Here is a 144,179-nt window from a genome sequence, read left to right as displayed (position 1 = left end):
GCAAGCCAGAGGCAATAAATTAAAAGCAGGAAATGGGAGTAGAAGAGAAATACAGTAAAGTTATAGCAAATGCCATAAAACACCTTACAGTGTGAAATAATGGCCTACACTCCGCGGTACTGTTGAAATACTTAGTCACCCTTAGTGCTAAGACTATTGTGAACCCCAACGGTATTCCGTAAATATTCCGCAGAATGGAAGCTTGACGTCTCCCATGCCTTCTACCAAACGAACAACCACGAGTTTGACGAAAATGACATTACGTTACTTCCCTGCTGGCAAGCGGCCAAAGATGTTGCCATGGTAACCGGCAGGTTACTTGTCGGTCTGCGAGGGTGTTCGTCACTCGAAGCAGAGGATGAGACCCATATAACATTGTAATTTCTCAGTCAACTGAAGAGTAAACGAAATTAAGTAGATAACAAAAATTAATTAAAACGAAGGGACGTCTCAGATACAGTCTACAGATTTTACAGAAAATCAAAAATGTATGAGAAAATATGAAATAACTCGTTCGATCTCCGTATAAAACGATAATCGACATTACAGACAGCGGACCCCCTACAACTTTCTTTATGTAGATTAACTTCAATCTAAAATGCTTTAAGACAAACATTCATAATTCAAAATAATGTTGATATAACAGATGTGTAAATACAGATACAGATAAGAGTGAGGCTTTTTGATTGATAACATTCGAAATCACTGAGAGGAGCACTAATAAACAGTATCATGACAATACGTTGGTGAGGGTTTTACAGGGAACTTAATTCCCTGCACAGTGGTCCGTCAAGTGATATTTTTCAATTGATTGTACTGTAGTCAGTTGATACAGGACGCAAGTTGACATCAAAGGCATAGTTATTTAGTCTTTGCTCTTCTGTTCCCAATATAGTGAGTTCAAACCCGTATGAAATTGGAGACATTATTTGAGAAAGTGTTTAAATGCTGCTACTCCTTGTAGTTGCTTTCCACTACGATGCAGAACAACTGCGGGACAAAATTCTTACAACCTGGCTAGTCTGAAAATATATAGTATTTTAAATTGATGCTTTCACGGCCTAGATCAATAGGTGTGGTATCTTTTGGGCTTGTGCCGTGTTAAATAATGTCTACAGCCATTGTTTGTCCCAAAAACATGTCCAGCTTTTATGAAAGTGACGAGAAAATGTAATCAAATTCTAGGAAAAGTGATAATAGAGCAGCATAAATAAGTGTTGAACTATTGAAATAGATACGGTGTCTCAAAGTAATTTTTGACCTTTGAAATGAATCATTATATTTCCATATCCTATAAAATGTGGGGCCAACATACAGTATTTGGATTACGAGAACAGTATTGCTCCAAACAAGCTCAAAACATAGCATTTTATATCAGAAAACTTTGTATAATAATAAACTAGGAAACAATTAAAAACAGAGGAAAATAAATTGATATTCAAGGAATTCAAGGAATCTATAATCGATAATCGATAATCACAATTTTTAAGTATTCTAGATTTTCGTAAGGGGATCAATGTGAAAAAGAAAACACAAAACATTAAGTTTAATAGAATTAGGTTACATCCGGGAGATAGTGGGTTCGTGCCCCCCCCCCTGTCGGCAGCCCTGATGATGGTTTTCCGCGGTTTCCCATTTTCACACCAGGCAAATTCTGGGGCTGTACCTTAATTAAGTGCACGGCCGCTTCCTTCCTACTCGTAGGTCATTCCTATCCTATCAACGCCATAAGGCCTGTGTCCGTGAGACGTAAAGCAAGTTGTGAAAGAAAAATGAGTTAGGTTAATGTTATGATATCCATTCTTTACCTTCTGCCGTCCGGCTCCATGGCTAAATGGTTAGCGTGCTGACCTTTGGTACCAGGGGTCCCGGGTTCGATTCCCGGCGGGGTCGGGAATTTTAACTATCATTGGTTAATTTCGCTGGCACGGGGGCTGGCTGTATGTGTTGTCTTCATCATCATTTCATCCTCATCACGATGCGCAGGTCGCCTACGGGAGTCAAATCGGAAGATCTGCACCTGGCAAGCCGAACACGTGCTCGGACACTCCCGGCACTAAAAGCCATACGCCATTTATTTTTACCTTCTGCAGATAATGTGTTCTTTGACGTCCAGCTGCGGACACATTCATTAAAATATATAGATAGTCTAATCTCGGTTCATTGGCTCAAAGGTACCACCGTATATCCTCCCCTGTACCTGAAACTGTTCCCCGACCGCTTTGTGTTGAAGCTTTCCGAAATGTCGTCAGGAACAGTTGTGTCGCCCTGAGTTACGAGACTCCTTCATTTGAATCGATACTTCATGTGCATGATTGTTGTAGTTCTGTTTCCGACACTGGTTTGCTGAACATCTGCCGGCACTCCTCGTTGTATCTGCCTGGCGTGTCACTTGATTTGTGGAATGGGAATTATATGTTAATAATAACTGATTTAGAAAATCCCATATGGTTATTTTTGATGAAGGCCCATTGCAAACTTAAAATGTGAGCATAATTTACCTAAATTGAAATTTAATTAAGAACTATCCGGCTCTCTGGCTGAATGGTTAGCGTACTGGCTTTTGGTCACAGGGGTCCTGGGTTCGATTCCCGGCAGGGTCATGAATTTTAACCATCATCGGTTAATTTCGCTGGAACGGGGCCTGGGTGTATATGTTGTCTTCATCATTTTATCCTCATCACGACGCGCAGGTCGCCTACGGGTGTCAACCTCAAAAGACCTGTACCAGGCGAGCCGAACATGTCCTCGGACACTCCCCGCACTAAAAGCCATAAGCCATGCCATTGTAATTCAGAACTTCAATCAAATCAATCATCAGTCACTAATGATCTGCACTTCGTGCTGTCGTGCAGGTGACAGGTTCCCTATCAGTTGTTTACCTAAATTTTTCTTAAATTATTTCAAAGAAGCTGGAAATTTATCGAGCATCTCCCTTGGTAAATTGTTCCAATCCTAATTCCTCTCCAGAAAAGCGAATATTTGCGCCGTTTGTCCTGTTGAATTCCAACTTTATCTTCATATTACGCTCTTTCCTAATTTTAAAAGCTCCATTCAAGTTCATTCTTATGCTAATGTCATTACACGCCATCTCTTCGCTGACAGCTCGGAACATACCGCTTAGTTGAGGTGTTCATTTCCTTAGATACTACAAACTTTTGCAAAAAAAAAAGAAAAGAAAAAAATGTAACTACTGTCTTGTCGAAAATTACACAGAAAAATGGTGGTGCATTCATTTACTGTAGATCTTTTCCATTTCTCACATCAACTAATCCTGGACTGTGGTTTGGATCTACGTAAACCTGGAGGTGCCTTGGCTATGATCACGAACTCAACAGTCGGCTAAAACTACAAAGTTACTTGCTTGTTTTCCTAATCATTTTGGTGTTATCGTCACGTATAATGAAATTTCAGGAAATATAATTTTGTTGATGTCCTTATAAGTGACCTAGATGTAAGAGATGTAGAACTAGATAAGGCTATATTGCTACTTCAAAATATAGAATTGTGGAGGTGCTTAATTCATTTGCAAAGAATGGCGAGAGGCATAACGTTCAGTACCACAGTTCTATGAATACCTTTATAATTATAATTCTACGAATAATTAAAGTGACCTTATAGTTTTAGCGTAATTAAAATTCATGTGTTGACTGTTATTACTTGTTGGCATTCATAGCCTCCGGAGGTGGCCTTCCATAATTATTATGAATGCGACCTTTTCTTGAATTCTTTACTCTGGTTAATCCTCTAAGAGTATGTTCTTTGAAACGTACGGTAAATTGTCGTCAAAATCCTGTTACAAAGGAATCAAAATAAGTAAATATTCTTCTACTTATTCCTATACTTTTCATAATGTAGAGGCCGGCATACTTTGTGTGAATTTAGTCCAGGTTTGGTCGGATGCCCTTCCTGACGCCAGGCTTATGTGGAGGGATGTATTAACTATTACGTGTTTTTTGAGTTACTTGATTATGTGGTGTGATGTGTGTAGATGAAGACGAATCACATTAAGAAAATCTATTCCCTAAACGCATTGCTTAGTTTTTCGTATATGTATATACCATACTGTTAATATTGTAAAAATAATGAAAAGTTTACAGATAGTTTTATTATTTACTTCGATTTTTACATCGTCAACTAACCGTGAAACTTTTTCGGAGCATCAGTGCTCTCACTTATTGGAAGGGAAGGGATCAAATCAGATAGAAATACAGGTGAAATTGATGATTTTGTCCCTGTCCAAACTCACGTCGTTTGCAATGGTGAGAAAACTCGACTGCGACATTTGATTTGTCACCGAGGGCCACACGTCAGCTATTATTGATATATACCTTTTTATTTACTTATTTCCGTTTTAAGGGTGTAACATCTAGGTTGTCGGCCATAGCATTACAGCGTTTTAATTTTTTTTAAACTTACATTTAAGTCACACCGACGGGAAACGACCGTGGCCTTTATTAAGGTACAGTGGGTTTGGACGCATTAATTCCCGAATTCAGGCTGGAAAATACATGGCGGAAACCGCGTAGCTACTCGCTCGGTCACATTATTATTATTATTATTATTATTATTATTATTATTATTATTATTATTATTATTATTATTATTATTATTGTCCGACTCGTTGGCTGAATGGTCAGCGAACTGACCTTCGGTTCAGAGGGTCCCGGGTTCGATTCCCGGCCGGGTCGGGGATTTTAATCGCTTCTGATTAATTCTTCTGGCTTGGGGACTGGGTGTTTGTGTCCGTCCCAACACTCTCCTCCTCATATTCACACAACACATTACACTACCAACCACCACAGAAACACGCAATAGTGATTACATCCCTCCATATAGGGTTGGCGTCAGGAAGGGCATCCGGCCGTAAAACAGGGCCAAATCCACATGTGCGACACAGATCGCACCCGCGACCCCACAGGTGTGGGAAAAGCGGTAGGAAAAGAAAAAAAAAGAAAGAAGATTATTATTATTATTATTATTATTATTATTATTATTATTATTATTATTATTATCAAGCGAGGTAGCTGTGTGGTATGGGCGGTGTAGTAGAAATCTTGCATTGGGGATATGATGGTTTCGATCCCCATCGTCGATATCCCTGAAAATGGTTTTGCGTGGTTTTCTATTTTCATACCTAGCAAATGTTCAGACTGTATTTTATTCAAGCCCACGACCAATTTCTTCAATAATAATAATAATAATAATAATAATAATAATAATAATAATAATAATAATAATAATAATAATAATAATAATAATGGTTTTGTAATGACCACAACACAACCTGCCTATTGCTGTTATTCGAGTCATCAGTCCACAGACTGGTTTGATGAACCCTATTCTGTGCTAATATTTTCACTTCTACGTAACTAATACATCCTTTAATCTGCTTGTCATATTCATACCTTGGTCCACCCGTACCGTTCATACCTCCTAAATTACCCTCAAAAACCAACTGAACAAGTCCTGTCTGTCTTAAGATGTGTCCTATAATTCTATCTCTTCTTCTCGTCAAATTTAGCCAAATCGATCTCTTCTCACCAATTGGATACAGTATTTCGTGATTCGATGTACCCTCTCTCCTTCAGCTTTCTTCTGTAAGACCACGTTTCAAAAGCTTCTTTCTGGGCTAGTTGTCCATGTTTCAGTTCCATACAATGTCACGCTTCAGACGACAGCCTCCTTTCTAGTTCCTGTATCGAAGTTCAAAGTGAGCAAATTTCTTTTCTTAAGAAAGGTCTTCCTTGCTTATGCTGGTCTGCATTTCATGTCCTCCTTACATGTGCCATCGGTAGTTATGTTACTACCGAAGTAACAATATTAAGCCGGGCTGAGAAGCTCAGACGGTTGAAGCGCTGGCCTTCTGACTGCAAATTGGCAGGTTCGATCCTGGTTCAATCCGGTGGTATTTGAAGGTGTTGAAATACGTCAGTCTCGTGTCGGTAGATTTACTTGCACGTAAAAGAACTCCTGCGGGACTAAATCTAGGCACCTCGGCGTTTGGTAGTAAAAATAGTTAGTGGGACGTAAATCAAATACCGTTATTATTATTTAACAATATTAATCTACTTCCTTTAAGACTTCATTTCCAAATCTAATATTTCCTGCATCACCTGACTTCGTTCGACTGCACTCCATTATTTTAGTTTTAACCTACCCATACAGTGCCTAATACGCCAGTATTGTTTTCTTTTTATGTATACATATACCTCTTAAATTAAATATTTATGAACATTGGCGTGATTATGAAAGAAAAGTGGTCATAATTAGTTGCCTGTTCTGGGGGTTAACTCCTCATATCCTAACAAATTAAAAAGAAGTTGTACTCACGCTTACTCTTGTATTGGTAACTTTGGAAGGAGTCTGATATCTCAAGAATTTTGCACACTCCTTGTGGCTGGAACTTGAAGAAGGGGAAGGATAAAGTAATGGTTTCGCCGATAGTCTTCTCATCTTGTTCACTCGTTAACGATTCATTAAGTAACAAATCAATAGCTGCGCGACCACGTTCCGTATTGTGGAAGAGGCTTGGATGACCCGCCGTTCCGTAGAGTACCTTCGGGCTGGATTAAGCTTTAATTTAAAGTGGATCATGAAAATGATCTGTTTTAATAAAATTGTTTTCATGCAACCACAAGCCGCAAATACATCACATACAAAAGTGACTGGTGTGTACGGTTCGAGTCCTGGGCGGGGGTCTTCGAGAGTTTTTGAACGAACTCTGTGGTTTAGACTACATGCAGAGATCAAATTATCAGGCTGGTTTGCTTCTCTGAATAGTAGATATGTTCGTAATCTTGTTTGTTGACATGTTTATTTACATTTATTTACGAGGGATGCTAAGAAGATGTAGCTACTTATACATACTTACTAAAGAATGTATAATAGATCCACCATACCTCTACAGACCTTCAATCTGATCGCCTGCAACATGTTCCACCCGTTACTAGATGTGTAGAAGGCGCAGGATACAAACTACCGTGCTCAGAAAAAAATGCACCAACTACGGTAATAAAAGAAATATGGAGCTTTTTGTATCATCGGAATTGCCTCGATGTTTTGGATCATAATACAACCTTAAAGAAGCAGTAACATAATTTTTTATTCAAAATGTAAGGAAAATCAGTTACAAAAATACGAAGAGATCAAATGGAGAATGAAGATCAGAAGTATCAGATAATAATGTTCATCAAAATCCTCGAATTCCTAGTTCTAAAAACAGGAATGAAAACAAAAGTAGATATAAAGAAACGAGCAGATACCTACCTGAAATGATGAAAGATTCTCAAATCCTTGTTTCATCTTTAGTAATTAAATCATAAAATTGGGATGAATCATCATCTAGACTGGTTTTCTCTCTATCATGGTCTGTTGGCTCATGTTATCAGTTTTTATGCTTCTAAAGAAATAATGAGAAGTAGGGTCAATCACTGGGAACAGGGCTATGAAGTGCCTTATTTTTAGTCTCTATGATGGCTCCTAGACTATTCCTTACCAACGGTAATATCATCGTTTTAGAGTATTTTCAGCAGGGTAGAAAATAAATAGCATAGAAATATTTTCCTCGTTTTTTAGAAGAAGCTTGAATATACCTTTTCCGTCCAAACGCCTATACTACAACCACTGGGCTGGGTGCCATAGAAATGATTTTCCAGTTTCGGCGATTGTTTAAAAAATAAATGGTCTATGACTTTTACTAAGTGAACTAAGATCATAGTGCGGTAGTGCTCAAGTTTCGATTTAATGACAATGGACGAGTCCTTTCTAACTCTAACAAGCTGAATTCAGTCACCATCGTGGCTGATTTTCATGCGTCATATTTCTTCTTCCTATTACAGCATTGTAAATGTAACACTCCATATGGATATGAACATTGAATAAAAATCTGTGATTTGTAGTTGCATTGCCGACTTACTTGCATGTATATAACACTCGGAAGCAATGACAGATAGGCTTAGTTGAATTCCTTAAAACAGAACTCGACTTTCGGAGATATCTAAACACGCTCGCATTTCTTTTGTCCGTTCGGCGGAGGCCAGAGTTACCCATTTCTTCTCACGTTGGACGATGGCTGCCTGAACCTTCCTCACCATATATGTAATTTTGCTCGAAAATCGAATTACTTACTACTTGACAGTGACCATCGAACTATATTCAGCACGGTCACTTGTCATTTTCTGAGCGTGCAAGCAAGATGAAGTATGACTTCCTATTCAGTAGCTCTTCTTCTAACATGAAGTATCTATGACAAAGACCATGAATTGCTCATTTATATTTTCGCAGAGTTGCTATTCTTGAAATAAACGCACGTTAGAAGAGTTCTAGAATTCAAGTGCAAAGGGTTAATATTTGAATAATTGAAGGGACTAGTTCCATAACGGCGTAAGACACAAATTTGTTTTTATATTTCATCATGTTCGTGATGTGTAGTATAATCAGAGGATATCGAAATGTTATAAAGAAAAGCTGATTGAAAATCTATCGGAGAGTGAGGATGTAAAGTTAATAAATAAAATAAAGTTACAAAAATTCTTCTGTGGTGAAAATTTTAATTATTTTAATAATTTATTACCTCTGATTTAAAAAAATACACTGAAAATTTGCAATAAGTTTCCTTCAAACATATATGTCAATAAATTAAATATGCCTTTATGGTACAAATTTTATCGAATGAAGCAATAAACATTGTTATTCAGTGGTTTTATGCAAAAGATTTTCAACCAGATTTTAATAGAACTCAGAAAATTATAGTTCATTTAAACCTATCCTTCCAAAACAACGAACCGGTAAAAATGTTCGAAATGTATTGATATACAAAACTCAACACGGAATCACACATTGATTTTATTACTAGCCGGCTATCCAGAGTAATATATATGCTCAGATATATCAGCGACAAAGTTCGAAGAAGTAACTCATGACTGCTTACTATGCATTTTTTTCATAGTATTCTATAATATTGTCTTCTCCTCTGTGCAACTACAACAGAATATCGAAAGTTCTAAGTTTACAAATAAAAAACACTGCATATTATCATTAAGTCGTCAATGACTAGTCGTTCAAGTCTCCCTTTGTTCAGCTATCTGAAATGACTATAATCAATATGTATATTTACAGATCATTCTTTTAAAAATTCTACCACGTTTATTTAGGTTTCCAATCATGATCCACATAGCCTTCATTCCATTAATGTGAGCGTTTCTTCTGCCCTCTGATCAGGATTCGTTCCACTGGTTTAACCTCATATTTAGGTACTCTCCAGTCCTGATTTATTACTTAAAGATGTATCTATCAAGGACATCTTGTTCTTTTTCCCACTCAGCCTCATATCATCAGTGCATTACTTAGTCTTTGTGAAGAAAAGTCATACTCAGAGGTGACATTCAGAACTATAATACAAGATCTGATAATCGAGCAGATTTACCTTGATTCAGATTAAAAAGAACAGCATCTATCCATCATATTAATTGAAATTTGTCGTACGGTAAGTTTGAAGGTGTTATACTGTGTTGTGTGAAGAGAGAATAAGATGTGATGACACAATTACTTGAGCATATTTTAGCCTATACGAGATGCAACATATAATATTATTGACATTTGTTTCCAATTAAAGAAATGTGTTGATCAAATTAAAGCTGCTAACTTTTTATTTTAATGGTTTATTTCCCTGTAAATAATGGATATCATTGAATGAATCCAGCTATAATTGCAGGGTTGTTTAATGTATATAGAATTTATGGTAATTTGGATTTAAGATTGTTGTTGTTTGTCCAACCCTTGTCCCGTTTCCCTACGGGGTCGGGTATGAGGTGAGATGAATTTGTCGTGGCGGTTTTTTATGACCGGATGCCCTTCCTGACGTCAACCTCATCAGAGGAGTTAATGGGAGATGAAATGAATGACGTGATATATGATAGTAGGGAGAGGGTGAAACCCGGTGCCGGCACATAGCCTACTCCTGTCGAATAGCACCAAGGGGTCTGCTCAAGGCTTAACGTCCCCATCCGACGGACGAATCACCATCAACAGCGTCATATGCCCTCACTCCATATGAGCACTGCGGAGAGGTTTGGAATTTAATCCAGGCTTTTGGCACGCAATCTAGTGATTAGAAATTGTTTACCACCACCTCCCCTACCCTGCCGGCCAACATTCAGATGGTGAAAATTTTTTATAACTCGAACCGGCTAACCTCGGTGTTAAACCGTTTTAGACTTCAGCACCTTAACGATCATGGCCACCAGGCGGGCTAGGATTTAAGATTGTTAAGAAATGTAATTTTGTTTAACAAATCTGCTTTGTGTATTTTGTACATGAATGTACTGTTTTCATAATAAAAGTTAAATTAGTAGATATATTTATTTCAAGCTCTGACTTGAACAATTGTATATATTCTGCTTAATGGTCAATAACTCGTATTGCTGCTATTATTATTAATTTTATTATTATTATTATTATTATTATTATTATTATTATTATTATTATTTAAACCTTCTCCCTCTCCTGCGTTAGCGTTGAAATTAAACAAATATACCAAAGTCTATGACGATGTAGGCGTATGAAAGGATCCCGTCTTATACCGTATTTGCTTTCAGAGCGACCTGTGGATTGCCATGTTGCTTATATACGCCCGCTTCTCCTAAATCACTGTGGGAAATTACTCTACACTTCTGTCCTCTACATTATAACAGTTGACATTATTTACGCCTCTGTCCAGTTATATGTTGACCATGTGCTGTATAAAGCCCTAGAGGAGTAACAGCTTGCCCAAACAATGTACTTAACGCTTGTATATTGCGAGCACCCGGACGAATAATTTGGCCACTTATGACTACCGCATACTGACAACTTTGTCTCTTCCACGCTTCCTGCTGAGCCACATGACGGTACAAAGGTTCTTGCTTCGTAAGTATGAATTTAATGAATACTTATCTACAGCTATTCAATTCAATACCCAATATGGATTATTTATTAGAACCTTAGAGTGAATTATGCCGGAAATAACAGGAAGGCAACTGCATAAAATCGACTGAAGTTAAGGGGATTCCTTACTGCCACGTTTGTGTTTTCATTACTTTCATGATAACTAATTCAAAAAAAAAAAAATCAAGTAAGTGAGTGGAAGTTCCTTAAACCTTTTCTGTCAAATGTGTATTCCGGTTCCATTGTGGACCATGTAACCCCTGTTAATTGGGAGCCGTATAATGACATCTACGGTATCCCATGTCTGTCGTAAGAGGTGACTAAAAGTGTGACCAGGGACTGTCAAACTAGGGGCGTGGTTTGGCAATCACGGCTCCACTAGGTGAGCCCGGCATTGCATCCACTTACTTGTGACAGGCTCCTCGGATTAATCTTTACTATCCGACCTCCCTTGGTCAAATATTATTCTTTCCCGACTAGCCTAGAAATACTTTTATTTTCATGCCCTTCGTGGCCTTTCAGTTTCTTTTGCCGACACCTTCATTTTTTGAAATGTCGGACCTCTTCAATTTTCCTTCTGATTAGTGTTAATAGTGAATGTTTACCCAGCTGTACTTCTTCTTTAAATAACCACCACCACCACCAAGTAGTAAACACTTATCTAAATCTCAACCAATTACTACTACAACGTGGGAGTAAACGAACGAGTATGCATTGTATCCTGGAATTATATACTTACGAATGGTGGCGCTCAAAAGTTGCCAAACTCTCGATGCGATGTAGGACTATATCGATTACTAAAATGTAACCATTACAATTTTACTTTCAGAATAAGTCACGAAAAAAATTAAGTTTTGTAAAATGTAATGATTACGTGCAAAAATTAGTAACGAAATAATCGTTACCAGTAATTCAATTACTTTTAATCAGTTACTTTCCAACTCTGGAAATAACACACAGAAGCACTATTTGCCATGCCGTGCTGAATATGCAGAATTAAAAGGTATTATTATCATTATCGGCTAATAAGTAATAATTTCGTATGGCTATTTCTAGCCGAGTGCAGCCCTTCTAAGGCAGACCCTCCGATGAGAGTGGACTGCATCTGCCATGTGTAGGTAACTGTGTGTTATTGTGGAGGAGGATAGTATTATGTGTGGTGTGTGAGTTGCAGGGATGCTTGGGACAGCACTAACACCCAGCTCCCGAGCCAGTGGAATTAACCAATGAAGGTTAAAATTCCCGACCCGGCCAGGAATCGAACCCGGGACCCTCTGAAGCGAAGGCCAGTACGCTGACCATTCAGCCAACAAGTCGGACATTGTACGTATTACGTATTGATTTGTAGAATATATTCATGGCGTTTAACGATGCGTTATTTTATTATTGAACGGGTCAACAACCATACGGAGTTGAAGGAAAATCACGCTCTTCCTGCTACTGGCATGTTGCAGACAAAATCTATGGCAGAAAAACCACTTGCTTTTTATGTTACGGCGTGGCAAGAGGCAAATCCCTTCGATTTTTGGAAAACGGGTACAGAAGTAGCATAAATGGAAGTGGTCCTTAAAAGTTATAAAAGGTTTTTTATTTGTTTTACGTCGCACCGACACCGTTAGGTTTTATGGCGACAATGAGATAGGAAAGGCCTAGGAGTAGGAAGAGTGGCCTTGGCGTTAATTAAGGTACAACCCCCAGCATTTGACTGGTGTGAACATGGGAAACGACGGAAAACCCTCTTCAGGGCTGCCGACAGTCGGGTTCGAACCGACTATCTCCCGGCCAACTTGCCCGGTGTAAGGTATTGTTGTACTTATAGGTTAATTCAGGCATAATTTACATAATATTATTCATTTATTATTCACAAGGGTTTCTTTTGAATTACGTTTTAGTCAGTACTGAGCACTGGGCGCTGAATGTTGTTTAAAAAATCTACCCACAGAAATTTTTTTTTTTTTTTGCTAGTTGCTTTACGTCGCACCGACACAGATAGGTATTGTGGCGACGATGGGATGGGAAAGGCCTAGGAGTTGGAAGGAAGCGGCCGTGGCCTTAATTAAGGTACAGCCCCAGCATTTGCCTGGTGTGAAAATGGGAAACCACGGAAAACCATCTTCAGGGCTGCCGACAGTGGGGCTCGAACCCACGGTCTCCCGGATGCAAGCTCACAGCCGCGCGCCTCTACGCGCACGGCCAACTCGCCCGGTCACAGAGCTTTTGTAGAGTGTACAAACGACTATCGCTTAACTCATTTCCAGAACTGATTTTTTTAGGAATATCGATTATTTTGGAAAAAATGCCCATGATGTTGTTCTTGACATTTCCAGGTTTACAAAATTAGGCCACTTCAGCTTCTGCGCAATCTTCTCGATCACCCGGCGTAAGGTTAAATTTAAATCATCCTCACCTCAAAGTATAAGGTTGAATGGGTTACACTTTTTCGTCCTCACAGAAGTTGTAAAGAAATGGTTAACTTGGATATTGGAGATATGTTTGAGGAAATCATTACGGTCATGTTAGTTTTATAGATCATTAATTATTTCTAAATGTGTTTTGTGACTACAAACTGAAGGTATCGTTTCAGTATCCGCAATCTAAGCTATTACTCAATTAAACCAATAAGTTTATTCCTTCTGTATTAATTAATTAATGTTATTTGCTTTACGTCCCACTAACTACTTTTTAAGGTCTTCGGAGACGCCGAGGTGCCGGAATTTAGTCCCGCAGGAGTTCTTTTACGTGCCAGTAAATCTACCGACACGGGGCTGTCGTAATTGAGCACCTTCAAATACCACCGGACTGAGCCAGGATCGAACCTGCCAAGTTGGGGTTAGAAGGCCAGCGCCTTAACCGTCTGAGCCACTCAGCCCGGCCCTTCTGTATTAAGGATAGCTCTCATATTACCTCATATTCATCTAATTACCACAGACAGAAGTCATCCTGCTGTGCTTAACACAGATACTCCTGTATAAGGAACGGCACGTGATGGCAAACTGAAACTAGCCTGTATCAATTCGTACGGAAATTCAATCTATGCACCTCAAAGGGATCAAAGTCGAAATACTCATCGAAGTACTGCCATACACAATTGATAGCTGTGTAGGTATTGGAGATTTGATCCGTTGCTTGCATTGCAAACACCTAGAACTCTAGCATTACGTCAGAATATAATACTACCTGTCTAACCCATAACACTCCAAGATATTTCTCGCTTATTATTTGCGCAACGTCTTAATAGGAATATTATTAATATTTGAAACATAAGTATTTGGAAAAGAGGTATATTAATTTGTATAACATCCTAGTCAGACCGAGGTTGAAGTACGCAACTATGGCGTAGAACCATTGGTGCACTTTACATGTCATCGCTGCGGCGTCAAAACAGCGAATGCGGCAATGCTCTTCCTATCCGTTATGTCCCTCAAGACTGGTTTCGCCTCCCAGTCACATATAAATAAAGAGCAGTTTTCGTTGTGTTCATTTTCCTATGCTAATGTGTAAAGGAAAATGAACCTTATCGTACTGTAGGAATGAATGTTTCCATGATATATTTACGCCCTCCAAGAGTATGATGCAATCTTATTTTACATTTTAACATAGGAAAACAGACACAACAAAAATTGTTCTGATGGACTAACTGCATGTCAATACATGGCTGGGAAGCCTAACCAGTCTTAAGGAAAATAATGGTTAGAAAGAACGCTGTCATATTCGCGGTTTTCGCTCCGCAGCGATGATGTGTATCAGCTTGAAAAGGTGACAAAGAAATTAGTTAGTGAATATTTATGCTTCAAATGAAAAACTCAATATCCATAAATTATTTCGTACATGTCGTAAATTTAGAAACGGAGAGGTTAGAGGACCAAAGACAGATAGATGCGGTTAAGTAAATTTACAAAATACAATAATATATTCACAGCTGGATAATCCTGAGTTCCTTTCCCTCCTGAAATTCTATGTTCCGCGGATTTAAGATTTAATTTAACATTTTTAAACGAGAAGAATAGAACGCATCCTCCATTAAAATTCACCACTTTTCTCAGAATTTCGAGACCGTGTGCCGAAATTTCTGGAAGAGTAAGCCACATATTGGCCACCTGTACTTACTTTACAAATAAATTCACTAATACGAGCGCAATATACACTAAAGCCACGTAGTAATCTAACTAGGTCTGCCCGGTCCTCGTTAGGAATTGATACGCCACGCCACGACGCCACTGCCGCAACCACCACCGCCGCAACAACCACCACCACCATCTGTTCATGGTAGTCATACTCTTTTATACTGTCTTGTGAGAATTACTGGTATTCATGGACTCTGAACATTGCCAATTGCATTCATCGTCTCACATTTGTTCACATTTCGGAATACGAATTTGCTGACGTGAGTGAGCACGAATTACTCTAATACACTCCATTGAGCATTCTGATATAAAAAGAGAAGAATAAATCTGTGTTCGACAATTTTTCTGCCGCTTCACTAATGCGGTAATCGATTTCCACCTTCATCGAGGGCGCAATTCTGAAACATTCATGATGCTCTACTGAAGAAACAGTATGCACTTTCCTCGTGTTCGGAGAAGAACTTTGTCTTTGTGCCACTAAAAGATCTTATTACTGCTTCATCTAACAGACTTCACGATCAAAAACCCTGTGAGAGTTTTGAAAAGTAATAATGTATATGTAGTTCGGCACCTACGAAATACTGGAAGGCTTTCAACTGTGATTACGGTGTCAACAATTACGTAAATTACAAGTTTGCTTGCGTTACCTTAGTATCAAAGCTTACAGACGTCAATGTCAAATCTGCTCTCTTATATGCTTGCGAAACTTGATCGGTGACCAACCATCAGAAACGAAAGATTCAGATATTAAATCGATAATAACTTTGGAGTATATATATTTGTTAGTGTCGACAGAGAAATTCTGAGAAAGAGCACACCAGATACCAACCAACCAGAACATGAAGAAAAAAATTATAGCTGTGTGCTTATCATACACTGTGCAGATATCATGACGACAACAACATAGCCAAGATGACAGACTGAGGTTACAGTTATGATCTACGAGCCAGTTAGGTGGGAAAAGTGGCATAGCTATCATTGAAGTCATATTACTGCAAACACGCATGGGCAAAATGGCGACCAGTGTAGTAATGTAGCATGACTTGAAAAATTATAACATTAGGCTAATGGGGGAGAAAAGAAAAATGTTGACAAAGTGTTTAGCTTGTACAGGGCAGTAAATGAAATGGCGTATGGCTTTTAGTGCCGGGAGTGTCCGAGGACATGCTCGGCTCGCCAGGTGCAGATCTTTTGATTTGACTCCCGTAGGCGACCTGCGCGTCGTGATGAGGATGAAATGATGATGAAGACGACACATTAACCAATGATGGTTAAAATTCTCGACCCTGCCGGGAATCGAACCCGGGACCTCTGTGACCAAAGGCCAGCACGCTAACCATTTAGCCATGAAGCCGGACTACAGGGCAGTGATACAGTATGACGAAGTATTTCATGTTTGAATGATCAGCATCGAAGTCTATGGTTTAGAGGATCCCAAGTTCAGTACATTGCTGGGTCGGTTATTTTACCACGTCTTGTTTATTCTTCTAACTCGGCCTTGTGGTGCCTGCCTCTTACCTGGAGGCCCCGAGTTCGATTCCCGGCCACGTCGGATTTGGATCTGAAGGCTGGTTCGAGATGATCCACTCAGCCTACCTGATTAGAATTGAGGAGCTATCTGACAGTGAGATGGCGGCCCCGGTCTAGAAAGCCAAGAATAACGGCCGAGAGAATTCTTCGTGCTGACCACATGACAACTCATAATCTGCAGGCCTTCGCGCTGAGGAGCGGTTGCTTGGTAGACCAAGGCCCTTCGTTGCTGTTGTGCCATGCGGTTTGGTGTTAGCCGCTGTCAAGTTTCCAGTTAGAATAACATGTGACAGTATTTCTTAGAGTATGCTCGTACCAGGTTTCTGTCTCACGAGTATGCGAGAACGTTTTTACAGTCAGTTTTATTGCAAATTTCGTACCGCTCTAAGTGCAGTGAATATGTTTACAAAGCAAAACATTTTGCTGCATTGATTTACTAAGGTTACACAGTTTTATTTTCATGCCAATGTTTAGGTTTTAGGTTAAAATTTCTAGTCAACTCAGAATAATTTATAGTGCATTTATAACTGACTATTTCAAAAGAATCGAGTCCACCCTGTAACTGCATCGGCGCCTTATCATCCCTGTTCAGTCCAAGAATATCAGACCTTAATCTCCGCACCGCGCTCTGACAAGGAGACCTTGCCAACTTGTTCCTCCAATTTCATCCATTTAAATAAAAGTACAGGCCATAGCAGAATTGCAAGGTTCAACCCTCGTCCAATTCTCAGAAACTGAAACTTGAATAATTCGAAAGTTCTTCACAAGACGAGCACGCGATACAGTCCCACAACGAACGTCCAGTACAATGAGCAAGTCATGCGTTCCACGGATCGAATCCACCCCCCTCCCCCGCTGTGTTCTGTTTATTGTTTTTCACTTGCCCGCAGTATTCCCTACATACATATGACAGCCAGAAGTATAAGTGCCTTCAGCTATTCACTCCGTAGAGCAATGCGTACTAGTAAGATCTCTGCCGCCCATTTGTCAACTCTCTCCGTCTTCCTTCTGCGCACTTGTCCTTTGTCCGTTGCCTGCTTGACAACTTGCTCTGTTCCGCTGTCCGGCTCCATGGCTAAATGATTAGCGTGCTGGTCTTTCGTCACAGGGGTCCCGGGTTCGATCATTTCACTGAACGATAGTATTTTTCACTGAACAATTCAATTATGATGATCATCATTGCATCGTTCTTTTTTCCCATAACTGGTACCGGTTTACGTCTCTAAGGTATAGTATATCATACTGTGGAAGGCAACAGAAATCAGGATGTACGCAATTCGACATCATGCCGATAGATTTAGCAGTGTACCTAAGTCATCATGGCGAATATGCATCAACGACGTATTTATTTATTTATTTATTTATTTATTTATTTATTTATTTATTTATTTATTTATTTATTTATTTATTTATTTATTGCACCCTACAGGACTTATTGTCCCAATTACAGTGACAACCACGTCATAAAAACTACAATTAACATGGCGGTATTTACATTTAAACTATATTCTACAATTTTTATCTAATCTAATCGCCTATAATATTAATATAAAATAGCAAAGTATTTCTCTAAAAACTAAAGACCCTTATATTCATATGCTTAAAAACACACAACAAAATAAAGTGACAAAGGAAATGAAGCAACGCTAATAGAAACGTAGTTTTCTTCAAAAACTTGTATTTATTTATTTATTTATTTATTTATTTATTTATTTATTTATTTATTTATTTATTTATTTATTTATTTATTTATTTATTTATTGCACCCTACAGGATTTATTGTCCCAATTACAGTGGCAACCACGTCATAAAAACTACAATTAACATGGCGGTATTTACATTTAAACTGTATTCTACAATTTTATCTAATCTAATCGCCTATAATATTAATATAAAATAGCAAAGTATTTCTCTAAAAAGTAAAGACCCTTATATTCATATGCTTAAAACACACAACAAAATAAAGTGACAAAGGAAATGAAGCAACGCTAATAGAAACGTAGTTTTCTTCAGAATCTACAAAAGTCGTGGTTGTGATTGATTTTTTCTTGTAAAGAAGACAGAGAAATGTATGACTGGTACCAATTTCAGTTGTTGAAACCTTCCCGTTTTCTAAATATCGCTGTTAATGATAGACAGAATTAAGGATTTTTATAGAAATGTCAGTTTTTGGTTATATATCTAAGATTAATTCCGTGAAAAGTAAGTGTATAAGACTAAATGTATGTTGTCTGTGAGTGCGTAAAACCTTTGATGTTGATGTGACAAAAGTCTGAAAATGACAGTGATGTAGAAAGGATATGAAATCACGTACGGCTTACTTCACACAATTATTGAGCACGTCATTTGCAATGGGAGCGGAAGGGGGATTTAATTAGAGATTCCCTTCGTCTACGTTCCATAGCAGGGCCTTCGGCGACTAGTCAGCAGCGCAATTTACTCTTGATCCTCTTCAATTTCAGCATTTCAAACTGTGTTTTCTTTCATAGCACACATCATCCGTATATGTCAAATATTGCACACATCTTAATCGTTCTAAAATTAAAATCATTTCCCAAACGTCCCTCTTTACATAAAAAGCGTGAGGAATACAGCTAATTAACCGTGTATGCAATTTTTTCTCTCTGAATAGAAGTCACTGCTAGAACGTTTTTTCATAAAATAACATTTTATTCAATATTTAAACGGAATATATTTACAATGCCCGTAGCGAAGCTATTTACTAAAAGCAATTTATAATTTCAGGATTAAATTGCAAAATAAACTCTCTAAAGAACCACTTTTCATACTTGTTACATTGTGTTTAATTCACACATTTCTATCAAATTCACAAGGTAGAAAATCTAAAATAAAAATTAAACATGTCCGCCTCCGTGGTGTTGTCGGGCTGCGGTAACGGTGAATTATTTCGTGTAGATTGCCGTTCTGTATACAGGAAGGGATAAATACATGGTGGTGCATGATGGGTATTTTTGTTACGGTCAATGGAGAGGAGCTTGATGCGATCACGGAGATAGGCTGGTTGAGAAGTTTTAAGGATATTATGCAAAAAGCAAAGAGTATGAAGTGTGTGACGTTCTTGCAGGCGAGGCCACCCGAGCCATGTGCAAGATGGTGTGACATGGTCAGCGTAGGAATTCCACAGATAAATCTTACATAAGCTTTCTGAGCACAGTGTAATTTCCTTCCCCAGTCTATTCCTAGGTTCTTGTAAACTATATCGCAATATTGAAAATGAGGTAATGCGAGTGATGATTCTACTAGAATTTTCTTTAGTTTAAAAGGAAAAGTGAATTTGAATTTACTGAGACAGTGTAGCGTTCCGTATATTTGTCTACACACAGATATAGTTTGGGAAGACCAGGACAGATGCTCGTCAAATATTATACCATGATTTCTCACATTTTGGCTATACTGTATGGGAGTACCACTTATGGACAACTGTGGTAACGCTGTTCGATTGAGTTTGCAAAGTAATTTAGGGTAACCAATAATTATTTCCTGGGATTTTGATGGGTTTAATTTTAATTCGTGATTTTTGGTCCATATATCTATGGTCATCAACTCTTTCAGGTGAAGTATTTCTGAGTATAGATTTCGGGTTTGCTGTATATATATATCTGTAAGTTATCAGCATATAAGTGGTATTTACAGTATTTTAATCCGGAAGCTATGCCATTTATATACAAAGAGAAAAATAGGTTGCCAAGTACAGATCCTTGTTGTATTATTACGTCAACCGTATGCCAATTTGAATATTCATTGTTGTTATTAAGTACACACTGCCGGCGACCGGTGAGATAGGAACTTATCCACTGGAGTGCACTCGTAGAGAAATTTAAACTATTTAATTTAGAAATAAGTCTCTGTCGTATGTTTATGTCAACAAAACATAAATGAAAATTATATTTATACCATTTAATTATTTGACTTTACTTACCCTTTTTTGAAGAACTTTCATTCATCCCAAATCCTAACTACAGAGATGTTAAGATTCGGATGTTGTTGTTTAATTCATATTTTATATCACTTTACGGTGTGTTTATAATTATTAGTATTATTTTACTATAATAGACGTTATCCACGTGGTGGCTATTGATAAGTTTTTGTGGTCTGGCACTGTGGCTAGCCGGTTTGAGCTCCGATATAGGAAGAAAACTTTACCAGCACAATGCTGGCCGGCAAGGTACGAAAGGCGGTGATATTCAATTTCTAATCCCTAGTTTGTCTGTCATAATCTTGGATTCAGTCCCAAACCTCTCCACAGTGTTCACATGCAATGAGTGCATATGACGCTGTTGATGATTATTTGTCTGTCAGATGAACACTTTAAGCCTTGAGCACACCCCATGGCGCTCTTCGACAGGAGTGGACCTCACAAAGTGCTACGTGGCAATTTAATAATAACATTATTTGTTTTTCTACGTCTCACTAACTACTTTTACAATTTTCGAAGCCGGAATTTGGTCCCGCAGGAGTTCTTTTATGTGCCAGTAAATCTACCGACACGAGGCCGACATATTTTTGCACCTTTACATACCACCAGACTGAATCAGGATCGAACCTGCTAAGTTGGAGTCAGAAGGCCAGTGCTCTCATCCGTCTAAGCCACTCAGCCCGGCACGTGGCAATTTAGGCTAAATAAATTGTCTAACAGACACACTCTCCAACCGGGTGAGTTGGCCGTGCCGTTAGGGGTGCGCAGCTGTTAACTTGCATCCGGGAGATACTGGGTTCAAACCCCGCTCTCAGCAGCCCTGAAGATGATTTGCCGTAATTTCCCATTTTCACACCAGGCAAATGCCGGACTGTACATTAATTAAAGCCACGGCCGCTTCCTCCCTACTCCTAGGCCTTTCCTATCCCATCGTCACCATAAAATCTATCTGTGTCGGTGCAACATAAAACAAATTGTAAAAAACACTCTCTCCAGCGTCATCCTTCATCTCCCTCTAGTATACATCTAGAATAGCAACATGTTTCTCAAGTTCTAATAATAATAGTTGTATTGGTTTTACGTCTCACTAACTTCTTTTACGGTTTTCGGAGACGCCGAGGTGCCGGTTCTTTAACGTGGCAGTAAATCTACTGACACGGGGCTCACGTATTTGAGCAACTTCAATTATAACCGGTCTGAGCAGGTATCGAACCCACCGACATGAGCTCAGAAGGCCAGCGCTCTACCGCCTGATCTACCAAGCCCGGCGACAATTTCTTACCTCCCCCAGTGGATAAGCACTTCACATCCGGCCTCTAAAAGGTCATGTCTCTAATAATATTACATTCGTCTAGCCCAGGGTTTTCCAATTGTAAGAGCTCGAGAGCCAAATTGAAAACATTCACAATCGCGGGCTGCACTTTAATAATAGGCCAATTTCTGCAAAATTCTACAAATAGCACAGAGGTACCTGTATGAAATAATATGCTTAGCTCAACTGAAATGAAGGTTTGATCATTTTAATTAATTAAACACTATTTTAACACTGCATAAAAGAGTGAAATTTGTATTTTATATTTAAAAAATATATATTCAGATCAAGTGAATACTTAAAAAGGGGAAAAATATTACATAATGAATTAATTCAGACTAGGGTCTATAAGGGGTATAAAAGTTAAATACATTTTTGAACGAGCTATGAAATATATTTTGTAAATTTTCGTCACACGTCTTAAAATTTCCATTTGTAAACCCCTGGTCTAACCCATCTCTCCTACACTGTCACATTTCTATGTCACAAAAGTTTGATGAAGTATTTTGCAGTGTAATATAGCATCTTTCATGACGTCTATCTCTGACGTAATTTTGTGATAAAAGTTATGGTCATCATCATATCTTTGATTAAATCTGTGACATGTAAGAAAATAACGTGGTGAAAAGTACAATATTATGTCTGTGGTAACGACAAAACTTCGGATTTCGCATTATGAGTCACATGAAATGTTATACAATTCACAGCACAAAGATAACTAAAAGAGCAACAAAAGACTGGAAATAGATAAAGACATTGATGACGTGATAAATGTGATAGAAGAATATAAAATAAACATGCTTCTCATTGTTCCGAATTGAACAACAACAATAACTGTAATAAATTATTATAATATAAAATGAACGTGGTAAATTAGTGTCAATTATTCATCTTTAATTGATTTGCAGATAGCTTCATAAGCGCCTGGAACTATTTTTGAAATAGTGCATTCTGGTACTCTGGTACTAAGCAGCAAACTTGTAAAACGTTAAATAGTATTACCATAACTTACGGACTTCCTCAAGTGAGTACTTTGTTTTGCAATACTGGGCGACGCTTTTGAAACAACAAACTGAAATGTTTCATCACCCTTCCTGTAACTCTAATACGTTCTTGTTTGTTTATTTCTTCTTTAGTATTATGCAATAACTACACTAATACTGCTGTACCACATGCATAGAACTGCTTTGGATCTATATTTTAGAACTGTAACATAATATATGATAACATCATCGACATAGCATAATTAGAATCATGTATTTGATGATATAAATTTGATCAACGTTTTTATCACATTCTGTGACATGCAAATGTGATATTGTAACAGGGACCTTACTCCGATCAAAACAACTTTTGTTAAAGGAGGGAATTCGTGACACCCTCTTCATTTGACAGTAGGGGCATAACATCGTTCATTAGTACGAATATATCATTGGTGAAGAAACCAAACCTCGTATGTCAGAATGCTCTTCCTGTCCATTGTGTTCCTTGAGACTGATCACGCCTCTCAGCCACATATGGATAATATTCAGTCCATCAAAACAATGTTCGTTGTGTTCATTTTCCTAAGCGAAAGTGTAAGGAAAAATGAACCTTAAACACAGTACACTGTATGATTGAGTAAATTCGTCGCGCTAACACACATTCCTACAGTACGCTACGGTAAGGTTCATATTAAGACCTAAGCATAGGAAAATGAACACAGCGAACATTGTTTTGATGGACTGCATAATCCATATGCGGCTGGGATGCAGTGACATTTCTTAAGACAAATGAAATGAAATGAAATGAAATGGCGTATGGCTTTTAGTGTCGGGAGTGTCCGAGGACAAGTTCGGCTCGCTAGATGCAGGTATTCTGATTTGACTCCCGTAGGCGACCTGCGCGTCGTGATGAGGATGAAATGATGATGAAGACGACACATACACCCAGCCCCCGTGCCAGCGAAATTAACCAATGATGTTTAAAATTCCCGACCCTGCCGGGAATCGAACCCGGGACCCCTGTGACCAAAGGCCAGCACGCTAACTATTGAGCCATGGAGCCGGAGCTTAAGGCAAATAATGGATAGGAAGAACATTGTGATATACGAGGTTTGGTTTCTTCAACGACGATATGTTTGTTTCTCGGGATTTTCTTCAAACCAGTCACACTGGGAAGCTGTAAGGGCCGATCCTGTGCAATACGTTTTGTGTCTGCATAGCTCTTGCATCCTGAGTTCACAAGAAATGCTATAATGAATGTCTTTCTTGGTCTTTCACGAGGGTGTTTCCCTTGTATTTTACCTTCCAAAATTTCAATCTCACCGAGCTCGATAGCTGCAGTCGCTTAAGTGCGGCCAGTATCCAGTAATCGGGAGATAGTGGGTTCGAACCCCACTGTCGGCAGCCCTGAAGATGGTTTTCCGTGGTTTCCATTTTCACACCAGGCAAATGCTGTGGTTGTACCTTAATTAAGGCCACGGTCGATTCCCTCCCATTCCTAGGCCTTTCCTATCCCATCGTCGACATATGACATATCTGGGTCGGTGCGACGTAAAGAAAATAGCAAATAGCAAAACAAAAAAATAAATAAATGCAATCAACACATTCCTCTGTCGGAGCCTATGTCCCATCCAAGAAAGTTGTCTCTTCCTAATTTCACGCAACAGCTGTATCTTTTCTTGAACAATGTTCAATATCTCAGTGATGGTCTTCTTCTCCACCCAACTAATCCGTTGCAACCTACGCCAACACCACATCTCAAAGGCTTCTAGCCTCTTAATATCAGTCTTGCTTAACGTCCAGGTCTCAGCAAAATACAGTGCAACAGACCAAACATAAGATTTCATTATTCTTTTACGTAATGTGAGGGACATTGTTTTCTGACATAGAAGAGACTGCTTATCTCTAAAGGCTTGCTTTGCTATTGCTATTGCTATTCGTGTTTATATTTGTGACACTGAAGATTTTCTGTTATTATCCTGCCAACTGTGCTACTTGTTGTACAGGCTTACCACTGATCATCACGTACAATGGACGTGGGTTCCTACTAAAAATCTAGACTTAAACAATATTTATTTTCATACCAAATTCCTCAGCTTTTCATTCAGCTTTAGAAACATTTTGGATGACGTATTAATGAAAGATATATTTGTTAGCATGAAATCTGTATACACGGCTAAGGTTTCATTAAATATTTCATTGTGAGATTGACTTCTCTGAGTATTTTTGGGATATTACCTTAACATTGCCAACCTCCCTCTGGAACTTACAAAGAGCGCTGGATTTCCCTCACCCGCAGTGCGTTCAGTTCTCTGAACGTATTCTTTTAAATTAAATTACACATTGTGTGTTTTCTTGTCTGTTCGCTAAGTAAAAGAATGTGCATCGCTACCTATATCACAGCATGACACATGCACTCGTATTACACCAAAGAGAATGCACAGCACAATCTTGACTGGCACATCCATATATCAACGTTCGCACGAATAATATTCCAAGTCACCGGCCAGGAACGTAAATCCTGGTGCAGAATTTAAATTATGTTGAGAAGACGTAGACGAACGGAATCACATTAGGTACAGTATTTTTGCGACGATCTATAGTGGAGTTTGATATCACAGATCACGTCTTCAGAATACGATTTTTTTTCTGTGTTAGCTATATATCAGATGTGTTAGCGATGTTCTCATCTAAGAGACATATGCTTTTAATTCAATCGAAATGTGTTATCTGATTAACATCTCACAAAATATAGCCGTAGTTGAGGTAACAAAACAAGCAAACCTCTGCGTACCAAACAACTGCTTCTCAGCCCCAAGGCTTGTGGATTACGAGTTAACCCGTGGTCAGCGTAACGATTCCTCTCGGCTGTCATTCTTGGCTTCCTAGACCGGGGACACTATCTTACCGTCAGATAGCTCCTCAAATACTCACATTTAGTCTGTATAGACTTCGAACCATTTCTCAGACTCATATACCCCTCAAACGTGGGGCCGGCGGTTCTAATTATAGCCAATGTGAAATAATATTAATAATAATAATTGTACCGGGCGGTACACCTCCACTCCGCTAATTTAAAATGTGCGCCTGTTGAAACTCCTCTGCTGGAGGAAGTCTGAACTTTATCTACGCTGTTACTTCTTTACCTTCTCAGAAGATGTCACCACGTGGAAAATTTTGAGTTTTTGAACTGTGTCATTTTTGATGTGTTTTTGTTTCGCTTGAAGTAAGAAGTGTGAACTTTCTCTTCTAGAGGACACTACTGAAGATCTACAATAGTGCAACCTAGTGCGGAGTCAAAGAACTATTTTTTGGAGAAAATTTAATTTCAAGAGTTTGTTCTTTGTTAAATTTCTTTCTATCATTGTTTAAGTTGGCAATATTTACCCCTTTCTTCCCCTTGTTATGAATGTATCCAATCCCGAATTTCTTCAATTAATTTCTATCCAATCAGATGTATCTTCCCCCAACTTGAATCTGTTGCGGGGTCCTATCCAATAAAGAGTTTGTGGGAGGGTGTTTTCTTTCCCCTAACGCCTAGAAACTTCCGCGAGAGTATTTAAACTGCTGATTTTTGGGTCTCTCGGCCACTTCTGTTCCATCTTTGAGTGTGTTAAGTACATAGCAGGGGGCGGGAAGCGCCTCTTTCTTCTCCAGCCGTTCAACACAAGGTAATGGCCGATTAATAACTTCTTTCTTTGCTAGCTCAGCAGTTTAACTTTCGGGGTGGGTTCTAAGCGTTCAACCATGTAACCTTTTCCTAAAATGTAACTTCCCTTTTCATCTATTCTCTTGTAAAACGACATATTGGGATAGAGAGTGCTAACCCTCTCGAGCTCCCACTCACATTGTCTTGAGGTGAACTTATTTTCTCGACCTATTTTTCGTTAATGTAAAACAAATTGTTCTTTTCTTAAGTCACCTCTTTAGCATGGGATTAGCCCTTGTATTAACGGCCTAGTGCCAAGTAGGTCTTAATCAAAGTGTATTAGGAGTGCAAGTTCGCCTCCTCTCAAATTGTTATTTTAGAGGTCATTTAATTAATCTGCTTTTCTTTTAATAGACCTCAGTAGATTGGGTATTTTACCCCTGTGTTTATGTCCGTTGAGGACAACTTGAAGGTGGAGTTTGGTGTGGCCTGGGAGAGGCTTAAATTTTGAGAGCGAGTGGCTCTTTTGAAAATTCTGGGTTGTATGCCTCATGGAGGTTTTTCAGTGTAATTTGGAGCAAGGGCTCCTAGGTATGAATGTGGTTTTCTCCCCCTCTGTTAAAACTTGTGTTTGAGGTAAAACTGAGCTGATTGCCCAAGCATTGTGAAGTCAGGGCGCGAAGCCCAAATTCTGTAAATATTGTAACTAACCCCTTTTGAATTGCTACTTTGTACCTGCCCTGCTTGTTATTTCTTTGTTTTCGAAAAGAAAATATAACCTTGTTAACTTTTAAATTAATTTTACATTGCACTATAATTTCGTAGCTTGAAACCCATTCACACCCGCACCTTCTTTCACCTCTACCTACCACGGAAAAGTCCGTAACAAGTGGTAGCAGAGCGTGGTTGAATGGGTCTCAATTTAGCCCCTTTTGACGGCTAAATATTGTTTGTTCCGAACTCTAACTATTTTCCCAGTTGCTGGAATTTTTTGAGTTTTTCAAAATTGGTCTGTCATCATGCCCGGCCCTCGCGATGTTCTCCTTCTTAACTATTTGCGTAAGGAGGAGTTGATCTATGAATTAACTATCAGAAATGTGCAATCTGGAGACACGGTTGCAATAGACACTAACAAGCTTAGAGAGTCCCTTGATTTGCCCATTTCCATCCCCAATTTGGGAGAGAAAGAAATTGACGACTCTCTTTCCACGATCACGGAGAATATTACTGGGCTAGCTTCTGTAGTTAGTTTTTTTGATGAACATGATCCGTCTCCTAATCAAATTAAGCGTGTGCAAGGCAGGCTATATCATTTTTCGAATAGGGTTAACGATCTGTTGTCTCTAAAACTGAATGATGTTCAGAGGAAGGAAGCTAGTACGCTCCTGGAAAATATTTCCGAATTATCTAGTAAGGTCACTCAATTGTTAACTGGGGAAGTTCCTCCCAAATCTGATCAACCCACCATAGTAAATGCAGGTAGTGAGGAAGCGCCTCCCAAGGGAGAAGTTAATAGAATAACCGTTGCTGCTCAAACTATCCCTGCCCCATTGGACAACGAGTCTGAACGCCGTGCATCGCTGAGTAACATCCGTTCTGAATTAACTTTACCTACTATGTCACCCGGGTTTAGTAGCTTGCCTCATCCATTGGCAATGTTGCTCAGAGGTATATCTAAGTTTTCCGTTAATACCACCAGTGACGTAATTTCATTTTTAAGATTTCTAGTGGAATTCCAGGATCATGCCCTTGTTTTTTCTCTTTCTCCATGTCAAATCTTGCAAATTATCTATCCGTATGCTATTGGTATTCTCTCTGATAAAATCGTAAGAGCCATTGCCGAGCAATCATCTATTGAGGATTTCCATGCCCATTTGCTAGCTAACTTCATCCCTGCTAGGGCCAGGTCCTCCCTTATTCAGAAGTACTATTATCGTGTACAGCGCTTGGATGAAAACTTGGCTGATTTCATACAGGACATTAAGTTTTATACTAGGGTGTTTGCCCTTCATTTTCCTGAAGATCAGATTGTACAGGCTATTGTAGAGGGAATTTCACCTCCCTATAGGTCATATTTGTGTTTCGCGGCGTGCCCGCAAACTTTCTCGGAACTTGAAGCATTGGCCGTCTCAGCGGAAGGAGTTAGATACGCCGATTCTTTGCGTGTCGCGAAAGAACCCCCGCCTTCCATTAGTAATACTCGGCCTCCACCTCGCCGATCAGTCACCCCCCGTAAATGTTATGCTTGCGGGTCGCCTGACCATCTGCGCAATAAGTGTCCTCTGATCAAAACTAGTAGGGCAAATAATGGAGCTGGTTCATCACAAGGCTGTTTTAAATGTGGGGCTTTCTCACATATCGCAAAGAATTGTACCAATTCAAATAGCACCCCCTCCTGCTCAACTTCTGGTGTAACTTCCAACAACAATCAAAAGTGACTAGTGGCTGCGGCTGAGTCAACTAATTCTGCTTCCCAAGGCTCAGCCCCTGGCAAAAAGGTCGAGAATTCAGGGAACGATAAGTCTTCGAATACATCTTCTGAATGCCCCAAAGAGTGTCTTAGGATTGCGGCGGATACCCCCGCACCTGTTCCTTTTCTTAAGATTGAGTTAAATAACGAGCCTATAACAGCTCTCTTAGATTCAGGCAGTGTTTGTTCGATTATTTCGGCTGAATGGTATTCTAAATTGAAATCGGTTTGTAAACTTCCTGACTATGTCTCATCTTCTATTCAATATGTTTCGGCTAATTCATCTCCATTAGAAATTCTAGGTTCCGTACTGGTCAAAATTCGTATTTTTAAGTTTACTTGGAAAATTAAATTGTTTGTGGCTAAGCACCTGTCTTGCCCCATTATATTGGGAGCTGACTTTATTTCTCACACTGGTCTTGTGCTCGATCTCCAGTCTAGGTCGTGCACATTCAAATTTGCTTCTAGTTGTAAAATACCACTATTAAAGTGTAATTCTGTGTCATGTTCTTCTATTTCGCCTACCCAGGATGAGATGTTGTTAGACCTTAGACATCTACCTGAGGAGCAGGCTGATAGTATTCGCAAACTGTGTCAGTCGTTTCCCGAGGTGTTCTCTGATACTCTTGGTGTTACTGACCTTATTGAATACAAAATTGAGGTCACGGATTCGATTCCTGTCCGTTTTCCACCTTATAGGCTATCTCCACCTAAAATGAAGGCTCTGAAAGAAATTATCGATCAGATGTTGAAGGATGGTATTATTAGGCCCTCTAAGTCGGCGTATTCATCGCCTATTTTTCTAGTCCCGAAACCCCAAGGAGGCTTCAGGCCTGTCATTGATTACAGGGCTCTCAATCGGAAGGTGGTGTTGCAATCTGTGCCCCTTCCTGACCTTCATTCTTGTTTTTCATGGTTTCGTAAGGCCAAGTTCTTCACTATCTTGGACTTGAATCAGGCCTATAATCAAATTCCCCTTGCCGAAGAGTCTAAACACCTTACAGCGTTTGCCACGGACTGGAATTTATATGAATACAACCGCGTGCCTTTCGGGCTCCCTACGGGAGCAGCTGTGCTCACTAGGCTACTAGATAGGGTCTTCTCCGACATCATATTCGAGTACTTATATCACTATTTAGATGATGTCGTCGTATTTTCAGAGACTTTTGAAGAACATCTAGATCATTTGCGAGAAGTTCTCGATCGCCTTCGTAAGGCTGGGTTAACTGTTAAGTTGTCCAAGGTTGCCTTTGCTAAGCCCTCTATGTCATTCCTAGGGCATATTGTGTCACCCGATGGTGTAGCAGTCGATCATTCTAGAACACAGGCCATCCGTGATTTTAAACCTCCCAAGGACATTAAAGGTATCGCCAGGTTCATTGGTATGGTGAATTTCTTCAGGAAGTTCATTCCTAACTTTGCTAATAGAGCGGCGCCCTTAAACCTTCTTCGTAGGAAAGGCATCAAATTCGAGTGGGGACCTTCTCAACAAGCCGCTTTTGAAGACCTTAAATTAGCACTTTGTAATGCCCCTGTACTTGCTATGCCTGATTTCTCGAAGAAATTCATCGTCCAAACCGACGCGTCGTCGTCAGCAGTAGCTGCAGTCCTTCTTCAAGAGACTGAACTAGGGAGGCGACCTATCGCCTATGCCTCTAGGACCTTGTCGGCTCAAGAAGCCAAGTATTCCATCTATGAGTTCGAAGGTTTGGCAGTCTTATTCGCCTTAGAAAAGTTCCGTCTCTATCTGGAACACGTCAAATTCGACCTGGAGACAGATAATCAAGCATTAAGCTGGGTCTTAGGTAGGCCGCGTCGTACTGGTCGTATAGCCCGCTGGGCTATTCGTATTTCCGCCTTCCAGTTTGATGTTAGACATATCAGAGGTACCGAAAATGTTGTTGCTGATGGACTCAGCCGTATGTTTCATAACGACGTCGAGACCCACGAACCGGTCGACAGTTCATCACCTCCCGAGTCCATACTATCTGGTGTTAATGCCATCTTAACAGATGCTCCCATGCTTTTTAGGGATATTGATAAATATCAACGTGAAGATCCGACGCTGGCTCCGATAATGGAAACCCGTTCTTCTGGGGAACATGTTGTCCCTTATGTTCTGAGGAATGGTGTTCTATGTTGCCCATCGAGGCATGATAGGAGGATGAAAGTTGTCGTTCCAGCTGTTCTTGTACCTATGATCTTCAAGTATTATCATGAGACCCCATTAGGAGGGCATCTTGGAATCTTTAAAACTCGTGAGAAGATTCGTGAAATGTTCATCTGGAAAGGTATGGACGGTGAAATCCGGGAACTTGTAAAAGCTTGTAAATCTTGTTTGCTCAGTAAACCCACCATGTCCACCAAGGTAGGCCTTTTGTCTTCGCATCAAGCGTCGCGCCCCATGGAACGTCTGTATATCGATTATGTAGGACCCTTCCCCCAGTCAAAGGGTAATGCTAACAAGTTCATCTTTGTGTGCGTAGATGGTTTTACCAGATTTTCTTGGTTATTTCCGACTAAGCTGGCTACCGCTCAGTCTACCATTACCTGCTTAAATTCTATTTTTGCTTCTTTTGGTCCGTGTCAATATATTGTATCTGATAATGCTAAGGCTTTTACATCTAATTTATTTCGTAAATTCTGTTTTGACTTATCAATCTCTCATGTAACTACTTCTGCTTATTACCCTCAACCATCTCTGGCTGAACGGGTTAACCGTAATCTCAGGTCCGCACTTATTGCCTATCATCATGAAGATCATTCCAGGTGGGACACGTCCCTGCATTGGATAGCTTTTGCTTTGAATTCGGCGGTTCATGAATCTCACAAGTTTACTCCAGCTTCTTTGATGTTCAAGTTTGTTCCCAACTCGCCGCTCTCTAACCTCTGGTCTCTGAATGACATTCTACCCGAGACAATAGATCCGGATAACATTAAAGATCTTTGGAAGAAGGCTAAAGCTAATCTTAAAGTGTCTCATGAAAAGGTTATGGAAAGGTATGATCGTGGACGGAGACCCACCACTTTGAAGGTAGGTGACCAGGTGATGGTCAAGAATTTTGTTCCCGCGGGCAAGCTTGCCCCCAGATTTCATGGGCCATGCATCATTCTCGATTTTCTTACGCCGGTTACCTTGTTAGTAAGCAATCCAGCCACCGAGAGGATATTTAGGGTTCACCTGTCACAGGTGAAACCGGTGTAAATTTGGTGTCAACTTGCTTCATATAATTTGATAGGAATATGAAGGTTATATTTTTTTTTTTTTGAGTTCCACTCTTAAGGCATTCTGCTCCTTCTATTTTATTTTATATGTAAGCATTTCTTGTAAACCTCCCCGATTGTTAAACTGCCATCCTGTCCTTACCTCGGCCATTACCACGCTCCCGTCTCCTGCTTCAATACACACAGTGGCATAACTTATGCCATGGATATTTGCACGCCGCTGGCCCCTCAACCTCTCCACAAGCCTGTACCCTCAAAAAAGATGATGGTCCAACACAATTCTGCCGCCAAGCTTTAATGTTTCAGTGCCCCCGCAGCCGCGCGGCGCCGTGCAGCAACTGGAGCAGAGGACGGGCCCCCTCGGCCCCAGCGAGGACGACGTGTGCACGGCGAGCCGGAGCTCTCCTCCCGGCCAAGGCTGATGTGCGGCGCACGACCTGCTATTTGCCCGCAGCCTGTATATGTTCACCGCGGGCGCGGCGTGCTTCAACACCTCTGCTCCCCTCATAGTGCGGGCGAGCGGTATCTCAGGGTACTTGAGGGGTCCGAGCGGCCTCCTTTGGACGCAAGCCGCAACGGCCGGTCTGGCAATCCCACTTCATCACCATCTACTACATGAACAGATACCATAAGTAATGACTACACTTGGGAATTCAACTGCAATATTTGGTGGACTTTGAAATTTTTTTTTCTTCACTTTCAAGTATAAAAAGTTATCTTCAGAAATTCAACTTCTACAAATATAAAGACCTTACTTCATCTGCAACAACAAATTTTGAAACCCATTCACACCCGCACCTTCTTTCACCTCTACCTACCACGGAAAAGTCCGTAACAATAATAATAATAATAATAATAATAATAATAATAATAATAATAATAAAGAGAAGAAGAAGGAGAGGTGACTGTTAACATTGATTTTGAATGGGAAGGCAGACATCGAGTATATTTTTAAAAGAACACAAGATGATAAGGAAAATTCTAGGCCCAAATTTCACAGGTTAACAATACAAAACCAGTAATCAAACGATCAAATAATTTACACACGTTCAGAGTGATATTTTCAAACGCTGAATAAAAAATTGAGGTAGGCCGCGTGGTAAGGATCGCGTAACTGTGAGCTTGACAGCTTGAGTTGAATTCTATGAAGCAAGAACGGACGCTACAAAATCGATCTCATAAAAGGCCTTAAGTAGACAGGAATCCCAGAAAATTCCAAAACAGGGAGATTTTTTAATTCAAAATTCACAAATTATAAGTTAACCAAAAAAAACCCTAATAAAATGACCGGAACAAATTGGACCAAAGAGAGAAAGAAAATTCTACAAGAGAATGAAAAATATGGCCAAAATAAAGGAAATAGGTAGTTTTCATATTCCTAAACGGACTGAATAACAATAATTATTAATAGTAAAAACAAAAATAGTAACAATAAGGTTATTGGTATTACGTCCAACTAACGCCGTTTACGGGTTTTGAAGATGACATGTTGGATTTTCAAATATCAGAATATTTGCTTAGTATCATTCAGAATTTTTGAGCTTTCTTCTATTTGACTCTAGGTTAGCCATTACGTGTCTATCGAAGGCTGGCTCCACTGTGTAGTGTAGGAGGTAGGTGGATAACCTTGCAGTAAATGTATTGGTATTTCTTCATCAGGAATCCCGGAGGGAATCGTATTTCTTTCGTATTTTGAATGGAGCATAGTGCACTTTTGAAAGCCATTTTGGAAGCGTTCACATTACTGTCACAATGATGACTAAGAAGGTTCCTCCCAAGCAGTGTGTCGTATTGTAAGTAAGAGACCTCTCATAAATACTAGTACCAGTCCTGCCTGCACATAAGTAGCCAACGACCATATTGAAACACTTGCCAGGTGACATATAGTGGGGCGGGCGTACTATTGTCATAAACGTTGCCAATAAAATATATTTAAACAATAAATCTTTAATTGCTCACGGGAAAGGCTGCTCCGACATTTAATTTCCAACTCGTCTGCCTACTCATGTGGTGCAGGTGGAATAAATCATTCTATTATAGCCCTACCTACCACGACTGGTCTCTCTTGAGAAACTTGAGTAAATTTTCGATCATCTTCATAATAATATGTCCATGTAATGGTAGGCGTTTTCATATGAAACAAATAGTAAGCAATAGAGTTCAAGGATGGTTTCTTCAGGAGGGATTACCGTGGTAGGCTCGAATGTCAGGGCTACCATAAGTCCTCGTTTATCCTGGATTCTTACGTATTTTTACACCGTACCTGGGAATTAGGGAAAAGATGGAAATATTGTCATATACCCTCCATTTTCTGTGAGAAACCGAACTTAAAGTAATATACTGGTATATTTTGTAGCTATTTATAAATTTACGATCGAACCTCTGTGGCTCAGATGGCAGTCGAATGCCTCTCACTGCTGGGTTCCGCGCTTCAAATCCCGATTAATCCATATGAGATTTGTGCTGGACACAGCAGAGGTGGGACAGGTTGACAGGTTTCTCTCCGGCTACTCCGGTTTTACTTGTCATATTTCATTCCAGCATCATTCTCCAGTCATTAATCACTGCCCCAGAGGAGTGCAACAGGCTTCGGCAGCCGGCACAATTCCTATCCTCGCCGCCTGATGAGGGCTTCATTCATTCCATTCCTGACCCGTTCGAATGACTAAAAAATGACCGCGTAAATTTAGGGTTTTTCTAAGATAAATGTTTGAACTTTGTTCTACAGTAATAGTATTTCATGTATGGAACATTGGCTTGGTTGGAAAACTAGTTTTTTTACTCTACCCAATTCAGCAATACGAAACAACGTTTTATTATGGTCAGACGTTAAAAATTCCGCCAACAACATCCATTCAAAAGTTCATTATAATTTAAATACCGATATAGACTTGTTATTCGAGAAAATATCGCCAGTAAAAAAGATTTTTAATTTAAAACCTGACAAATTAGATGAATTGAAGATATTGGAATTGTCACTGAACTGGGTCAGAATATTCAATTTCCTGAAAGACTGTGATATTAATATTCCAAATCTCCTTACCATTGTGGAATATGTATTGTGTTTGCCTGGAACATCAACATTTATAGAAAGAGTCTTCGAACTTATGAAGAACGTTTAGAGAACATAAAGAGGCTAAAAATTAAATGTAGGCCTTACTGTGACTACTGCTGCAGTGACTGTTAGGAACTGATAAAAGTGATGCAGATATATTTGAAACTGCATCCTCATAAATATACACCGAACTAGTTGTCTACGCGGTTTGTGACACGCGGCTGTGAACTTGCATTTGGGAGATAGTGGGTTCGAACTCCACTGTCTGTGAACATGAGGATGGATATCCGTGGTTTCCTATTTTCAAACCTTCCCATTCCTAGCCATATCTTATCCATAAACGTGTATGTGTGGGTGCGACTTAAAAGAAATTGCAAAAAACGAAATACTCGTGGTAAATGAAGCAGCCAAATTCTGTGCCATCTTCATCTAACACCCAGTGAGTCACATTCCTAAGGTAAGGTAATGTTTTTCTAAAATATCATAATTGTCCTTGTCTTTTATTTATGGAATATAGTGGCCCTATCCAATGCCATTTCAGCCCTAAATATGTTCAAAATGTTACAGGCAACAGCTATTGGATTTGCACATATTTTGTGGCAGAAACACTACACCCTCAGAAGCATGGACCTCATACATATAAAGAGCAGTTATTTTGAATTATCCTTCCTTAAATCACAGCTACGTGAAAGCTAGCCAGGTCAGAGCGGGAGGAGGGGGGTGATGCAGACTAGGGTTAAATTTATAATGTGTAATGAATAGACGTACAAATAAATATATAGATTAATTTAATGGATTTATTATCGACAATATTTTGTCCGGTACTTTACATGCATTTAATTTAATGTTTTGTCTTTTATAGTACTTACGAGCACTATAAATTATCAAAGTGCTTTCAAAATATATTTTAGTAATGTTGGGACGTGTTGACCTCCGTTGATTTCATGACAATAAATACCTTCAGAAGAAAGATTATAAGAGTGTAGAAAATAAATCAACCCATAGAAAATCTCTTGAGGTGGGTATACAACACCACATCCGGGAACAAACTCTAGAACTGGTGCCTCCCAAGTAGTAAACCGCAAAAGTGAGGCGTCAAAACAACATTTACGGTGCAAGAATAAGGAAATTAGGATGGCTTTGGATTCTACGCGGTGAGCAGAAGGCAGGACATTACCAAACAGAACAGGCATTGTTAGCAAGAAACTTTCAGATGATGGAATATTTACCCAGCCTATACATGCAGAGCATCCTATTATTTCGGGGCCGGTGTCCAGACGAATGCAGAAAAAAATTCCGGCCTTGTAGGGTGTGGTCTAATTATGGGTCCCAAGGTTTCACTGCGAACTGCAACCGATAATTTCAAGGGTCAGTAGTCGACTGACCTTGGGAGAGAGTGGACCTTGGAAAATGTTCGTAAATATTGGAAGCTTGAAACCCAATTCCATCATGGCCTACAAGCCCGGAAAATTTCTTTGTTATTTACTGCTGTATTAGTCTATACTTGACTTATTCTTCTCGAGGAATTAACAAAAACCTTAATAAATTTCTATGAAAATGGTGACCGACCATGCAAGATTATGACAACATCAGAGGCCTGCTAAAGAGCTGGAACAGTGAAGGATTTGAAAAATGGTCACCTATTCTAACCTGACAAGTTTTAATTATGCCTCCCACTTACCTGTATTCACAGCACGCTCCACCTACAGAAAACAGAATGATTTATTACTAGATAATTTTATTGATTTCACTCTTCCTCCATTGGATAGAATGTATACAGCATTTATATTCCAAGTGCATATGATATAATTAATAATTTCAGATTGTCATAGGGCTGTGATAATTATCTCAAAGACATAGTTGTGTAAATATGTAGTACGGATGATGTTTCAAATCACACCCTGGAAGTCACGGCTTTCTCCGTGGAGAATGCGGTATTTTATGATCTGTTCAAATAGTTTAGCACCAATTGTTTTAAGGTTAAAGACAATACTCGAAGGTCAGCCTAGTTGACAACAGATCACATAAAGTCAACAAAGGTCAATATTTTATTTGGTATATCAACTACGCCCTACAGATGCTTGGCTCATCGCGTGTCTACAAAACAATAATAGCCTGATAAGCATAATTCCAGCGACCACCTTGAGGATGAAACATTTCTTTTATTTCCAGACTACTTCCTCAGGGAACCAAGCTCAAAGCCATTGACGTTGATGGGTATATCCTTTACCTAGAAGACGTGTCCTTTATCAATGGACTTTGGTGGAAGCTGTGGTAGGTACATATCAACGCATCCACGTGCTAGCAGTTGAGTTCTTGTTCAGAATATGAGTAAATGGGACTAGTTTCAATAGTTTTCTATGGTTTCCTATTTCAAATATAGAACAAACGTTGAGATTCTACCTTCCTCATAATTTGATATGGTATATTTTAGCATTATAAGACTAAGAATTTAGCATCTAATAAATAAAGGTTGGTTTCTCTAGCATTGATTGATTGACTGTAGCATCCAAAAGGCCTGGTGCCTTTCTAGTTAACGCTCTTGGGCGACCTGTGCGTCTGGGTATATGGTGGTGATGAAAATGAGGTAGGGAGAGGGTGAAACCGGATGTCGGCTTATAACCTACTTAATAATACGAAGAGGTCTGATCAAGGCTTAACGTCTCCATCCGACCGACGAATCATTATTAACAGTGCCACATGTCCTCGCTCGATATGAACATTACGGAGAAGTTTGGTATTGAACCCAGGCATTTACCACGCAATCTAGTTATTATGAATATTGTATACCTCCACCTCTCCTTTCTCGCCGACCACCATATTGATGGTGAAATTATTTTACATCATCGGGACACGAACCCGATAACCATGGCATCGGACCTTAAAGACTTGAAACATTGTCAGTAATGGCCACCAGGTGGGTAGTTGGGAAATATCCTGGTGGCATTGCTTAGTTACAATAGTTATAATAACGAAATTAAGACGTGAATTACATAACAATACTAATAATAATAATAATAATAATAATAATAATAATAATAATAATAATAATAATAATAAATACATTAAAACATAAAACAAGAAATTATATCGAAACAAGAAATTCCATTAAACAGGAAATTTAGTCTTGAAATAGACTTTCAACGTATTAGGTCTGTTCAGTACATAATTATAGTACACACCGACGTAAAACAAATTGTAAAAAAGTGTATATATGAATATAACATAAGTGCATTAAAACAAGAAAAAAACCAGAGGATCAAAAAGGTGAAAATGAAGAGCCTGGCACAAGAAATTGGAAGCAATGCCAGTTTCACTCACACTTACAAGTCCCGTGGTCACTAAGCCATACACTTAAGTTGAGAGCCCATCTGGCTCGCCTTTTAGTCGCATCTTACGATAGGCGGGGGACACCGTGGATAGGTGGGGGACACCGTGGATGTATTCTACACACAGCGGGCTTTTTATGATACAATACTCATTATGAACTGGATAGTTATTATGTGCACAAATAAATAAGCTGTAATTGTACATTAATAGAAAGGAACCAGCTCAAGTATTCAGTTCACTAAGTGAACAGGTATGACGATTAAGATGTTCATTTTTACAATAAGAAATCGAGCAAGTATGCCGTGCGGTTATGGGCGCGCAGCTGTGAGCTTGCAGTCGGATGATAGTAGGTTCGAACCCCACTGTCTGCAGCCCTGAAAATGGTTTTCAGTGGTTTCCTATTTTCACTTCAGACATATTGTTGGACTGAACCTTGATTAAGGCACGACCGCTCCCCACTGCTAGCCCTTTTCTTTTCCAGCGTCGCAATAACACCGATCTGTGCCGGTACGACGTAAAGCAACTTGTAAAAAAAAAACAAAAAAAAACAATAACAAACGTAACAAATTATTAGTCTTGCCTTGCCTTTTCCCAATATCCTTGGGGTCAGCAAGTGTGTGGATTTAACCCAGTTTTACGGGCGGATGCTCTATCTGACGCCAACCCTACGTGGAAGGATGTTATCACTGTTGCGTGTTGTGGTTGTAGTGTGGCGTGTAATATGTAGATGAAGAGAAGTTTGTTGAGACGAAAACAACCAAACAGTTCCCAAGCCAGAGGAATAAATAGTTAAAATCCACTTCCTGGTCGGGAATTGAACCCTGGGTCCTCTGAAGAAGACTAGTAGCGTGACCAAGCAGCCGGACGGAGAAATATGACATATGGCATATTATTACAACCAACATAGATGCTGAACTGCAGGGATATTTATTTATTTTGTAAATAACTGAATAATGCCATAGTTTGACGTATATTACTGATCCAGAAATATGTTTTATTTCGCTCTATTATTTTCTTCAAGTGTTGAAAAGATGAAAATACATTCAAACAAAACCATATCAAAACTCATGGCGCAACAACCTCGAAGGACCATTGCCTACCAAGCGACCGCTGTTCAGCCCGAAGGCTTCCAGATTTGTGGTTAGCACGACGAATCATCTCGGCCGTTATTATTGGCATTGCAGACCGGGGCCGCTATTTCACCGTCAGGTAGCTCCTCAACTGTAATCGCGTAGGCTTAGTAAACCTCAAACTGTCCCTCAAATCCAGATAAAAATCCTTGACTTGGCCGGGAATCGAACTTGGAGCCTGCGGGTAATAGGCAGGCACGCTACCCGTGTACCGTGGGGCCGGAAAAAATATTTTCTACATAATAATAATAATACATAAAGGAACGTAAGGCATTTCAAGTGATATTTTGTGCGAAGAGAACTTCTTGGAAGGTCTGACACAAGAACTTGAGCTGTTTTGCAAGAGCAAGCAAAACATAGGTAAACGGCAAGGATGAAGGTGAATGCCCTAGTCTTTATTCATGGTGGGATCTGCAAATGCTCCGAGTCCATGAAATTCATGTAGATTAGTATTAACCGTGACTGATATATTTGCATGTGAAACATTTCTGCTTGAAGCTTGTATTTTATAATGTCATGTTAATAGCACTTTGTGTGTCGTGGTCCAGAGATCCTTGAGGATACATATCCGTACAGGCCCGTGACTCCTCGACACTAAGTTCAATAGAGTAATTAGCTATATTAACAGCCATTTTGTCCACACATTTTAACCCATTGCTCATTTATGATATAGTATGTAGGCTATGTGCCCGTCTAGAAAGAGAAGATTCTTAAATTGTTCGAATTTCTTATCAGGTTACATACGAATTCATATCTTTGGGAAGAAGTCCATCGTTTTCCTTTACTACCTAAGTAATACACTCTGAAATGTATAGAATTCTTATTCTTGTATTAGGAGACTACTTAAACACAGGTTTATACTACAGGAAATAGTTTTACGTGTAAATAAGATAACTTCAAGCTGTAGAAAATACTAACAACATAACTTTCCGCGGGGAAACAAAAATTCCTTCGAGATCTCGAAAATTAGAGTTATAGACGTTCGATTTCTAAAAGTTTGACTATACCCCCAGGTGTTTCTCTTTTTAACTATACATTTCAGATCCTTCAGAGATCCTCGTCTTCGTTTTTCCTCCATATCCTTCGAATACTTTGTATTATTAGAACAAACATTTACTGGAGTTCCACATAACATAAGTATGCTTCACCGAATGTCCTCTCCATACAGGCCAGTTGACGGTGCCATATCGCTAATAATTCTATATTTTAGACATTTGTTTATAAAAACATGTATTTAGTCATCTCACCCTGAGCATCGGGGTAAGATGGCAATTATATCGAGATGAGATTTGAGTAGATTACTAGTTTTATGTCATTCAGGGTACACATCGCCTAAATATAATTCTCAATGCATTTTTATCATGATTATAAAAATAAACATATTAAGAAATATTGTAATCACACGAAACTAGCTGTTCGTCAGAGTTCTCCAGTACAGTTTCTGCACATGTTTTCTTAATTTGTACAGGTTTAATGGAAATATTTATCGCAAGAGATTTACCGAATTCAGTCCACCAGATGTCCATTTCTATCATACTAATTGAGGGTGCATTCAACACAATAGTCATTTGTCATTCTCTGACCTGATTTGTCTTAAGAGACCGATTCATAGTGGATTTCTTGCTCTTTTATTTTTTATCTCGTCGAGATCTTGCATATTCTATTTTGCCATTAAAACCAGCCTCATTTTGCTTTAGAACGAGAGGTAACATTGAAATTAATCCGATACTACCCACTTTGTGGACTCATGGCTTGCTTAATATCATCGATCTTTTCTAGACGTTGTTGCAGAGTTCCGCATGGGATGCCATAATCTTGGATAGATCTAAAACTAATCATACCACCGGTCTTTATGTACTTCTGTCTTCGGACCATTGATCCCAGCTTGATGTTATAATGTAAATTCTTGGCATTTTGTACGAGAGAATTGTGTATTTGAATAGTCAAAGTTGGCATCTTACCCACAAAAAGAGTGGCATCTCTATCGCGGGTTGGAAAGGGGTGCCAGTTTCCGCCCCGTGACAGAATCACCGTTTCGGACCAAGTGAAGTCAGCACCCTACACTGCGAAGTACCTAGCATGCACAACAAGTAATAATATTTGCTTCCTGCATTTCGTTGATAGTCTAATAGCCACTTTCAGACAAGTGTGTGTTATTAGCATTTCGTCAGTTATAGTTCTTAAATTGAATTTCTTGATTTCAAAGCGGGAAAACAGTTCACACAACGTCATAAGCATTGAGCTTCCCGATCGCCTAAAGCGAGCAAGCGTAAGACAAGTTGGTGTCGCGATTTCTTCATTCCCAGCAAAACTACAAACCTCTAAGTATCTTACCCCAATAGATATTCCCCCCCCCCCCCTCCACCCATACAACTCTAATCGCTTTCTCGGTAGAATCAGATTTTCTCGTGTGCTCAAACTAACTCAGATTCAGCTTCGCAATAAAGGCCTCAAGGGATAGATTGGGCTGATAATTTGAATATCTACTTATTTATTTTCTTGGCAGTCCGATGTATAAGGAAATTTATCCTCCAGCACCTTTCTATCCCTCCTATTTATGGTCTAACTTTCACAATCATTTTTAGCTGTGGAAAGACTAGTGCTTTAACCATTTTGATCCTAAGTGCACACACACATCAGAGCATCTGACGATCTTATCGAGACTTTTGAATGCTCGCTTATCAAGAGTTAGTCTGCGACGATTTTGTGGGCTGTCAGAAGCACTGATATTCATGACTGATCCCAAAAGAAAAAAAACCACTTCGATTGTAGCATCATTGATTTTCATGTTTGATGATAATACTGTTGTTAGTTTCTTCCGTTTACTAATGTTAAGATACAGACCCATTATCTTTCTCTCTACTCCTTAACTTTGTATAGGCGTATATGTTAATCTCCAAGTCATCGTCACTTTCAGCTATCAAAGTGGTAACGTGTGCATACCTAATTTTTATTCAGACCAAGAAAACCGAACCCCACGGCACTTAACGCCCTTGAAGGGGCCTTGGCCTGCCCAGCGACCGCTGCTCACCCCGAAGGCCAGAAGGTTACCAGGGGTCGTGTGGTCAGCACGACGCATCCTCTCGGCCGTTATTCTGGGTTTTCGAGACCGGGGCCGCCATCTCACCGTCAGATAGCTCCTCAATTCTAATCAGGTAGGCTGAGTGGACCTCGAACCAGTCCTCAGGTCGAGGGAAAAATCCCTGACCTGGCCGGGAATCGAACCCGGGTCCTTCGGGCGAGAGGCAGGCACGTTACACGTACACCACGGAGCCGGCTTTATATTCAGACCACCGACCTTAAATCCATAGGCGCACTCGTCCAATCCAGCTTCTCTAATGATGCAAGTTGAACAAATAAGGGGAGAGAGTATGCAGCCTCGTCTTACACCTTTGCGGACTGGAAAGCACTTAGTAGGCCTATCACCCTGCTTAGTTCTAACTGTGGCTTTTTGTCCCAGCTAAATATTATGCGTTAGAATATGTTAGTGTGCACATTTCCGTGGACTTGGTAGACTGATGTAGCATATTGTTGTGCAGTGATGAAAACAACGGTGACCTACCTCACTTCCCTTTTCTCTCGTACACCTGCATAGTCTGTCAGTGATATCTGACGGCGAAGCCGTTGAGAACTCAACCAGTCTTCGGGCTGAGGACTCAATATGCATCCATAATATACTCTATGAGTGACAAAATAAAACTATGAATATAGAAATTATTTTCCGATGGAGAGAGCGGACCCCTTGAGAATACCGTGCGCAGTTCCACTAATCCAATTCGATCACTACCTACAAGCCTTGAAAAAAGATTTTATTCTATACTGATCGAGACGACGACCGTGTTTGCTTTTTTTGCTAGGGGCTTTACGTCGCACCGACACAGATAGGTCTTATGGCGACGATGGGATAGGAAAGGCCTAGGAGTTGGAAGGAAGCGGCCGTGGCCGTAATTAAGGTACAGCCCCAGCATTTGCCTGGTGTGAAAATGGGAAACCACGGAAAACCATTTTCAGGGCTGCCGATAGTGGGAGTCGAACCTACTATCTCCCGGATGCAAGCTCACAGCCGCGCGCCTCTACACGCACGGCCAACACGCCCGGTCCGTGTTTGCTTAAGCTGTTATCTACCTCCTTACATAATACATTTTTGTTTCTAAATTATAAACAGTTCTTAGCGGACAAGCTAGGTGTCCCCTTACTGTGAAAACTGTAAAATTAAGCAATTTCCTCAATGATGCCGAAAGTTGAAGGGCTAAAGGACCCGGAAAGATTTCAAACTATGAGTCTTGGAGAGCTCTACTAAACTAGAAAAAAAACATTTCGAAAATCACTTTCGGCCTAAATGCAGTTCCGGAAAAACAGCCTAATATCGCTTGTTTCTATTCTTTTTTTTTTTTTTTTTTTTTTTGCTTTACGTCGCACCGACACAGATAGGTTTTTTGGCGACGACGGGAGAGGAAAGTCCTAGGAATTGGAAGGAAGCGGCAGTGGCCTTAATTAAGTTACAACTCCGGCATTTGCTTGGTGTGAAAATGGGAAACCACGGAAAACCATCTTCAGGGCTGCCGACAGTGGGGTTCGAACCCACTATCTCCCGCACTTAAGCGACTGCAGATATCGAGCTCGGTACCGCTTGTTTCTTTACTCGTTTTCTTTTTGATTCAAATCCGAGGTATTTTCACTTATTTGCATAATCCTTTCTGCAGTGTGTTCCTTGGTTCAATACCCCTAGGCATTTTTGATTTTTGGAAAATGTCCACACCGAATGTAGCTATACGGGCTTAAGCGAAACTCTGGATTGACTCGCACTAGCGCTCTTAGTGCTGCTTAAGTGAAACAATGCCTTTACTCACATTAACGCTCTTAGTGGTAGAAAAAGGCTAACTGCTAATATAATTCATCGGATAACGATGATTAAGGAAAGGATTGTAATTTTTAAAAGTAAATAATATAGGCTATCATACGTTATAATATATTTTTCTAAAATTCTTAGCTCATCTCCCTAGGATGTTGTCAACATTGAGTTGCTAGCCTGAAGGACCAGAATTGTGGACTTTTTAAATATTAGTCTGATACTTGGTTTTTATACCGAGTAGGACAGGTCAAGTAATAGCCTATGTCTGGTTCAGTTTAATTTCATTTTGGACTGTTTGTATGCATGTCTATCTCTCTGTTCATTTGTCTGGTATATCAAGTAAAACAGACAGATGGATATATTCACCAAACTTAGTATTTAAGTTAGAATAAATGCGCGTGGAATCTAACCTGTAATTTGTTCAAAAAGTTCGGCAAAATAGGGAATTCGGAGGGAGACTAAATCAAATTCAATGTATCAATGTTTTACAGAAAAATTGTTTATGATCAGATTTATATAAAATATAATTTACAAACTTTCTGTCCTAATATACTTTCCCTATACAGTGAAAAATGAAGGAAGTATCGGTGGGTCCAAAAGCTGATAACTAACTCTATGGAGAGTTGCTATGGAAATCATCATCGCAACGTTGTAAATCTCTTTTAAATCTCTCTGTACTTCTTGAATATTAATCCGATAATTGTCTTTTATTCAACTGGAAGGAAGAGATAGTCCTAAAACGTAAAAAATACTCGTAGATGAATCTGCACAGGACCAGAGAGAGCCAGGATACTAGTACGTCACCACAAGCTGCAGACATGCAGAGGCTGTTAATCTACGTGCTTTAGAATGTCAACAAAAACATGAGGAGTCAACAGATATGTAATCATGCCCATGCAAAGTGACAGTTCCGTCATCGACGGGTACAACAACTGGTGTCAATATGAGGAACTTGTCACATATATACAGTACAGTACTACATAGACCTTGTGGCTCTTGAACTGTTCTGCGATCTAAGAACACATAGTGGAAAACACTGATGCACTTAAAAGGCGATCATTATACTTGCCTAAGATGATGATGATGATGATGATGATGATGATGATGATGATGATGATGACAGCGGTATCCACAGGAAAACTCGAATTTTCTTGTTAACCCTTGAGTGCATAAGTCGTATTTTGTACAGATTTACAAAAGCCGGTCTGTGAGGCCCGCACTGGGATTATAGAGAAAATAGTGGTTTGAGACCAATAATAAAAACATTAAGAATGAAATATGAATATTTTACTACATTTGTTGAAGTTTATAAATGGAAATTTAACATACACCTCAGGAAATAAACTAACTATATCCAACATGATAATAAATAATACTGATGGTTAACTTCTACAGAAACAGTAATTATCCTTCTGGCAGGTCCGCCAGTAAATTGTATGACATTTCATGCGGGAGTCCTTGGTGACACTGAAGGCTCAGCTTTCCATTCTCTTCCTGATTTACAGAGCCTATGATTCAGGTAAAGAACCATTGTCCGTACCGAAAGTTGGCCTCCTCCTCTTCTAACAGCTTTTATTGGATTTTAGGCTCCTCGTCAGATAATTTACTAGAACCATTCGATCCACTGGTGTCTGGATGATAATCTTGATCATTAGTAGAATCATCTTTGCCTTCTACTCTGGGCAAGATATCATAATTTAGCAATTAGTATAGCCTACTTCCTCTTCATATAGTCTCTTGGCCATAGTACCATAAATAATAATAATAATAATAATAATAATAATAATAATAATAATAATAATAATAATGTTATTTGCTTTACGTCCCACTAACCACTTTTTCGGTTCCCGGAGACGCCGAGGTGCCGGAATTTAGTAGCGCGGGAGTTCTTTTTCGTGCCAGTAAATCTACCGACACGAGGCTGACGTATTTGAGCACCTTTAAATACCACCGGACTGAGCCAGGATCAAACCTGCCACGTTGGGGTCAGAAGACCAGCGCCTCAACCATCTGAGCCACTCAGCCCGGCGGCCATAGTACCATAGCGATATAAAAAAAATAAAGCGTAATGTAGAAGATATCACATAATTTGCAGTAACACAAGTAGTGGCCATGAAAGAAAGCTATTGAGATCAATACTGGTCCGTAACATACAGTAGATAGAAATTTGTGACCGAGATCGTAAAGGACAGAAATATTACTGTTTTTTTTTTTTTTTTTTTTTTTTTTGAGTGCCGCAGGCGAAGTGAAAAATTACCAAAATATTACAGTATTTAGAACAGTGCTAAGTAGTATATACACCTTTACAGTGAATTAGCTCTTATTCACTATCGCAACACTTCCAGGACTGTTCTCAAGCTGCAGCAGATTGTCACTGAAATCCCAAGTGATGCTTGTCATTGTTGACGTTTGAACCGGGTATTCAAAGGCCAGGCTCCTGTAAATGTGTGGTAATTTACAATAATTTAAAATAAAACAGTATTGTTATTCAACAGCCAACAATAAAAGTTTAGTGGTGCCATTATTGTTTTCTTCATTAACCATGTGAGGAATATTGGGAATTTCACTTCTAACACAAATGATTAATAAATCCCCCGCTGGGCCTACCAGGCTTATACGCTCAAGGGTTTTAAATCACAATCGTTTCCTTGATATTCCTTATTATCACTGCAAGGACCACCTGAGCTGCACAGCTGATTACAAGGCGCCGTACCGAGCTCGATAGCTGCAGTCGCTTAAGTGCGGCCAGTATCCAGTATTCGGGAGAAGTGAGTTCGAACCCCACTGTCGGCAGCCCTGAAAATGGTTTTCCGTGGTTTCCCATTTTCACACCAGGCTGCTGGGGCTGTACCTTAATTAAGGCCACGGCCGCTTCCTTTCCACTCCTGGCCCTTCCCTGCCCTATCGTCGCCATAAGACCTATCTGTGTCGGTGCGACGTAAAGCAACTAGAAAAAAAAAATATACAAGGCGCCGTTTCGTATTCAAAGTTCTGGGAATATACGTCGACGCTGTTGTTCGGTAATTAAGAGTCCATAATCTCGACCGCATTTGAGGCGTCGTTAAACATTTATATTCTGTATACGGAGGATCTATTTTTCACGTTCATGAATTATGGAATATTTCTGTTCATATTAACAGGAACCGTTTCTCAGATGCCAGTCGTGCAGTCTAGGAATAGGGTGCCTTCCTCCACTCGAAGGCTCTGAGTTCAATTCCCAGCCAGGTTCGGGATTTTTATCTGGACCTAAGGGTTGATTCGAGATCTGTTCAGCCTACGTGATTATAATTGAGGTGCTATCATACGGTGAGATGGCGACCCCATTCAATGAAACCAAAAGCTAAAAGGATTTGTCGCACTACCATGCGTCACCCCGTAATATTCAGGCCTTTGGGATGAATAGCAGTTGGTAAGCCAAGGTCCATCAGCACTGTAGTGCCATGGGATTTGGTTTCGTTTCGTTTCATTTCTTAGATGCTGCTCTGATATTTTTATTATTAATGTTATTTGCTAACTACTTTTTACGTTTTTCGGAGACGCCGACGTGCCGGAATTTTGTCCCGCAGGAGTTATTTTACGTTCCAGTAAATCTACCGACACGAGGCTGACGTACTTGAGCATCTTCAAATACCACTGGACTGAGCCAGGAACGAACCTGCCAAATTGGGGTCGGAAAGCCAGCGCTCTAGCATCCGAGCAAGTCAGCGCGGCTCTGATATTTTAAAAACTCCCAACTAGATCAACAAAAAATTTCAAATTTATATCTAAAGTAACATTAATAGATTAAAAATGATTGTCATATATATCGTAATTGCGAAAAAGTAATTTCCATACGTTCGCCGAAGTTCAGTTAAATAAGTATTACACTTTAATATGTAATATAATAAAAACCATTAATTTGAAATGATTTCCTGTTTTGTTTTAGAACTGATCAGTTCGCCGAATATAATGAAATGTTCTGAACGAAACGGCATGATATTCATTTAAATAAAATTGTTTTTCGTTGTAATTATTATTACTATTATTTATTTACTTCCATACATCTCGCTATGCACCTATTCGTTGTTCCATCTAGGATGAAAGGTAGGTAGGTATAGTACTTCATGATCTGTTTGTTATCCTCTAGTTTAATGAACTAGATGGAACGTCACACTGTTGGATTGCTGTGAGCAATGTCAGTATAACATGATGTGTGATAGACGTAAGGTGTAATCTCGAGTTCAGATTATTTCCTTCCTTACTATTTGTCTTTCAACGTGGCTTTGCTTGACTGTGAGTTATGCAGAACTGCTCAAGTGGTACGGCAAGTTCTAAACTTTGAGTGATTTAATTTAAAAAAATAAAACATGGCAATTGTGCTGCAGACCGAGAATTTAATCTGATGGAGTTACTAGCGAAAACAGGAAGTTGTCTTAAACATATCTGTAAATGGAGAAAACTATTCCGGTGGTCAAAATACAAATTCGACTTTCCATTTGTATACAAATCTCGCATCCCTACATTTAAGCTCGATTTGTTTGAAATAAGTGCAAGGTACACGCGAGTAAATTTATTATTATTATTATTATTATTATTATTATTATTATTAACAATAATATTATTATCTGTGCAATGCCTCACTAATATACGTAGATAGGGTTATAGCGACCCTCTTACAGGAAACACTGGACTGGGAATGTTCCAAGATACAGCTTCGGTACTTGCCTGATGTTTAATTTAATTTCGTGTGGCTATTTCTAGCCGAGTGCAGCCCTTGTAAGGCAGACCCTCCGATGAGGGTGGGCGGCACCTGCCATTTGTAGGTAACTGCGTGTTATTGTGGTGGAGGATAGTGTTATGTGTGGTGTGTGAGTTGCAGGGATGTTGAGGTCAGCACAAACACCCAGCCCCCGGGCCATTGGAATTAACCAATGGAGGTTAAAATCCCCTACCCGGCCGGGAATCGAACCCGGGACCCTCTGAACCGAAGGCCAGTAGGCTGACTATTCAGCTAACGAGTCGGACATCTGCCTGGTGTGAAAATGGGAATCACAGAAATTCATCTTCAGAGCTACCGCCAGTGAGGCTCGAATCCACTATCTGCACAACACAAGATTATAAACTACAGTATATCACGTGTACAACGCAGTCACTCGATCATCTGTTACCGCATAGTGAGATCCTCCATTCTCGAAGTCCATCGATGTTTCCGGAGCTTCTCGACGCAAGAGTGTTCCATCCTACAGTTCCCAACACCGTCACATAGTGGTTGTTAGAACGGTCCAAGTGGCGATCGGTTCCCGGAATGACCAAACTACCTTCCACAGTCCGCCGACGTGACGAGACTCAAATTCTTCGAACTGCTTTAAATATCGAATACACCTTTGAGGCAGATTCCGTGTTTTCTCACTTTCACTCTGTACGATCACTCTGATATGAGTGCTTTCACTTCTGTCTTATGGTGGATTATGTGACTCATACCGGAGGATCACTAATACTGTTATGAGTGCGTATGCGTATGTGATATTCCATGTGAAATCCGACAGATAAACAGAGTTTTTAAGCCATACGGTTGCGGCGCTGGCCTTCTAACCCCAACTTGGTAGGTTCGATCCTGGCTCAGTTCGGTGGTATTTGAAGGTGCTCAAATATGTCAGACTTGTGTCGGTAAATTTACTAGCACGTTAAAGAACTCCTGCAGGACTACATTCCAGCAGCTCCGGAGTCTCCGAGTAGTTAGTTAGTGCAACGTAAAACTATTATTATTATTATTATTATTATTATTATTATTATTATTATTATTATTATTATTATTATTATTATTATTATTATTATTATTATTACTTCAAGAGAGTTATGCCTTTGCTGGCAGGACGTAGTGTTTACAGTGCACTATTTCTTCTGGTATGGGCTAGAATAAACTTGTTACTTTGATTGACCTGTCTCAGTCTCTTCCTTGGCTTTGATAATATGAAAATGGCCAAGGTATGAGCGATGCTAGTAATGCATTCCTTATGCAGCCGGACCCTGTTATGCGTGGTTGAAGATATCGCTCATAGGGTCGGTTGGTGCATGCTTTTCAGTGGGCTTGGCAGACTGGTACTTAATAGCAACTTCTGGCTCCGTGAGGAAAGCAACAGGGAACTACCTCACTCCTCATGTCCCTAGTATGCCTCTTCAGTGACGCCTAAGCTATCTATGACAGCTGTTAGTGGAGCTGTAGAGGAACAAACCAGCTTTCGGGCTGAATACCCAACATACATACAGGATAATTCAGACCTTTAGAAATGAGCGAATACATAGCTAGTTCAATTTCTCTAAATCGCAATGATTTATCAATTTTTATTCGTATTCATTCAAGGCCCCATGACAACACAGATTTGTTAAAATGCTGGAATCAAAATTGTTGATGCAATTCAATATACTTCTATTTTGAAAAAAATTAATTTTACTGATATCATGAACAACCAGAATAATACACATGTCATTAAACATCATATATGTGTGAAAATAAAGCGTGAATTAATTTTCAATTTCTCAACAATAACTCGAGTATGATCGCCGGAAGTTGCAAGAAAGTCATACTCATGATCATTTTAAATAATTTTCTGTGAGTGTTATCAAGAATAGGAAAATATATTTATATAATCTTGATTTTTGAGCTGTTTTTTACAATTTTGATTTACGTCGCACCGATACATACAGGTCTTACGACGACATTGAAATAGAAAATACCTAGGAGTGGGAATGAATCGGCCGTGTCCTTAATTACGGTACAGCCACAGCATTTGACAGGTGTGAAAATGGGAAACTACGGAAAACCATCTTCAGGGCTGCCGACAGTGGGGTTCGAACCCACTATCTCCCGGATGCAAGCTCACAGCTGCGCAGCTCTAACCGCACGGCCAACTCGTCCGGTGAGCTGTTTTACTTCTCGAAATATTGAATCGAAAATAAAGTTCATTGTTTTACTAGATGTGGAATGTCCCGTAAAGAACAAAATCGTCGCCAAAAAGGAATCAACGAACCAACTATCTATGAAGTTCTTAAGCGTCATTTGCTCTGGGTCCTAATGACAAGATGCTCCTCGTAATGCCATTATTTATATAATTAACACTTTCTGTAATTCAGTCTATGTATATATATTATATATAAGTTTTGTCCCTACATTTTCATATTGTCAAAGCCAAGGATGAGACAGACAGGTTAATGAAAGTAACAATTTTGATATAGCCCATACCAGAAGACATAGTGCACTGTAAACACTACATCTCGCCAGCAAAGGCATATAATTTTAGTTACGTAGTATTTATCGATAGGATAAAAAATGGTATTTCTATATCGGTCGTGTCCACAGTAACAAGGAAATGTACTTTTTCATTTTCCGTTACTTATGTCCATCTGTATGTATGTACGGGCATCACGAAAAAATGGCTGAAGAGAATTCAATGAAAATCGGTGTGTAAAATCAGGGAATAATGTACTGCAATCTAGGCTATAAACAATTTTATTCACGGTGATTGAAATGGTAGTTTAGGGGAAGGCCTTAAATCTAATTCTCAAATATTTTATTAATGGCCCTATCGATAAATACTACGTAACTAAAATTATATGCCTTTGCTGGCGAGATGTAGTGTTTGCAGTGCACTATGTCTTCTGGTATGGGCTGTATCAAATTTGTTACTTTCATTGACCTGTCTCAGTCTCATCCTTGGCTTTGACAATATGAAAGTGACTGAGGTATGAGTGATGCTAGTAATACCATTGCTTATGCAGCCAGTCCCTGTTATGAATGGTGAAAATATCGTTCATAGGGTCGGTTGGTGCATGCATTTCAGTGGGCTTGGCAGACTGATGTGTAATAGCAACGGCTGGCTAGGTGAGGAAAGCAACGGGAAACTACCTCATTCCTCATTTCCCTAGTACGCCTCTTTAGTGACGCCTAGGTTATTTATGACAGCTGTTGGCGGAGCTGCAGAGGATCAAACCAGCATTCGGGCTGAATACCCAACATACAACATACAACTAAAATTATATAAAACTAAATTTGAAATCATTTATGTCTTATTCATTTGACCATACCGGCTATGATAACAGATATTCATGATTTTCGATTTTTGTCACTAAATCCATATCAACGCCGAACCATGAGAAAATGGGTGAACAGAGTTTAATGCAAATCCGTATGTAAAATCTGGGAATAAGGTGCTACATCTAGGTCAGGGATGGCGAACCTATGCCACGCGTGTCACTAGGTGACACGCGAACAGGATTTCGGTGGCACGCCACATGAACATACTAAAGATTTTATATAGGCCTACGTCTTGTGCTACAGACTATACAATATCACATGGTTCGTATAGTCATAGAGTTTCACGTGTAAGAAATAAATACCGAAAACCTGGCCGTCAGTTAGTCGGTGAGTGAAGTTAGACGTGTGTTTGGTAGCCAGTAGCGCGTAATTAATCGTTGTGTGTTACTGTTCATTGAATGTCTTTTGTATACGAACCTCACAAACATGTTTCGGTGCCGAAGAAAACAGAAAATTAACAAAAGTAGTAACCGGATTCTTCAAGAACAGTGGACAAAGGAATTCAGAGTGATAGAAATAAGCAATAACGCTTTGTGTTGCCTGTGACTGAAAACCGTCGTGTCCCGCACATTTAATGTAGGCCAAAAGCACCATTTCCGGACGAATCATTTAAATGTTCGTTCCATGTCAAATGAAGAAAGAAGAGAGTTCGTTTCACAGAAAATCGAAGAATACACAAAGCAAACTATTTGTTTTATATCATCTTTCAGGCCAAGGAATAATATCAGTGCGGATGTTTCCATATGTCTCACTGCATATTAGAGCATAGGAAGCCGATTTTTGACGGTGAGTTCTTGAAAGAGACTTTCTTATCGACGTCCTATACATTAATTGAAGACTTTCCTAACAAACAGCAAATAATTAACAGAATTAAAGAAATGCCAGCCAGCCGAAATACTGTCAAGGGTAGAATAATAAGAATGAGTGAAGATGTTTCCGAACATTTGAAAGCTGATTCGGATAACTCCCAGATGTATTCAGTATGTCTTGATGAAAACACGTATGTGAACTTACAAGAAAGGATTGCTGTTTTGTCTGATTTCCTTGTGAAAATATGATGAGGGGAGGGAGGAGTTGGTAAAATTGTTAAGTTTACGAAATGTGACAATAGGTAAGGATATAATGAAGGATGTGAAGCAAGAACTTGTATTAAAAATGGGCTTTGACTTACAGAATAGCCTCAAGTATGGTGGGTATTCGTAATGGGTTTGTGCAATTTCTTAAAGGAAACCTTAAACACCCTACAATGAACGTTGTGAACAGTTAGAATCCGTCTTGGTTCAGACCTATGTGCTTCTTGTGTGTTACTGAAGACAAGAAGTTATGAACCTAATATAAATGACATGGGTACTAAATGTGAGAACGATATTTTACTCGAAGTTCATTAGCAATATTAGTATTTTAATTGTTATATCTAATAATATTTAATGACGAGGTGTGTTACAATGGGAGCTTATTATATATGTTTACAAGTAATGTTAGGTATTCTCGAAATACTTAAAAATGTATTTTTGATGTTTTTGCAAAATACAACCACGAAACGTGAAGTCAAATGTATTTACAAGATATATATTAAATTAAATAAGTAAATAAATCACTAAAAGAATAACTAACATATTATGAAACATAATTGGGAATTAAGAAAGGAAGTCGTACGGGGGGGGGGGGCAGCCGTTCCTTAAAACAAAATAACAAGTGGCACAGTAAACAGTTGAGAATAATAAAACAACAGACTTAAAATGGCACACTAGCTGGAAAAGGTTCGCCATCCCTGATCTAGGTTATAAATAACTTTTATTCACGCTAGATGAAATGGTAGTTTAGGGGAATGTGCCTAAATTTTTTTTAAATACCTATATTATTGATCCTATCGAAAATTATTACATACCGTAACACACGTTATAAAGAATACAAATTCAAATAACACTACCCAGCATGATTTTTGCGGCAAAGCATCTGATACGTGATTTTAACTAAATAAGGTCTCCTGATTTCAGAAATGTCATTGGTTCTATTGTATCACATCTAGTTTTTGTGTTATTTGCCATTTACTGTCTGAAAATTTGTCATTGCGGCACAGTGCTGCTTTGTGGTAACAGCAAATCTGCTGTTTATGGATTCCTGCAAGAGGAGCTTAAAGGCTGTACTACTTCATAACCGTAACATTCTAGCTTCGATTCCTGTGGCACATTCGGTTTCACAAAAAGAAAATTACAATATGTCACATTGCAAACTCTTTTAGATAAAATCAAGTATCATGAGCACCGGTGGGATGTGTTTAGTGACTTGAAGGTGTGTGGTATTGTATCAGGACAACAAGCAGGCTACACTAAATTGCCTTGTTATTTATGTGAATGGGACAGCAGAGCTAGATGTCTACACCTTCCTGGACCAAGAGACAAGTTTTGACACTTGGTATGAAAAATGTTACAAATGTTACAAATGCTTCATTAGTTGACCCACAACAAATTATTTTGCTACCGCTACACATCAAACTGGGGAATCATGAAGCAGTTCGTTAAGGCCTTGGACAAAATTAGCCCCTGTTTCAAGTACAATGCAAGCAAATTTCCACATTTTTCTGATGCAAAAGTCAAGGAAGGCATTTTTAATGGACCACAAATTAGAAAGCTTCTGAAAGACAGAAACTTTGAACAGACGATGAATGTCGTGGAACTTGATGCATTGAATTCAATAACAGACGTCATAATGAAGTTCCTAGGAAATGTAAAAGATGAACAATACTAAACAACATTGAAAACGATGTTGGGTGATATGAAAGAGTTGCGTAGAATGAATCTGAAACTGCACTTCCTTCATTCTCATCTCGACCAATTTCTGGAAAATCTTGGGGCTGTTAATCAAGAGATGGGAGAGAGGTTCCATCAGGACATCAAGGAGGCAGAAAGAAGATACCAGGGGAGGTGGGATGAACCAATGATGGCCGACCACTGTTGGTGTTTGAAAAGAGAAGACAAACTTGATGCAGTCAGATGCTGGGGAGCCAAGCGTTCATTCCAAGCGGACATCTAGGACCGTTAATTTTGTTCACATTTATGAATTCATAAAGATACTGAATAAAAAATACATTGTTTGCTTGTAAATCACGTTTAAGTTTCAAAATAAAATGCTTTCATTGCCTCAGTGTTGTTTGTTTACGTCTTTTAGTGTAAATCAGTATTATATTACAATAAATGCTAAATATGTCATTGTAATTTTATAATTCATTGTATATAATAATTCAAGACAATATTCAACTATTTCATACAAATAAATATAAATATTTCCAAAATTATCAACATTTTTCAGTACTTTTTAAATGCAATATGCAGGTCTATCTCTTGATTTGATATACCTATTGCGAGAAAACGTGACGTGATACGTAGAAACGGACAACGGATTCGTGTTCAGCGACCCAAAATTAGTTAAGATCACCTATCACACCTCTTCCCGCAAGAAAAATGTTTGAAAATGCTGGGTTGTGTAATTTTTGTTGTATACAGGTACCAACTATGATAACAGAATAATGAATTTAGACTTTTGTTACTTAGTCCGTATCAACACCAAGCACTGTTAATACGGGAATATTGTTTAAGCTTGTTAATTGGCGATGGTTTTTGACATGATTGTCTTAATGTGTGAAACCGCGTGGTCATTGGTCTGTATCGACAAGGAAAGATCTGAAGATTATTATAAAAATTGAGAAAAATTCACAAAGGAACGGTCGCTTAAAGAATAAGAGGGAATGATGAAAGGAAGGAAAGACTGCCTTTACATTAGGTACACAAATACCCCAGAGTCGGAAGGAAAGTAAATGTGAAGGCCTACAATATTGAAAGTTCATAAAACTGATCAACAATAACATTATATTGACCATTGTTTTGATGTGATTTGTCTCTTCTGTTGCCACTTATCTCTGATAGATGGGATTACCGCTGCGTCCCGAGGAAAATTGCATCCCTGAATATTGGTGGAATGTAGCTGGGCACATTTCATGTAACTGTCTTTCCAACGACGGGTACTGCAGCTAGTACAAGATATATTAATCAAGTTTGATTTATTGAACTGTGAATCGTAAAAAACGATGCATCCACTCCAGCCACTTACAGCTGCAATACATGCTTTAAGAAAGGGAAGACGGTTTCTGAAGACTAATGAATGAATCGCTTAAATAATAAACAGCTTTCGACGACGTAAAATGCTAAAGTAAGACATAAAACAGAAGATTTCATTTATGACTTTCTCTCAGCACTTTCTCACTAGAGTACTACATCAAACTTGTTGAAATTGCTTACCAGTGTACTTAATAAGAAAAATGAGAAGTTCCCATAAAAGGAGACAGGTCTGTTTAACTCGTACAACATATCATTTGGTCCTCTCTTGGAAATATTATTTCAACGTAGAGATTTTTCCTCTTCTGATGTTGTGAGTTTTACTTGTTCCGTTTTATGAAAGGGTCTTAAAATTCTCTGTTCGTTATATTTTTCTCGTGACAATGGCCACCAGTAGTCTACTCGTGAAATCAGCGACAAGGCTATAAAATTTCTTTCCATCTCTCTCTCTCTCTGTCATGTCTTCAAATAATAATTTAAGGCAGAGCTGGAGATATAATCAAAGAAGAACCTGCTGAGTGCTCGCTGCCTGTACTGGTTCTTCTCTATTAGTGAAGTAAACTAGACAAGGGTCCTTTTATGTGTTCTATTTCATTTTCCTGTTTTGTTAATCGTTACTAGAATGAAACTTTCGGTGGGATGTAATTTAGGAAAAATGTCTTCATCCCTTTCTTTTTATCCGACTTCTTGGCTGAACTTCAGCAATAGATGCTGCTTCGGGCTTCGGTTCAGATATATTATCAACGTCTGGGTGATTCCTCTGGACCGGGCGCTGGGCATTTATGTACGTATTAACATTTTTGTTTACGTCGCACCAGCACATATAGGTCTTAGGCGACGATGGGATAGGAAAGGTCTAGGAGTGGGAAGGAGGCGGCCGTGGCCTTAATTAAGGTACAGCACAAGCATTTACCTGCGGTGAAATGGGAAACCACGGGAAACTATCTTCAGGACTGCCGACAGTGGGGTTTAACAGCACGGCCAACTCTTTCGGTGTTGGTCTTAATATAGGATATTTCTCATAAGCCCAGAGCGAACGCACGCTATTTGTACTCTGGGCTACGGTAGCTGAGGTATGGAAGGCGCACGCGTAGTTCTTAACCTTGCAAACAGCCTGCACATATTCGACCTGGCAAGCATGAGTCGCCAGTCTGAATCTAGGCTGTTAACATGGTGAGACTATCATTGCAACACTGTATTTTCTTATGTAAAAGTTCTGGTTTCATCTTAATGGTCGTGGAAATGTCATAACCCTCGTTATTGGTGTTCAGAAACTCCTAATGGTGTTTACGAAGTCCATCATTATGATAGGAAGATTGGTGTTTGGTGTGCTGTTAGTGCAAGACGAATAACTGGACCTATCTTTTTACGAGATGACAGTAATTGCAGAGAGGTACCAGGATGACATTTTGACGCCGTTCTTCTTTCAGTTAACGGAAGAAGAAAAATCGCGTGGTTGGTTGCAAGATTCAGCCCCTGCTCATACAGCAGAAGATTCCCTTCTTACAATCTCGGAAGTGTTTGCAGACAGTTGATCAGTGCTGGTCTATTTCTCCCTCGTTCTCCGGATCTAAAGGTGTTTCATTTTTACATGTGGGGTAAACTGTAAGAAAAAGTGTATCCAATAAATCCTCTCACTCTGTAGGAGCTAAAAGTAAACATCAAAAACATTACAGTGGCAGAACTCACTCGCGTCAGACAGAATATGGTTACCAGATACAATGTATGTATTAACCACAATGGACGACACTTCCAGCATCTTTTATAAGGAAAGGTTTCATATAAGATTGTATACACGGTTAAAGCAGGGCGGCTGCGCGCGACGTAAGTTCGCCTGAGGCAGCTGCCGTAGTGCAGGGTACAAACACCGTGCGTACGGTCTGGGTTTATAAGAAAGATCCTGTACATACATCTACATCTCTATAATTATAAAAGGAAGTGTTTGTCTGTCTGTGTGTGTGCCTGTGCGCGATGCCCAGCAAAATCTATAGCACGCAGAGATCTGAAATTTTGAACAGAGGTAGATGGAAGGGGGTCCGAATGCACCTCGAAGCCGGAATTTCATTTTCGCTTTCGTTGGTGAGTTATGAACGAAAAACCATCGGAAAACGTGCATTAGGATATGACAATCCAACGTGCTGTCACCAAGATTAAATGCATACAGTCGCTGTCGCTAGGCAACGTACATAAGATAGGTAGAGAACACAATATTCAAGGAGCCATTTTACGTCCAGGACGTAGGAAGCTGTTTTTGGTCTTATATAGTGTGAGGGCATATGACGGTGTTGATGATGATTCGTTTGTCGGTTCGGGACATTAAGTCTTGAGCTATTCGAGAGCAGTGGGCTATGTGCCGGCGGCGGGTTTCATCCTCTTCATTCTTGCTATCATATATCATGTCATTCATTTCTTTCAACAAGCAACTTTTACAAGAATTGCCCGATGTTCTACACAGTTACAAGTCTATCGACTACACGGCAGAGCTTCGAAAGACTTGGAGTCACCTGGAGTACCCTCAAACATCTTAGAGCGGAAATTGTGGCACCAATTATCCTTCTTAAGAATAAGAATCCTGCCCTCTGCAATGAACACGACTCTGAAACTGATGACTAATATTATTGAAGCCATTCTCATGATTGGGCATGTCGCGAGCAAAGTAATATTCATTCTTCGGATATACAGTTTAAGTTAAGATGTCTGCAGAGTTCAAAATAAAATTTCTCCATGCAATAATAAAGCAAGCATAATCTTCTTCTTCTTCTTCTTCTTCTTCTTCTTCTTCTTCTTCTTCTTCTTCTTACTGTATATAAAAATGGATGTTGTATGCATGTATGTGTGTAAACCACTGGAGCAATTTCATCCAAACTTGGTACACTTATAGTATGACTTACTATCTGCAGACGAGCACTGTGGGGGTAAGCCATCCGTAGCTCCCTTAGGGGTGGGGAGCCAGGGAGGGGGGCAAGGTATAAAAATAATCGAAAAAAGTGCCGAATCCACAGTTTTCGGGGTCGCTGAGATGAACAGTGACACTCCTGATTTTTCAAAAGTCAAAGTTCAGCTCCCCTTTTCATGGGGGGCGAGGGGGGAGTGATATATAAAATTAAACGAAAATAATGTCGAATACATAGTTTTCGGGGGTCGCCGAGGTGAATTGTATACTCTGGATTTTTAGTATCCGGAGACAAACCACGTAGGAGTAAGACAGCCCAGGAACCCTTAGGGGTGAGGGGGGCGGCGAGGGGGGCGGCGAGGGGGGTCAGATAAACAAATTAACGAAAATAGTGTCGAATCCATACTTTTTGGGATCGCTGAGATGAATAGTGACACTCCGGATTTTTTTAGAAGTTCAAATGCAGCCCCCTTTGGAGTGTGGGCGAGGGGAGTGATATATAAAATTAAACGAAAATAGTGTCGAATACATAGTTTTCGGGGTCGCCGAGGTGAATTGTACACTTCGGATTTTTAGTATCAGGAGACAAACTACGTGGGGGTAAGACAGCCCAGGAACCCTTACGGGCAGGGGGGCGAGGGGGCTGAGATATAAAAATCATCGAAAATAGCGTCGAATCCATACTTTTCGGGGTCGCTGAGATGAACAGTGACACTCCGGAATTTTTTAAAGTCTAAGTTCAGCCCCCTTCGTGGTGGGGGGCGATGGGAGAGTGATATATAGAAATAATATAAAATAGTGTCGAATACATAGTTTTCGGGGTCGCTGAGATGAATAGTGACACTCTGAATTTTTTGTAACAGGAGACAAACCACAAACACCCCAGGACCCCTTAGGGGCGGGGGGGGGGCAAGGGGACTGAGATATACAAATCATCGAAAGTAGTGTCTAATCTATAATGTTCGTGGTCGCTGAGATGAATAGTAACATTACGATTTTTTAAAACTCAAATTTTAGCCCCCTTTAGTGGGGGGACGGGGAGTGAGATATCATAATAATTATCGAATATACTGCCGATTCCATAGTTTTCCGGGTCGCTGAGATGAATAGTAACATTCCAGATATTTAAAGTCTAACTTCAGCCCCCTTTGGCATAGGGGATGAGAAAGGGTGAAAAAATAAATTGTCAGAAATGACCAAGATAATGGACGTGTGTATGTTCCAGTATGGCCTTCAAGTATAACTTACTACCTGGAAAACGTACTGTGGGAGTAAGACGCCCCTACAACCACTAGGGAAGCGGGTGAAATATAATCCACACTAATAAATGGAAGACTGTTTGGCGCGATCTATATATCTATATATACTGTACTATATATATATATATATATATATTAAGGCATAAAAATGAAAACATACGTGAATTAGTGAGACCATTCTAGGCATCTTAGAAATTTGAAACTTGGTACCAGACAAGCTGATGACTTCAGGATCCCTAGAAAAGTCTCAAATTCTCATAATTGTCTGAGGGGTACATGCTGGGAGTTTCAAACCTGCATAAGAACACAGTCGGTGATATTTATCCAGAACCTACAGGTTTTATGGGCTTAAAAGTTTCCTGAAAGTCCTGATTTTTAACCAACTCTCCCATATCAAGATCGCAGCACAATCTCCCAGACGAGTTAGAAAATTGAAATTTTGCAAAATTATAGCTTTTAGCATGCAACCGACGGAAAATTTACGGGATGTTTAAAATTTTTATTTTTTACCCCCGAAAAATATCGACATATGGAGGCAATTTTAATGACGGCGCAGTCCTTCCTTTCGATGTCATTATTTATTTATTTATCGTATGGCATATATACATACATACAGAAACAAGAAAGCAAGTACATTATATTTTAATGTCTAAAGATGTTATCCATTCTAGAGCCTCTGTATTGGCCTCTATAAAATCAAACCAATCTCCAGGGTAGGCTCTTCTGCTACACTCCTTTACAATGTGTTCGATAGTTTGAAAAGGAGCACCACAGTCACACTCGGGGGATTGTATCTTTCCCCATTTATACAGGGACGCAGCACAGACACCATGACCACATCGAATCCTATTAAGGATGGTCCAAGTTCTTCTTGGGAGACCAGACCTCGAATTAGGTGGGAAGAAAGGCCAGAGATGTTCACCTGTTTCTGAGATCCAATCTTCCTTCCATTGGGCATAGGGGTTGAAATTGTCTTCTGTGAGCTTCTGAGCGAACTTAACTGGCGGATGTCTAGATTTCAACCGGTTCCTCTGAAGGTCAGGAATATTGGAGTGGATAGGCAAGTCAGGGTTCCCATTTATCTTGGAGTATTCTCTCAACAGTGCTTGTGCTCTACGGAATGAAGGAGGCATGATGTTGCTCAAGACAGGAAGCCAATGGGTTGATCTTATTACACCTGAAATAATCCTCATTGTGTTGTTGAGTTGAGTGTCCAAAAGTTTCACATGGCAGCTGTTGATCCACACAGGAGCACAATATTCTGCCGCAGACAAAACCAAGCCAAGGGCAGAACATCTCAAGGTAGTTACAGAAGCACCCCAGGTTGTACCACACAACTTCTGCAGAATGTTGTTACGACTCCTAATCTTTGCTGCTGTATTTACTAGATGTTGCCTGCCTGAAGGAGAGCGTCCGATCTAATGTTATACCTAAGTACTTTGGGTAATTATTGTGTCTGAGGACCTTACCGTTCAAAGACACTTGGAGAGTAAAGTTTGCCATTTTGTTATTTAGATGAAAGCAGGACACCTCAGTTCTGCTGGTGTTTGGTTGGAGTCTCCATTTCCGAAAGTAGTCACTAAGAATGGAAAGGTCATCAGTTAAAATGTTCTCCATTTCTTTCAGGTTACTATGACTTGTAGCTAAAGCTATATCATCAGCATAGCAAAATTTTCTAGATTTCGTTGGTGGTAAATCTGATATATACAGACTGAACAGGAGAGGAGCCAAGACTGATCCTTGAGGGAGACCATTGTTCAATCTTCTCAGCTTGCTAGTCCTATTCCCTAGAACAACCTGAAAGAGTCTATTATTCAGCATGTTTCCAATTAATTGTACCGTGGTTTTGCATGGTAATACCTGAAGAAGTTTATACAGCAGCCCTTCTCTCCAAACCGTGTCATAAGCAGCAGAAAGATCCCGAAAAACAGCAGATGTATTTCGTGGCTAAACGGTAAGTCGTATCACAAAACGGATGGCACAATCTCCGTTCAATTTGGAGTGATCTACAACTTCGGTCCTATGAACTTTTGTCGTATCTCTATCCCTTATACATTAAATTTTTCTCTTTCTGGATTTACCTAAACTTTGCACTTTGTACACATATAATTGATGGTTTGATTCGCTTATACGAAAGATGGGATCATCAAATTCTACACGAATATTGGCCCACCCAGTAGCCATATGTGAGCCAAATTCTATGTTTGAAGCTGTCGCATAAGTGTCTGAAAAGTAATTCACTGTGTGAAAATCTTACACAAATTTCACCCTATTCAACGTTTCTAAAACATAATGAATTGTGGTAGACAAGTGCACCTGTCGTTATCATCACAACTCCACAACTCGCACTTTACATTGGAAACATCATCTGCGGACCTCCCTATGCTTTTTCTCGGATAATGCCAATTTACATGCAATTTAAAAATTATTATTCACTTCATGTACAGTAATTTACTTCGATATCCGTATACAATCTGGAATACCGTAGCGAAGCACGGGTACAATTGCTAGTATATATACAAAACATTACACTGGCAACCACAGAAACACGCAATAGTGAATACTTCCCTTCACGTAAGTTTGGCGTCAGGAAAGGGAATCTGGGCGTAAAACTGGACTCAATCTACATGAAGTGCCGACACCAAGTAATTAGTGAAATGTCTGAGAATAATAATAGGAAGTATGTTTATTTAATTGCTAGCAGATTGTACCCGTTGAATCTGACAGTAGCTGATAATGTCACTGACTTCTGTTTGTACCCTTCGTTAACGTAAACTTCGCACACACTGGTGTCCATTCTGAATTATAAGGACCCATCAAAAACCCGGCCAAATACCCAGCCAAACAGCGCTCGGCCGGCGAATGCTCTGGACCGTATGTTTCAACCGAGGCCGACGAGAAAGACAGGCCTTGGCGCTCACGTCGGACATTGAACGTCACGTGACTGTGCCAGTCTGCTTAGAGAATACTTCCCGGGCTGACATGAGAGACTATAGTAGCGTGGCGCTGGGAAAGTATTCTCTAAACAGACTGGCACAGTCACGTGACGTTCGTTTTCAGAACATAATATCGAACATATCTTGGCAGAATGTATCTGTCGTTTAGTTCCACATCTCTTACAAGAAACCATTAAAATCATATCCTGACCATCGTCACATTCACCTCCCTCCATTTTCTTACCCTCCAAGGCTCAGTCTGTTATTATCCTAGGTAATCTATCCTCCTCCAATCGTCTCACATGACCCCGCTGCCGAAGCCAGTTCATACGTAAAATTTCAGTTATCGAGATTATTCTTAACTGGCAAATGCACCGTGCTTCGCTACGGTATTATACCTTGTATACGGAGTTATACGTAAGTTACTGTACACGCAGTGAGTAAGATTATATTAAATTGCATGTATCTTAGCACTATCCGAGAAACAAAACTCGAAGAACCCTATACATTGTTTCGATGTACGTTGGGGAAATTTTGATGATAATGGCAGGCCACATTTCCTACTGTGATTCACAATTGAGTTCGGGAGTTTCTACAATAACGGCAAGCTCACTTGATAACCGCCATTAACAATAGAGATGAATATTTTTCCTTATATTGGCAAGCACCCTTTCCCAATGCCGGTCAGAATCCAGTTGGAGAGATTTGATTATAATCGAGAAATGCAGTGCTATCTAAAGTATCAAATCGGGATATATCAATAAGGCATAGGACCGAAGTTGAAGATCTCTCCAAATTGAGCATCGATTGAGTAATCAGCTTTGCAAAATGACTTACCGTTTAGAAAGCAGTTATCACGAAACGAAGGTCTGCACCGTCATTGAAACTGCTTCCATATTTCGATATTTTCTGGGGCGAAAAAGTTATACATTTGAACAGCTTGGAATTTTTCTTCAAAGGAAAGAGTGTCCAGGTTTCGGGATTAGCACTCGCATGCATACAGAGTAACTAAAGAATAAAGTATTTCAGTTACGAAATTTGAAATTAATGGATAATAAATAGGTTTAAAACTGAGGACAGCCGGGTAGGACAAATATGTAAATACCAAGGGGATGTATTGTAAAATGAAATGTCTCTCACTAAATTGTGATATTGTGAATTACGGATATAAGAAGGAAATAACAGAGGAGAAATCTGTGCGTAGGGATTCTTAGGTAAAGAGATAAGATGACTTATGCTGTTATTACTTACGCCTCAAGAGGCAAGATAGAGACAAGAAATGAAAGCGGAAAACAGAAGTAGAAGAGAAATAAGTAAAAATTATAGCAAATGCCAGAAAACACCTGACTGTGTGAAATCATGGGCTACACTCCGCGTTGTTCTTCAAATATTAACAGCCCCTTTAGTGCTATTCGAAAACGATTGTAACCTCCAACGGTATTCGCCAATATCCCGCAGAATGGCAACATGACGTCTCTCTCGCCTTCTACACAAGGAACAAACACGAGTTTACAGGAATGTTGACGAAAATTACATTAAGCTGTTCCCCTGTTGGCAAGCAGCCATAGATGTTGCCATGGTAACCTGTAGGTTCATTGTCGGTCTGGTGGTGGTGGTGATTGTTGTTTTAAGAGGAAATACAACTAGGCAACCATCCTCTATATAACACTAATCAGAGAGAAAAATAGAAGGGATGCGACACTTCGAAAAATGATGTTATCGGCCAAAGAAAGACAAGGGCCACGAAGGGCGTGAAAATGAAAGACACCCTAGCCCTCGGAAACCTAATAGCGTCGGGGTTGGGAAAGAACAAGAGTAGACCAGTGGAGGTCCAATAGGATAGATGAAGGTGAGGAGCCTGGCACAAGTAAGTGGAAGCAATGCCAGGACTCAGGTAAGGGCCCCGTGGTTGCCAACCCACGCTCCATAGTTCAGAGCCCCTGGGGCGCCTTTTAGTCGCCTCTTACGACAGGCAGGGATACCCACAGGTTCATTGTCGGTCTTTCAGCCACTCCATGCAGAGCATGAAACCCTCAGAAAGTAGTAATTTTCTCCATCATTTGAAGAGTAAACAAAATTATGCTCATAACAAAAGTTGTTTCAAATGAAGGTGCGCTTCACACATAGTCCACGGATTTTACAGGAAATCAATTGTATAAGAGAAAATGGAAGAAAACTGTTGTGGTTTCCGTATTAACCCACAGTCTATCCAGTGATTTTTAAATTGTATGCATATTTAAACTTTTCCCTGGATGAGTATACTCTATATATGAAGTTTGGTCGAGATCCGTGCAGCCGTTTCGCAGATAGACGGACAGACACGAAAGCTAAAAACCACTGATACGTTCTTGAGTTGACCTAAATCGGATAAACATCTGAAGAATTGGTATAACAAACGAAATCTAAATTTATATAGATTTATTTGTTCATTTCGAGTACTCTCCTCCCATTCTTTCCACCTTATTGTTTCAGCAATCACTTTCGCTATTTTCATGCCAGTTACGAATAAGATGCCCTGATTTTACCGAGCGTTCACTGCCGAATTTCAAAATCAGTCTGAAAAAAATTCAACTATGTAAAGATAGTTTCGTCCAATATTCAGTCAGCTAAAATGTGTACGGTGACGTTTTTGTGTAATGTTCTTTTTAACGCTATAAATCGAGGGTATTTTAAATCCTACCGGCATGTACTTGGTATTATCATGTTCCATATTTTCGCTAGTTAATTGTTGTTACGGTTCGAATGTCAAATTTCTCTTGCATATTTAAGTCATAAACTAATACCTAATCTAAAGGAGTCATACATTTTAATTTAATTTCTCACAGACTTTTGAGCTTTTTAACAACCTTCATGTTGCCCTTTTGAAAATCGGAGGTAAATTAGGAAAAATAATATACCATGGATTATTTATCTAACAGTTCCAGTGACCAGTTCGGTATAAGAATGCCAGGAACTGCAACCAATCAACGGCTATCACTACAGGCTGGCGTAATCTGAAATGAGCGATAAAAAATGTGTGACGCGATGCTGCCTAGCAACCGTGCAGGCTGTGATGTGAAGTGTTGATGGATGGCCGAGACTTAGACACATATAGAAAGCAATTATTTTAAAAGAAGCCTCATCTTAGCTGTTGTGTGTGTCCTCCGCGACTACAAGCTCCGCAGCCCGCCGAATATGGATGTTTCCAGAGACCACGAGGCAGACTGCAGTGCGCTGACATGATCGTCGGTGACGTCAGCCAGCGCTATAAAAGGAGCAACGTTTCTCGCCTCTCCAGGACTCCCACAGTGTCCAACGACCAGACTACACAGCAAGTCTGACACGGAGGCACCCTCTTAAAAATGTGTTCTGAATAGGTGGACTGATTCCTGGCAGTGAGGTTTCACCTCTGGACATTGCCTAATTCATCCTGCATCCCGTAGCCACGTCGAGCACCAATCCAAGCATTCTGCTACTCACTCAAGTCCCCTACAGTGCTCCGACTCCAATCATAGCATTCTGCTATATATGAACATAAACGCAAGTTCCTTGCAAGTTATACGCCTCCTGTTAGCATTCTGCTAATACGAACTCTCTCTACAAGTTCCACTTGTTATTATACATGACCGGTAGTTTTCGACTATCAAGAACATTCTCTCGATTTGAACAGACTGTCTCATCAAGATAAGATTGAATGTATATAGAACTCTCAATTTGTAAAAATGTAAATATTCTACAGTCCCTTAGCCTACTATCTTATATTAACAGTAAACGTGTGCAACTCAACAAGCTTCAAGAAAAGTCTCGTTCTATTTCATGTACATATTGTATAAAAATGTTGAAGCAATAAACTTTGATGTTGTGCCTTGTACATAAAGTTCCTTGTATACAACATTAGCATACTCTAGAGTACTGATTTCTTTATTCGTGGTAGTTTCATAGGCCCTAAATGATTTCCCCCATTTTTTTTTTTTTTGCTATTTGCTTTACGTCGCACCGACGCAAATATGTCTTACGGCGACGATGGGACAGGAAAGGCCTAGGAATTGGAAGGAAGCGGCCGTGGCCTTAATTAAGGTACAGCTCCGGCATTTGCCTGGTGTGAAAATGGGAAACCACGGAAAACCATCTTCAGGGCTGCCGACACTGGGGTTCGAACCCACTATCTCCCGATTACTGGATAGTAGCCGCACTTAAACGACTGCAGCTATCGAGCTCGGTAGTTCCCTCATTTATGATCCACTGAATTCTATACTTGTCGACTGCAAATTCCATACAAAAGTCTCTAGAAAACGATTCTTTAGATGCAAATAAATAAATCGTTATCAATTTGAGTTCCACTATTGAAAGATATTTTCATGATAATTTGATTCTCCCAAAGGGAAATTTGACACCATAAAATTAAAGTACTGATGGCTTCCCCCTGCGTAAAACGTTCCGGATGTTAAGTAGTCCCCGATTTGGATTTCTGGGTGGGGCTACACAGGATGGGTAATAATCGGGATGATGAATAGTGACCTCCTGCGAGTCGGAGCGTGGAATGTTAGAAGTGTAGAATCGTTGCGGTAGGTTAAAGAAGATGAATAGGGAAATTAGTTGTAGTTGGTAGAAGTGTAGTATGTTGGCAAGAAGAGCAGGGTTTTTTGGTCAGGCAGCTACAGAATTATCAACACAAAATCAAACACGGCAAATGCAGGAGTTCTGTTAATAATGAATAATGAAATAGGGCATCGGGTAAGCTAGTAAGACCAGCATAGTGAACGAATTACTGCTGTCAGAATAGACAGCAAGCCAATATCCACCACAATAGTGCAGGTCTATATGCCTACTAGTTCAGCAGATGATGACCACGGGTCTGGGCGTTGCCTGTTACTACTACCACTATATGAGCGACATTGTGGCTCTGCGTTGCCTCTGATTAGTACCGACTACAAGAGGAATACTACGGGAATACCGGCGCCCGTGATTAGTACACCTAGGTGAGGAACACCATGGGTTGGCGTTGCCTATGAGTGGCGCCATTATGTGAGGAACACAATAGGTCTGCGTTTCTTGTGCGACGTACAATACTTGTGAGTGGAATGTGTGGAACACCGTAAGTCTACGCTATTTTTGATTAGTACCTCAACATGACAAATATCATGGTTCTACTTTACTACCGATAAGTACCAATATGAGGGGGCTTTGGCCTGGATTTTGAACTCCTTTAGAGAACAAGCATCCTCGATTCAGGGTTGTGCTTTAGAAGCAGTCCCTTGGTCAGTAATACTATTGTTTATGATACCTTCTGGGTCGAATCCACTGATTCTTTTAAATTCATATCCATCCATTTTTCATCACGTTTTTTTTTATTCTGGTCAGTGTATGATTTCAAACTTTTAAACTGCCATTCAATTTCGTTTCATTTCGTTCCATTAGGAGCCGATGACCTACTTGTTAGGCCCATTTAAGCAACAAGAACAAGCATCTACATGGGAGTCTGGAATGCAGTGGTACGCCAAGGAAGAGAAGGAAATGCCGTAAGAGAATTCGGACTGGGACGAAGGAATGAAAGAGATAATCGGGTGGTTGAGTTCTGCAAGATCATAATTTAGTTCTGGCTAATACTAGATTCAAACACCACAAACGACTGCTGTACGCGTGGACAAGATCTGGAAACACAGGAAGGTATCAAATAGACTTCCTTAGGATTAGGCAGAGATTCAGAAACAAGGTGTTGGATTGCAAAACGTTCTCAGGAGCAGACGTGGACTTCGATCACAACATGGTTGTCATGAAATATCATCTGAAGTCGAGAGAATTGAAGAAAGGGAGGAATTCAAGAAGATGGGGTCTAGATAAGTTGAAATGCAATGTGAGGGATTGTTTCAAGGAACATGTTGCACAAGGAATAAATGAATAAGCTGAATGAAGGAAACACAATAGATGAAGAGTGAACAGTGATAAAGAATGAGATAATTATAGCTACTGAATGAAAATTAGGAAGGTACGATCAAGTAAGAATCAGTGGATAACTCTAGAGATACTAGACCTGATTGATGAACGGTGAAAACACAAGAATGCAAAAGATGAGGAGGCCAGAAAAGAATACAGACAATTAAAAGAATGAAGAAGATAGAACGTGCAGGTTTGATAAGTAAGAATGGCTGAAAGAGAAGTGCAAGGATGTTGAAGGTTCTATGATTGTAGGAAAAGTAGATGTTGCATACAGGAAAATCAAGAAACCCTTGGATAAAGGAGAACTAGGTGTATATTAAGAGCTCAGATGGAAAACCACTTCTGGGGAAAGAAGACAAGGCAGAAAGTTGGCAGGAGCATATTAAAAAATTGTATCAAAAGAAATAAATAGATGGTAAGTCTCTGGAACAAGAAGCTGTTGATGCTGATGAAATGAGAGGCCCAATTTTGAGATCAGAAATCGACAGAACTTGGAGAGCTAAATAGGAAATAAGGCACCTGGAATTGATGACATACAATCAGAATTACTGTCCGTCTTAGGAGAAACCAGCATGGGGAGGTTATTCCATTTAGTAAGATGTATAATACAGGAGAGGTGCCATTCGATTTTAGACAGAATATTGCTATACCTATTCCAAAAAAATCAGGTGCTGACAAGTGTGAATATTACCGCACCATTAGTTTAGTATCTCACGCATGCAAAATTTTAACACGTATTATTTACAAACGAATGGAAAAACGAGACGAGATTGAGTTGGGAGAAGATCAGTGCAACATACCATGCGCAAATCTAGAAAAGGCCTTCTATAATGTTGATTGGACCAAACTATTTGAGATTCTGAAGGGGTGCATGCCTGACCTAAGGTATCTGTCGAAGACAACCTCGTTTTTGGTGACTCAACTTTTCAATCTGCCTCGTTGATACACGTCGTTTGAAATAAAGTATTTCACCTAATCAATTAGGACAAACTAACGGACAAAATCAAACACATGTTGCCTGGTAATAAAGTCAAATTTTGCAACCTCAAATCAGCTTTGCAGTCCAGAACCACCATTGATTCGACCAGCTGTGACATTTGGAATAGTATCATGGATCATGTCGGCTGCTGATAAGAATGTCCTTCGTGTGTTTGAGTTTAAATCTTGAGAAGGATCAACCCCCATGAGAGAAGAAGATAGCTGGAGAGTAAGATTTAACTGAGAATCATAACAGAAGAACGAAAGATTTGCGAAATCTCTCAGACTGACTTGGTTGGGGTTTCTGGAGCGTATGGAGGAAGGTAGAATACCGAAGTGAATTGCTGCATGAAAGGATTATTGCAGTAAGAGGGTGAGTGAGATACAGAGAGAGAGAGAGACCAAGGAATCTGTGGAAAAATACCTTAAGAGGATGAAGATACAATATGATGGGGAGAACGTTACGAAGAGAGAGGTGTGAGATACTATTGTGAGGGAGGCCAAAACCGCTCAGTACTGTAGCGCCGAGGAGGATTTCCTTTAAGATCGTGGTTAGACGTCACACTAACAAAGTCTTTAAGTGAAGGCGCATGGGATTAGAATGGAAGAAAGCGGTCGTAGCCTTAGTTAAGGCAGAGCCCTCAACATTTCAGCATTTGCCTGGTATAAAACCGGAAAACCATGGAAAACCATCTCCAGAGCTGGCGACATAGGCTTCCGAATATTCCATCTACCGAATGCTGCTCATTGCTGTACCACACAGTTGCCAATCCTGAATTAGAGGAATTAACCAGGCATTATTAAAGTTCTCAAACTGGCTGGGAATCGAACTCAGAATCATCCAAACGGAAGGTCTGACGCAAACGATTCTGCCAAGGAGCCGGGCATTATTATTATTATTATTATTATTATTATTATTATTATTATTATTATTATTATTATTATTATTTGCTAATAATCCCATTTCGGACTACGCGTTTATTTGCCTTCCTTTAGTCCCCATAATTGTTTCGTTATTTTTGCTGTGGGCCTTCTTTCTCTTCTTGGTCCAAGTTTTTCTGCTCATTTCATTCGGTTTGTCAGCTTATTCAACTTGCCATTTTTGAACTTCGGATCTAAAGATTCTCCTGATTTGTGTGGTTCTTGCCCATTTAAGATATATTTTGATTTCACCAATCCATTTCGTTGTGGCTACTTTAATAATAATAATAATAATAATAATAATAATAATAATAATAATAATAATAATAATAATAATAATAATATTGAAAACCTACAACCTGTTTACCAGTCAGTGACCGGGTCAGGGATGGAATCATTGAAGCCCCATCTTGCGGCGAGGTTAGGAATTGTACCTGCTGCCGAAGCCTGTCGCACTCCTCTGGGACAATGATTAATGACTGACTGATGAAATGATAGTGGAGAGTGTTCCTGGAATGAAAGATGACAGGGAAAACCGTAGTACCCGGAGAAGAGCCTGTCCTGCCTCCACTTTGTCCAGCACATATCTCAGATGGAGTGACCGGTATTTGAACCACGGAACCCAGCGGTGAGAGGCCGACGTGCTGCCGCCTGAGCCACGGAGGCTCAATAATAATAATATTAATAATAATAATAATAATAATAATAATAATAATAATGGTTTAAAGTACCACTAACTACTTTTACGGTTTTCGCAGGAGCCAACGTGCTGGAATTTTGTCCCGCAGGTAAATCTACCGACACGAGGCTGGTGAATTCAAGCGCTTTCATATTCCACCGGTCTAAGCCCGGAACGAACTCGCAAACTGAGATCAGTAGGCCAGCGATCTACAACCTGAACTACTGAGCCTGGCAGTGTTTGTTTGGGATTTACGCCTGTTTTCATAGAATTCAGTTATTTATTATATGAGTGTGTTGGGGTACATTCCTTTGAAATGTCGATAAAATTTTAATGTGTACTCGTTTCGATATGGTATTCTATCTATTGTATTACATACGGACTTCTACGTAAATTACTGTACACGCAGTTAAGATTTTATTAATTTGCATGTCTCTTAGCGTTGTGCGAGAAACACCACGGGAAGGTTCCCAGTGTTGTTTCCTATGTAAGGTGCACGTTGGGGAGTTTTCATGATAATGGCAGGCCACGTTCCCTACTGCCATTCACAAATAAGTTTGGGAGTTTCTACTATAACGGCAGGCTCACTTGCCTAATGCCATTCACAATCGAGTATACGGATTTATTCTATGAGTTTCTACGTAAATTGCTTTACACGCAGTGAAGATGATTTTATTAAATTGCATATATCTTAGCAATATGCGAGAAATACTAAGGAAAGGTCCGCAGCGTTGTTTTCTATGTAAGGTGTGCGTTGCGGTGTTTTGATGATAATGGTAGGCCACGTTTCCTACTGCCATTCACAGTCAAATTTGGGAGATTCTACTACAACGGCAGGCTCACTTGCCTACTGTCGTTCTCAATCGAGTTGGGAAGTTTTCATTATAATAACAGGCCCATTTTCCTAATGCCAGTCACAATCCAGTTGGGAAGCTTAATTGTAATGACAGCCACACTTGCCTACCGCCAGTCACAATCAAAATTGGGAGTTTTGATTACAATGGCATATTCTCCAAATTGAGGAGCGATTGTGCTATCTGTTTTGTGACGCGGCCTACCGTTTAGCCACCAATTAATCCGAAACGAACGTCTGCACCGTCATTAAAATTGCTTCCATATTTTGATTTTTTCGGGGCCAAAGTGTTGCACATTTGAACATCTTGGAATTTTTTCGTCGATTACAGGCTAAATGTAATAATTTTACAAATTTCAATTTTCTATCTCGTCTGGCAAATTGTGTCCATCTTGCTTTCTTGGTGGGGTGGGGCTAAAATTAGGACTTTCAGGATACTGTCAAGCCCATGAAAACTATAGGTCATTGCTTTGAATTTGAATTTATTGATAATGATGATTTACATGCCACTGAAGCTGAAAAGCCCCTTTATGTAGCGTCTCCTTATAACACAATACAGGTTTAAGAATATACTAACTACATTTTATAATATTAAAATAATAAATTAAACATTATACTTAAAATTAAAATACAGGTACCAATTACAATAAAATTAAAACATAAATTATATAAGAAGTAATAAATTATATCATTAAAATTTAATATTTTAGACTACAAGAATCTAAAGAATATAAAAAGTAAAAACAATTTTCTTAGAAATATACATATTTCTGATTGTTAGACACAAGAATGCCTGATCTCAGCCCCTTGCATACTCCTCCAGGAAGACAGATGTTAAGGACTGCTTTAGTTGGGTACAGTTCCTGTCATTTGCAAAACGGTGAAGATTAAAGACATTGAGGATACGGGATGCAGTGCAAACAAAAGATTTGTTAAATTTAGTGGTACGATGAAGGGGAATTTGAAGGGTAGTTTTTGTAAACGTATTGTCTCTGTTATGTACTGACTCCATAGATTAAATGCATTGGAAAAATATACCCCACTGGGTGAAATAAATGCTTACACTTGCGTTCTTATCCTGAGTCCCAAATTTCAAAACCGGAAGTGGATTTGATCCTGCCTCAGTTCCATGTTATGCGAAGCATCGCTCCTGGGAAGCTGGAAATCTGTGAATCTCATGTCGGTAGATCTACCTGTACAAAAATGAACTCTTGCGGCACAAGATGTCCGGCTTCTCGGTGTCCTCGGAAACCTTGGGACATAAAGCTACATGATCAAACTCAGCCTCAGACGCCCTAGATTTTCAATGACGTTCTCTCTGCGAGCTGGACCTGGCCTGCTATCAACATCGTTCCTGTAATGACTTCCTAAATCTGAGCAAATTCAAATCGACCTCGTATTCAGAAGCATTTTCAGACGCCCTAGACGTGGACTGGTGCTTTTAGGCTTAAACGAAGATTTTCTACTGGCAGCTCGGTTTATAGTTGCCATAGAAAGAGGCACCAACTCTCAAAGGTGTCACATCCTACCCAGTGACTCTAAATAAGTCCCAGTTAATGGTTGGTTCGTTATGCCACTTAATCGGCGAGATCATAGATTGCGAACGAAAAATGGACGAAAGGAATAATGCCTAGTATCACTCATACGAAATAGTGTCCAGATTTCGGGAGTGGCACCCGCATTCATACAGAAAAATTAAGGAAGAAAGTAACACAGTTAAGAAAGTGGACAGTAATTGAACAAAGGATAATAACTGAGGACAGCCGGATTGGACAACTATGTAAATATCATGTGGATGTATTTGGAAAATGAAATGTCCCACACTAAATTGTGATGATTTGAGTTACGAAAGCGGTAAAAAAAGGAGAAATTTTGACAATATTGTTTTTACGTCCCACTAACTACTTTGACGGTTTTCGGACACGCCGAGATGACGGCCAGGTCGGGGATTTTATACTTGGTTATTTCCACTGGGTGTGTCTGTTGTCCTTAAAACAGGAAATACAAGGAAAACAAAGAAAGAATTAGAAAAATAAGCAAAGGTAGTAAAAGAAAAGAAAGAAGAAATGATGCCGGAATTTTGTCCACACTCCACGATCGCGCAGAATTGCAGCTTGATGTCCCTCTCGCGGTTTGGGGCACGCGGCAGTGAGCTTGCATCCAGGAGAGAGTGGGTTCGAATCCCACTGTCGGCAGCACTGGTTTCCCATTTTCACACCAAGCAAATGCTGGGGCTGTACCTTAATTAAGGCCACGGCGCTTCCTTCCAACTCCTAGGTCTTTCCTATCCCATCGTCGCCATAAAACCTATCTGTGTCGGTGCGACGTAAAGCCACTAGCAAAAAAAAGAGAACACCATGACTTCACAGGAATGATGACGAAAATGGCATTACGTTACTTTTCTGCTTGCAAGCGGCCAGAGACGTTGCCATGGTAAACGGTAAGTTCGTTGTCGGTCTGCGAGGAGTCCGTGACTACGTAGAGCTTGAAAACCGCGGAAAACAGTAACTTTCCCCGTGAATTGAAGATTACCGTAAGGGAAATTATGTACTGTACATAACAAGAAATATTTAAAATGAAGGGATTTTTCACATATAGTCTACAGATTTTACAGAAAATCAATAGTGTATGAGAAAATATCAAATAACTCGTTTCATTTCCATATAAACCTCACTCTGTTCCGTGATTTTCAAACTATGTGCATATCAAAATCTGCTCCTGGATGAATATACTCGAAATATGAAGTTTGGTCGAAATATATTCAGCCTCTTCGCCGTGATGGTAGAATAGACAGACAGATAGACAGGCAGACAAGCAGACGTGAAATCTAAACACCACTGATACATTCTTGAGTTGACCTAAAATGGATAAATATCTGGAAAATTGGCAGAAAACTAAATTGCAGGCAGCGGGCCCCCAACATTTTTTTAAATATAGGTTTCCTTTTATTTTTGCTAGTGGTTTTACGTCGCACCGACTCAGATAAGTTTTATGGCGACGATGGGATAGGAAAGGCCTAGGAGTTGGAAGGAAGCGGCCGTGGCCTTAATTAAGGTACAGCCCCAGCATTTGCCTGGTGTGAAAATGGGAAACCACGGAAAACCATCTTCAGGGCTACTGACAGTGGGATTCGAACCCACTATCTCCCGGATACAAGCTCACAGCCGCGCGCCTCTAACTGCACGGACAACTCGCCTGGTATATATAGATTTAATATCGTTCTGAATTCCTGTATGTTGTTTGATTTCTTGTTTATTTGTGAGTCTGAATTGTGCGTTCTCCTTCTCCTTCTTGATTTGTCCCACTTTGGACCGCGAGAACCAGCTGGTTTGCTGGTTATTCTTTCCATCTCCTCCCAGAATTTCTTCAATTTTTCGCCAGAATTTCCCCTCGTTTCCTCCGACCAGAAGATCTGGGCATTTTGGCTTTGTTCTTCCAGAAACCCCTTGAAATTGTCAATTTTAATTCGAACACATTTTGATTCCAGACTCTTTGGGATGGATGCCAACTTCCTCTCTGTCCTTTCTTGTTTTCTTAACACATCTTGTGGTCATTTTTATCTTCGTGATGTAGTTAAGATTTCCCTTTTTCAGCCTGTTCTCACTCAACGATGTGCCCATAAAAGTTCATTCTTCTATTGCGCGTTGTGTGTGTAATCTTGTTAACTTCTCTTTTTGTCTGTATAGCTCTTCATTCTTTCTCTTCCTCTATGTGTCATCATTTCCTTTTTCTTGTCTGACGATATTCGTTAACATTTTTCTTTCTTTGCTAGTGGTTTAACTTCTCATTAACACATCGAATAATTTCGGCGATGCAAGGATGGGAAAGAGCTGGGATCATAATAATAATAATGTTTTTGGCTTGATACGTCCCACTAACTATTTTTTATGGTGGTGGGATTTAGTCCCGCAGGAGTTCTTTTACGTGCCAGCAAATTTGCCGACACGAGGTTGGCGTATTTGAGCAACTTGAACTACCACCGGACTGAGCCAGGATCGAACCTGTCAAGTTGGGATCAGAAGGCCAGCGCCTCTGAGCCACTCAGCCCGTCTGAGGGGTCGAGGGGGGGGGCTGGGATCGAGAAGATGGCGGCTGTGGCGTTAATTAGGGTACATCCCCATCATTTGTGAAAACGGGCTGCCGAAAGTGGGACGCGAAAATTTCTTTGTTTACAGTCTGCTTTATGTCGCACCGAAACAGATAGGTCTTATGGCGACGATGGGATAGGAAAGGGATAGTAATGGGAAGGAAGCGACCATGGCTTTAATTAAGCTACAACCACAGCATTTTCCTGGTGTGGAAATGGGAAACCATGGATAAACTTCTTCAGGGCTGCCGACAGTGGGGATCGAACCCACCGTATTCCGAATTCAAGGTCACAGCTACGCAACCTAACCACACGGCCAACTCCCTTGGTTTAAGATTTAATATTAGACTAATATTATTATTATTATTATTATTATTATTATTATTATTATTATTATTATTATTATTATTATTATTATTTGTAGTTGAAGAGCCTCAAGGTTTGTAGGGTTTTTCTTTAAATTGTCTGCCTCTGTATGTAAATAACAGTTTGCTTTATTGAATATTTAAAATTTTTAATAACTCACACTTACTCGAATCATATCCGATGTTATCTTACTGAGGGATAGGCAGCCGACCCTCTGGCTGGATTCGAACTGACAGTTAAACGGACAGGCGCTTGCTTGTTTATGCTGATGTTTGATAAGCTGTGCCGTGCAATAACCTGGAGCCGCTATAATTGTTATCTTAATAACACCGTGTGTGTAAGCGTTATTTTTATAAACTAAACTCGGCATAATGGTTACGTGTGGCAGTGTGAAGCATCATCACTGATAACCTCCATTCAGCGCTGACTTTAATGAGCAACCTTTATTTATGGTACGAACGAGTTCCTTGTTAGGAATGCAGCACTGAGCTCGAAACGATGCTCCGTCAAGTTCAACTGCTCAGTGGAAACTCCTACGTGATCTGTAAGAAGAGAGCGCCAGAAATTATTTGTACGGCACTACATGTATCTTTTTTTTAAATTTCTTTCAGCAGAAACGATGGGTGGTGAGTTGCTTATGCTGAAGCACTGAAGAAATATAATAGACTATGCACGGAAATTTCTTCGTCCTACCCAGCAACTGCCGGCCCCGTGGTGTAGGGGTAGCGTGTCTGCATCCTACCCGGAGGCCCATAGTTCGATTCCCGGCCAGATCAGGGATTTTTACCTAAACCTGAGGGCTGGTTCGAGGTCCACTCAGCCTACGTGATTAGAACTGAGGAGCTATCTGACGGTGAGGTGGCGACCCCGGTCTAGAAAGCCAAGAATAATCGCCGAGAGGATTCGTCTTGCTGACCACACGACACCTCGTAATCTTCAGGCCTTCGGGCTGAGCAGTGGTCGCTTGGTAGGCCAAGGCCCTTCAAGGGCTGTAGTGCCATGGGGTTTTGTTATAAAAAACACTGCTTGTATATCTTGGATGTAATAGAGTCTATCTTCCGGAAATCATCTGACATACAGAATATGCTTATAAATTGAAGTAATGGTACTGAAGTAAACAGAACCTACCGGTACCGCATTTGTTATTCGCGGCCATGGAATCCTTAATCAGAGAGAGATAATACTCTTTTTTGAATATAGGTAACATGGTTCAGTTTAACAGCACACCCGGAATAATTAATATCAACACTTTACCCGTCAGATAAAGTGACTCTGAGTTCAGGTTGACGGGTTCGATTCCAGCTCAGTCCGATTGTAAGGCGCTTAAATAATCTAGCCTCATCTCGGTAGATAAATTTTTATGCCTCGAGGAGTGAGTGATGAATTTAATTGCATTTAATGCATTTCTCGAGGCAATATAGGCTATAAAACAGACGCAACGTATGCATACTGTAGATGATTCTACAAAAGATCACAGTATTAATGTTAAAGTAATCACACACGTAGGCTTATCGCATAAATCTCACTCAATACAAGAACTACGCACTGATTTAAAGCCTAAAAACACCCACGCAACCAACAAATACTGCAGATGACTTCTCTACAGAAGTGAGCTGCCAGTGGTTCACAGAGTGAGGGACTACACGAGGCATACACCAGGAAAACACAAAAGAAGGAAAATGAAGAAAGACAACGAAGCGATGGCTGTTCTCGCCATTGTGCTTCCTCCCTACAAATGTACACTGACTGACAGTGACAATGCAACACCAAGGAGGAGTGGTTCGAAAGGGATGAAAGTTGGGGAAAAAACAGAGACGGCACGGACGAATAATTGATGTTTATTTCAAACCGATATGCAGGTTACACAATGCGCACGGCATCGACTCAGTAGGATGTAGGACCACCGCGAGCGGCGATGCACGCAGAAACACGTCGAGGTACAGAGTCAATAAGAGTGCGGATGGTGTCCTGAGGGATGGTTCTCCATTTTCTGTCAACCATTTGCCACAGTTGGTCGTCCGTACGAGGCTGGGGCAGAGTTTGCAAACGGCGTCCAATGAGATCCCACACGTGTTCGATTGGTGAGAGATTCCGAGAGTACGCTGGCCACGGAAGCATCTGTACACCTCGTAGAGCCTGTTGGGAGATGCGAGCAGTGTGTGGGCGGGCATTATCCTGCTGAAACAGAGCATTGGGCAGCCCCTGAAGGTACGGGAGTGCCACCGGCCGCAGCACATGCTGCACGTAGCGGTGGGCATTTAACGTGCCTTGAATACTCACTAGAGGTGACGTGGAATCATACGCAATAGCGCCCCAAACCATGATGCCGCGTTGTCTAGCGGTAGGGCGCTCCACAGTTACTGCCGTATTTGACCTTTCTCCACGCCGCCGCCACACTCGTCTGCGGTGACTATCACTGACAGAACAGAAACGTGACTCATCGGAGAACACGACGTTCCGCCATTCCCTCATCCAAGTCGCTCTAGCCCGGCACCATGCCAGGCGTGCACGTCTATGCTGTGGAGTCAATGGTAGTCTTCTGAGCGGACGCCGGGAGTGCAGGCCTCCTTCAACCAATCGACGGGAAATTGTTCTGGTCGATATTGGAACAGCCAGGGTGTCTTGCACATGCTGAAGAATGGCGGTTGACGTGGCGTGCGGGGCTGCCACCGCTTGGCGGCGGATGCGCCGATCCTCGCGTGCTGACGTCACTCGGGCTGCGCCTGGACCCCTCGCACGTGCCACATGTCCCTGCGCCAACCATCTTCGCCACAGGCGCTGCACCGTGGACACATCCCTATGGGTATCGGCTGCGATTTGACGAAGCGACCAACCTGCCCTTCTCAGCCCGATCACCATACCCCTCGTAAAGTCGTCTGTCTGCTGGAAATGCCTCCGTTGACGGCGGCCTGGCATTCTTAGCTATACACGTGTCCTGTGGCACACGACAACACGTTCTACAATGACTGTCGGCTGAGAAATCACGGTACGAAGTGGGCCATTCGCCAACGCCGTGTCCCATTTATCGTTCGCTACGTGCGCAGCAGAGCGGCGCATTTCACATCATGAGCATACCTCAGTGACGTCAGTCTACCCTGCAATTGGCATAAAGTTCTGACCACTCCTTCTTGGTGTTGCATTTGCTCTGTCAGTCAGTCAGTGTATTTATGAAAAATAGGGCAAAAATGCCTCATCCGTTTTATCCATCTTTCATAATACCTTACAAAGCACAGCATAATATCCCTTAATGACGAGGAATTATGGGTGTCTCAGAGGGGGGTATGTTCACTCCTTGCAGGTCCATATGAGCCGTACTGTTTTCTTAACGTGGAATGAGCTATAGTTTATCAATTCTCAGTTGTGCTTGTATTGTAGTTTATGAAGGGACTTGACACCGTCACCGAGATCATCTCAAACAACTTTGAGGAAGTGTAATAAGTGGAACTGACTGGCCAAACCAAACAAGTGATTTAACCTTTTAACTCGATATGGAGTAACATGGCATTAATAAAGAGAAGCTCCAAACCCAATGGAAACTCTGAAACATAGACGTAGGGTAACGTTACAAAATTATGAGTCAGCGTATGTAGCATGTTATGGAGCCAGAGAAGGGTGTATGTAAGCGAGCCAAACTTCATATTTTTTTTTCAGACTAAAATTCCACCATATTCATAATGACTCCTTCAATAGGGGCACTGAACTGTGCACGCATTCACAGAAATGGCGTCCCGACATAAACAATCAACACTGTCCCACTCTAGTACTGAGAAGAGGGCAAGGAAGTGAACGGGCATAACAGTACTCAAGGCACAGTGTATGTATTGATATACAGAGTGTATCCGTGATAATGTTACAAATTTTCAGGGATGATGGAGGACAGCAAATGGATCAATTTGAGATAAGGAACTGTAGTCCGGAAACGATCGAGTCAAAAATTATCAATAATCCAAGTTGTTTAACGTCTACCCGTTAACGGACGCCAGGTGTCGGAATTTCTTCGCGCAGTAGTTCTTTAACGTGCCGAAAGCCAACGACATGGGGTTGTCACCTTTAAACACCCTTAACAGCCATTGATCTCAGTCGGACCGATCTCGATAGCTGCAGTCGCTTAAGTGCGGCCAGTATCCAGTATTCGGGGGATAGTAGGTTCGAACCCCGCTGTCGGCAGCCCTGAAAATGGTTTTCCGTGGTTTCCCATTTTCACACCAGGCAAATGCTAGGGCTGTACCTTAATTAAGGCCACGGCCGCTTCCTTCCCTTTCCTAGCCCTTTCCCGTCCCATCGTCGCCATAAGACCTATCTGTGTCGATGCGACGTAAAGCAACTAGCAAAAAAAAAGTCTCAGTCGGGTTTGAACCCGTTAACTTGGGATCAGTAGACTAAAGCCGTACTCACTACACCACTGCGGCCGGCAGACAAAAGTGAAGTTGTTTTCTTCCTGTGGGGCCATGTGAAAGCCTTGTGTATGAGACAACGTCTCGAGATTGATCAGGATCTCTTGGCAAGAATTCTCGCTGCCTGTGACCTGTTCAAACGACACCCGAGATATTCGGAGGGGTACGACAGAACTTTGTGCGACGATGAGTTTTCAAACATTTGTTGTAAATAGAGCATCTTGTGAAACTTGTGCAGGTAACTTTTGACTCGATCGTTTCCGGAATTTGGTACCTTATCTGAAATTGATCCATTTTCCACCCTCTGCCAAGCCTGAAAGTTTGTGACATCATCACAGATACACCCTGTATATACGCCACTGTACCCGTTTCAATCACAGCAAAGTCTTATAGCGGGCGGTCTACCTGCAGCAATGCGTAAAGCAAGGAGGTTGGGGTGATACCATGCTTTGTTTATATCGGGACACTATTTCTGTGCGCGCGTGTACCAATTTTCCCATTACCACGGTTTGTAACCACGCTAGAAAAAACCGAGAAGGTCTAAACTGAACTCGACAATGAACAATACACAGCCCCGATGCTCTGTACTTGATGCTTATTGGGCATTTAAATGGGTATGGTGCATCGATCTTAAACCATGGTCAAGTTTCATACTGAACATAGGTGCTCCACGAACCATTTTCTCACTAGTTCTGATGATCCCCACTCATATAACGTTCCAGTGGCTTCCAGAACATGTGTTATCTTTTTCACAATTGTTCAGATTTTACTCCCGTGTAACACGTCAGACAAAATAAGGGATTCATTACAAATTCTTTGATTAGAGATTAATGCTTTCTTGCTTATTAACGAGAAATTACTGCTGTAAATTACATTTAAGTTTAAGTCATTTAAATCAAGTGGGCTATTTTTCACTTCATAATAACTTTATTTTATCAGGTAGATCTATTGATTTTTTAATTGATTACAGGGGATCATTTAGTCGCTTAAGTGCGGCCAGTATCCAGTATTCGGGAGATAGTAGGTTCGAACCCCACTATTGGCAGCTCTGAAAATGGTTTTCCGTGGTTTCCCATTTTCACACCAGGCAAATGCTGGGGCTGTACCTTAATTAAGGCCACGGCCGCTTCCTCCCCACTCCTAGCCCTTTCCTGTCCCATCGTCGCCATAAGACCTATCTATGTCGGTGCGACGTAAAGCAAGTAGCAAAAAAAAAAAAAAAAAAAAAAACCCAACAACGGATCATTTAAGAATATTCGAAATTTTACCATAGTGGTATTAAATTCTTAACTCATTACTGCCTAGTATATACATTTGCATGCATGAAAAATGTTTATTTTAAACTATTGATCATTTCAGTTTTGAATCGGTTAAAATGTTTTATATAAATACTAGGGACCCGCGCTGCTCCGCAACACTCCTTATAAATAGGTTAGATAACTCGTCTTGATATGCCTGTCGTAATCATATTGTTTTGACTGCCATTTTAATAGTTATATTAATATTTAATACGGGTACATAATAACTGATTCTTTCGGAATGTAGTTTATAACACTTATTTCCATACAATATTCATTGTGCTTCGACCATTCGGGCGTATCTGGATCTTAACATTTTCAAACGATCTTGCCCGAGGTTGAATACTGGTTCCTAAAGCCGGTTTTCCATCGTTTCCCACTTTCACACCAGGTAAATGCCGGAGCTGTACCATAATTAAGGCCACAGCCACTTCCTTCCTCTCCCATCGTCGCCATAAGACCTATCTGTGTCGGTGTGACGTAAATCAATTTGTAAGAAAAAAGTATTTAAATAATACAGACAGACAATTTTATGAGAGAGAGAGAGAGAGAGAGAGAGAGAGAGCGGTAGGTAATGTTTTATACTACATTTGTTAAAAAGTAACGGGTGTAGCAACGGTATGTGTAAACTGCGTGTCATGGCTTGATAGCTTGATAGTTTATTCCTATTATAGACCTGAGGTACTTGTGTTCACTTCTTAGTTCTTTTGAAGTCCAACTCGTTGGCTGAATGGTCAGCGTACTGGACTTCGGTTCAGAGGGTCCCGGGTTCGATTCCCGGCCGGGTCGGGGATTTTAACCTTCATTGGTTAATTCCAATGGCCTTGGGCTGGTGGTTTGTGCTGTCCCCAACATCCCTGCAGCTCACACACCACTCATAACACTATCCTCCACCACAATAACACGCAGTTACCTACACATGGCAGATGCTGCCCACCCTCATCAGAGGGTCTGCCTTACAAGGGCTGCACTCGGCTAGAAATAGCTACACGAAATTAAAAAAAAAAACTTTTGAATCCTATCCCATAACTACGATAAGCACGTGCTGCAAATACAGGCTGGTAGTCAGGCGATGCAAATCGTGAAATCCAACTAACATGTAGACATACGGGTGGGTAAACAGAGTAGGTGTAAAGTAAAGTACTACAACGTTACTTGCAACATAATTAATAAAACTAAGTAAATTGTATATTTTTCTTCTCTATGACCTTAATCCATCAACATCGAAGACATTTTAAAATGTACTATTGTTATTAGATTATTCCGATTCCTTTCCATAATTTGTAGTTCTTCTGGACACCCCGGCCATATTGCATTTACATAGGCTTCTGATTTAGATATAGATGTAGTTAGATTTCACTTCACCGGCCGTGCGGTTAGGATCGCGTAGTTGTGAGCTTTCATTCGGAGATTGTAGGTTCGAATACCACCGTCGGCAGTCCTGAATATCGTTTTCCATGGCTTTCCATTTTCACACCAGGCAAATGATGGGACTGAATCTTACCGTATCGTATTGCAGGAATGCATATTTGGGTGACATATTTACCCACTCCTAGAGTATCATGTCCCGGTCTAGAAAGCCAAGAATAACGATAGAGAGGATTCGTCGTGGTGACCACACGACACCTCGTAATCTGCAGGCCTTCGGTCTGAGCAGCGGTGGCTTGGTAGTCCAAGGCCCGTAATTAATTCACAGCCGAGAACCAGCGAGGCTTCGCCGATTTTCCGATCATTAGAAGTTTTAGTTTTTTGGTTCCCGTCATATTAGCTCCCAGTATCACCGTAAGCCTTTCTATACTTGTTAACTGTTCCTCACAAACCACAAATGCCGTATTGCACAGTTAATGTTTCACAAAATTCGACTTACAGAGTATTTTTTTGCTTCAAGGGATAAAATGTTTCCTTTGAGATATCGAGAAATTCGTGTAACCGAATTTCGAGTAATAGCGAAATAAATACACGTGAAGAATAGGACGAACGGCCTGGAAATTTAAGTTACTTCGAGATACTGAAAATTCGAGTAATGGAGGTTCGATATATCGAGGTTCGGCTGTACATCCGTGGTATCTGCTCTCTGTCCTAAGAGGGGTCTGAATGTGTGACCCTAGAACTTCTAAAGAGTGAATCATCTGTTAGTGACCACGGATCCCTTACTTAAATCTGGCATTGCTTCTGTTCTCTGTGCCAGTCTTCTAGCTTTCACCTTCCCTCCTGGGCCTCCCTTGGTCAACTCTTTTCCACTTCCGACCGCGAGCGGATTAGATTTGAGATGTCTAGGGAGTCTTCCGTGGTCCTTCCCTTTTCTCTGTTGATATTTTATTTCTTCGAGGGTTGAGACTTTTTCCCTTCAGTTTGGAGTTATGAGGCGATGATTGCTTAGTTATACAACACTACTTATTCTTCATCTACTTCTACTACCGCTTTTCCGAAACCTGTGGGGTCGCGAGTGCAAATTGTGTCGCAAATGTGGGTTTGCGTGTTTTTGTGGTAGTGTAGTATGTAGTCTGAATATGTAGAGGAAAGTGTTGGAACAAACACAAACATCCAGTTCCCGAGCCAAAATAATTAATCAAACGCGATTAAAATGTCCGATCCTGCCGGAAATTGAACCCGGGACCCTATGAAGCGAAAGCCTCAACGCTGGCCATTCAGCCAATAAATCGGACAGTTTTACAGTAATAATTACTTCCACTACCAACTGAGCATAATTTTATATTTTAAAAAAATAGACTACAAACTGTGCGGTCAGGCCATTTCATTGCATTGCATTATTTTATTCTATTTATTGCACATGAACATAGTTCAGTGAACTTATTAGTGTTATTGGCTTTACTCCCAAGAACTACATTTTTACCGTTCTCCAGATACGCCGAAGCGCCCGAATTAACTGTAGGAATTTTTTTACGTCCAGATAAATTTACCGATAGGAACTGGGTGTATTTAGGCATTATCAAACATCAGACGCTGAGACGGATCGAACACACTAACTTGAACTACTAAGAGTCAGTGTCCACTGAACTCCACCGCAGTGAGCTACTGTTAAGTTGAGAGGCTTTTAAAAGAAACGTGGAAGTAAAATACATATTTTGGTCCGAGATAATGTATCTTGACATTACTCAAATGTGCATCAATTCAAGATGAATTATGGCAAATATATTTATATATTCCGATAGTGTATAACTCTTTCTAAATGTTTACTTTCCTCTCGGAGGACCCTCCTTTTAAGGTACAATTTCAGATGAGTGAAAGGTAGATATATGGTTATATTTTTGGTGCGCTATAAATCTTGGTGAGTTATGTGATAACGCAGCCACGTGTCAAGCTTGATCACGCCTCCTTGTCACCGGAGTGGCTCTGCGTTTGAACGCGTCTCGTGGCAGCCTGCGGGCAACAATGACACACGTCTCCCTGGTATTGAAATTACTGTATAGGACGTTGAGGAAAACTTTCTTCACCGCATTTTGATTTTAGCCGGAAGTTGAGGGCAGGACGCCCTTCTTAAAACCACGTAAACTTTATGATGACCGGGATTCGAACCTCAGCCTTCCAGGTGGGATGCCAGAAGCTAAGCCAATGAGCTAATCACGCTCCCAGCCCAGGACGTTGAATGTATATAGAATGAAAAAAGCAATGAGGTAGACCAAACTTTCAGAACATATTCCCCACACGAGGAATATTGACATAGGGCCGAAAATGCTTTATTCCCATGTTAGAATTTAATCAAACATTGAGAAAATGGAACGCAAAATCACAAGAGAAATTCTAGGCCCAAGACTCGCAGAGAAACAATACCGACTTAGATACAAATAGGAAATCAATCAATACGCAAATATTCTCAGTAAAAATGAAATTAAATGGCGTATGGCTTTTAGTGACGGGAGTGTCCCAGGTCAAGCTCGGTTCGCCAGAAGCAGGTATTTTGATTTAACGCCCGCCCTGCGTGTCGTGATGAGGATGAAATGATGCTGAAGACGATACTCACACTCAGCCCTCGTGTCAGCGGAATTAACCAATTATGGTTAAAATTCCCGATCCCCCTGGAATCGAACCCGGGAACCTTGTGACTAAAGACCAGCACGCTAACCATTTAGCCATGAAGACGGACAATATTCACAGTGACATTATAAAACGCAAGTTAAAATTCTATGGTCATTGATTGATTGATTTATTGATTTATTGATTTATTGATTTATTTAATCCAGCAAGGTCATGACTTTCTCGTGTAATTTGTCCTGAACTCCACGAGTCATTTGCTAAGTACAACTAAACTGTTGACATGCCACAACATTCTGTACCTAACAAGCTGGAGTGTTAAAGAATTACGTTTGTAGCAGGTCCATGTACAGCCACCCTACCACTTCTCATCTCACGACTTCCTCACCACTCTAGCCTTGTTAGTCGTGTCTTGTAAGTCATGTTTCCCTGGTCTTTAAATTTATTCAGTGAACTGGAAAGCAGGATCTCAAGACGCTAAACGTTTCTGTTAGAAGTGGATTATCTACATGTAGCGGTCAACAACTGCAGTGGCTTTGACTTTTGTTAACTTTGAACGACGTTATCTGATGAACATTGTCATATAAACGTCATGATCGTGCCATCAATTTCCGTTCATTGTCTACGTTTCTTTCTTTCATTAATTGGCTCTAATTACACGACTGTTGGTCTAATGGTCAGGGATGGACAAATTTGCCCATTGTATCATTCAAAATAGCAAGCGTAGCGTTATTGGATAGGGCCCTCATTCCTGTATCATAGGTAATAATAGATTTACTAATACGTGGCCGATTTCCAGCCCATACGTGGTCTTTAAAATGCGAATGTCACTTCTTAATAGATTTATTAATACTTTAAATAATCGCTATTCAGAACTGAATTTCGGCTGTCCGATATTTCTTGAACGCATTCTGCTATGCTTGTGGGCACTTAATATTATGAAAGAAAATCCATCTCTGTACAGCCCTTGAAGACCCTTGGGAGAGTGGAAAGTGGAGTCTTCAACAATCCGTAACCTCGGCTCTAAGTGCGATAGAATGGTTGAATATTTGCCCAGCCACCTATGTCTCCTTATCTTCGTACTCATTTCTCGTGTAAAGCAAACCAAACCTTATGATGCAACAGTCTTGAAGGGCAGTGACCTACCAAGAGGTCGCTGATCAGCCCGAAGATATGCAGATTACGAGATGACGTGTGGTCAGAGTAACTAATCCTCTCGGCTGTTATTTTTTTGTTTCGTAGACCGGGGCCACCATCTCACCGTCAGATAGCTCCTCAGTTGTGATCGCGTGGTCTGGATGGACTTCACACCAGCCCTCAAATTAGAGGAAATTCCTGACCTAGTCAAGAAATGAACGTGGGGGCTCTGGGTGTGACACAGGATCGCTACCTGTAGAACTAAGGCGTCGTTTCTGGTGTAGGCTGAGTGGACCTTTGGGACATGTGTCTGCCTGGAATTGGAAGTCTCGTTTCTAAATTTTTGCACTTCCTGACGGAGTTTGGAAGCCATGTTCTTCCGAGTGAATGGAGAACGCCTTTACCCCCTCGGTTAAGTAGTACCCTTGTTAACAATTTTACGACCATTAGAGACCACAATAAGCAACATTTACACACTTCAAAAGCCTTCTTTGCAGCCCAGTATCGTTTTTCTCTCTCTCTCAGGCAGCCTGTCACCTTTCCGCTGTTCACCTGCTTTCTTCTTCATGACAGCCCTTGAAGTTATTGATCTGGTGTTGGTACTTGGTTCCGTTAATAATGCCTTCACGATTTAAGTCCATTTTTTTTTCAATGGCCTCGATGGCGGAAGAGGAAAGCTCCTAATAGCAGCGGGGGTAGAAGAACCATGTCTGCGGCTTGCAGTCGTAGTTCTGACGACGGACAGAGCAATCTGTCCTACCAAATGAATATGAAGTAACAGTATGTATGATCGAAACGCCTTTGGAAAGAACTACCCCAGGTGGTAGCCGGTAACGGAAATCGACCCTCGCTGTAGGCAGGATGTGCTCGGAGATATCCACATGCTTCGCACACAATGAGATTCAGACCCACAAAGCAGACACTTGTTTAATATATTGGCATTCTTATTGAAAATGAAAATCCGCAGCCCGTTTTCAGTCATTCGACCGGGTCACGAATGGAATGAAAACCGGAGTACCCGAAGAAAAACCTGCTTTGCCTCCGCTTCGTCCAGCACAAATCTCAGATGGTGTGACCGGGATTTGAACCGCGGTATCAAGCGGTGAGAGGCCGGCGCACTGCCGCCTGAGCCACGCAGGCTAGCATTATTATTATTATTATTATTATTATTATTATTATTATTATTATTATGTGCGCTATTGCTAGCCCGGTGCAACCCTTGTAACGTGGACCCTCCGACAACGATGTATGGTAAACTGCGTGTTATTGTACTGGAGGATAGTGTTATGTGTGGTGTATGAGTTGTAAGGACAGTACAAACACCCAGTCCCCGAGCCACGGGAATGGAGAATCTTAAGGTTAAAATCTCCGACCAGGCTGCCAATGGAAGCCGGGGTGCTATGAACCGTTCTCGCCATTCAGCCAAGGAACCAGATACAATCAAGTTAAAGGGTATAATTTTATGCCGAATGAACATTCTGGACAATATTATAAAGTATTTCATTATTTATACCAAAGAACGCTATTAACAGTGATAAAAATTAGATCAGAAACAGTATGAAAATCTGTCATATGGTACATTTTTGATCTTGCAAATTCTGTCGTTTTGTCCCTATGTAACATTACCCTCTACATATCCAAGGCATCGCTATAAAAGGATAGAATTTCCTCCAGTTCCATATCACCGTTATTGAAACCAATTTTACAAGGAAATATATAGTGTCGGAGTGATCATCCAAACAGCTCACAACATTGTCGACAATTTCATAAAAATCTTACCGGTAAACATCTTCCAAACGTCGAGGTAGGTACCGGTTACCTGACTTACGGCTTAGGCGTTGTCACTATTGATTTCGTGGTTATTTCAGTCCAGAACTGGAGAAATTCACGTAAAGAAGCTGTAGGGTGGAACGCAGACACTGAAGAATACATATTGCTCCCTTAAAAGATATTGTTCAATTCTGCAATGTAGAACTGGCTGCACCCGCATGACTAGAAACCTTCACAAGAAGGCTTAAGTGATTAAGAAAACCGAAACGATTGCAAATGTAACTAGAGCCATTTGTTTTCGCACCGGCATCTGATCTGTCTGTGTGTGATACTAACGCCGTTTGGGTTTGGCTAATAGAGAGACGAGGCTGGAAATTTCAGGATATACAGTGTATAAATATTACTGGGAGTGCTGAGCATCACCAGTAATTATTTCGGGAGTTCTCAGAGTACATAGATCTCCCGAAGTAGGCACTTGTGCTTCCACCATTTGAATAACATATCCTGAGTCCATCTGGCTTTCATTGCTGAACGCAAATTCAGTGATGTAAGGAAGATTTCGTTTCGGAGCCGACGTCCTTCGTACAAAATCTGTTGACTGCAACTGCGAGTTCACTGCATTAGAATTGCCTCACCTGGATTCAATTTCACATACTGTAACACCATCCCTTGAACATACAGTGCCAATATTCTTGGAAAGATGCATCTGTTCCAATTTCATATTCCCTATAGGATATTTCATTCCTCCTTTAACATTTTTTTCCCAATAGACATCAATCTAGTCTTCCAAATACTCATTGTAAAGTCATATCGCTGCTCCAAGATATAAAATCAGAAATTTTCGACGTATCTATCATAAAGTATAAATCGTCGGCAGAGGCCAAACAATCTTAACCCTTCTCAACCAGACTTAATTCCTCTCTGCCCCTTTCATATCTTTCAGTTAAAGGTAAAGTATGAACAGTAAGGCTGAAATCACAGTCTTGTCTAACCTGCATAATTACTTTGAACCAATGACTTATACTAAGTTACCATTAATTCGCATTACACCAGAATGTGAATATAAATACCTTTGATTGTCTGAAATAATTCTCTTAGGGTGGCCAACTTTTGGCTAGGTATTCCAACGTAAACCATATCTAGATCTGCAAAACATAAGCATAACATTTTATTTACATCGTACCAATTTTTATTTACTTGACGCGTACTAAAGGCCAGGTTCTGGCAGCCACTTTGAGGTCTGAAACCACACTAGTTTTCATCCAACTTTCCCTCCACCACTGGTCGCAACTTCCCTGGTATACTTATTAATGAAACAACTTGATTCTTGATACATACCTTGCTTTACCTTGCTTTTAGTATGGTATAATTACTGCATTCCTCAAATCAAATTTCCTTGTATTTATGCGTTGTTAGTAGTTTACGTTTCTCTAAATTCCATTTTTACCGGGCGAGTTGGCCGTGCGCGTAGAGGCGCGCGGCTGTGAGCTTGCATCCGGGAGATAGTAGGTTCGAGCCCCACTATCGGCAGCCCTGAAGATGGTTTTCCGTGGTTTCCCATTTTCACACCAGGCACATGCTGGGGCTGTACCTTAATTAAGGCCACGGCCGCTTCCTTCCAACTCCTAGGCCTTTCCTATCCCATCGTCGCCATAAGACCTATCTGTGTCGGTGCGACGTAAAGCCCCTAGCAAAAAAAAAAAAAAGAATTCCATTTTTGTTTCTTCTGTACGGAGGAAGGTACATCAAAAGTCAGTTTCCCCTCTTTTTTTCTCAGAAACACAAGAACGGCGCTCAATCGAAAATCTGTACCTTACAATTTGTAGATACATTGATAAACTGCGCACAGGTGCACAGGTTGGTTAACCAGAACCTCGGCAAGTGATTGTTGTAAAATAGCCACGTTACAGATCTAGTAGTTATGCGGAGAGGTCGACATAGTGATCCGCTTTCCACCGGCAAAATTATCGAAAATGTCAACACTCACAAAAGGATTGTGTAAGTTATACGAGAGAAATGGTTATTTGTCTGATAGGTGTGGAAGAGGTCCCATGAATGTGGCGAGACTCAAACCACTAAAAAGGAGTGGTCTTCCATTATCAGTAGGCGCGTTCGTTAATGCTTTTGATGATAACATACGGGAGAATAGAATTGTAACACGGAATCAGTTGGACGTGTTTCAACGATCGCAGCACCACTCGTATGATCAAGAAATGAGGCCCTCATTTTATGCTATGCCCAGTGTTTGAGTGACTTCGGTTATTATATTGAGAAATAAATTAGCGATGTCGAGTGTTCTTTACTTTAAGATATCTTTACTGTTCACCTACAAAACATTCCGGAAACTTACCTTTTGACTAACCCTTATACATTCATGTAAGGCGTACATTGTTATTACAGAGATTTTTATACTGAAAGCGAGGGATTTATAACACAGACTGGAATTTTTGTAAATTAACAAAGCCTTTTACAATCCTGTGTCATACATATATATATATATATATATATATATATATAAAAAATAAGAGTTTTGTCTGTACATTGCTCAGAATTTGAAAATAATGGTATTTCTGTATCGGTCATGTCCACATTAACAAGGAAATACACTTTTTACCTTTCCTTAATGTCTGTCTGTCTGTCTGTCTGTCTGTCTGTCTGTCTGTCTGTCTGTCTGTCTGTCTGTCTGTCTGTCTGTCTGTCTGTCTGTCTGTCCACGCATCACTAGAAAACGGCTAAAGGTAATTTAATGAAAATCGGTATGCAAAGTCGGGGAATAAATCACTACAGTCTAAGCCACAAAAAATATTAATCACGCTGAGAGAAATGGTAGTTTAGGGGAAGGCCTAAAATTTAATTTTCAAATATTTATGATATCATAATAAAAATTGGTATGCAAAGTCGGGGAATAAGTCGCTACAATCTAGGCTATAAATTGTTTTATTCACGCTGAGTAAAACTGTAGTTTAGGGGACGGTCTAAAATGTAATTCTCAAATATTTATATTATTAGTAGTCATATCGATAAAACAACATAACCAAAGTTATATAGAATTAAATTTACGACCATTTATGTCTTATACACTTTTACCGTACCGGCTATGATAACACAGATATTCATGAATTTGTATTTTTGGTGCTAAGTCCATATCGACGCCGAGTCACGAGAAAATGGGCTAACAGAATTTAATGAAAATCGGTATATAGAGTCGGGGAATAAGACACTACAGTCTAAGCTATACATAATTTTATTCACCCTGGATGAAATTGTAGTTTAGGGGAAGGCGCCTAAAATTCAATGTTTAAATACCTACAATTTTGGTTCTGTCGAAAAGTACTACATAACAAAAGTTAGAGAGAATACAATTTCCTATCATTTATGTTTTATTCAGTTTTACCGTACCATGATGAGTTGTATTTCAGAGTCGGAAGAAAACCAATTGGAAGGCCTACAATATTGAAAGCGCATAACATAGATCAACAATAACGTTACATTGGTCATTGTTTGTTGTGATGTTCTTTGTCTCCTATGCTGCCTCTCAACTCCGATAGATGGGATTACTCTGCCTACCGAGTATAATAGCCTGATTGAATATTGGCGGGAAATAGCCGGGGAGTTAGAAAACTTTCTTCCTTAGCATGCCATTCCTCTGGTTCACACATTTTCTGATACAGTTGGTACGTAACTCACTGATTCTTCATAGTATTCCAGTTATTCGATCCCTAATCTGACGCGCTGTTTGAATGAGCAGTGTGCATAATTAAGGCATATGCTTAGTAGTAGTAGTAGTAGTAGTAGTAGTAGTAGTACGGGGCGAGTTGGCCGTGCGCGTAGAGGCGCGCGGCTGTGAGCTTGCATCCGGGAGATAGTAGGTTCGAAACCCACTATCGGCAGCCCTGAAAATGGTTTTCCGTGGTTTCCCATTTTCACACCAGGCAAATGCTGGGGCTGTACCTTAATTAAGGCCACGGCCGCTTCCTTCCAACTCCTAGGCCTTTCCTATCCCATCGTCGCCATAAGACCTATCTGTGTCGGTGCGATGTAAAGCCCATAGTAAAAAGGTAGTGGTAGTAGTAGTAGTAGTAGTAGTAGGGCCTGGTCTAGAAACAATATAGGCCTATTAAAAATTATAGCCAGTAATCGGGAGATCGTGGGTTCGAGCCCCACTGTGGGCAGCCCTGAAGATGGTTTTCCGTGGTTTCCCATTTTCACACCAGGCAAATGCCGGGGCTGTATCTTAATTAAGGCCACGGCCGCTTCCTTCCACTTCCTAGGCCTTTCCCATCCCATCGTCGCCATAAGACATATCTGTGTCGGTGCGACGTAAAGCAAATAGCAAAAAAAAAAAAAAAAATTATAGCACCACATTTCACTAAATAACTCAAAATTCAACCCTGAAAAAAGCCGTTTCTTAGGAAAAGCCTAGATTGTTGCGACTTATTCCCCGACTTTGCATACGATTTTTATTATGATAGGAGCAGTAATACCATAAATATTTGAAAATTAAATTTTAGGCCTTACCGTAAGCTACCATTTCTCTCAGCGTGATTAAAATTATTTGTGGCTTCGACTGTAGCGACTTATTCCCCGGCTTTGCATACCGATTTTCATTAAATTATCTTTAGCCGTTTTCGAGTGATGCGTGTACAGACAGACAGACAGACAGACAGACAGACAGACAGACAGACAGACATTACGGAAAAGTAAAAAGTGTATTTCCTTGTTAATGTGGATATGACCGATAGAGAAATACCATTATTTTCAAATTCTGAGCAATGTACAGACAAAACTCTTATTATATATATATGGATTATCCTCTGGCTTGGAGGAAAAATTGCCTCCGAGTCAGATAGATTTTTCCGCCGCCAGTGTAGTGAATTGATATTTTCCGACTCATCGGGTACTCCTAGGAAACATATTAGTAAAAGGGCATAGTTTTTGCTCAGGGAGTCTCCACTATTCGACCCTCTTCCCGCCGAAAAAAGACGAAGAGTGTACATGAATCACAGCTGTCTGCGGCTTGGTCATTCCAGCTCTGGAACTTTGGTATGTTAGATCGGCAGTGTAGTCCTGTTCGTTAAAAGTGAGAACATGTGTGGTGTTTCATTTGATCAAGTATTTCATATGAAAGCATTGCTTTTAATCGCGCCATTCCTACTGACATCATTGTAATGTATGTTCATTTCAGTTGGGAAAACCACTTAAAGGCAGGTGGAGAGTGAATGTCTACCATTATAATGAAAACTCCCCAACCTGATTGTGACTGATGGTATGCAAGCGGGTCTACCATTACAGTGAAAATTCCCTAACTCAGTCTTCATATGAGAAAAGATGTTTGGTGGACTTCCCCGTCGCGTTTCTAGGGTAACGTTAAGAGCTATGCAAGTTAATACAATCTTGCTCACAACGTGTACACTAGAATTCCGTATACAATGTAGAATTCCGTACCGAGCACGGGTACATCAGCTAGTTTAAACAAATATACGTGGCGTATATACTATGAAATAAATTCTGAACATTTAGTACGGAAATATTTTAAACGTGCGCCCCTGTGGTGTAGTGGTTAACGTGATTAGATGACACCCGGGTTCGATTCCCGGCTCTGCCACGAAATTTGAAAAGTGGTACGGGGGCTGGAACGGATCCATTCAGCCTCGGGAGGTCAACTGAGAAGAGGAGGGTTCGAATCCCATCTCAGTCATCCTCGAAGTGATTTTCCATGGTTTCCCCCTTCCCTTCCATACAATTGACGGGACGGTGCCTATCTTCAGGTCACGGCCGCTTCCTTCCCTCTTCCTTGTCTATCCCATCCAATCTTCCCATCCGCTACAAGGCCCCTGTTCAGCATAGCTGGTGAGGCCGCCTGGGCGAGGTACTGGTCGTCCTGCTTAGTTGTCTCCCCCGACCCAAAATCTCACACTCCAGGACACTGCCCATGAGGCAGTAGAGGTGGGATACCTCGCTGAGTCCGAGGGAAAAAAAAAACAATCCTGGAGGGTAAACATATTAAGAAAGAAGAATATTTGAAATACGCCTACATCGAAGTGTAGGCTGAAAAGAAATAGGATTATAATTATGAATTACACTTTCCACTGTTCTTAATGTTGGTTGCAGGCTTAAAACACACTGCTTTCTGACAAGATACTCGATAATAACTTCATAGAATCCATCAAATAGGCGGGAATTTGCATGCTTGACCGTAGGCTTTTGATTCTTGTCCGTGTTACCTGCATATCTTTTAACAGTAAAATGACATATATTTGCATAACCGAACCCTATGGTAGAAAAATTAGCATATATATTAAATTTTCTGACGAAGTTGTTTTTAAAGCTTCAAAACATGTATTCCACATTTATAAATGCGATGCATACGTTAGAATAATGGAACAACTTTCCTATTGCACCACACACGTCAAAACTTTTCCCCTGCACGGGCTATCGGATAGATCAGGCAAGTTTACCTCTAGTCTTTTAATATCTACTTGATGAATAAATAACGTAGCTACCTACAGTAAGCAAGCCTCGTGATGTAAGGGTAGTGTTACTGCATCTTATCCGGAAGCTACGAGCTCGATTCCAATCTCGTGTTGTAATGTTATTAATTTCATTTTCCACAAACTACGTTTACGGTTTACAGAGAGTCGATCAGTCCCCTGGTTTTGTTGAAGATGCTCAGATACACTAGGCTATTCCCAACATTTTACCCACACATAAGAAATCTCCTGTGTAACAAGTCCTGGCACACGGGACATTAAACGAGTAATATTATTATTTACAATAATGGATCTGATATTGCATCTGCTAGCAGGTTTCTTCTAAAACGTACAAAAAATATATCAATAAGCTGCCACAACCAGTATTCAGCTTCTGAGACAACCCAGTTGATTGTCAAAAATAAACATTAATAGATTAGATCTAGTTAAGAAATATGCGTTGTAAATTAAGGCATTGTTGAGAAAAGTGTCCCGCTTAGAGCTACCGCTTCTCTATAGACGTTATTCCTGGAAGGCTACGGGGTCCACCTTTCTACATCTTATCCTCCACTTCATCAGGTCTGTAGGGCCGTATGGGTGGAAGCCTGCAAGTCGCATATTCTCCTGCAGACAGTCTTTCCAGCGCTTTCCTGGTTACCCTCGGGATCACCGTCCGGCAAATGCCCGTTTTGCAATGGATTCTCATTACTTGTCTATAGCAGTGCAGTCTCGCCTCTCTTATCTTGGTCAGTACTAGGGTGATCTTGAGAGTATTCCAAAATCTTCATTATACAGGTGGTCCTGTTGAGTAACGCCAGTGTCAATTTTAGCATCCTCGTCTCAATCACATGGAGGATCTGTTCATGCTTCTTCGTCACAGGCCAACACTCACCGGGCGAGTTGGCCGTGCGGTTAGAGTGAGCTGTGAGCTTGCATCCGGGAGATAGTGGGTTCGAACTCCACTGTCGGCAGCCCTGAAGATGATTTTCTGTGGTTTCACATTTTCACACCAGACAAATGCTGGGACTGTACCTTAATTAAGGCCACGGCCGCTTCCTTCCCACTCCTACACCTTTCCTGTCCTATCGTCGCCTACCTGTTTCGGTGCGACGTAAAGCAGGCCAACACTCTGCCCCCATCAGCGCTACTGGGTGAATCACATCCCGTCCATCCACTATGGAAGGGCTGTCTAACATGGTATGCCCCCAGACTATAATGGCCGCTCTTCATTCCTAAGTCTTCCACTGGGAAAAAGCGCAGTAGTGAACGCTTTACCCCGCGGTCCGGCTCTTGGCCAGTTGTCTCATCCATTTCTCCAAGATGTCCACGTACCCTCAGCCTCTTTGATGATGGTTCTGTTCCATGTATTTCGTGGGTGCCCCAGTTTTAAACTATCCTGCAGATTCCACACCACCGAGCAAGTGGACGCGCAGCTTGGGTCACGTAGCTGTCAGCTTGCTTTTGGGAGATACTGGGTTCGAATCCCACCGTCGGCAGCCCTGAAAATGGTTTTCGGTGGTTTCCCATATTCACACGAGGCACATGCTGGAGCTGTACCTTAATTAACGCCCCGGTCACTTCCTTCTCAATCCCAGGCCTTTCCCCTCTCATCATCGCCATAAAACCTATCTCTGTCGGTGCAGAGTAAAGCAAATTTTTAAAAAAAATCCACGCCAGGAAATATCTTTCATCACTATTTAAAGTTTCCGAAGAGTTTGCCCAATTCAATTCCATTTACAAGTTTCGATTTGATCTGTACTGAGGTGCTGCTGAGTTGCTGTCCCCAGGCCTTTATTTGATATAGTTTCGAGCCATCGATTGTTCGTTATCCGTCATAATTGTCAGTAACTATCTGGCGCCTTGACTGAATGGTCAGCATACTGGCCTTTGGGTATTAAGGCCCCGAGTACAATTTTCGGCAGGGCCCAGAGTTTTAACTGCTCCCCCTGTGGGTGGGGGCGGTAGAATAACACCCACGGTAAACCCTGCCTGTCGTAAGAGGCGACTAAAAGGGGCCCCAGGGGCTCTGAACTTTGGAGCGTGGGTTGGCGACCACGGGGCCTTCAGCTGAGTCCTGGCATTGCTTCCAGTTACTTGTGCCAGGCTTCTCACTTTCTTCTATCCTATCTGACCTCACTTTTTCAACTCTTGTTCTTTTCCGACCCCGACGCTATTAGGTTTGCGAGGGCTAGGGAGTCGTTCATTTTCACGCCCTTCGTGGCCATTGTCTTCCTTTGGCCGATATCTTCATTTTTCGAAGTGTCGGATCCCTTCCATTTTTTCCTCTGATTAGTGTTATATAGAGGATGGTTGCCTAGTTGTACTTCCTCTTAAAACAATAATCACCACCACCACCACCACCACCACCACCACCACCGGTTTTAACTGCGTACGGTATGGTTAATTCTTCGGACCAGGGACTGATTGTCTGTGTTCGTCTTAATACACTTCTCTTCAAATACATTCAAAACACGACACTACCGACCACTGCAGAAATACACAGTAGTAAATGCGTCCCTCTTCATAGGGTTGATGAAAGGAAGAGCACCCGCTCGTAAAATTGGGCCAAATGAGTATCAACCCCAATACATTTGGAGAAAGGCTAGAATATTATTATTATTATTATTATTATTATTATTATTATTATTATTATTATTATTATTATTATTATTAACAAATACGGTGAAATTGTGAGATATCCCAGGGGCAATGCTTGCTTACAGTATTATGACAACAAGGTAACATTAATACATAAACTACACAACAACAACAAAAATACAAAAAAATCCCATGAAAACCAAATATTACAAGGAATTATATCAAAGCAAAAATGTCACTTTAACAAACGAAGAATAATACGGAAGAACATTAAATCAATAAATGAAAGGGACCTGAAAATTAAAAATGACATACGAGAGTTCACAGATGTTCAGTCAACTGCTTTATATCTGCTGACAAATTGTCTACATTTTTACAGTCCACAGTACTTACTTCCATTCTTTTGTCCACGGGTATAATGTCTAAAAGCATTTGCGTCCATATTTATAATATCCATGATCATGTGAATTCAATAATCTATGTGCAGAAGCATAAAACTACTGAAATACATTAATTTTATGTCTATGAAAGTTTTATTTAACAAAGACAGATTATAACTGGGATAAGTGAAGTAATTGTGGATCAGTCCAAAGTTACAAAAACAAATTGATTATAAAAATGTCCGTCTTTAGTGTTGGCCCCTTCACGAAAAAGCTTCTGTCAGTAAGACATTCCTCTCAAATATCTATTTCACCTCTTTGTTTATAGACAACATAATTTCGAACCATTTGCTCAACTTGTCCGAAATTTAAAGTATGTGACTTTTTTTGTAGACGACGAAATGCCAATTGGAACTTACGGTATACATTTAATAGGATCAATTAAAATGATATTACACACAAACTAAAGTACCCGTTCTTCATATGGACTTAATGAGCAAGGATTAAAGTGCTTAACTTAAAATGGCCCGCAAGTCTTTGTGTGTCTTATATCACGCTCCTGTAGATAATATTCACGACCTTCTCTTCTAGTACATAAATATGTAGGTTAAAAATGGGAAAATGAAGGCCTCTTAAGTCCTAAACTGCGAAATCTATCCGCTCTTAATGAATATGGTGAATAATTTAAAACTTGAAGGAGGAAGAATTAAAGTTAACTGTGAACAAATGAAGGTATCGACAAAGAAAAGGGATGAGCCCCTTCAGATCTCGAATGCTCCAACACCGTCGGGGTCGTAAAAGGGCAAGAGCTGGCGAATGGAGGTCACATAGAAAGAATTACAGAAGGAGCCTGGCATCACTGCCGAATTCAGCTTGGATCCCGTAGTAATCACACTTAGCCTCACAATAAAATATTAGAAAAGATTTGGCTGTATAAAAACAGCGAGTGTAAACAATATAATAATAACTAAATAAGAAATGTGAATTCTTAAACCGCGGAAAATGTTCGCTGATAAAATGTCTACTTTTACATAGTCCACAATACTTACGTCCACATTTTTGTCCACGGGTATAATGTCTAAAAGCATTTGCGTCCCCATTTTTATTGTCCTACTAATATGGATACTAAACCTACACAGTATTAAAAAGATAGAAACACACAATTTAAATATAGTATGATGACGATGATAACGATGAAAAATGTAAAATGTAAAATGTGGACATAATTACTATGGACATAAATGGACTAATATTTTTATGGACTTTTTTCCAAATGGACTTTGTAAAAAGTGACCATTTTTTCCATGGACCTATCATCATGAAATCCATTCGCGTAGTGTAACATAATAACTAATTCAGTAGCAAAGAAATGAACACGGTCGGTCTGAGTGGCTCAGACGGTTAAGGCGCCGGCTTTCCGGTAGTATTTGGAGGTGCTAAAATACATCGTCCTCGTGTCAGTAAATTTACTGGCACGTAAAAGAATTCCTTTGGGACTAAAATCCGGCACATCGGTGTCTTCGAAAACCGTAAAAGTAGTTATTGGGACGTTAAAATATTTCCATTATTATTATTATTATTATTATTATTATTATTATTATTATAGAAAATAATACGATATTTTCAGGAAGATAAAGCGCCATTTTCTTGCTAAATAAGGGATAATGGCGCAAACCGTCCGACATTTATTCATTTCTTACGTACAGTAGATATACTTCCAAAATTTGAATGAAATCTGTGACACTATAGTTGCGGTTTCCTTGTGTGAGACTAAGAAGAACGAACATAGAGATATTCACCTGTCAATTTAAAAACTACATGACCTTACTCTTCTACAGTTGACTCTGGATGAAACTTGGGAGTTGGTTCCTACTTTCCTAATAATAATAATCCTGGGCCTATTTATCACGGTCTGTGATTATCGGAGAGCATTTTTCGTACACCTTTCATATGATGTAATGTGAAGAAATCGAGTAAGATGAAAAATTGTTGGTAATTATTTGGAGAAAGTTTCCATTAAATCTAACATAATAATCTACAGAATTCATTTCAACGAGCAGGAACTATGTGTTAGTCTGTAATTAGTAGCCTTCTCGCTCCAGGTGTCTATCAGGTCATGGATGAGTTGCATCGCTACATTTTACCAGGATACAGTGAAGTTGGTGGAAGGCATGACGACTTGACGTTGAAATCTGTTTACAAAAATTGTTGAACTCAAGGACGTAGTTGATTAGTCACAGTCCTCCTGGATTAAAGTATTCTAAACTACACATAATATATATATATTTACAAGCTGCTTCACGTTGCACCAACACAGATAGGTCTTATGGTGACGATGGGAGAGGAAAGGGCTAGGTGTGAGAAGGAAGCGACCGTAGCCTTTGTTAATGTACAGCCCCAGCATTTGCTTGGTGTGAAAATCGGAAACCACGGAATAGAATATTATTAAAATTTACTGTATTTCAGATAAGGTTTATTAAAAGTGACTCTTAACATAGACCAGTATGAAACATTGTCAGACCTACTAATCAGCACCATAAAAATTTTCACTCTCTCTCCATCTCTTATCGCAAATGCAGCAGTGGTTATAAAAATAGCACAGAAAGCGAAGTTCTATAGCTCACAAGTGACAACACGCGATGATAGTAACGAGTTTATGATTCAGATTAATCTGCGCATTTCTTAGTCTCCATGGAGAATGAAGGGAATCAGATAAAAGAAGGGAGAACACAAACTGAAGTGCTTACGGGTTCGAACCCGAGCCCGCGTGGGAAAAACCCATCTCACTACACCAGCTGGCGTTGTTTGGGTCATCAGTCCGTAGACTGGCTTGGTGCACCTGTCTATACCACCCTATCCTGTGTTATTTTCATTTCTAGTAATCTGTTCTAATCTGTTTGCCATATCCATGCCTTGGTATACCCCTACCGTTCTTACCACCAACATTTTCCTCATAAACTGATCATCTTAAGATATGTTCTCCCATTCCCTCTCTTCTTCTCGTCAATTTTACCAAATCGTTCTCCTCCCGCTAATTCTATTCAGTAGCTCGTCATTCGTGATTCGATCTATTCATCTCACCTTCAGCATTCTTCTGCAACACCACATTACGAAAAGCTTCTATTCTCTTTTTTCCTGTACTAGTCATTGTCCATGTTTCGCTTCCAAACAATGCCACACTCCAGACAAAAGTCTTCAAAAACAGTTATCTGATCCCTATATCAATATTGAAGTGAGCAAATTTCGTTTCTTTTAGTAATTGCTTCCTTGCTAGTGCGAGTCTGCATTTTATGTCCTCCTTACGTCTGCCACTCTTAGTTATACTACTATCGAAGTAACAATGTTCATTTACTTCCTGTAAGACTTCATTCCTTAAATGAATATATCCTACATCATATGACTACATTAGACTGCATTCCATTACTTTTATTTAATTATTTTCATCTCTACACCAGCTATGCTACTGATATTTACACGCAAATTGCCACCAGGTATGCAAATTATTGTGTTTGAAGGACCACTTTCTCGTTAAGTAAGGGACAATGCCACTATCCCACGAACTTCGAACGAAATTGGTGCCTCGTAACTGTGGCCTCTCCTCGTTAGATCGATTCTTGGCTTTTAATGGACGATAGCAGCGAACGAAGCATTGTATTCGTGTCAAAATTCAACTTCCGGTTTATAATGGATCTTGATGTCCCTGTGGCCCCGAGACATTTTACATTTCTGAGCTATTTTCTTTTTTTTTTTTTTTTTTTGCTAGTGGCTTTACGTCGCACCGACACAGATAGGTCTTATGGCGACGAAGGGATGGGAAAGGCCTAGGAGTTGGAAGGAAGCGGCCGTGGCCTTAATTAAGGTACAGCCCCAGCATTTGCCTGGTGTGAAAATGGGAAACCACGGAAAACCATCTTCAGGGCTGCCGATAGTGGGATTCGAACCTACTATCTCCCGGATGCAAGCTCACAGCCGCGCGCCTCTACGCGCACGGCCAACTCGCCCGGTAGCTATTTTCTTAACGGAATACATTAAGTGATAGCATGGACAAGCGCAGAACCAGATCGTATCTTCATTCTAAATTCTGAAGTCCAATCTAAAATGTAGCATCACTAAAACTTCGAGAAATAAACGATGGGTAAAGTTTTTAGTAATTTACAGTATGATAATTATTGCTGTTTTAACGTGCTGATTTTTTACATTCAAAATATGAATTACTGTTTAAACTAGTGTTTTAGAATTTAGAGGTTTATACATTTGTATATTCATATTCTTACTCCTTTGTTGAATGGTCAGCGTACCAGAGGGTCCCGGGTTCGATCCCCGGCCATAGATTTTCACTGCATTTGATTAGTTCCTCCAGCTCGGGGCCCGGGTATTTGTGTTTATCTTGATATGATTCTCCTCATCTACATACAAAACATTACACTACCAAGAACCACCACAGAAATACGAAATATTGAGTACATCGCTCCACTTAGGGTTGGCTTCCCAAAGAGAAACCAGCCGTAAAACTGAGCTAAATTGCGATCCCAATAAACTGTAAAAAATACCAGACGCAAGAAGACGTTTCTCTATTACATAACATTGCATACATCGCATGCAAGAAGCCGAGGAGTGTATGAGTGAAAATTGTCTCGCAGATAAGTTGATATTCTTCTGCTGCTTCCACTGTTCGATAGGCTTCTATAGTGATTTATGGAACGTATTAATTTATCCCATTATAATTATTTTCTTCAACCAGCATCATTAAAATCAGTTTAATAATACAATGGTAAATTTTATAAACGTTGCAAGTTTTGGTGGTTTGAAAGAAATAATTTTCCATTGAAAATGAGCATAAATTAGTTATTGATGTTGGCATGAGGAATAAACAACATGGTACAAAACGTGTATTATTACAGTTGTTGACAATTAATGATGTAAATAGTAATTAATTCCTCAACGTACCGAGCGAGTTGGCCGTGACGTAAGAGTGGAGCAGCTATGAGCCTGCATCCGGGAGTTGGTGGGTTCGAATCCCACTGTCGGCAGCCTTGTTGATGTTTTTCCGTGGTTTCCGATTTTCAAGCCAGCCAAATTCTGAGGCTGTATCTTTAAGACCTCGGCCGTTTCCTTCCCACTCCTAGTCCTATCCTATCCCATCGTCGCTTTAAGACCTATGTGTGTCAGTGTGACGTAAAGCAAATTGTAGAAAGGTTCAGAATCTCTGGGTTACGCAACATAACTCTAAAATATTGTAAGTTGGCGTAAGGTCAAATTCCAGGCCATGTTAACGAATGTTTGGGTGGCAAAGTTTGTCCAAATAGTATCACGTTACTTGTTCCTGCTAAATCTGGACGGAAATTTTGAGTTGGATGGTTGATTCCTATAATAGCTTTAAATTCCCAGTTCCTCTGGGATAATTCAGATTAATTGATTATATATTGCATTATTACAGCATTTACAACTCTTTCATGGTGTATTGTTTCCTTTTCTGTTACAGGTGAGTGGTTCGTACTGAAACTTCCTTTACCAGAACTTCATCAGACACCAGGTAAGTCCGAAAAATGCCAGATTTGTTGTTTGTATAAGAATGATACTGTAAAATTGGCAAAAGCTTTTGTTATAAGTCAATCTGAATCTCGGTAGTTTACCGTTTCAGAGTTGAAGTCATGAAGGAATGTTGGCTAAACATGTGTAATTTAATTTGCTGTCTTATCTACGGCTTCAGATTAACCGTATAACATCCCGTGTAATACACAGGGTGGGAAAACAAAACTGGCTCGAAAAATATTTATAAGACTGACGCGGAATTGACCCTTGTTAATAAACATGAGAACTGCCCATCACCGGAAATGCTGGAAATGTTGATTTCGTTGCACCAAACGATTGCTGTCATACGTCTGTGCGTGTGCATCTCCCGCATGCTCTCTCCCGGAGTACGTCAGTGTCATTACGTGTGAGTGAGTGAGAGGAGCAGTTGTGACCAGTGACCAGTTGAATGCAGCACAAAATGGTACTCACGATAAAAGAGCGCGTGTTCAGTTTCAAGTGTTTTGCAAAGGACGAGTCTTCGAAAACCTGTGCGGAACTTTTTGCGCAATAGTTTAAGACTGGAAGTGTTTCGGCAAAACCTCTAGCAACGTCTGCGATGCAAAACATAGTGGTAAAATGGCGTGAAATGGGCTCGGTAGCGAATAAAAATCGTAACTCTCCGGAAAGTGTTCAAACACCAGAAAACTTTGCTCGAGTGAATGAAAGTCTGGAACGAAGTCCGATCAAATTTCATCGCCAGTCACCTGTGCAAGAGGGAATTAAGAGATCGTTGTGTCGAAATCGTATCCAAAAGGACCTGCTACTGTATCTTTACAAATTTACTGTTGCGCATGCCTTAAAGCGTCCAGACGAACCTTGCGTGTAGAGTTCTGCCAGTGGATTCTGAGTGAAGAAAAGTCAGGGCTTTTGCATCCTCAATTTCTTCACATGAGCCCATTTCCAGCATCTTTGGTGATATCAATCTCGTGTCATTCCTATTGTAAATATTTTTCCGGCCAGTTATATTTTGACCACCTTGTATATGTCACATACGTATCGTTAGAAGTACAGGAGGCTTGATTTACAGGATGTATAGGAGTTAAGTGTGAGTAACCTTGCGGAAGGTACGGGTGAATATCTATAGCAGGTGAAATACGACATTTGTTTTAAATTTAGCGGATGGTTTCTCCGAGGGAGGAGCTTGCGGTAGAGTGGGATGTTTACGAGTTAGGTAGTAGCTTTGTTCGCCCCTTGGCTTATACCAACCGCCGTACTATATTTCAAGCAGTTTCCATGCATAAGGTGTAAGAAGCAAGTCTAACTGTACCACCTCACTGCAGACGTACACATCACTTCTCTGCAGCTTCGGAACGTATTTTCTATGTGTAACGTGTGGAAGCAATTCTAGATTCATCACTGCACTTCAGCTGCATGGAGTATATATGCGTTTGTATGTAAACGTTCTACTTACAAGAAGCGAACGTTTTCACACCGGAAAATACTTTAATGTATGTCAACAAAGCTTTAAGTCGTTCATCATTAAATACTGCCTGAACTAAAAACATCAAATTTGCAACTCCTTTTTTTTTTTTGAGATAGGATATTTTTTTTGACGTTATGTGTATTCAGGGCTCAACCAGCAGAAAAATGCATTTATAATAAACTCTCAAATATTCTGTATAATATTTCCCTCTTATTACCCAGGTGACACGTTTCATATGAAATCTTAAGCAAACTCTGATATAAATCCCTATATCACTACTGTCATTTAATACGCTGACTGACAGAGCAAATGCAACACCAAGAAGGAGTGGTCAGAACTTTATGCCAATTGCAGGGTAGACTGACGTCACTGAGGTATGCTCATGATGTGAAATGCGCCGCTGTGCTGCGCACGTAGCGAACGATAAATGGGACACGGCGTTGGCGAATGGCCCACTTCGTACCGTGATTTCTCAGCCGACAGTCATTGTAGAACGTGTTGTCGTGTGCCACAGGACACGTGTATAGCTAAGAATGCCAGGCCGCCGTCAACGGAGGCATTTCCAGCAGACAGACGACTTTACGAGGGGTATGGTGATCGGGCTGAGAAGGGCAGGTTGGTCGCTTCGTCAAATCGCAGCCGATACCCATAGGGATGTGTCCACGGTGCAGCGCCTGTGGCGAAGATGGTTGGCGCAGGGACATGTGGCACGTGCGAGGGGTCCAGGCGCAGCCCGAGTGACGTCAGCACGCGAGGATCGGCGCATCCGCCGCCAAGCGGTGGCAGCCCCGCACGCCACGTCAACCGCCATTCTTCAGCATGTGCAAGACACCCTGGCTGTTCCAATATCGACCAGAACAATTTCCCGTCGATTGGTTGAAGGAGGCCTGCACTCCCGGCGTCCGCTCAGAAGACTACCATTGACTCCACAGCATAGACGTGCACGCCTGGCATGGTGCCGGGCTAGAGCGACTTGGATGAGGGAATGGCGGAACGTCGTGTTCTCCGATGAGTCACGCTTCTGTTCTGTCAGTGATAGTCACCGCAGACGAGTGTGGCGTCGGCGTGGAGAAAGGTCAAATCCGGCAGTAACTGTGGAGCGCCCTACCGCTAGACAACGCGGCATCATGGTTTGGGGCGCTATTGCGTATGATTGCACGTCACCTCTAGTGCGTATTCAAGGCACGTTAAATGCCCACCGCTACGTGCAGCATGTGCTGCGGCTGGTGGCACTCCCGTACCTTCAGGGGCTGCCCAATGCTCTGTTTCAGCAGGATAATGCCCGCCCACACACTGCTCGCATCTCCCAACAGGCTCTACGAGGTGTACAGATGCTTCCGTGGCCAGCGCACTCTCCGGATCTCTCACCAATCGAACACGTGTGGGATCTCATTGGACGCCGTTTGCAAACTCTGCCCCAGCCTCGTACGGACGACCAACTGTGGCAAATGGTTGACAGAGAATGGAGAACCATCCCTCAGGACACCATCCGCACTCTTATTGACTCTGTACCTCGACGTGTTTCTGCGTGCATCGCCGCTCGCGGTGGTCCTACATCCTACTGAGTCGATGCCGTGCGCATTGTGAAACCTGCATATCGGTTTGAAATAAACATCAATTATTCGTCCGTGCCGTCTCTGTTTTTTCCCCAACTTTCATCCCTTTCGAACCACTCCTTCTTGGTGTTGCATTTGCTCTGTCAGTCAGTGTACTTATCGCACAATATGATAATAATTGTCCATGTTAATCTCCGTTATGCCATTATAATTTAGGAAGAACTGGATTTTAAAATAGTAATATCAGGTTAAAGTATCCAAGTGCATAGGTAATTATTCTTATAAGAAGTCCTTTTTTATGATGTCGACCTTTTAATGACATTCCATAAGTATATGTATCTATAAGCACGTCACCAAATTAAGGATATGGATTCCCAGACAACATACTGCTAATGTTTAATAAATATATATGATCCTGCTGTGCGTCAATATCCCTTTCCTTACTCTTCAAATAAATCATTTATATCTCATATCTCGTCGTAGTATTACAATTCATTCAACAAATTCATCATTCACAACATATAACTTTGTTATGTTTCCATCATAACTCATTTTGCCTTATATCACTTCATATTCCTTCATATATTTCTATTATATGTATCTTATCTGACGCTCAAATAATCTTATTTCCATTTATTCGCAGTATTGGATCAATATCCTATCAAATAACGCTAACATGTTTTCAATCTGCCTTTAACTCCATATTTAATGCATGTCCTAATTTATTTCGGTAACATGTAACCTTTGCATATTGTAATATCACTTGGCATTGCGTATAGAAGATCCTAAAATTATCCCTAGTATTAACATTTCACATATGGTACAGTATAACATGGCTAATTAGGATTCTTTATTTTCATTAGAACACTATTAACACTTTATTACACTTCCTATCTTGGGATTGTCTTATATCTGGTGAAGACTACCTACTCCCTTATATCATTGGCATAAATATTTACTCGCGAGAATATAATGTAATTTAAGTCATTCTGAAGACTCTTAAACACTTATCTATCAGTGTAGGTTTTAACAATAGACATCCTAACCTTGTTATTAATTATCTATACACATGATTTTAGAAAAACTTGTCTTTTTCCGTCGCTTTCCGGAATGATATTTACTATTTGGTCATCCTCTACTCCCCTAGATTCTGGTTATTCTGCTTGACCAGCATCATTGGTGTCATCGTGAGCCAGGAGTCATCTCAGTCATGTCAGTCCAGTTCGTAATCATCCAGATAGTTGACTCCCAATCTTCTTAGCAATCCATGGTTTCCTTCAAAAAATCGAGTGAGAATACAGAATACAATTATGAGATCAGCTGTGACATTATAACAGTTTCAAAGACTTCTAACATGAATTATATAATTGTATTCCGCTCAATATAACTTCGTATAATAGCAATATTTCTGTAAGATCTCCAATACGTCTGCAGATGCGTTTTTTGCTAATTGCCTTACGTCGCACCGACATACAGTAGGTAGGTCTTTTGGCGACGATGGGACAGAAAAGGCCTAGGAATTGGAAAGAAGCGGTCACGGCCCAGCATTTGCCTGGTGTGAAAATGGGAAACCGCGGAAAACCACCTTCAGGGCTGCTGACAGTGGGGTTCGAACCCACTATCTCCCGATTACTGGATACTGGCCGAATTTAAGTGACTGTAGCTATCGAGATCGGTTGCCTGAAAATAATTCAATTTGTTACAGTAAAGAATGGCCTTAATAGTTGTTTATCGTCTTTAGTGCGGTATAGTGGATGTTATTTCTTGAAATCACGGCCTTGTCGTTACTCTTCTTATTTGCCACTGCGTATCAGTTTATATGGCGTATTTAATTATTTTACGCCTATTTGTTAAATCGTATTATATATTCTTATGCTGTATGCTTATATATGTCCTATAACTAGCTTTTCTTTCTTATCTTCTTCACTCTTTCTAAGAATTTGACGCAATTTTACTACTTCCTCTTCAGAATAGTCCATGTACATCAACTAGGCATTCATTTGTATTTTTAAACAGTGTCTTCCTTAACAATTCGAATATTTATTTTGTCTTGGTCACTGCCACCGCGATTTTATTAATTCCGACTTTGCGTTACTCTCAGTTCCTTCATATCCTATGTAATTTATTCAATGTGTCTAACTTCATTACTATTAACCACACCCACCTTAATTCGCTTGAGCTTGATTGGTCTAATAGTGGAATGACACAGTGTTCATGTGCCAACTTCCTCTGGGAATGTTTGTGCAATATTCCTCGAAATTTTCCCCAGCAATTTAGACATGATGGAGGGATAAACGGAAATAATTTAATTATGTACATGATTAATGGATACTACAAAATCCTATTGTCTATCGGAAGCCGTTCCCCAGAAATCTCTTCAATAGCTTCATTGGATCGCTCTGTTAATTAAAGGAAATTTTATTATACTTAGTTGATACATTCTGCCATATACACCCCGATACAAAGCAACTGAAATATATTATTTTCGTAGGACAATATTTTCCAAGAGGGTCGTCTCATTGTCAATACTTTTGACAAGAGACGAAAGTTTTCATCGGCCGAAGAGAGGAAGAGTACTGCCGAGTTACTGTCACGTCAAACTCGTTGACGCGACGTGTTGAATGGAGCGCGATGGCGTTGTTTCGTAACTTCACAAAGGTAAAGGGAGACAAGCTCAAGACTGAAGTAAAGAATGTATAGTTCGTGCATTCTGGCCAAAATCCTGGCCTGTACACCATTGAGGATGGTGTTATCATCCAAAAACTTAACGAATAATTTCTACAGAAATAATTCTGCTCCATTTCCATTCTATATACAGCCTGTGCAGTGTTACAAAAAGTTCCTACCCCAGCTTTTATTTCATACCCGTACAACGAATCTGATCTCGTTCTCTTTATACAATCTTCGGAAAAGAATTATTGTCTATAGTGCGATATTCCTTAAAGTCTGTTCCTCGGCTTAATGGTCACAGTACTGGCTTCCGGTGTAGATGACCCCGGATTTGATTCCCGGCCGGACTGAGGAATTTAACTGCGTGTGGTTAACTTATCTGGCTTTGGGTGTTGACGTTTGCCCTAATACCCTCTTCTTCACCTACATACAATAACCACATAAACACTTTAAATTGTTGCCGTTAGGAAGGGCATCCGGCCGTAAAACCGGGACAAGTCCACAAATACGACGAAGTAAGCACCCGAAACCTCGCCAGTTGAAAAAAACGGAAGAAGAGCGTGAATTAGGCATAGACTCCAGGCCGGGAAAGAATTCTGTACAACTCATATTTTTCTTGGAAGATTACCCTCAGAGGAGCTTTGATCCCTCATGATGTCGGGAAGTAGCAAGGATTAAGGTTCTGTTTTCGATGTCCATTATTCCATCCACTGGACAAAGGAGTTGGAACTGCTTGCAGTTATCATCTGCACAGAGCGGAACAGAGCGGATCTGTGGAGATTGGGACCTCAGCCGTTTTAATTCGAGGTCAGGAATATCTTCATGGATGGGTACCGGTAGCTTATAATTCTCTAGGATTTTATAACCTTCCCTTGCAAGTCCTTGTCTGCGACTATATTTTATCTCCTATCGCTTTCCCAACGTTTCTGGGGTCGCCGGTGCGAACTGTGTCGCACATGTGGATTTGGCCATGTTTTACTGGCGGATGCCCTTCCTGACGCCAACCCCATGTGGAGGGATATAGTCACTGTTGCGTGCTTCAGTGGTGGTTAGTCGTGTAGTATGTTGTCTGTATATGAAGAGGAAAGTGTTTGTACAAACACAAACACCCAGTCCCCAAGCCAGAATAATTAATCCGACGGGAGTAAAATCCCTGACCGTGCCTGGAATCGAACCCGGAACCCTCTGAACCGAAGGCCTCAGCGTTGACCATTCAGCCAAGGAGTCCGACTGCGAAGAGATTTGAATTTGGCAGTAAAACTGGGCCATATACACATCAAGTACCGGTCCCAATAATTTACGAGGAAGGTCAGGACGAAGCGATGCGATGTTCTTAAGGAAGAACACGACAACAGTTGCCAATTTGTACCGTTGGTATCATATGGTCACTTCGTAGGTATAATGTTACCATATTATTATTTTTTTAAATATGTAATTAATGTCAGCGTAGAAGGATATTCCGTCGATTATTCAGCCTGTCTACCGATGTGGCGAGTGTTTCTCACCTCTAAATCGGTGTTGTATGCAGCGGATAATTTACTCACCGCCGTATTTATTGAATACACCGGCGAAATCAGATTGTACTGGTTACATACTTTTGTATTAGTGTAAGTTAATATATGAATGATTAACGAAACAATACATACATACAAACATTATCATTATAGACTGTTATGCCTTTCAGCATTTAGTCTGCAAGCCACTGAGAATTTACTAAACGTCGCCACAATCCTCGATTTGCAACTAGTGTTGTGGCCTCATTTAGTTCTATACCTCTTATCTTTAAATCGTTAGAAACCGAGTCTAACCATCGTCGTCTTGGTCTCCCTCTACTTCTCTTACCCTCCATAACAGAGTCCATTATTCTCCTAGGTAACCTATCCTCCTCCAGTCGCCTCACATGACCCCACCACCGAAGCAGGTTTATGCGTACAGCTTCATCCATCGAGTTTATTCCTAAACTAGCCTTTATCTCCTCATTCCGAGTACCCTCCTGCCATTGTTCCCACCTGTTTGTACCAACAATCATTCTTGCTACTTTCATGTCTGTTACTTCTAACTTGTGAACAAGATATCCTGAGTCCACCCAGCTTTCGCTCCCGTAAAGCAAAGTTGGTCTGAAAACAGACCGATGTAAATATAGTTTCGTCTGGGAGCTGACTTCCTTCTTACAGAATACTGCTGATCGCAACTGCGAGCTCACTGCATTAGCTTTACTACACCTTGATTCAATCTCACTTACTATATTACCATCCTGGGAGAACACACAACCTAAATACTTGAAATTATCGACCTGTTCTAGCTTTGTATCACCAATCTGACATTCAATTCTGTTGAATTTCTTACCTACTGACATCAATTTAGTCTTCGAGAGGCTAATTTTCATACCATACTCATTGCACCTATTTTCAAGTTCCAAGATATTAGACTGCAGGCTTTCGGCACAGTCTGCCATTAAGACCAAGTCGTCAGCATAGGCCAAACTGCTTACTACATTTCCACCTAACTGAATCCCTCCCTGCCACTTTATACCTTTCAGCAGATGATCCATGTAAACTACGAACAGCAAAGGTGAAAGATTACAGCCTTGTCTAACTCCTGTAAGTACCCTGAACCAAGAACTCATTCTACCATCAATTCTCACTGAAGTCCAATTGTCAACATAAATGCCTTTGATTGATTTTAATAATCTACCTTTAATTCCATAGCTCCCCAGGTCGATTAAACCAAACAAGCTTTTTTATAAATCGACCTGGATTATTTTATGGTCAATGTTCAGAAATCTGCAGAAGAGGAATTTGGAGAGGGTTAAAAGGTTGAATTCCTAAAGGGGGTCAAAGTCTTCCTAGTTCAATACTCGGAGAGAGACTTCTATGGAAAAAAGCTCAAAAGAAGGAAATAAAGAAAAATACTTCAGAGATAATAAATAAGATTATACCTCATCGTAATCCCTTACTTACTGACTCGTGTGCAACGGCTGTTCACACGAAACCCTTCTCCACGTCAGTGCTCCAGGGCCTCGCTGGAGTATTTGCTACTACCACCAAGATCTGCACCGACGGCGGCTCCAGGCAGGCTCACGCGAACATAGTTTCCCTCGGTACCCCGTCATATGCTTTCTCTAGATCTACGAAACATAAACACAACTACCTATTCCTCTCGTAGCATTTTTCAATTACCTGGCGCATACTGAAAATCTGATCCTGACAGCCTCTCTGTGGTCTGAAACCACACTGGTTTTCATCTAACTTCCTCTCAACGACTGATCGCACCCTCCCTTCCAAGATGCCAGTGAATACTTTGCCTGGTATACTAATCAATGAGATACCTCGATAGTTGTTGCAATCCTTCCGGTTCCCTTGCTTATAGATAGGTGCAATTACTGCTTTTGTCCAATCTGAAGGTACCTTACCAACACTCCATGCTAATTTTACTACTCTATGAAGCCATTTCATCCCCACCTTCCCACTATACTTCACCATTTCAGGTCTAATTTCATCTATACCTGCTGCTTTATGATAATGGAGTTTATTTACTATCCTTTCAACTTCCTCAAGCATAATTTCACCAACATCATTTTCCTCCTCCCCATGAGCTTGGTTGTTTGCAACACCACCATGATGATTTCCTTTTACATTGAGAAGATGTTCAAAATATTCCCTCCACCTCTCCAGTGATTCCCTGGGATCTATTATGAGTTCACCTGAATTACTCAAAACACTGTTCATTTCCTTTTTCCCTCCCTTCCTAAGATTCTTTATTACTGTCCAGAAATGTTTGCCTGCTGCTTGACCTAGCCTTTCCAGGTTATTACCAAAATCTTCCCATGACTTCTTTTTGGATTCAACAACTATTTGTTTTGCTCTGTTTCTTTCATCTACGTACCAATCCCTGTCTGCCTCGGCCCTTGTTTGGAGCCATTTCTGATAAGCCTTCTTTTTACGTTTACAAGCTGCTCTCACTTCATCATTCCACCAAGATGTTCGCCTTTTCCCATCTTTACACACAGTTGTTCCTAGGCATTCCCTCGTTGTATCTACTACAACATCCATGTATGCCACCCATTCACTTTCTATATCCTGAACCTGTTTACTGTCTACTGTGTGATGTTCGGGACATCACTGTATATTTTTAATTATTGAACTATATATTTAATTGATAAGATGTATATATTTAATCACTGATAGATCATTTTAAATTAATATGTGTATATATAGGGTTTTTATCATCCATTTCAATCATCATTTCATTTCTTTGTATCGCGGCTATAACGTATTCTGAACGAACAAATTATTGGGTAAAGTATTTCAACATCACGCATATTTATAACTTGCAGTAAATTTTCCAATAGCCGTTGTGAGGTGGCCAGAGTCAGCAGGCTAATTTCAGCCCAATTCCAGCAAAAGTACGTCATCCAGATTACGAGAGACCTTACCCTCTCCACCTCATGAAGATACAGTTGATACATTATTAACACCCACTTTTCAAACTCGGCTTGGGGACGCTTTATTTCAGCGGGAAAGTTCAGCCTATGCGAATGAACGTAATGAAGCAACGTGATGGATTGACAGCTATACATCGGAGAAGGGATGAGACCTCGAATCTTACTGGACCGTGTGATATGGATGATGGAAGGAGACTTGTGAACCGATAAATACCACCGACAAGGGCTGGAGAGGACATTCATTCGGACAGCCGGACTTTCTCATTTATATACTTATTCATTCTACGTCTACACATCGGAGAAGATTTTAACTTAGTTCACTTCGCATCTGAGTATATTCTACTCAAAAGTTACTCTCATTGGGACTTGTTATCTCAATGACGAGAGGTAGTCAACGGGAGACCGGTTCTGACTGGTATAGGGGAGCAGAGTTTTTATTATGAGTTTAGCTACGCTACTTTTCCGTAATAAGGAAGAATACAAGTGTATTCTCTCCATGAACATAACCCATGGTGGTTTTGCACTTAAAATTAGGACTCATTACGACTTTATGTAAGGAGTACAATAGGAAGTGCTAAGGACAGGAAATGTGGATGTAGGACTGGAATCCAACAACAGATGAGGCAGCCTGTACGAGAGATCCACCCATCTTCAGCTTCAAGACAACAGAGTCTACATTTGGTGAGCTTATGGCATAAGTTACTGCAAGTCTTCGCGCAACAGTTCATTTTCTTAAAGTTAATTTCATTCACTTTTTCTTTTGCTTCCGTAAGTTCAGATTTCGTTAATACGCCGTTACGTCACGTTTTTCATCTTAATAAATAGCTGTTTTAATTTATATTTTATGAAATGATTATTAATGATCCTTAAATTCCAAGTTAGTGTACTTAATGATTTGTGTTCCGTTCACCCCACCCCTGGGAGTTTTTTGAGTCTCATTACGTAGTTTTATTTATTATTATTATTATTATTAATTATCTACTTTTGTTTTCAAGCCATAAGCTTGAAGACTGGCGCCCTTGGGATACTGTTTCTGGAGAAACAATGACATATCATTTATTTAATATTAAAATGACCCGCCACGCTATAAATTTGTCATACATCTGTGGGCAAAGTGGGTACGTCACAACTGTTCGAAAATTCTCACTAATCATATCCATGTACTTCTGTCTAATTTCCTCGTCCTGGATATTTTCTACCCTTATTCGTTTGCAGACAGATTTCACTTTCTCTACCCTAGGCCTAGAGATACTTAGTTCACTACAGATCAGATAGTGGTCTGTATCATCGAAAAATCCGCGAAAAACTCGTACATTCCTAACAGATTTCCTGAATTCAAAGTCTGCTAAGATATAGTCTATTATGGATGTGGTACCCCCTAGCCTCTCATGTGTAGCGGTGAATAGCCTTAAGCTTGAAGAATGTATTCGTAACAGCTAAACCCATACTAGCACAGAAGTCCAGCAAACGCTTCCCATTCCCATTAGCTTCCATATCTTCCCCACATTTACCAATCACCCTTTCGTAACCTTCAGTTCTATTCCCAACTCTCGCATTGAAATCGCCCATTAGCACTATTCTATCCTTGCTGTTGACCCTGACCACGATGTCACTCAATGCTTCATAAAACTTGTCAACTTCATCCTTATCTGCACCCTCACATGGTGAATACACGGACACAATTCTTGTCCTCATTCCTCCAACTGACAAATCCACCCACATCATTCGCTCATTTACGTGCCTAAGAGAAACTATGTTGCGTGCAATGGTATTCCTGATAAAGAGCCCTACCCCAGACTCTACCCTTCCCTTTCTAACACCCGTCAAGTACACTTTATAATCTCCTATCTCTTCCTCATTATCTCCCCTTACCCGAATATCACTTACTCCTAGCACATCCAGATGCATCCTCTTTGCTGACTCAGCCAGTTCTACCTTCTTTCTTCCATAAGCCCCATTAATATTGATAGCTCCCCATCGAAATCCATTTCGTTCGCCAAGTTGTTTCCAAGGAGTCCCTCGCCTGTCAAATGGGAGTGGGACTCCATTACTCCCATAGGTCCGAGGCTTGCTTAAAGTGTTCTGAGCTCGGTAAATTCATGAAGCAGGATGCTGCCCTACTTGCACATAGTCCAAGTGAGGATCTCTCCTCTAACGGGTTATGGACCACCGGTGAATTGTGTAGTCCTAGCCGCCTGAGCACAAGGAGGGCCACGACTCAGAATATGTCCGAGATGCCCACTTCCATTCCATAGCAACTGGTATCCCGACTCTCAGGACCACTTACTAGGCCACTCAGCCGTTGCCCATGGTTCACGAACTAGGACGTGACTACAGTAACCCACAAACATGAACCATAACGAAACAATATACTGATTAAATATGTTCGAGTTGTGGACCAGCAAAACTCTCAAGTCAGTTGATTCGAATTGGTAAAGCAGTCAGCTGTTTTACCATCGTGCCGTATTTGTCATCTTCTTTTCATTTATTTTTATTATCATCATTTCTGGGTGGTATTTGAATGTGCTCAAATACGTCAGACTCGTGTTGCTAGCTTTACCGGCACGAAAAAACTCCTGCAGGACTAAATTCCTGAGCCTTGGTATCTCCAAAAACCGTTAAAAGTAGTTAGTGGGACGTAAAGCCAATGACACTTTCATTACATCGTTTTTGCATCTGTCTTTTGATACATATCAAAGCAGTATGTAACAACCACTGAAGAATAACTGAGACTAACTCATTTATAAGTGTAGCAGTATGTAAACTGCTGAGTTATGTGTGAGTCTGAGTAGTGGTATTAAGAGCACGCCTATGAAGGGTTTTACTCCTAGGCTATGTCATGCTGCAAGAGCACTGTCTGTGTCAGGAAAGCAGTGGCAAAATACCTCGTTCTCCATTTCGCCTGGCACACCTCATTTTTATGCTCCCAACTGTTTATGCGGTCATGTAACCTTTGGTGGCACTTTTTGAGGATCCAGTCACTCCCTAGGCTGATATTTTTTTTTTGCTAATGACTTTAGGTCGCACCGACATGGCTGATAAATTAACAAACTGGCCATCATCATAATCATTATATGTATATTTAAAATAATAGTTGTGTCTGTAAATTGTTCAGGATTTAAAAAGAATAGTATTTTTGTATCAGTCGTGTCCACAGTAACAAGGAAATCCACTCTTTAATTTTCCGTCATCTCTGTATGTATGCATTAGTTTCGTGCATTGTTCGAACTTGAGACGGATAACCACGACAGAGCAACATGTGCCTTGCTGCTTATGCAACCACTATCACGAATGAGTGGAGCGTGTAAACTAAAATGCCCGAGTTTGCTCCAATTCGTTCGACAGGGCAAGTTCGAAGCGAAGTTTGCTGACTAGGGAGGATGACCGTGCTTGCTTTACTGACGTTGCAAGCAATGTGGTTCATCCATATATGATTCCGGCTCCATGGTTAAATGTTTAGCATGCTGGCCTTTGGTCCAGTGGGTCCCGGGTTCGACTCCCGGCTGGGTCGGGGATCTTAACAGTCATTGGTTAATTCCGATGGCTCGGGGGCTGGATGTGTATGCCAACTTCATCATCATCAGAATTCGTCATAGGTAGGGCCTTATCCTCACAGACGCACAGCTCGCCTATACGTCGTCACCTCGAAAGACCTGCAGCAGGCCACTTCGGAGGCCACGCACCATTATTATCCAGATATGAGCAAGCTCTTGTTTAAAAAGAGCAAAGGCCGAGAATTCGGAGGTATGAAAGGGCGATGGGATGGTTGATTAAGGGTCGGTGGATGCAGAATGGGTCTCGGCCCACAAGTGACCATGGCTGGTCCGTGGTTCGACAGCTCCGCACTCCGACCAGCCATCCGAGCATAGGAGGAGTGGCCACAGCTTTACCGTTGCTCTACGCCACTGTATTCGGGAGACGGAGGAGACGGAGGAGACGGACAGGGGTCGGTCCACACCGTCGACTATCCTGAGAATGGTTTCTCCGTGGGTTTCCCATTTTCCAGTAGAATTTAGCATGAAATTAGTCTACCTACTCTGTCAGTAATTGCCAGACGTACGTTGTGCATTCCAGCAAGCAACAAGAGAATCTTCTGTAAAGCTGGAATGCTTTTAACGAGTCGTAGCAGTTAGCTAGACCCAGGCCAAGTCAGTGACTTGTTATTAATTCATAACAATCATAACAATTAGTTTGCATTTCATTCCCAAATTGGAGCTAGATTTTTGCACTAGCCATATCTCCTTGGATAGAAACCTTGAACAAAGATGATTTTTTAAATGCATGTCACAGCACGTGAACTTAATTGACAATTTCTCCGACAGTAGTGATATAATTATTTATTAATACGCACAGCTCGTATAAAATGCCTTTGGTGTGGCTGGTAGTGAAATATATGACTTAAGTGTATTTAGTTTCTGTGTATAGAGCAGTAAAGTAGGCCAGCCAGGAGGAATACATGTCACAGCACGTGAACTTCATTGACAATTTCTCCGACAGGAGTGGTATTTACTATGTTATTTCCAGTTTTTCTTGCACATGAAGCAGAAACACAGTCTAAAAATATGAGTAACTATTGGTATTGGTATTTTCATGTCCAGTCATCATCCACCATTGTAACAAAAGGGTAATGTTTAGAGATAAAGGTACGCGAGACAAATTGAGTACGGCTAAACAATGATGGGGGGAGGCGATCATTTCTACGAGTACTTGTAATGGAGATAGCGCGTAAAGGAGCGAGTATCAAGAGGCAAGGTCGAACGAACATAGCACGCTTAGCCTTTGAGAAGCGAAGTTCGGTCATGGCCATAGTCGACAAGTATGAACCGAGCATAGAGCGTGTTTTTTCATGACACTAGTATGGATATACGTATGTATGCATGGGCATCACGAGAAAATGACTCAAGATAATTAAATGAAAATTTGTATATTAAGTCGAAGAATGAGGCACTATAATCTAGGCTATAAATAATTTTATTCATGCTGAGTGAAATGGTAGTTTAGACGAAGCCTAAATGTAATTCTCAAATATGTATGTTATTAGTGGTACTATCGATAAACATTACATAACTAAAGTTATATGGAACTAAATTTCCGATCATTTATGTCTTATATATTATTACCGTCCCGGCTATTTTAGTTGCAAAGTTCATACGAACGCCGAGCCACGAAAAATGGGTGAAAGGAATGTAATTAAATCGGCATGTTACGTCAGGAAATGAGGTGCTACAGGCTAGGCTATAATTTTATACATGCTGCATGAAGTGGTAGTTTAGGAGAAGGGGCCTAAAATGTAATTTTTAAATACGTACCGTTATGTCATTGGTCCTATCGAAAAGTACAACATAACAAAAGTTTAGAGAATACAATTTCTAATCATTTATCTCTTAATACAGTTTTACCGAACTGATTTTGATAATATAGTTCATTAATGTAGAATTTTGTTGCTTAGTCCATGTCAACGGCGAGCATTGCTAACATGGAAATATTGTTCAATCGTGTTAACTGATGTTGTCAAGATTGCCTTATGGTGTGTGGTCATTGGTCCATCTCCTCTTCTTCTTCTTTATCGGTTTACCCTCCAGGGACGGTTTTTCCCTCGGACTCAGCAAGGGATCCCGCCTCAACCGCCGCAGTATCCTGGAGCTTCAGACTCTGGGTCGGGGGATACAACTGGGGAGAATGGCCACTACCTCGCCCAGGTGGCCTCACGTGCTATGCTGAACGGGGGCCATGTGGAGGGATGGGAAGATTGGAAGGGACAGGCAAGGAAGAGGAAGGATGCGGTCGTGGCTTTTAGTTAGGTTAGGTATCATACTGGCATTTGCTTGGAGGAGAAGTGGGAAACCACGGAAAACCACTTCGAGGATGGCTGAATTGGGAATGGAACCCACCTCAAATCAGTTGACCTCCCGACGCTGAGTGGACCCCGTTCCAGCCCTCGTACCACTTTTAAAATTTCGTGGCAGAGCCGGGAATCGAGCCCGGGCCTCCGGGGGTGGCAGCTAATCACACTAATCACTACACACTAGAGGCGGTTGGTTCATCTCGAGAAGGAAAATTGTGAAGGTGATTATAAAAATGAGAAAAAATTCGTAAAGAAACGGTCCCTTGAAGAATAATGATCGCTTGAAGAGTAAGAAAGAGAGAGTCATGGAAGAATGAAGAACTCTCTTTACGTTAGATGTCCTAATGTCAGTGAGTCAGAAAGAAACTAAATATGAAGGCCTACAATATCGAAAGCTCATAACTGATCAACAATAACATTACATTCACCATTGTTTGTCGCGATGTGCTTTCTCTCTTCTGCTGCTACACATCTCCGATAGAATGGGATTACTGCTGCGTCCCGAGTAAAACAGCCAGCCTAAAAATTGGCGGAACGTACCTGGGGAGTCAGATAACTTTATTTTTAGCATGCCATTCCTCTGGTTGATCATAGTATTCCAGCTATTCTATTCCTACTCTGAGCCGCTGATTGGAATGAGCAGTGTGCGAACTTTACGGGATACGGCAGAAGAGTGTTCACGGCTGTCAACGGCCTGTTCATTCTCTAGCGAAGCACGGGTACGTCAGCAAGTCATCAATAACAACGACTTTAAAATGCTATGCGTTGTCACTGCAGTGATAGATCCATGATTCTCATCCTTTCCATTCGAGTTGCTATTGTTTGCGCCAGGCATAGAGTCTCAGACAGCTCAGACCGCTGAGCTCGAATTGATGGGTTCGATCCTGCTTTTGTCCGGTGGTACTTACAGGTGCTCTGATTCGTCAGCCTCGTGTCGATGAATTTGCTGCCACATGATAGAACACCTACGGGACAAAATTCTGGCAACTCGGAATCTCAGAAACCGTAATAGTACTAGTGAGTTGTAAACTTTTATTATTATTATTAGTATTAGTATTACAGTGGCAACATTTGCCCGTCAACTGTACAGTTATGTCTAAAAACCTGATAGGCTTGCATTCGGGAGATCGTGGGTTCGAGCCCTACTGTCAGCAGCCCTGAATGTGGCTTGCTGTGGTGTCCGATTTAACACACCAGGCAGATGCAGGGGCTGTACCTTATTTAACGCCACGGTCGCTTCCTTCCCAGTCCTATCCCTTTCCTATCCCATCGCCGCCTTAAGACCTTTTTGCGTCCGTGCGAAGTAAAGCACATAGTAAAAAAAAACCTGATCGAACTCTTGCATGGGAGAATCTGAGTCATTTCTTATACGTCTTACTCTCTTTTATGGGCTTGGTGATAATATCTTGGCATTTCTGTAACATGCTTTTGTGCAGTATACAGTAAGGCAGTAAATGTGCTTTGTTTTATTGTGTTATGAATGTGATACTGAATGCTAAATTTTAAACTCATTTTGAAGTGCATCTTTGTATTGGCAAAGTGTAGATATACCTCTGTACAGGCCACGGCCGCTACCTCGCCACTCCTTGCTCTTTCGTGTCCCATCGTCGCCATAAGATCTAACTGTATCGGTGCGATGTAAAGCCAATTGTAAAAATAATAAAATTAAAATAAAATAAAAAATAAAACAAATAAAATAAAATGAAATGAAATAAAATAAAATAAAATAAAATAAAATAAAATAAAATTAAATTAAATTAAAATAAAATAAAATAAAATAAAATAAAATAAAAATAAAATAAAATAAAATAAAATAAAATAAAATAAAAATAAAATAAAATCTGTACATAACTTAAGCAAGAAATGTTTATAAAAATGTGTCCCTTCTATTCGGTCATGCTGGTAGGCCTACACAGGGACTTAAAATTTCCAGCGGCAACTTTTATTTTTAGGATGTGTAAAAGCTGTTTCACAACTGTAGAATTAACCCATTGAGCATATTCCTTCTTTCTTAATCCGTTTACCCTCCAGGGTTGGTTTTTCCCTCGGACTCAGCGAAGGATTCCACCTCTACCGCTTAAAGAGCAGTGTCCTGGAGCGTGAAACATTGGGTCGGGGATATAATTGGAAAGGAGTACCAGCACCTCGTCTAGGAAGCCTTACTTGCTATACTGAGCAGGGGCCTTGTGGGGAGGAGTAAGGAGATCGGAAAGGATAGACAAGGAGAAGGGAAGCAACCGTGTCCGTAAGTTACGTACCATCCGGGCATATGCTCGAAGGAAAAGTGGGAAATCACGGAAAACCTCTTCGAGGATGGCTGAGGTTTTAATCGAACCCCCTCTACTCAGCTGAGTGGACCCCGTTCCACCCCTCGTATCACTTTTCGAATTCCGTGGCAGAGGCAGGAATCGAACTCGGGCCTCCGGCGGTGGCAGATAATCACACTAACCACTACACCACAGAGGCGGTCCGGCTCCATGTCTAAATGTATAGCGTGCTGGTCTTTGGTCGCAGGGGTCCCGGGTTCGATTCCCGGCGGGGTCGGGAATTTTAACCACCCTTAGTTAATTTCTCTGGCACGGGGACTGGGCGTATGTGTCGTCTTCATCATCATTTCATCCTCATCATGATGCGGAAGTCGCCTACGGGAGTCAAATCAAAAGACCTGCACCTGGCGAACAGGATGCCCACCCTCATCGAGGGTTTGCCTTACTAGGGCTGCATCTAGCTAGAAATAGCAAAACGAAGTTATTATTATTATTATTATTATTATTATTATTATTATTATTATTATTATTATTATTATTATTATTATTATTATTATTATTATTATTATTATCAGAATAGCTTATTTTAGACTTTGTTAGAACGAAGCAGAGATGTTAAATTCGTTTGCAGATTTACAGTGACTCAGACAGGGAAGAGATTTTTAGCCTACATACTGTTCTCAACAGATCTCTTTGCTGAGAAGATAAAACGTTGTAATGCACTTTCCTTGCGCCGTGTGAAAATAGGATTAGAATATTGGTGGCCTGTTAGCCGCGCTACGACCAACAAAACGAGTTTACTGCAGCTCAGCCGAAGTGTCATCATGCGGCCTCTTCTTCTCAAAAGAACTAACTCGAATCATACATTTATGTAACGGATGTTTACTTGGAATGTTTCCGCGTTGCATTCAGCTGTTAACCAAAGTTTGTAAATCTCTCAAGGGAAAACTCGGCGAAACTCAATAACTTATGAAATGCAGTAAAACGAGAGAATCACGTTGAGGACAGTCACTTCCCTCACAAACTCGATATTCCTCTGCAACTATTACCTGTTCAGAAGACATAGCCGAAGGAGTCGATAACATATGATAACTTATTTCGGTGAGAAAATATGATTTCCTTAATATTTCCTTTGCAAACTGTTTCCATAGATGTATCCGAGGTGAACAATGTTACACAATTTGTGGTCCTAAATCACTAGAGCGTAAATTTCCTGTATCATTCTCACTTGCAATCAGAAGAAGAAGACTAAAGAGGCTGGTTCACACCAGTTGAAAAGGACTTACAACAAGTGCGAACTACATGTGACGATATTCGGAAACATATCCCCCTTAAGATGAAACGCAAACAACACTGAACTTTCGAAGAAAAGCCTAATGAGGGAAGGAAGCAACAACATCGAGAAGGAATAATAATAATAATAATAATAATAATAATAATAATAATAATAATAATAATAATAATAATAATAAAACTTCGCCTCGGTACCATAAGGATTAGCACTATTAGCTGCCGTCGTTGATGATTCGGGTTTTGTTCCTGGTATTTCCAGAAATTCAAGATTGGCACGATGGATGGTATATGGTTAAAATGATAGACGCAGCTAACATCCATCGAGTGTGTGCCTAAAACGACCTGCACCTACTGCACTCTTTTATACTGCTACTACTGCTACTGCTAATGCTACTACTGCTACTACTACTACTACTACTAAAGTGCACCTCCGTACCATGAGGGTTAGGACTATTAGCTGCCCTCCTTGGTGGTTCGGCTCCTTCAATGAATGGTCGGCATACTAGTCTTCGGTTAAGATGTCCGTCGGTTCGATTCCCATCCAGACTGGTTATTTTAATTGTGTATGGTTAATTCATACGGCTTTGGCACTGGGTGTTTGTGTTTGCCCCAATACATTCCTCTTCGTATTCACATACTACTCCACACTACCAACCACCACAGAAACACGTGTACATAAGGTTGGCGTCAGGAAGGCGGCTGGCCGTAAAATCGGGCCAGATCCACATGTGTGACACAGTTCGTACCCGCAACCCCGCCAGTGTGGGGAAAAGCGAAAGAAAAAGAATTGTTTTACTTCTCAGTAACTACACTCATGCTCATAAAAACAGAACACCTTGAAAGACCAGAGATAGGAAGTTCATATTCACAGGACATATTCATTAGTATATTCTGCAGAAACTATTAACATTTCAGTCACCTAGGTTCAGCATGTGTCCTGTTGCCTAGTAGGCACTGGGTACTCCATGGGCACTCATAAAGTGTTCCATGCGTGATGGCATCGACGCGAATGGCTTCCTGGGGGCATAGCCATCCATGCTGCATTCACCTGGTTCCACAGTTCATCTTTGGTGGTCGGCATTGGGTCACAGCGTCGCACCCGTCGTTTCACCATATCCCACACATTTTCGATTGGCGACAAGTCCGCAGATTGGGCGGGTGAGGGCCACAGTCTGACATCCTGTGACAACAAGAAGGCACGTGTTCGGGCAGCAACATGTGGTCGCGAATTGTCCTGCTGAAATATGGAGTCTGGGGTGTCGTGCAGAAAGGATATGGTAACGGGTCGCAGGATGTCATTCACGTAGGTCAGACTGGTTACAGTGCCCTGGACACGCACCAAATGTGATTTGTGGTTGTACCCAATAGCACTCCACATCAAAAGGCGTTGAGTTGGTGCTGTATGTCTTGTGAGAATGCATTCAATTTGATGCCTCTCTTCGTGTCTGCGGTGAACCTAAATGTGGCTAACATTTTCAAAGAAACAGAACCTGGATTTGTTCGAAAACACTACTTGCTGCCATTCCTGTCCCCAGTGACGTCGTTCCATGAACAATTGCAATCTAGCATATTCATGCACATTAGTCAAAGGTAGGCGGAGAAGTGGATGACGCGCCGGTTACCCAGACCGTAATAAACGGCGACGAACTGTCACTCCTGATAGTGTACGATGTGTTACACTGTTCCACTGTTGCGCCAGAGCCGAGGAGGACGCAGATCTGTCCAGCAATGCCATTCGGCTGAAGATTCTGTCTTCTCGGGGGGTGGTCTGGGTGGTACGACCAGACCCATCTCGTTGAGTTCTACGGCCTTCTGTGAACCAATCTGTACACACCTGTTGCCCTGCCGACACACATCGTCCCACACGAGCAGCAGTTTCCCGGATGGATTCATCACGTTCTCTCATGCCAATGATGCACCCTCTTTTGAACTAACTCATTTGACGGTACGGTTCTCGCATACGTCTGCGTGGCATCCTGCACGTCTGCTAAAGTCACACTGATCCATTATCTTCTGTTTATAGCGACAACGAGAGTCGCAGGCACATTTTACCAGTGGGTGCTGGTGAGCCGAGATATCAATGTGGACCTTGAACCTGAGGGCCGACATGATTCAAATGATAGTCATTTCTTCAGAACATAATAATGCACATGTCCAGTGAATATGAACTTCTATCTCTAGTCTTTCAAGGTGTTCTGTTTTTCATGAACAAGAATGTACGTTGCATGGTGTTTTGGATACGCCGATGTGTCGGAATGTTGCCACAGAGGAGTAACGTCACATGTGTCGACATGAGACTCACGTATTTTAGCACCTTTTAATGTCATCATATTGAGCCGAGCCCGAATCTAGCGTTCCACCATCTAAGCCGCTTAGTCGCGTGTGAAGAAGGTTTAGAAGCAAATCAACAATTGAATCATTTAAGTTAAAATATGTCCATAGCTTCGAAGTAACTGTTGGCGTCAGAAAAGTCTGTGAATTTCTAGCCGCTGGATGATGGGACTTGTGAGTGTAATGATTTTAGTAAACAGAATAAAACATAAAATGGAATTGTGAGATAAAGAAGGGTAAGTGGGGTAAAATGATCTCCACATGAGAAGAACGACAAATACAGTGGTTTAACAATCTTTTGCAGTATTTAATAGCCCGTCTCTGCCAGTATTTGTTCATCCATTCTCCTACTTTCTTCTTCTGTACAGGATCTCTCTATTCTCACTGTTATTTCCCCAGTCTTCTGGAAACCGCGGAACTTTTTGACGAATTGTCTAAAGCGATTTCTATCCAGGGTATAATCTTTCGTTACCCCCATTTTAGTCAAGTTCAAACTCACTGTCTTCGTCTTTCTGAAAAATTCAGTGATTCTCATCGTTAGTATGTTATCGTCCACCCTCAACAAGTTTCTATAGAATTGTGACGACAAAATTATTATTATTATTATTATTATTATTATTATTATTATTATTAATATTATTATAGTAATAATAAAGTTCCGACTCGCAAGCTGAATGGTCAGCGTACTACCCTTCGGTTCAGAGGGTCCCGTGTTCGTTTCCCGATAGGGTCGTGGATTTTAATCGCTTCTGATTAATTCTTCTCGCTTGGGGACTGGGTCTTTTTGTATGTCCCAACACACTCCTCTTCATATTCAGACTACCCACCACACTACCAACCACCGCCGAAACACGCAATACATCCCTCCATATAAGGTTGCGTCAGGAAGGGCATCCGGCCGTAAACCAGGGCCAAATCCAGATGTGCGACGCATATCGAATCCGCTACCTTACAGATGTGAAAAAAGCGGTCGAAAAAGAAATAAAAGGAAGAAGAATAGTAAAGGTTTTACATCACACTAATTTTTGACGGTTTTGGGAGAAGCCGAGATGCCAGAATTTTGCTTGCAGGGGTTCTTTTACGTTCCAGTAAATATAGCGTCACGAGGGCGACGTATTTGAGCACTTTCGAATACCACCAAACTGAGCTAGGATCGAATTTGCCAAGTTGGTATCAGAAGATCCGCGCCTCAACCGACTGAGGAACTCGGTCCAAGCTCTGTCTGTCTGTCTGTCTGTCTGTCTGTCTGTCTGTCTGTCTGTCTGTCTGTCTGTCTGTCTGTCTGTCTGTCTGTCTGTCTGTCTGTCTGTCTGTCTGTTAAGTTATACGTGTGGAGACTGGTTGGATCCTCAGATAGCACCACCGTAAAGATAACAATAATAATGTTATTGGCTTTATGTCTCTACCGTCTGGGCCACACAGCCCGGCCCACCATAAAAAGCAATGGCAGTATCATAATGAGGCGTATTAGGAAAAATGAGGAGGGAGGTAGTTTATCGTTTTTTCCTCGCCGAGTTAAAAAGTGCTACTATTGCACCATGCGTAGCCCTATAATTATCACGTTCCATACCATAGCATTTCGTGATGCATTCTTCCTGCTCTGTATGTGCATAATATACCGAGCTCGATAGCTGCAGTCGCGTAAGTACGATCAGTATCTAGTATTTGGGAGATAGTGGGTTCAAACCCCACTGTCGGCAGTTCTGAAGTTGGTATTCCATGGTTTCCCACTTTCACACCAGGCAAATACCGGGGCTGTACAAATAAGGCCACGACCGCTTCCTTCCCACTCCTATCCCTTTCCTATCCCATCGTCGCCATAAGACCTATCTGTGTCGGTGCGACACAAAGCAACTTGTAAAAACCAATCTCTCTATACTGCTTGCTCTGTGCCGCGAGAATTGCGCTTACAGCGACATTGCAGATGGCAGCACTTACCACACCCAGAGCAAATGTTGGTTAAATGCGAGTTCGTCCGAACACCAATATAAAATATAAAATAATCATTAACGTGTTACTAATTGCGAAGATAATGCACATACAGAAACTAACATTTCACATTTGAGCTTGGCTTAAGCTTTAGAAACGTAAAAAATATATAATTTTCTCAGTTACAATAGATTATTAGAATCATCCCACTGGTGCATGGTCCATAAAAATTTTAGAAATTTTTCTACACGAATAACGGAGCACCTTTTCGGCCCCTTTCTTACTGTTTTTTTTTTTTACCAGCAGTGGACGCACAAAAAAATTCTATCACTATTTCGCTGACCATTTGATCATGACCAGATTTCAATATACGTTTTATAGCACATATTGCAGTGCGTGCATGCATTCATTCATGTCATGATATCCACCACCCAATATCACTGCACTAAATAGAGCTTATTTTGCGTCTCCAAAAATGATCTTGTGAGTGAGAACATCTTCATCATCATTTCATCCTCATCACGACGCGCAGGTCGCCTACGGAAGTCAAATCAAAAGACCTGCATCTGGCGAGTCGAACTTGTCCTTGGGCACTCCCGACACTAAAAAAGCCATACGCCATTTCATTTTTTCAACGGTATTAATAATTCTTAACTAAAATGATTAAATCGGAGCCTTCTAAGCCTTTAACGAGGAAGTAGTCAGAAGGAATATGGAACTTTTTTGAAAGTCCGTTTACAACAAAACACAACAGTTTATTCGCGAGAGCAGGAGACCACGTAAACGAACTTGTCACTAGTTCGGTCATAGAGGAGCCGTGTCTAATTATTCGTTTAATCAGCAATCACTGTTACACTTCTCTCTGTTGGTCTGTGAGTTTTACATATAGCTCTAAGTCTCTCCTTCACTAACTGGGAAATACCGACACCACACTCAACATTTCCCATTTAGACTATCTGTCCAGGGTACTTTGGGATGGAGCTGACATTAGACCATGAGTCCTCCCATATTCGTAACCGTTTGTAATACTATTCTCCACGCCACACAATACCGTGTGATTTGTTCTGACCGCACGGATTTTGTCTTGCGAAAATTACGGATTTGATCTAAAAGATGAACGGTCTTTTGTTCATTATATTTAGCTGCTTCCTTTATTCAGACGATAAATTTCTGGGTTATTTCCTCCGTAGTTTTTTAAGTTCATTATGGTTAGTCTTCAGCTTTTATCGAAGTCTCAGAATTCTCGATCGGAGCCTCTAATGTATGAATTTCTGATGACCGCTGTCATTCGTACTCGTTGGAATATTGACTTGACTTCACATAAACGTCGTACTCGTCATCTAATGTATTTCCAGCGGTTGAAGAGCTTGTTTCGTCATAGATTTGTTCCGAAGAAATATCTTGTCTGGTCTTTCGTGGAGCTACTTTTCTGCTTTGAAGGTAAAGGAGTTAATTCGAAAACCGACTAGGCACACTCTCTGGCTTCAACATATTTTCCTTTCAGTTTTATATTTTATCTCCATCTCTAAAGTTCAAGCTACAAACACGAGAATAATCGGATGGAATCCATTGACTACCCTTGGTTGATCCTTGTCTTGTTGTAGTGTTAAGCCAATTTCCCTAATGTTCTTTACTAGAGGGGATTTCATGAAACCTCACATCTGAAGAATTTGGATTCCTTAGTAGATATACAGAGAGGAACACAACAGTTCATCATTTTACAAGCAGAGACAAACACACACATAAATACTCGATGAAAAATATTAAATGTCGTATGTTTTTTAGTGCCGGGATACCCCAGGACGGGTTCGGTTCGCCAGATGCAGGTCTTTCTATTTGCCTCCCGTAGGTGACCTGCGCGTCGTGATGAGGATGAAATTGTGATGAAGACAACACAAACCCAGCCCCCGTGCCGTAGGAATTAACCAATTAAGGTTAAAATCCCCGACTCGAGCTGGAATCTAACCCGGGTCCCTCTGAACTGAAGGCCAGTAAGCTGACCGTTCAGCCAACGAGTCATTATTAAAACAATACGTATATTCAAGTAACTCTCATCCAGCTTTCCTTTCCAGTAACTCTCAATTTTGTAGCATAGGGACTAAAAGCATACATAAGAGGCAAACGTCTTATAGTAGGTGACAGTAACTGGTCGCGTATCTGGTCAATTGCACAGCTACGAGAAATGGATAGACAGTTGAGTTCATCACACCAGGAAGTGCAACGGCCTGTAGAGGAAGGAATGTGTCAGTCAGCTGCCTGCACAGTGGCTGATAACGTACAATCTGATGACAACAGCGATCTGCATACTCTACAGAGGAACAGAAGACGGCAGAGGGACGAACACCTAGTGGAGGAGGATGGACAAACAGCTGACTGTCGAGTCGACACGAATCCAGGAAGTAGCGGCACACCTGATGACAGAACCAAGACTCTGGCTGGGAAAGATCTTCCAGCGGAGTTAAATAACAGTGGGAGGAACGACGAGGCGAGCCGGATGTCAACAGCGGCGCCGCGTGGAGGAGCTGAGGATACTTCCAGGCGTAGGTCAGTGAGTCTAAAAGACTTTTTTCAGAAGAAGGGGATGGGTTCAGGTAGTAGATTAAAACTCACAGAAGAACTATCTGAGAAGGACGTTATTTGCTCTCCGGAGGGAAGCATAATGGAAGTGGAAAGATCTAGAATAACTAGAAGTAAGTCAGGGAGTTTAGAACATAGAAGTAAAAAATAACTAGAGTTAAAGGAATCATGTGTTAACATTGAAGGAGTTTGGAACAAAATAGGTAACGAAGACTTTAAAGAGCTACTGGAAGAAATGGACATCCTTGGGCTTGTAGAAACTTGGGCTGATTACAAGAAAGACTTAAAGATAGAAGGGTGTATCGTATGGAGTCAATATGGATCAAGGAGATCCAGTAGAGGAAGGATATCGGGTGGAATTTCAGTGATTATCAAAAACAACTTAAAAGATAAAATACAGCGGTTAGAATCTGAGTTTAAGGAATTAATCTGGATAAGAATATTAGATAGGGTTAATTGGAGGAATGAAATATGTATAGCTTTTATATATAATCCACCTTTGAGCTCCCCATTTGCGCAGAATGATTTTTTTGAGAATTTAGCGACAGAAATTAGACGAATGAGAAGTACGTATGATCAGGCAAGCATTATTATTATGGGCGATCTTAACGCGAGGATAGGGGACAAGAAACCAGTTTATAGTCAACTTGAGGACGGGGTATTACTAGTTAATAGAAATAGCCAGGATAAAGAATGTAACAGAAATGGAGAAAAACTATTAGAGTTATGCTCGGTAGAGGAGCTTTATATATTGAATGGGTGGTGGTTTGGAGATGAAAGTGGTAAACTAACCTATATAGTAGAAAATGGGGGCAGTACAATTGACCTAGTTGTATGCTCTAGGGATAGTTTGCAAATTATCAAAGGGATAAGCATTAAGGATTGGGCAGAGGCAAATCATCTATCTATATAATTAATTATTCAAGAGATAGGAGCGCAAGAGATCGTTTACGATAGCGTACAGGAGAGGAAAATATCTAGGTATCGTTGGAGAGAAGAATTAGGAAATGAATTCAGAGAGTACTTCAATGGAGAAAATTTTGAGATCTGGAAAATAGGTATTGTAAAATTGATAGAAGAGAATAGAGTGGAGGAAGCCCTAACCAGGATAGAAAATTTAATAGGAATGGCAGGAAAAGGTATGAGGCAAAATCTAAGTAAAACGCAGAGAAGAGGTGAATGGTATAATACAGAATGTGTAAAGAAAAAGTCACAAGTTATGAAGGCACTTAGGATATACAGGGTGGATGGTGGTCAAGTAGCTAGAAACGAATTTTGTAAAAAAAAGGAAAGAATACAGAGAATTGTTAAGAAAGACGAAGTTGGAATGGCAACAAAAGTTGGCTGCAGATATAAATAAAAAGTGCAAGGACAATGACAGTAGGAAAGTATGGGATAAAATAAATCAAATAACCAAGAAGAAGTCGGGCTCTGGGGGGACCAATATAAGTTATAGTACATGGGTCCAGTATTTCGAGAAATTATTGAATAAAGAAGACACATGGAGAGCTCAGCATGAGGGGATTACTGTTTCGAGGGATTTGAGTATCACTCTACCTGAATTAGATGAGGCTATTTCGACTCATGAAATAAGGAACCTGTTACAACGAGCCAAAAAGGGAAAATCAGGAGCTATTTCAGGTATCACATATGAATTTTGGAAAGAGGTGGGAGAACGAAGCGGCATGTTGGAAATTTTGACAAAGATACTCAATAAAATATTCGAGAAAGGGATATTTCCAAAAGCTTGGAAAGAGGGGATTATATGCCCTATATACAAAAATAAAGGGGATAGATTAAATCCAGGAAACTATAGGGGAATTACCTTATTAGATACATTGGGGAAAGTATATGCGTGTATACTAGCAAATAGACTAAGGAACTGGGCAGAGAGACATTCAATCCTCTCGAAATTTCAAAGTGGCTTCAGAAGAGAGAGAACAACACCAGATAATGTTTTTATTGTGAGAACTCTTATTGACAAATATGTAAAGAAAAAACGTGGAAAGCTCTATATTACATCAATAGATTTAGAAAAAGCATTCGATACTGTGAACAGGGGGGGCAGTCGTTACTAGATTGAGACAAGTAGGAGTGTCATGTAAAATGATAAGGGCTATAGAAAAGATATATGCTGAAGTAAAGTGTACTGTGAGAGTCAAAGAAGGAGTAGTAGTAGGAGATATTATTTCTAAAATGGGTTTGAAACAGGGATGTAAATTGTCACCGATTTTATTTTTATTGTTCATTAACGATATACTAGAATTTGAAGTTGAGGAAAGATTAGCACTGCCGTGTTTAGAAAATCAGGATATTCCTGGTCTTGTCTTTGCTGACGACATACTCCTGTTCACACTAACGCCAGTTGCAATGCAAAAAAGTATTGATGGTATCGAGAAGTACTGTAAAGAGTGGAATATGAAAATTAACGTGCAGAAAACTAGAGTAATGGTGTGCAAAAACGGGAACAAATTAGCAAAAAAGGAAAAATGGTATCTTGAAGGAGTAAACCTGGAAGTAGTTAATAAATTAGAATATTTAGGAATTATCATATCAGGAAATAGAAATTGGTCTGAACACGTCAAGAGAGCAAAACTGATTGGTACAGCAGCCCTAGCTAGTATAAGAATATTAGATAACAGGATGCCTAATATTGATTTTAGGGTACAAAGAAATGTATATCCTTAATGGGAAGAACTTGAAAGGAGAAAGGATTTGGGTAAGAAGAGATATGGATAAAGAGACAATCATGGAGCAGAGAGTCTTGCGATTTCACCTAGTAAAAGCTAGGAACTATGGACTAGTAGCATAGGGTGGTGATCACGGGACAAGAGTTTAGATTCTCAATCCTTCCTCTAATTTGTGTAAAGGCGCCCTTCCTTGTCTGTTCTATCCACCACACTTAAGACAATTCTTGTTCTTTTCCGACATATGTACTTTCTTTTTACAATTCACTTTACGTCGCACTGGCACAGATAGGTCTTACGGTGACGACGGGATAGGAAAGGGCTAGGAGTGGGATCAAAGTGGCCTTACGGTACAGCCGCAGCATTTGAATGGCGTGAAAATTGAAAACCAAGGAAACCACCTTCAAGACTGCAGACAGTGCGGTTCGAACCCATTATCTCCCGAATACAAGCTCACAGCTGCACGACCCTAACCGCACGGCCAACTCATTCGGTCTGATATAGATCTCAGCTGCGCATGTGGATAGTGCTTGGTCTCCTTTTCCCAAGATAGTGATCTCGATTTCGGATTGGGTCAGACGTATTTAGGTAAGGTAAGGGTTGTTCTGCCCGAAGTCAGGTCCGAACCTCCGCAGAGGTGTTCCTGAGCCGGAGTTTACGTGCGCTAGGGTGGCCAGTTCCTTTCCGCTCCTCCATTCCCTTACCCCCCACCAACAGCGCGTGGCAACCCATCCAACTCCTGACCACGTCCAATGTTGCTTAACTTCGGAGATCTCACGGGATCCTGTGTTTCAACACGGCTACGGCCGTTGGCAGACGTATTTGAAGGTGTTTAAATGTGACAATTCAATGACGCTGGCTCATGGCACGTGCATTAACTCCTACAGGATGGCATTCCGATATCTTGATGACTTAAAATATATGGCAATTGATGAGACAAAATATCAAATTGAGATCCTCTATTTCCGATGGCGTTAGACCGACTCCTTAGTTGAACGGTCAGCATTGAGGCTTTCGCTACAGAGGATCGTGGATTCGATTCGGGGCCGGGTTGGGGTGTTTTAATCAGGTCTGGTTAATCTTTAGTCAGTGAGGATTGGGTCCATTCCATGAAAGTTAAGTGCCACATTGAGGACCGTGTTCTTCAAGCTCCAGAATATTCGCAAAGGCCGTGAACCTCAGAGTACGTCTCCTCCGTCGCCATGTCTTTTTAGTCCTTATATACGGAGTAGAATCTTGTCCACATACAGAAGCTGCACTGAAGGAAACGTGAGTCATTCGAGATGTGGTGGTATCACCGTACGCACTGAATCGGCTGAGTAGATCAAATACGAACCCAACACGTTTTGACACTGATGAGAAAAGAGTGAGAGATAATCAACACCATCAAGACCCAGAAACAATCCTTCGGTCATGTAATGTGACATTCTGAGATATAAATTCTCCTCTGTTCCATCCTTCAGGAAAAGTTAAGTGGATGATTCAAAGAACTCGTGGCTGGGAAACCTATGTGCAATAACCTGAAGGTAGAAGACGAAAGCCTTGTATGGAACCCAAAAAACAAAATATACATATTGCACAGACAGAAGAAATCCAAAAGATATTTAAAATATTTTCATTTCAAAAACCGGTAATTAACCACATATAACTTTATAACGAACTTTTCCTAATTCTTGAAATAGAAAGTTTGGAAAAGATAAAAGGATGACATGAAGTTTCTGTACAACATAGTAAATTCCATAACTGACAATCCTGACTTGTTACGCCTGTTGAGCTTTTACGTGCCCCACTTTAACACCAAGACAAATGTAACATTTCAAAATAAAAAGGTCAGAACAACCGCTCACAAAAATCCTCCACTCGACAGGCTATGCGATGTGTACAGTACAACAGTACTTTTCAGACTTCTATATTCCTCTGGACCTGTTTCTCTTGAAATAACGTTGGTTGCGTAAACGAATGGTATCCACGAAATTGCCCTGAAATTTTATATGATAAACGGAAGATAATGATCGCTTTTACTCAAAGTGTAAAATCTGCGATAAATTAAGAAATACTATCTTTATTAGAAAAATATCTATACGTACTTACGAGTTGTAGACAGGACTCTCTTATGTTCCATTCCGCTGCTCGTGGCATCTTTTGTTTCTTTCTTGAGGTCCAGGGCTTGCACCGACGAATGGGAGTGCTATGTCTGTGAATTGTCATTATCTTTGTCCATATGACTAGCGCGGGCAGTTCAAACAGCAAAATAGCATGATCCCTGGACCAATAAATACATTACTTTTTTGGTGCAAGGAAAATAGCATGATCCCTAGAACAATAAATATATCACTTAGTGAATGAGTTAGTGCACAAAACGAATTAGCACCATGAAGATAATGACACCTAATTAATTCAAACAACTTCAGTGAGTAAAGAAATCACACATGGAAGTGTTAGACAAACAAAACACATACGGAAGCACTGCAACGTAGCAGAAAAAAAAATTGTTAAGTATGTATCCATATTATTCACTACAAGTAAAATATTTCGTACTATTTCTTAGTTTACCGCAGATTTTACTTTTTATTTGGGTAAAATCATTTCTTATCTTCCATTTGGGGAAAAAATTACAGTGAATTTTCGTGGATACGATTTGTTCACGTAACCATAACTTTTAATGCTAATTTGAAACATGCGCTGTTTTCCAAACGTTTACATATAAAAAACCTTATCTCTTAAATATAATTATGAGTGCTAGAACTAGCATCAAATAATAGTTTCGACTCGAAATTAAGCTTTTTGAATATGTTGTTTGTTGTAAAGATTAGATATGAACATTGTTTCTTTCTCTTCTTCCTCCTCATTATTAATCTGTTTAACCTCCAGGGTTGGTTTTTTCTTCGGACTCAGCGAGGGATCCCACCTCTACCGCCTCAAGGGCAGTTTCGTGGAGTGTGAGACATTGGGTCGGGGGATAAACTGGGAAGGAGGACCAATACCTTACACAGGCGGTCTCATCTGGAATAGGGACCTTGTCGGGGGATGGGAAGATCGGAAGGGATGAGCAAGGAAGAGAGAAGGAAGCAGCCGTGGTCTTAAGTTAGGTACCATCTCTGCATTTGCGTGTAGGAGAAGTGGGAAACAACGGAAACCACTTCGAGTATGGCTCAGGTAGGAATCGAAACTCCCTCTACTCAGCTGACCTCCCGAGATATTGTAAATATTATATTAGAATAGTTTAGACATTGGGTTATTATACCAATTAAAATTCATGGACAAAATAAATGCAAATAAACCAATGCCTCTGTAATTGGGATTATAAATCCTGTAGTGCGCAGTAAATACAATAAGAAGTACACCGGAACAGCTCTTCAGCTATCAATTGGATGACGTGGCCAAAATACTCCTAACGTACCTTTACGGGAATGGCAATTCAGGGAGGTTAATTCCTCTGGTCTTGTTCCAGTGTCAACATGCACGCAGTATTACCAACCAGTAGAAAAGTACTCACAGTGGAACACACCTCTCCGCCTCATACGTGTGTGGTAGAAACGATTAAGGAAAAAACTCCGATAGTGTTAGAATTGCGACGTGGAAATAGCCTCTCTTGACTTATAACACGTCAACAATTCCGAAAGTTTATTTGGCCCGGTAACCGTTACTGAAACATAAATATTTCAAAATCAAGATAAGTTCTAGGAAACATATGCGACGACAGCGCTCAAAGTGTCATTTTAAAGGGAGAGAACCACTGTACCTAGCACCACGATTTTATTTAGCATCGGTATGACGTCATCTGGTAATGCAATAGTGCTGGCATCTTGATGTACTAAAATCTCCGTGCGACGTGGCTAGGAATTACTGTAGTGTAGCTGTGGACTCCGAAGTGGCGTTTTATTCATCCCAGTAGGTTATACATATATAGCGCAAAACTAAAATCAAGTAGCGATCTTTTTCAGAAAATTGTTGTCAGAAGTAGTATGAAAACGTTTTGTAATACGTGGTGACATGTGAAAAATGGATGGCTGAAAAATGATTGAAAACACATTCAAGAAAATAGAGCAGATCGTCAGAAGTTCAAAACATCCAATGACACTAACAACGAGCGTCGAAAGGTTTAGGCTTGTTTCACACCTACCCGGCTGTCGGGTAACCAGTAGCCGGCTCCGGCAAGAATGGGAATCCTTTTCACATATACCCGGCAAGAACACGGCAGCAGTTGTGTACACATCGCGGGTTGGAATGGATCGCAATAAATTACTAAGGTTTATAGTCTTGTATAGGCGTTTGAAGAAAAGGAGAAAAAATAGACTTCTATGGGTGCATCCAGTCAATATGAGAAGAGACGAGGTTGGGGCATTCTTTACACTTTTTGAAGACTTAAGAAATGACAGCGACAAATTTTTCAACTATTTTAGGATGAGTGTGGAAACTTTCTGTGTCAATTTCTGCCATAAGAACAAGTACGTAATACACTAGAGCGTAAAAACAAGGAAACACAACATAGCGAGTATCTCAAAGTTAGGACGGCCGAACGTCGTGAGGTGAGAGTTCCAAGGTTTTGGAGCCCCATCTGAGCATTGTCCCAATGGTGGAAATCAATCTGGAACTCATGGTCTTGAAGATGCGTTTTTTTTTGTTTTTTTTTTTTTTTTAGAAGAAGAAGGAATTAAAGTGTGAACAATAACATTTTAAACCAGTACTGGCTAAATTGTTTTCCTCTTTAAGAGGAGCTGGAATGCCGTAACTCTTGGGATTTTGATTCCTGATCTATTGCCTGATCTATGTAAACAAGGAAAAGTATACTGCACAAGCTACAGCCTTGCCTTAAGCGTTTCTGAATTGCTGTTTCTTTATAATAACCCTCGATTCTTATCGTACCGAAAATGTAAATAGACAACTTCAGTTTTCTAACCCATGAAAGTGAAGATGCTAAGGCCTCCGACGCTCAGCTGGCAGCAAGCCGGCCCCTCACCGCTGTGTTCCGTGGTTCAAATCCCGGTCACTCCATGTGAGATTTGTGTTGGACAAAGGGAGACGAGACAGGTTTTTCTCTGGGTACTCCGATTTTGCGTGTCATCTTTTACTACGGCAACACCCTCCAGTATCATCTCCTTTTATCTGTTAATCATTAATCATCGCTCCTGAGTAGTGCGACAGGCTTCGGTAACCGGCACAATCCCTATCCTCGCCGCTAGATGGGGACTTCATTCATTCCATTCCTGGCCCGGTCGGATGACTGAAAACAGGCTGACAATTTTATTTTCAGAAGTGAATGTATCCCCTCCCTCTAACCATTAAGCTGAAAAAAAAGGAAATTCACCGTACAGGCCATGAAGGCCCTGGGAGGTTGGGAAGGTACAGCTTCCACTATCCATAACCTCGGCACTTGGTGGAGAAGAGTGGTTATCTCTTCGCTCGGCGGCCTTTGCCCCTACGAATTAACCCGGTATTCGTTTTTGGTATAGAGTGAATGAACCTTAAGTCATGTACACCTCCGGAAGTGCAAATGTCGTTTCTTGTTATTTGTTTTACGTCGCACCGACACAGATAGGTCTTATGGCGGCGATGGGATAGGAAAGGCTTAGGAATGGGAAGGAAGCGGCCGTGGCGTTAATTAAGGTACAGCCCCAGCATTTGCCTGGTGTGAAAATGGGAAACAACGGAAAACCATCTGAAGGGCTGCCATCTTAAGGGGTTCGAACCCACTATCTCCCGGATGCAAGCTCACAGCTGCGCGCTCCTAACCGCACGGCCAACTCGCCCGGTCAATGTCGTTTCTTGAATGTTTCAACCTCCTGAAGGTGAATTGAACTTAAGTCCTTCCGGATGAAATGAGTATGCCTTTACCGCCACAGCCAGACAGCCCCTCTAAAGAGTATGCAACATAGAGAAATTTTTACGGAATGTAGCAGTAAGTAGGACTAATTTTTAATTTAACTTTTGACGTAAGATCTGAACAACGAGCGTGCGTGACTTCTGACGTTAGACATGTAGTTCTTACTTGCTACTCGAGGAGTAAAGGAACCCATTACATTCAAAGTAATGGTCATTATGTCTAGTTATCGTACCAGCATCAGAAAATAGCGTGCTATCATAAGTCGGACACATTAACTAGTCTACATTAAAAAATAACAGGCTCGGTAAATTTAAAAGCAGTGTCCAGTTACGGCTATCGTACAATTGTATTCCATAAAACTGGCTTATGTTGCCACAAAGGATAACCTTAACGTCATCTGTTAGACGGTGGATATCAGACAGGAAAGTAACTAACCAGCGAGGAACTTACATTTTTCACGCGGTATCTTTGTGAATCATGAGCTAGTTAAGAGTTTCAGCGCGTAATTAGAGCACATTCAGTTGGCTCTCTCTACATAAACTTAACATATTTCCCCACATCTAAAATTAATAATAATGAAATTAGCTCCGTGCTATAGTGATAGATGGTCTGCCTCTTACCAGGAGACCTATGCCAGTACAAGGATTTTAATGCTAGACAGAGATGACATTAGAATCGTGATGGATTCCACGTTGGAATTTTCACTAGGAATATCACGTGGTTCAGGAAGGATACCTTGGCCTTAAACTCCCTCCAAATACCAGAATGTTATAGGGTGTCTTCAGTGACAGAAAATACCTGCGATGAGCTAAATGAAATTATTATTATTATTATTATTATTATTATTATTATTATTATTATTATTATTATTATTATTATTATTATTATTATTATTATTAGTGCATTTTTCTGGCTGCACGCAACGGTACGCAGTAACGGCACTTTTTTCCAATTTTTAAAATGTAGAAGTGCGATTTATTGACAGGCAAATTTATTATAAATATTCCAGCAGATGGTACTGTGTCCACTAATTGGATTTTCAGTTTTATATCTCACAAATTAGTATTATGCTTATAAGTTTCATACGCTTCATAGGTTGGTAACGCAGACGGAAAAAAATGAACTTGCTCACATTCTCATTGTTCCCAATGTCAGGACATCCACCCTGCAATACTCAAGTGTTCACGTGAATTTTGAATAAATCTGCTCGGATCAGTCCAATAATTGTTTTTTTTTTTTGTTTCTTATAATTTGTTTTTCATCGCACAGACACAGATAGGTTTTATAACGACGTTGGGATAGACAAAAGCCAGGGATGGATAGAAGCTACCGTGGCCTTAATTGAGGTACATCCCCAGCATTTGCCTGGTTTGAAAACGAGAAACCACCGGAAACCATCTTCAGAACTGCCGACATTAGGGCTCGAACCCTCTATCTCTCGAATGCAAGCTGAGAACTACGTCACCCAAACCGCGCAGCCTTTCTCGGTATGAGCAAAATAAGGAAGGCTGAAGAAGTAGAAATAGTCAAATCTACTCTAGATCATTGGACACTTTACTTTAAAAAAGAAAGAAAGAAAGAAAGAAAGAAGCCTTCTACGAGAGATAGGCGTGGATTGTGGTGACGAGGTTGTATTGCAGTGTGTGTTCGAAGTGTGGAAGTTGCTGTAATACCACATACATGGTGAGTACCGGTACCTTTTCTCCCCGAATAAAAACACTGATTGTTATTATTATTGATGATGATGCTTGTTGTTTAAAGGGGCCTAACATCTAGGTAATCTGCCCCTATTATTATTATTATTATTATTATTATTATTATTATTATTATTATTATTATTATTATTATTATTATTATTATTATTATTATTATTATATAATGAGGACATTTTGTGAGAGAGTTGCTACAGAAAATTACAAAATATTTTGGTGCAACATCGAATGCGTCTATCCGCCCATATTCTTCGCTTACCAGACAGCAGGTACTCGAAGAACGCCATGCGATGGAAGCCGCCAGGAGGCAGGCGGAAGTCCGACAGGCCATGCTAAACATGGCTCCAAACATTCAAAGAAGAGTTAACGTCAAGCAGGACGATATCGAGAACGCTGCTTCGAACAGGGACTCGTTAGAGGAAGCTTGCTGTCCAATCGCATCTGGAGGAAAGAATCGATGATGATGATGATGATGTCGATATCGTATGGCCTCCGGAGAGGCCTGGCGCAGTTCTTACGAGTTGACGTCATACAGGCGATCTGCGGGTCTGTAAGGATGGAGTCGTATCAAAGTTGAATTCTAATAACACACCGAGCCCCCGAGCAACCGTAAGGTTAAAATCCGCTTCCGCGCTGGGAAGCGAACCTGGGACCCTTGAACCAGAGGTCACACGCTGACTATTTAGCCATGGAGGCTAACATGAATAATAATAATAATAATAATAATAATAATAATAATAATAATAATAATAATAATAATAATAATAATAATAAACCCCATCGCGCAGCCCTTGAAGGGCATTGGCCTACCAAGTGGCTGCCGCTCAGCCCGAAGGCCTGCAGATTACGAGATATCGTGTGGTCAGCACGACGAATCCTCTCGGCCTTTATTCTTAGCTTTCTAGACCGGGGTCACTATCTCACGTAGGCTGAGTGGACCTCGAACCAGCCCTCAGGTCCAGGTAAAAATCCCTGGCCTAGCCGGGAATCGAATCGAATTATTATTATTAAATAATAAATAATATTAAATATTAAATAATAATAATATTATTATATATTATATATATTATATATTATATTATTATTATTATTATTATTATTATTATTATTATTATTTCTATGGCTTTTCCTAGCCTGGTGTAGACCTTGTAAGGCAGAACCTCCTACAAGAATGGGCAGCATCTATCGTGTAGGGGAAACTGCGTTTTATTGTGGTGGAAGATAGTATTGTGTGTGGTGTGTGCGTTTCAGGTATGTTGGAAACTGTATAAACAACCAGTTCGCAAGCCAAAGGTATTAACCAGTTAAACTAAGAATCACCGACCCGGCCGGGAGTCGAACCCAGGGTCGTTTGAACCGGACCATTCAGCCAAAGGCCGGGTAGAGAGTGGGTGTTAGTAATAGCATATATGTATAGTATAAGAAAAGATACGAAGAGATTCTTGAGTAATAGAGTATGCATCTAATTTAAGAAAATGATTAATGTATTTGGTTTTACGTCCACTAACCAATTTTACGCTTTTAGGGTGTGCCAAGGTGCCGGAATTTTGTCCCGAAGAAATTCTGTTACGTGCATGTAAATATACCGACACGGGTTTGACGTATCTGAGCACCTTCAAATACAATCGGACTGAGCCAGGATCGAGCCAGCCAACTTGGACTCAGAAAGCCAGAGCCTTAACCGTCTGACCCACTCAGTGCAGCAATGCATAGCATTGCATATGTGTAAAGGAGAATATACTTGCTTGTTTTACCTGCTTTACGATTTTGCAAGTGTCCATTTATTTCTACCTTGTCCGCCCCCGTAGCATAACGGTTAGTGATATTAGCTGCCGTCCTCGGGGGCCCGGGTTCGATTCCCGGTACTGCCAGAAATTTAAGAATGGCAGGAGGGCTGGTATGTGGAAATGATACATGCAGCTCACCTCCAATGGGGCTGTGCCTGAAAAGAGCTGCAGCACCTCGGGATGAGGAGACGAGTTTACTTTTATTTCTACCTTGCAGACGAACTCGCTGGGGGTCGCCCAAATAACATCAACAGGGCAGACGGCTTCAAGTTATCAAAACCATGGAGACCTGTACTGCAGAAATACATGCATAACACCACCATGGCACAGCGGGACGCGCTCACGAAACCGTCGACAGAGGGCGGTGAATTACAGCACGAAGATCCTTGAGACCTATTAGTGGGGTAGGCCGTGGATAGTAGGCCATGACTTCCACGTTTCTTTGAATTTCTTTGCTCACTGTCGGAAACAGAATTTAACTTGCCCTGATGAAGGTCAATGCAATTTGGCTGAAAGCTCGGCTTCATTAAATAAACATAGTGGCTTTAATCCAGTATCCGTTTATTTATTTACGTTACTCTTTTATTTTATGAATGTTCTTGCTAATCATCTGGAGTGGTGTAAAC

The sequence above is a fragment of the Anabrus simplex genome, chromosome 1 (genome assembly GCF_040414725.1).
Source record: "Anabrus simplex isolate iqAnaSimp1 chromosome 1, ASM4041472v1, whole genome shotgun sequence".
Lineage (NCBI taxonomy): Eukaryota > Metazoa > Arthropoda > Insecta > Orthoptera > Tettigoniidae > Anabrus > Anabrus simplex.
Note: the sequence above shows the minus strand (reverse complement) of the source record.